General features: G+C 37.5%; 36 protein-coding genes across 36 annotated transcripts; 16 read left to right on the forward strand and 20 right to left on the reverse strand.

The window, feature by feature from the left end:
* Positions 1-313: 313 nt before the first annotated feature.
* On the forward strand, positions 314-673 carry EAE97_001424 (uncharacterized protein; the record flags this gene model as incomplete). The annotated part of the gene is made up of 1 exon (XM_038871935.1): positions 314-673. One exon carries the CDS (start codon positions 314-316, stop codon positions 671-673), a length of 360 nt encoding a protein of 119 aa, XP_038737836.1.
* A 2,248-nt stretch (positions 674-2,921) lies between these two features.
* EAE97_001425 (uncharacterized protein) lies at positions 2,922-5,097 on the reverse strand. Its single transcript, XM_038871936.1, has 3 exons — positions 4,964-5,097; positions 3,553-4,894; positions 2,922-3,502 (listed from the first exon to the last, which is right to left on the reverse strand). Exons 1-3 carry the CDS (start codon positions 5,000-5,002, stop codon positions 3,099-3,101), a joined length of 1,785 nt encoding a protein of 594 aa, XP_038737837.1. The 5' UTR covers positions 5,003-5,097; the 3' UTR covers positions 2,922-3,098.
* Positions 5,098-7,495: 2,398 nt separating this feature from the next.
* On the forward strand, positions 7,496-8,798 carry EAE97_001426 (uncharacterized protein; the record flags this gene model as incomplete). Its single annotated transcript, XM_038871937.1, has 2 exons — positions 7,496-7,548; positions 7,686-8,798. Exons 1-2 carry the CDS (start codon positions 7,528-7,530, stop codon positions 8,796-8,798), a joined length of 1,134 nt encoding a protein of 377 aa, XP_038737838.1. The 5' UTR covers positions 7,496-7,527.
* A 1,119-nt stretch (positions 8,799-9,917) lies between these two features.
* On the reverse strand, positions 9,918-13,463 carry EAE97_001427 (uncharacterized protein; the record flags this gene model as incomplete). Its single annotated transcript, XM_038871938.1, has 1 exon — positions 9,918-13,463. One exon carries the CDS (start codon positions 13,461-13,463, stop codon positions 9,918-9,920), a length of 3,546 nt encoding a protein of 1,181 aa, XP_038737839.1.
* A 3,685-nt stretch (positions 13,464-17,148) lies between these two features.
* Positions 17,149-19,346, forward strand: EAE97_001428 (uncharacterized protein). Its single transcript, XM_038871939.1, has 2 exons — positions 17,149-18,083; positions 18,160-19,346. Exons 1-2 carry the CDS (start codon positions 17,474-17,476, stop codon positions 19,077-19,079), a joined length of 1,530 nt encoding a protein of 509 aa, XP_038737840.1. The 5' UTR covers positions 17,149-17,473; the 3' UTR covers positions 19,080-19,346.
* Positions 19,347-19,816: 470 nt separating this feature from the next.
* Positions 19,817-20,480, forward strand: EAE97_001429 (uncharacterized protein; the record flags this gene model as incomplete). Its single annotated transcript, XM_038871940.1, has 3 exons — positions 19,817-19,971; positions 20,079-20,246; positions 20,327-20,480. 3 exons carry the CDS (start codon positions 19,817-19,819, stop codon positions 20,478-20,480), a joined length of 477 nt encoding a protein of 158 aa, XP_038737841.1.
* Positions 20,481-21,653: 1,173 nt separating this feature from the next.
* EAE97_001430 (uncharacterized protein) lies at positions 21,654-26,461 on the forward strand (the record flags this gene model as incomplete). The annotated part of the gene is made up of 2 exons (XM_038871941.1): positions 21,654-25,244; positions 25,298-26,461. The coding sequence occupies 2 exons, from the start codon at positions 21,654-21,656 to the stop codon at positions 26,459-26,461; spliced, it is 4,755 nt and encodes a 1,584-aa protein (XP_038737842.1).
* Positions 26,462-27,737: 1,276 nt separating this feature from the next.
* Positions 27,738-28,214, reverse strand: EAE97_001431 (uncharacterized protein; the record flags this gene model as incomplete). The annotated part of the gene is made up of 1 exon (XM_038871942.1): positions 27,738-28,214. One exon carries the CDS (start codon positions 28,212-28,214, stop codon positions 27,738-27,740), a length of 477 nt encoding a protein of 158 aa, XP_038737843.1.
* A 449-nt stretch (positions 28,215-28,663) lies between these two features.
* EAE97_001432 (uncharacterized protein) lies at positions 28,664-30,206 on the forward strand. Its single transcript, XM_038871943.1, has 2 exons — positions 28,664-28,990; positions 29,111-30,206. The coding sequence occupies exons 1-2, from the start codon at positions 28,843-28,845 to the stop codon at positions 30,103-30,105; spliced, it is 1,143 nt and encodes a 380-aa protein (XP_038737844.1). The 5' UTR covers positions 28,664-28,842; the 3' UTR covers positions 30,106-30,206.
* Positions 30,207-30,320: 114 nt separating this feature from the next.
* Positions 30,321-31,284, reverse strand: EAE97_001433 (uncharacterized protein; the record flags this gene model as incomplete). Its single annotated transcript, XM_038871944.1, has 2 exons — positions 30,321-30,668; positions 30,775-31,284. The coding sequence occupies 2 exons, from the start codon at positions 31,282-31,284 to the stop codon at positions 30,321-30,323; spliced, it is 858 nt and encodes a 285-aa protein (XP_038737845.1).
* Positions 31,285-32,627: 1,343 nt separating this feature from the next.
* EAE97_001434 (uncharacterized protein) lies at positions 32,628-32,920 on the reverse strand (the record flags this gene model as incomplete). Its single annotated transcript, XM_038871945.1, has 2 exons — positions 32,628-32,766; positions 32,811-32,920. 2 exons carry the CDS (start codon positions 32,918-32,920, stop codon positions 32,628-32,630), a joined length of 249 nt encoding a protein of 82 aa, XP_038737846.1.
* A 557-nt stretch (positions 32,921-33,477) lies between these two features.
* Positions 33,478-36,224, reverse strand: EAE97_001435 (uncharacterized protein; the record flags this gene model as incomplete). Its single annotated transcript, XM_038871946.1, has 8 exons — positions 33,478-34,002; positions 34,419-34,445; positions 34,501-35,391; positions 35,451-35,573; positions 35,698-35,740; positions 35,791-35,917; positions 36,001-36,051; positions 36,182-36,224. 8 exons carry the CDS (start codon positions 36,222-36,224, stop codon positions 33,478-33,480), a joined length of 1,830 nt encoding a protein of 609 aa, XP_038737847.1.
* A 3,342-nt stretch (positions 36,225-39,566) lies between these two features.
* On the reverse strand, positions 39,567-42,223 carry EAE97_001436 (uncharacterized protein; the record flags this gene model as incomplete). The annotated part of the gene is made up of 6 exons (XM_038871947.1): positions 39,567-39,988; positions 40,039-40,597; positions 40,646-40,907; positions 40,956-41,615; positions 41,813-41,904; positions 42,137-42,223. The coding sequence occupies 6 exons, from the start codon at positions 42,221-42,223 to the stop codon at positions 39,567-39,569; spliced, it is 2,082 nt and encodes a 693-aa protein (XP_038737848.1).
* Positions 42,224-43,418: 1,195 nt separating this feature from the next.
* On the forward strand, positions 43,419-43,952 carry EAE97_001437 (uncharacterized protein; the record flags this gene model as incomplete). Its single annotated transcript, XM_038871948.1, has 4 exons — positions 43,419-43,525; positions 43,598-43,742; positions 43,798-43,856; positions 43,913-43,952. 4 exons carry the CDS (start codon positions 43,419-43,421, stop codon positions 43,950-43,952), a joined length of 351 nt encoding a protein of 116 aa, XP_038737849.1.
* Positions 43,953-45,417: 1,465 nt separating this feature from the next.
* Positions 45,418-47,344, forward strand: EAE97_001438 (uncharacterized protein; the record flags this gene model as incomplete). Its single annotated transcript, XM_038871949.1, has 3 exons — positions 45,418-45,543; positions 45,596-47,175; positions 47,236-47,344. The coding sequence occupies 3 exons, from the start codon at positions 45,418-45,420 to the stop codon at positions 47,342-47,344; spliced, it is 1,815 nt and encodes a 604-aa protein (XP_038737850.1).
* A 514-nt stretch (positions 47,345-47,858) lies between these two features.
* EAE97_001439 (uncharacterized protein) lies at positions 47,859-51,162 on the reverse strand (the record flags this gene model as incomplete). The annotated part of the gene is made up of 2 exons (XM_038871950.1): positions 47,859-50,888; positions 50,941-51,162. The coding sequence occupies 2 exons, from the start codon at positions 51,160-51,162 to the stop codon at positions 47,859-47,861; spliced, it is 3,252 nt and encodes a 1,083-aa protein (XP_038737851.1).
* Positions 51,163-52,336: 1,174 nt separating this feature from the next.
* On the reverse strand, positions 52,337-52,591 carry EAE97_001440 (uncharacterized protein; the record flags this gene model as incomplete). The annotated part of the gene is made up of 1 exon (XM_038871951.1): positions 52,337-52,591. One exon carries the CDS (start codon positions 52,589-52,591, stop codon positions 52,337-52,339), a length of 255 nt encoding a protein of 84 aa, XP_038737852.1.
* Positions 52,592-54,150: 1,559 nt separating this feature from the next.
* On the forward strand, positions 54,151-54,730 carry EAE97_001441 (uncharacterized protein; the record flags this gene model as incomplete). Its single annotated transcript, XM_038871952.1, has 2 exons — positions 54,151-54,480; positions 54,526-54,730. Exons 1-2 carry the CDS (start codon positions 54,332-54,334, stop codon positions 54,728-54,730), a joined length of 354 nt encoding a protein of 117 aa, XP_038737853.1. The 5' UTR covers positions 54,151-54,331.
* Positions 54,731-55,785: 1,055 nt separating this feature from the next.
* Positions 55,786-56,548, forward strand: EAE97_001442 (uncharacterized protein; the record flags this gene model as incomplete). The annotated part of the gene is made up of 2 exons (XM_038871953.1): positions 55,786-56,327; positions 56,389-56,548. 2 exons carry the CDS (start codon positions 55,786-55,788, stop codon positions 56,546-56,548), a joined length of 702 nt encoding a protein of 233 aa, XP_038737854.1.
* Positions 56,549-57,137: 589 nt separating this feature from the next.
* On the reverse strand, positions 57,138-58,010 carry EAE97_001443 (uncharacterized protein; the record flags this gene model as incomplete). Its single annotated transcript, XM_038871954.1, has 3 exons — positions 57,138-57,415; positions 57,471-57,904; positions 57,955-58,010. The coding sequence occupies 3 exons, from the start codon at positions 58,008-58,010 to the stop codon at positions 57,138-57,140; spliced, it is 768 nt and encodes a 255-aa protein (XP_038737855.1).
* Positions 58,011-58,395: 385 nt separating this feature from the next.
* Positions 58,396-59,685, forward strand: EAE97_001444 (uncharacterized protein; the record flags this gene model as incomplete). Its single annotated transcript, XM_038871955.1, has 1 exon — positions 58,396-59,685. One exon carries the CDS (start codon positions 58,396-58,398, stop codon positions 59,683-59,685), a length of 1,290 nt encoding a protein of 429 aa, XP_038737856.1.
* Positions 59,686-62,096: 2,411 nt separating this feature from the next.
* EAE97_001445 (uncharacterized protein) lies at positions 62,097-62,435 on the forward strand (the record flags this gene model as incomplete). Its single annotated transcript, XM_038871956.1, has 1 exon — positions 62,097-62,435. One exon carries the CDS (start codon positions 62,097-62,099, stop codon positions 62,433-62,435), a length of 339 nt encoding a protein of 112 aa, XP_038737857.1.
* A 1,309-nt stretch (positions 62,436-63,744) lies between these two features.
* EAE97_001446 (uncharacterized protein) lies at positions 63,745-67,601 on the reverse strand. Its single transcript, XM_038871957.1, has 4 exons — positions 66,969-67,601; positions 65,518-66,899; positions 64,900-65,393; positions 63,745-64,824 (listed from the first exon to the last, which is right to left on the reverse strand). Exons 1-4 carry the CDS (start codon positions 67,115-67,117, stop codon positions 64,792-64,794), a joined length of 2,058 nt encoding a protein of 685 aa, XP_038737858.1. The 5' UTR covers positions 67,118-67,601; the 3' UTR covers positions 63,745-64,791.
* A 1,969-nt stretch (positions 67,602-69,570) lies between these two features.
* Positions 69,571-70,439, reverse strand: EAE97_001447 (uncharacterized protein; the record flags this gene model as incomplete). The annotated part of the gene is made up of 3 exons (XM_038871958.1): positions 69,571-70,022; positions 70,079-70,236; positions 70,411-70,439. 3 exons carry the CDS (start codon positions 70,437-70,439, stop codon positions 69,571-69,573), a joined length of 639 nt encoding a protein of 212 aa, XP_038737859.1.
* A 340-nt stretch (positions 70,440-70,779) lies between these two features.
* On the forward strand, positions 70,780-72,519 carry EAE97_001448 (uncharacterized protein; the record flags this gene model as incomplete). Its single annotated transcript, XM_038871959.1, has 1 exon — positions 70,780-72,519. One exon carries the CDS (start codon positions 70,780-70,782, stop codon positions 72,517-72,519), a length of 1,740 nt encoding a protein of 579 aa, XP_038737860.1.
* A 772-nt stretch (positions 72,520-73,291) lies between these two features.
* EAE97_001449 (uncharacterized protein) lies at positions 73,292-74,953 on the reverse strand (the record flags this gene model as incomplete). Its single annotated transcript, XM_038871960.1, has 1 exon — positions 73,292-74,953. One exon carries the CDS (start codon positions 74,951-74,953, stop codon positions 73,292-73,294), a length of 1,662 nt encoding a protein of 553 aa, XP_038737861.1.
* A 4,882-nt stretch (positions 74,954-79,835) lies between these two features.
* Positions 79,836-82,928, forward strand: EAE97_001450 (uncharacterized protein; the record flags this gene model as incomplete). Its single annotated transcript, XM_038871961.1, has 3 exons — positions 79,836-80,001; positions 80,054-80,158; positions 80,212-82,928. 3 exons carry the CDS (start codon positions 79,836-79,838, stop codon positions 82,926-82,928), a joined length of 2,988 nt encoding a protein of 995 aa, XP_038737862.1.
* A 3,237-nt stretch (positions 82,929-86,165) lies between these two features.
* EAE97_001451 (uncharacterized protein) lies at positions 86,166-88,352 on the forward strand. The gene is made up of 3 exons (XM_038871962.1): positions 86,166-86,433; positions 86,503-87,035; positions 87,087-88,352. The coding sequence occupies exons 2-3, from the start codon at positions 86,583-86,585 to the stop codon at positions 87,765-87,767; spliced, it is 1,134 nt and encodes a 377-aa protein (XP_038737863.1). The 5' UTR covers positions 86,166-86,433; positions 86,503-86,582; the 3' UTR covers positions 87,768-88,352.
* A 9,168-nt stretch (positions 88,353-97,520) lies between these two features.
* On the reverse strand, positions 97,521-98,570 carry EAE97_001452 (uncharacterized protein; the record flags this gene model as incomplete). Its single annotated transcript, XM_038871963.1, has 4 exons — positions 97,521-97,670; positions 97,722-97,883; positions 97,937-98,269; positions 98,355-98,570. The coding sequence occupies 4 exons, from the start codon at positions 98,568-98,570 to the stop codon at positions 97,521-97,523; spliced, it is 861 nt and encodes a 286-aa protein (XP_038737864.1).
* A 177-nt stretch (positions 98,571-98,747) lies between these two features.
* EAE97_001453 (uncharacterized protein) lies at positions 98,748-99,459 on the reverse strand (the record flags this gene model as incomplete). The annotated part of the gene is made up of 4 exons (XM_038871964.1): positions 98,748-99,008; positions 99,052-99,077; positions 99,231-99,393; positions 99,442-99,459. The coding sequence occupies 4 exons, from the start codon at positions 99,457-99,459 to the stop codon at positions 98,748-98,750; spliced, it is 468 nt and encodes a 155-aa protein (XP_038737865.1).
* A 448-nt stretch (positions 99,460-99,907) lies between these two features.
* On the reverse strand, positions 99,908-101,546 carry EAE97_001454 (uncharacterized protein; the record flags this gene model as incomplete). The annotated part of the gene is made up of 2 exons (XM_038871965.1): positions 99,908-100,629; positions 100,676-101,546. The coding sequence occupies 2 exons, from the start codon at positions 101,544-101,546 to the stop codon at positions 99,908-99,910; spliced, it is 1,593 nt and encodes a 530-aa protein (XP_038737866.1).
* Positions 101,547-103,507: 1,961 nt separating this feature from the next.
* EAE97_001455 (uncharacterized protein) lies at positions 103,508-104,374 on the reverse strand (the record flags this gene model as incomplete). The annotated part of the gene is made up of 1 exon (XM_038871966.1): positions 103,508-104,374. The coding sequence occupies one exon, from the start codon at positions 104,372-104,374 to the stop codon at positions 103,508-103,510; it is 867 nt and encodes a 288-aa protein (XP_038737867.1).
* Positions 104,375-107,915: 3,541 nt separating this feature from the next.
* On the reverse strand, positions 107,916-109,604 carry EAE97_001456 (uncharacterized protein; the record flags this gene model as incomplete). Its single annotated transcript, XM_038871967.1, has 1 exon — positions 107,916-109,604. The coding sequence occupies one exon, from the start codon at positions 109,602-109,604 to the stop codon at positions 107,916-107,918; it is 1,689 nt and encodes a 562-aa protein (XP_038737868.1).
* Positions 109,605-110,001: 397 nt separating this feature from the next.
* EAE97_001457 (uncharacterized protein) lies at positions 110,002-111,393 on the reverse strand (the record flags this gene model as incomplete). Its single annotated transcript, XM_038871968.1, has 1 exon — positions 110,002-111,393. One exon carries the CDS (start codon positions 111,391-111,393, stop codon positions 110,002-110,004), a length of 1,392 nt encoding a protein of 463 aa, XP_038737869.1.
* An 11,119-nt stretch (positions 111,394-122,512) lies between these two features.
* On the reverse strand, positions 122,513-124,128 carry EAE97_001458 (uncharacterized protein). The gene is made up of 6 exons (XM_038871969.1): positions 124,005-124,128; positions 123,633-123,950; positions 123,495-123,584; positions 123,085-123,442; positions 122,825-123,035; positions 122,513-122,775 (listed from the first exon to the last, which is right to left on the reverse strand). Exons 1-6 carry the CDS (start codon positions 124,021-124,023, stop codon positions 122,626-122,628), a joined length of 1,146 nt encoding a protein of 381 aa, XP_038737870.1. The 5' UTR covers positions 124,024-124,128; the 3' UTR covers positions 122,513-122,625.
* A 6,183-nt stretch (positions 124,129-130,311) lies between these two features.
* On the forward strand, positions 130,312-131,879 carry EAE97_001459 (uncharacterized protein; the record flags this gene model as incomplete). The annotated part of the gene is made up of 8 exons (XM_038871970.1): positions 130,312-130,454; positions 130,509-130,652; positions 130,714-130,927; positions 130,978-131,077; positions 131,120-131,232; positions 131,283-131,498; positions 131,566-131,676; positions 131,733-131,879. 8 exons carry the CDS (start codon positions 130,312-130,314, stop codon positions 131,877-131,879), a joined length of 1,188 nt encoding a protein of 395 aa, XP_038737871.1.
* Between the last annotated feature and the right edge of the window lie 9,321 nt (positions 131,880-141,200).

Raw genomic sequence — 141,200 nt, forward strand, 5'->3', positions numbered from 1 at the left:
TACGGCATCAGCCGTTTATATCATCTGAACTCTCCCCTAATTCAATTCTCGCTTAATCAATCACATCATCACCGTAATCTTAATACAACAATTTAAGATTGCTACTACTACCGCTACTGCCACATGTGAATGTGAATGTGATTCTTATCAGCTGTATAGTTTATTGAGATGTCTATATCTTGTCCCAGAGGCTGCTTCTCCTTCCTTCTATCATAAACTTAGCATCCATTTTCAAGGCATCATTTCCAAATACGCGATCAAGACACAATCATACACAAAATCTTCCACTTTCCAGCACCATCCAAAATTCATCATGCCTGCCGGAAATTCCGCCAAGACTCACCACTGCCCTGGTATGAAGACGATGGCGGGTAATTGTCGCATGGAGGGAAAAGCACCAAACAGAGGGCTCAAGTACTGCCTCACTCACCAATGCTATTGCCCCATTTGCGCTGCTAGTCCAAGCAATAAAGACTTCACAATGCTTCGCGCTTCCGACTCCTGTACAGGCGGATGTGGATATAAACATCCAGATCACAAGGATAATGTGAAAGCTCGTCAGGATGCTGAGAAGAAGGCAAAGGAAGCTGCTGCAAAGGCAAAGGTTGAGGATGGCAAGGCCAAGGTTGCTGCTCAGAAGGCAGCTGCGGCTGCCCGAAGAAATGGCAGATAGGGAGCATAGTCTGGTAGAGTGGACGCGATAATGTTGCCCCTGTTTGTAAAGACGATCATAGTTGGGAATCTGAGCATTTATTGTTGATTCATATTCGATATAAACGACTCGGCAAATCGGTATTTGGCAATCTAGACAAACAGTCAAAAGGCACCATTCAACTATATTCAAGACGATATTACTTTGTGGCAACCCACTCGAATCGGCCGCCAATAATTTATTGATTTCCTCTTTTTTCGTTGGTAGGGTTTGGATATGAATATGGCAGCCCATGTATTTATGAACTCATGACTTACGGTGTTATGATTTATGAACGGATTTCTGGGTATAAGCATTTTTTGGACATGATGGAGTCTTTTCGTTATAGGATTATGGGTTTGAGTAGGAGATATCGGGCATATTTCCGGGGATACTAGAAAGTCTATTCAACTAATTGATCTGCTGTTCTTACGTCTTATTGATGAAGCTATGTTTGATTGTGATATGTGCTGTGAGCTCTGATGTGATTTTTGCAGGTACTAGATGGATAGAAACCAAAAGTAAGCTATTTAGATCCTCAAGTAGCTCCACGTGTTTCCGGAAAATGGTTTGACTGTGAATGATTAAAAAGGTGTCTGCTGCGTTAAATCCAACAACTAACCAAGAAATGAGAGCCCTATCACTTGAATTTTTGGAAGGCCCCATCAACACTTAAATGACATGGAGGACTGCTGATTTGAGAAGGATACGAATGACGTAGAGGTTAAAATATAGGCTCTGGTTGTCAATGTGTATTCTATCTAATGAGCTAGCTAATTACAGGAAGAAGTAATCCTTAACCAGGCCTTACTGTAAGACTAGCTCTTTTGTTGCAGATATTCTCCTTCTTCCAAGCCCCTAATCGCGTTTTTCGCAACTTCATCTGTTGTTTGTATCGGATCCGTTTTCTCCAATAAATTTGAGGCTATGACCGACTTAAGGCCATTCATTCAACCCGTGTACATGCAAGGACTGAATCTTCTGAGAATTGACAGAGGGCGACAATCATTAACGGACGAGCTAGCGGGAGGAGCACCCAGTATCTAATTAGACGATATGAGTGCCTAACTCAAAATGTCCTCAAAGAATGGCACAGTAGTAAAATTAAGGTGAATTACTCTGATGCAACTAAAAGTGAATTGATTTACTCTCACGCCACCAAGATTTTGCAATAGCTAGGTAAATTACATATTTTTAGACTAGGTTGTAATATTCAAACCGGAATGTTTCACGTTAGAATTAGAATCTAAAATATGAAATTGGAACTTATGGTTGAAAGGCAAGCAATCGCAATAGATAAAAGTGCTAGAATGTATATTGGAAAGCTAGAAATGAGGTTTGAAAGGTAGAATCCAGGATTAGAAATATACAATCTATAGAATCTAGATTTGATAGACTAGAATCCAAGCCGCATGAGAGTATTCCTCGAGGCGTCTGGTGATGCGAGAGTCATTCACCGTAGAATGAAAAACACTCAGCAAGAAAGCAATAATTACAGACAAAAAGACGATGAGAGACTATCGAGGTCCTTCGTGGAGACCAGTATTTCTGCTAACTCACGACTAGTGTCTCTGCAAACGCTTCGAAACTATTCTTTCAAACATACCTCTAATGAATTTCAACCATCAAAAGTAGGAACACATTCAAATTGATAGTTGATCAAACAAAAACGACGTTGTCTACTCAGTGTAGGCAATAGTATCTCCCATATTCCGTATACAGGTTAGTTTAATAATATGTATCGAATTTTTTCGAAATATATACATATATAATACATAATTCAATACCACTAAAAGTATTCAATATTATTTAATTATTCAATACTATTAACAATATACTGAAATACTAAAATCCAATATAAAATATACATTCCTATTCAAATTAAATTAAAAATAAGGGATTTCTATTTAATTTGAAATAAGAAATAGAAACTTGTTATTTAATATATATAAAAATATATATTTTATATTGGATTCAAATATTTCAATATATTACTAATATTTTTTAATATATAAATATATACAAGACTAATATAACCTCCTTTTTATACATACTAACTACAATATCAATATGTTAATGCACGCCACAGTTTCACTGTAGTATACTATTGCCTATATTGTGTCTACTTGCAACTAATCAACATATAAGCGAGTTGAGAATTGAACTTCCAATAACGTTAAGCAACAACTGCTCATTACAAAAACCCACAGCAAAGTTTTTGGCGAAACTCCCGATTATAATTAATATGAACGCTGGCTGTCATTAAGCAATATTTACAGGCAAATTATATACAGCTACTCTATACACACTTAAATACCTTTCCGATGCTCGCGCCAAGCCTTCCAGTATACAAAAAGAACAAAGTATCTACCCCGCATCCAATATTAACATCTCCCGAGTCCTCAGTTCAAAGCTCCGTGATCGTGTGTCCCACTCCACAAATGGCTTCCAGCTGAGGCTTACTAAAATCAGATCTGGACCAATTTCTATCCATAAGAGCCATTCCCGCTGCAGAATTTCCACCACTTGCGCCCGCTTTTTCCAATATAATGAATCTTAAACCTACTTCTGTGACTGTCACTGCTATACTAATGATGATTAGGATGATGACAATCCATGTAATTGTGCTCATTTTTGTATCTGCGATACTGTCACTTAAAACTTCTGCTAAGTCCAAGAAAACGCGGCAGCGCTCATTGAGTGTCGTGATACGGGGACCGATTTCGAGATACTCTCGAATGGCTTCGTAAAGTGGATGTAAAGTGGGTTCTGAGTCCCAAAAGAAACTGGGTACGTCGAGGATATTTGATGCTTGAGAATGTTAGCAAGAACCTAAGCGAAAAGCAGAATGAATAACTTACAAAGATTGACATCTACCCTACTTTTGAAGAGACGTCCAAGGATCTTGAGAATCTCCGTACGAGACATACCAAGTTGGCCCGTTAAGGCCAAGTGCTTAGGAATATGTTCTGCGCTTAGCATAGTCTGCGACATTCGCTCTTCAAAGAAACTCAATTTTGTACTTTGAGCAATAGCATGACTCATTGCTAGCTTAATCATATGATCACCACTCCTTAAGGTTATCATATCATTAAAGATTCGTGGTCTGTCAACGAAGGAATTGTACTCAAAATGAAGCTCCTCTGTTTCGAGATCCTCTTCCTCTTGAGGTCGGACAACAAGCGATACATCTGTGTTGTGCGCAGCAAATGTCAAGTCTGCAAGAATATCCTTTTCCTGATGCTCGGTGAAATTCCAAAATACCACCACTCCATATGAGAAGACAAACATTTCTGCAAAAGTTTTCGCATCCGGCGCGACTCGATTCGGACTGTCGGCTCTTTTGCCTTGTTCAAAGATATGGGTTTCCTCTCTACCTCTTCGGGCTCCTTCTTCCCTTATGATTCTTTCTTCGTCGGTTTCATTTCGTGGACTATCTTCTCCGCCCCTTACACCGTATGTATCCGTATCCTCGAAGTACCCTTCATGATAATCTCGATTCTCACTCCTCTCTATCTCTTCATCTAGTACCGCTTTTCCCCCTGGACTTTTCAAAACCGGACTACTTCGTACTCTGAATCCTTCGGTACCTGGTAATAAAGGCAAATGGTAAACTGTATAGAGACAATCATCGTATAACTTTGTCTTGGCTCCGTGTCGTTCCTTGACGAATGCAGCCGTGGCCTTTGTTTTATATGCTTGTGCCGTGCAATACGCAGTAACTCTAGCCAATTCGTTTGCTCTCCTCGCTTTGGGCAACCGTTCCGCATAACTCTTTCCTCTGATACCGCCTCTCTTCTTTAATATATCCCTTTCAGCATCTGTCGGAGGTCCCCCACCACCATCAAGTCGCTGTTGGTTCCCAGCCTCCAGATTCTCTTCCGTTTCTGAATCATCCTTTTCATCCACTGTATCTGGAATCAAAACCAATTTCTCGCTGATTTTTGTACTCCGACCTGGAACATTCTGTTGTGCAATCCGAGCAGATATGGGACCACTTGCGCGACGTTGGTCTAGAGCCTGAGGTCTTCGTCCGGCTGGTGGTCCTCGGGCTTGGCCTGATGGGATTTGAGAGGCATATTGTAAAACATTATCCACTGATATGAATCTTGTTGGTCTAGGCGCATTCGAGCCATTGGCATTTGGTCGTTGAGAATTATTTCGTGCTGTGGAAGGGCGTTGTCGTTCCCGAGAATCAGTAACCTGAGACAAAATTAGCAAAAATGTAATTATCAACTATCAACTGGAATTTAGTGTTGGTTTGGCTCATACCAAGACTGATGGTCCGCGTTTTCCAGCCGGACTTGTCATTTTGCTCGGAATTGTAGATCGATTGAGGTTTCGACAGGAGTGAAGTTACATTCAAACTTATAATCATATCAATAAAAATCACATGTATGGATGTTTAAAAGTCATGTCCTGGAGTAGTAGATGGAGCTTGTCGCATTTTGGTTTGTGCTTAGATCGCCTGGGTGCATAAAATAGTGCAAGGATACAGGCTAAAAACGTCATAAGTCAAAACGGCGACGTACACCGCCTTTATTCTGCCATCAGCCAAAACTCCCACGAGATTTCCTCCAAGCAAGAAGTAAGGGATTTCGACCAACCCAGAGTCGTACAGCAGATTTCCCTATCATGGCTATTCAATTGTTGACATTCAACCAAACTTAAACACTGGGTTCGAATTGGATGTTTGATAATAATAGAAAAGTGTCTCTCAGTCATGGAACAATCCTACTTATTATACCGTTATGCATTCCCTCATTCATATCTCATAAGAAGGTAAACAAAATGGTAATCATAATCACCAGACTATCATTCCACGGCGTCCTCAATACATTTTACTTCCCTTGAATCGTGGATTGGACTCCTAATCTCGACGTCCAAACCAAGCAGCAATCTAGTCCCGAGATTTCAGGATAACTTATCTTATCGGTAAACATTAATCATCGATAAAGGGGGGGAGATATCGCTAAGCACATTTGCTTCCTTCTCTAAAGTATTATCTTTCCCCTCTTTCTCCAACAGTCTCACTACAGCATATATCTCTTTCTCGATAGCTATCAATAGTCTTTGAAGCACTTGAACTTAGAACAACTATCCCTTCAAAGAATAAGCTTCCACATGCTTGGTAGGTTCTTCATCACAAATGTACCTAACAGAATTGATTCAACCGGTAGCCAGCTCGAACCTTGACTGTTAGTCGCTTGCAAGTGCGTCGAATAGCCAATTTACAAATATCACACCAATTTCTACCCGACGAAGCTAATCATGCCTGCAGATTTGACTCTCTGCAACAGCTACCACAATCTGGTAGGCCATTGGGTATGAACCCCAACCTTAGTCAAATGGAGGTGACTACATTAGCCTAGGGACCTGAATACATATAGTCACCGGTATGCAGAGGTACATCGCAATTGATTGGGAGTCATCATTAAACGTATTTCTACTCATCATCCGCGAAAATGAGCAAGTAACAAGTATCTCTGGCAAATTGTCTCTCTATTCCCGATACAATACTCAAGAATCTCAGGACCAGATATCCATCCCCATCTACTCATATAGGCCAGATCGCAACGAATACCTCTCTAGTTTGTAGTCTTAGGTGGCTCATATACGCACCAGCTGGACTCGTTAGCCTCTGGGTCCTGGAGCTAAATATGCCACATACAGTCACAGCCATATCCAATATCTCCAAATTCCCCCCTTTGTACTCCATCAAATTCTAACCTTACCACTTCTAAGATATTTCCGTATTCGTATCAGTGGAACCCAACATTAGCGACGTAGCACAGCAGATGCAAAACGATACAAGATAGCTTGCAAATGCTTCAACCCTCGCACAAGAACGCCTCCCCACGAAAATCAATCTGCAGACCTAGTAATTAAAGCCTTACTCACTCAGCCAGGGCTTTTCACGCAGATCTTTGATTTTTCAGATGATCGCTCAACGTGAACGCCTCGATGCTTAATATTCAGTGGCGTGAGCGGGACATCGGAGAGAGTGTGTAAAGGAGGTGTCGGTACTCGGGATCTATTTCTCGCCTGACCCCTGGTTCTAGCTGTCAGAGAATGATTGAAATGAACAGCATGGAATCCTCTCGTGAAGAAAGCGGGACAAATCAATCAAGTCTATTAGTCCTGTGGTGAAGTATAAAAATATATACGAGAATCGGTCTTTCGTAAGAGCGAGCTTCCGATTTCTTTGTTGTATTCACTATTGGTTGGAAATGGCAACATGACCAACAGCTATATGGTGAGGATCGAGGCTGAACTCAAGTCGCAGACGGTATCCAGGTAGGGGAACTAGAGCGGAGGGGAATATGTAAATAGCAATTAGATTTGTAATTGCGGACTGATGTATCTTTGGTTTTGAATTTCGTTTCCTGGTTGGATAATCGACATGGTACGAAAGATGGCTACCAAATATCGAATGTTGTGTATCGAGGTGCAAGGCAACCAAAGACGACTACTAGATAAATTCAATATCCTAGGTATCCAGGAGCTGGCGTATCTTATAAAATGTGGTAGTTCCGCTTCATGACACTCTTTCTTCCTGGTACAACATTCCTTGTGCTACATTAGGTTAAAGAGTCTGCAAGTTTTCTTTCATCACCATCATCCTGTTTGTCAGTGAAGTGAAGGTGAAGTCTGATACAAGAGCTTGAACTCATGAAACGTATTTCACTTTCATTGCTTTCAGAGGGTATGTGATAATCGTGCCATTGGAACGATAGGATCTGTTAGAACTTTTTTGAGAAAAGGCGTCTGAAACAATAGATCCTTTGTGCAAACCGCATAAAGATTTCTTTCCTTTTTTTCAATAGGGAAGCCCAATGGCCTCAAATACCATGAATGTAAGTTCACTCTTCTTCCTGCCTTAAATGTCCTTCTCGTCAATCCTTTCTCTTGTCGTCATTTTCCTCCTCTCCTCCTGTCTCTTCTCCACAATCCCTCTTCTGACAACCAAATACACAACTAACACACCATCAAGATGTCACCACCCTACCCTCCAGAATCCGCCATTATAGGCCTCACACCCACCCACCCAATCGATACACCCCTCACCACAATCTTCATGCTCCTCTTCCTCCTCTCCTCCATCATCCACATGGCTCTCCTCCAAATAAACTTCCGCCGCGGCCAGAAATTCCTCATGTCCGGCATGGCATTCGGCTTTTCCTTTTCTCGCGTCATAACCTGCGCTCTTCGTATCATCTGGGCATCCTACCCCTCCAACATCCGTCTCGCGCTTGCGGCCCAAGTTTTCGTCGCCGCAGGCACAATATTGTTATATCTCATCAATATCATTTTCACAAGTCGTTTATTGAGGGTATATCATCCATGGGCATGGAAACATTCGGTCCGGACCTGTTTTCGCGTAGGCTATGTGAGTCTCTTTGCAGGATTGATCACAAATATATCGGTTCTTGTCGAGAATTTCTTTACACTGGATCCACATGTTTTGTGGATCGATCGGGTTATAATATTCGTTGTTAGTACATATTTTGCCATTTTCGCATTCGCTCCAATTCCACTCCTGGCCTTACGACTTCTTCTCCCTCGGAATCCGGTGGAAAAATTCGGGACCGGGAAACTAAGAACGAAAGTTCGATTGGTGCTTGTGACTTCGGTGTTACTTACTCTCGGAGCGGCTTTCAGAGCAGGAATGGCATATCTACCCAGAAGCCTCGATGATCCGGCGTGGTATCATAGTAAAGCATGTTTTTATATCTTCGACTTTGGGATTGAAATTGTGGTGCTCTTTTTGTTTGCAATTATGAGGGTGGATAGGAGGTTTATCGTTCCGAACCGAACAAAGGTTCAGGGAGATTTCAGGAAAGGGGGACCGGGAGGGATGCCAGTGAGAGGTAAAGAAGGCGCAAGAGAAGTTAGGTGGGAGTGGATGCGGGGCTTCAAGGGGGGATGGAGGGAGTGGAGTGTTGAAGGGGATGATGAGATATTTCCAGAGAGTAATGTCAAGGTTGAGGATGGGGAGGCTGATGCAGAGACAGCGGTGGGTAGTAATGCTAGTGGAGAAGTTACACCGGAGGCAGTGGGAAGTCGAGAGAATGTCGATATCGATGTCGAGAAAGCTAATAAATAAATAAACCGGTAACGTAGAATCAGGCATTAGTAGATGAGAGTCTCAAGATTGTGTATTGGTAGTATATAAGGCAGTTAGAGACAAGAGGTACATATCAGGGGAGAGGAAATACTCGGGTACAAATTGAAAGATCGACATAGCTTAGCTAGCAAATTCCGTAACTCAATCTTTCAAATTAAACTCCAATTACAAACTTTCGAGTTGGCAAATATGTAATATGAAATGACAGACAAAACCACCTAATTACCATAAGAATAAAGGGTATCATAGACAAAACCAAGGAAATGAAATCGAGCACCGTCAAAATTCCAAAAGGTGTAGCTGAATTCTTCTCGTGCGTACATGAGCAACACACATACATAAACAGTGAATACTTAGGTATCAACTCACCAATGACAAATATGTAGGTGAAGCCGCTATGAGCCCCATACCTCTTCCACCTCCAAACTATAATTTCTCACTACCAAACTTCCCGAATCCAGATAGCTAAATATACATTGTATGCGGTATCATATTTACATGCATAAGAGTAACATCCTGAAACTACGTGAGTAGCTTTGCAAAAAACTCCCAAGCACAGAAAAGATTGATCATCCATCAACGTAATCAAGGTGAGGGAACCCGGATGTCCGTAGTTTCTAGTTGCTGGGTGATACATTCTATTCGGGATGGAAACTCAGGTGCTGTTGCCTGCTTCTGAATGGTGGAATGGAAGTCAAGATTGCAAAACATCTTCATAACAAGCTTGTATGGGAAGGTTTTGCTTTTTCATTTGGAATCACGGTCACATTCCGATATTCATCAACGGTAGATGAAGTATGCGAGTGTACGAGAGAATGAGGAATCGGTCTTTATCATCACAGTCATATCATCATAGAGCTTCGGATCTTATCTTGTGCTGATTGAATTTCTCTTGTGATTTTTTACACGTCTAGGTTTAGACCAAGAAAAAAACTAGAATTGTACACCGACTAGTGAAACGCTTTAACCATTCTATAACTCATAACGAATACGTTTCGCTGGCAAACTCATAACAACGCCCCAAAACCAAAAAAGGATATCTCGCAATAACAAACTAAATCCAATACTCTTCCATTCAATTCAATATCCAACTCTAACCTATACAGGTTCCAGAGTATTTAAAGGAACATAACCCCCTTCATCACCTCTGCCCCTTCCAATAACAGCTCTATAAGCATCCGTAATCTTTCCACTCCAGCCTCCGAAACCCCAGCCTTGGCCCCTCTTTCTCAATTGTCCCTTTTCTTCCAACAAAGCATCTTCCATCCACCTAGGTCTTTTCCAAGTCTTCAATAACAAACTACTGCATACTACACTCACACTACTGAAAGCCATTGCTGCACCTGCTGCCATTGGGTGTAGATGTAGTCCGAAAGGAAGGAAGATGCCCATGGCGAACGGGAGACCAACAATATTGTAACCGCATGCCCAAGCTAAATTAAGCTTGATACGGTTGAAAATCGATCTGGCAAGTTGAATAGACGCAGGAATATCCATAAGATCATTTGGTCTCATGAGAACAACGTCTGCTGCTTCCATAGCGACATCGGTACCACCAGCCATAGCAATGCCAACATCTGCTGTGGCAAGAGCAGGAGAATCGTTGATTCCATCTCCTACCATTGCAACACATTCTCCACGAGATTGAAGCTTGCGAATGATATCCTGCTTTTGATCAGGGGTAACTCCAGCGTGAACATTTTTAGGTGGGATGCCAACGATACGTGCAACCGCAAGCGCAGTTGGACGTTGATCACCTGTGACAATTGCAGTTTTGATACCCATACGATGGAGAGCGGCAATGGCTGCGACAGCGCTATCTTTAACGGTGTCCGCAAGACACAAGTGGCCAGAATAAGACCCGTCGATAGCGATGAAGATGTTGGTTGTACCTGCTGATGAAGTTTTAGATGATCCAGCAGCTTTGACATTTGCTTCCTCAGAAGACTCGATGGCATCTTGGGGTACAGATACATTATTGTTTGTTAGGTAGCGAACATTTCCGACTAAGATTCTGTGGCGAGTACGTTCGTTGCTGACAGCAGGCTCAACTAAAGCGCTGATACCATTACCAACGGCAGCTTCGAAATCGCCAATGCTCCCGTCAATAGTGCCTTCAGGGCCGACTCCAAGTTCTTCCTTGGCAGCAGCAAGAATAGCTTTACCGATAGGATGTTCACTGCCCATTTCGGAAAGGCCAACGATTGTCCACCATAGTCTTTTACGTGATTCATTGTTCTTCCAGGCAGAAACCAAATTGATCTTTGCAACGCTCATCTTACCCTCTGTGATTGTGCCAGTTTTGTCAAGGACAACTTGTGTGATCTTAGTAGCCGTCTCAAGAGCAGCACCACCTTTGACCAAAATCCCATTTTCTGCACCCACACCTGTCCCTACCATCACAGCAGTGGGAGTTGCAAGACCTAAAGCGCATGGACAGGCAAAAACAATGACCGAGATACAAAGTTTAACACAAACCATGAATTTTCCACCACTTTTTTCATCCACAAAAATCTTTGGCGGATGCGAAAGGACATGGCTAAGGACCATCCAAATCGAGAATGTAAGAAATCCGAGACAAAGGATGAATGGAACAAAGTAGCCGGCAATGGTATCAGCCAGTCGTTGAATTGGGGCCCTTGTAGTTTGTGCGTCCTGAACCAACTTCACAATTTGACTCAATTGAGTGTCTCGACCAGCACGTGTAACACGGAAGTCGACTCTGCCAGCACCATTGACTGTACCACCAATGAGTAGACTTCCCTTCTTTTTCAATACTGGCATCGCCTCGCCGGTAATCATACTTTCATCAACGTAAGTCTCACCTCGAGTGACAGTTCCATCAGCAGGAATCTTATCACCGGGTCGTAAAATGACAATATCGCCAACTTGTATAAGTTCAGTGGGAATGACCTTTTCCTCTGTAGCATTTCCTTCCTGAGCGTGATCAGCTTTTGATTCTTTGGTATCCCAGTCCTCAGCTGCTTTCTCTGCAGCAATTGGATCGGCATAAATGGTTGCCATAGACGGAGCCAAAGACATGAGGCGAGAAAGTGCTTTCGAGGTTTGGCCCTTTGCTCGGTTTTCAAGAAATCGTCCCAGAGTGATAAAAGTAATAAGCATACTGCTTGTGTCAAAAATAGTGCTTGGTCGAGTGTGAGGGGGAAGAAGAACGGAGACGATCATAGCTGCAACACTGAAAAAGAAAGCGGCAGATGTTCCAAGAACAACTAATACGTCCATTGTAGGTGAACCATGTTTCATAGATTTGTATGCAGAAACATAGAAACGCTTTCCAATGCCGAATTGAACGGGTATCGTGAGAACTAAACAAACGATATCACCCAGGTACAATCCAGGGAAGAAGACCACATAACTTCCAAAATCCAAAAACGGGATGAGCATAGGGAATACCATGCTGATGAAAAAGACCGGAATAGCGAAGCTTAGAGAAGTCCTGAAGGCGGTACGCCATTCAGTTATCTCTCTAGTCTTCGCAAGAGATTCAAGTTGGGCGTTATTGTCGTCATTATCAGCGACCAAAGCGTTGTAACCTTGAGACTCGATGAGGTCGACGAGAGCTCGCAGCCCAGCGATATTTGGTTGATGAGAAATAGTTAACCGATTCTTGGCGAGACTTATCGTTACAGAATTGACACCCGGTAGCGATAGAAGTTTCGTTTCCAAAGCGGTCGCATCAGCAGCCGACGCTACTCCAAATAATTTGAACTGTGATGTGGTAGCTGCCGACTGTTGACTGGAGCCTAATTGTGTGGATATAATCTTTGCATCGAATCCTCTATCTTCGATAATCTCGACAATCTTCTCAGCAGATAGTTTGGAGGGGTCATGAATAACTACGGCCCGCTCTGCAAGTAAACTGACATTGAACTGCACAAGACCCTCGAGATCCTGGAATCCACCTTCGACCGCGGATGTGCAGGCACCGCAAGTCATCCCCTCAATAGCAATAGTGGTCGTGGCGACCTTTTCCCTCTTCGAAGTACTCTCGCGGCGCGACTTACGTGTTCGTGAAGGAGGGGTAGCTGTATTTGATTCGATAATGGAGGCTCCGAACCCTCTATCCTCAATGATTTCTGTAATTTGTTCTGCAGTCAATATTGTAGTGTCATGCTCGACCACTGCCCTTTCTGACAGTAGTGATATACTGAAACTCTTCACTCCCGGAACATCCGCAAATCCCCCCTCCACTGCTGAAGTGCAAGCCCCGCATGTCATTCCTTCTACGGCCAACGTTGTTGTAGTTATAGGCGCATCATTTGAATCGTCATCGTCAGAATTATCGTTGGTATCGTCGTTGTGTTCATCTCTATCGAACATGGGAGATGGTAAATCCGTAGCCAGTACTTCTGCGTCGAAACCGCGATCCTCAATAATCTCTTGTATTTTCTCGGCCGGTATCTTTTCTGGGTCGTGAATAATTACAGCTCTCTCCATTACTAAGCTCACTGATACGTTTCCAATGCCATCAACACCATTGAATCCTGATTCCACTGCAGATGTGCACGCCCCGCATGTCATGCCATCAATCTTCACAGTTGTTGTTGCCATGTGCGCGGTTGGTGTCGCAAGGCTCTTCGAGCCTGTGCTTCCCATAGAAACCTTCAAATATTTTGGAGCCATTGCTACAGTTTACAGCTGTAAAAGCTGAGAGCAGCAGGGAGGATAGGTAGACTTATGTACAAATATCGTATCGGAATAATCGGTGCAATCCGTATTACTATGCGTTCCGTTAGCTGCATGTATCAACCGTGGATGGTCACATCGGACAAGGGTCTCTATCGATTGAGCAAGTTGATTAATGGGGAACAAACTTAAAAATTAACAAGTATTTGAAGAAGGAAGGTATTAACAGAAGGCCTGCTTCCGCCTGGGATAAATCTTTATGAATTATTTGTTCAGTCTGGAGTGGTTTTCGTCATGTCAGAATGCCGAATGTTTGCTTAGAAATGTGCGGGAGGTGTTGACTTTGGTGACGCCCGAAAGCGGCTGATATTTGATTTGTGAAGGAGTGCTGATGCCCAGGAAAAGAAGGTATTTTTGGTAGTATATATTCGAAATCAATATTCACGAACGAATGAAGGTATCAGGACAAGATGTTAAAGGGAAATAAATGTAAAGAGGAAGAGCTACAAAGAGAAAAAGAAGAAGAGAAAGTGTTTGTAGGACCGAAGGACTTTTGGAGCGAAGATGTTACAAAGGCCCCGGCTTGTGTGACCCTCTCTCTAGTTTCTCTTTTTCATCTACGAGTAGTAATTATTAGTCATGATTTAATTATTTCGATGTTCAAGTTACAGAAAGTCAATGAAGTCGTGTTGTCTCTCAAGTCTGCTATTCTGCTAGTCTATCGGAGTCTTTCTACAAAGGACAGGGACCTCGTCTCGTCTCACAATGCTCAAGTCTACGGAGTATAACTTTCTCCATGTTCCAAAGTCAATGCGTTCAAATGTTTCTAGTTATACGAGTAGTTATGGTTTGAAAGATCATGCTTGCTTGTTTCCCTCGGTACCTACTGCTTCCTAGGTAGATGGTACGTACCTGGAAGGTATTCGTATAGTTCACCAAATACATGAGAGTTCCTATATAACTAAGGTTATCTACTCCCTTAAGATTTCTACATCTAAAATATGTTCGGTCCCGGTAATCCTTGCCGACATCTACGTACATGGTGTCGTTGTGTGTGTGCTACATCTGCATTGACATCCTGGATATCAAAAGGCTTGCGAATCAATAAAAATTAGCCGTCCATTTGTGATATCAAATTGGGCACATAATCCATCCATATTCAAGGTTACATTGACAAGTCCATTGATGTTTTCCCGTCCGTGAAGAAAAGGAAATTTTCTCAAAATTCGAGTCCATAATCTTATCAACCAAAAGAAAGTGTTGATTAGACTCTGTACACTATCGATTGATCACCAGGATCTTTTTTCCGTATCGTTTCAAATCCTCAGGAATTGGTTTTGTCTTCCCGCTTGCCACGGAAATGAATGGCGCTAAACACTAATGTATGTCTTATAAGTTCATAACATTCTTCCCTACATAATCTGGGACAATGCGTCTGTTTGATCACCTACCCCTCCATTGGATCAAACAAGAAAATTACAAAGGAGGTAGGGAATACCTACGCAGTAGTTGAATATACAGCATTTAACCTTACCAACGCCACATCGGAAAACATCGAGCTTTCATCGATTGGTATCGAATCTTTGAGGGCTTGTCCTGCCATATTCGTTGGTCGAGAAATAACAAGTTGTTGATACTCATCCTACAATCCTAGAACTGAAAGGGAGAACCAATCATCCGATATTTCGATTGCAACTTGTAGCTTGCTTCATATGGGCTTCTGAGGCTCAATGACAACTCTCCAAGACCCGACTATCGTCCACACAAGCCTAGGATTCGTTCATTTACTCCTATATTTCGCTTCACAGTCTTTTTCTCTTCTTGAGGCTATAGTTGGCCTGTTAACCTTGGCCAAATATTTATTTGGATTTGCATAATCATTTGTCACAGTCAGGCACGCTAGCTGAATTACTGCTTTCATGTCGGCTTTTAGGCCGGTTAGACATAAAAGTTCTCGATGCTTGAAAATCTATGACTGTATGTTGATCCATACTTTTGGTCTGAATCCACGGCAGTGAGGTTGAGAGACGAGGAAAACTGAGGACGCCTAGTTTTAACTTCGGTATATGGAAAGGGGCGATGGAAAGTGAAAGTCTATTCATTTCAACAACTTATCCTGCAATGCTGTGCTAGTTAGATCATGGCGTTGGTGACATATGTCGGCGTACAGGAACACGTAGAATCTTGCCTTGATCATCAGCGTCATAAACAATTCTCAGTAAAGCGACCACATGTTAATTACTATGCATAGTTTCTGTACATAATCTCAACTCTATGGCGAAGGGAAGTAGCTCCTATGAACACGTTTTCATTGCATATCCTGGGTAAAGCGAGTTCTCTAAAATCATAGTCTCAAACCGCTGCGAGCAAAACCGTCTCGTTCAATGTGGAAATAGGAGAGGTCTAGTAGCTAGAAAGATACACTCGGGTTTCATTGATTGTACACAATGATTTACCGTGAAATAAAGGCTGATAAATGTAAAAGAAAGTATGTGGATGAGATATTGCGGATACCTGGGTTGAATTATGAATGCACAGAGCTGAGTATAGAAGAGAATAGAACATTATGTTTATAAGAATGATGGTAGTGTATGCGAGGATGGCTGGAAATGTTGTGGTCAACATGCCCGTACAAATAACTGTGAGAGCGCCCTTTTCGTCTTGACCATGTCACAATTGAAACATCATATACGCAGATGATTGGATAAGTATGTAGCTCGGGCAGTCGAGCGCTATCCATCTTGCAATTGTGAAATGAATGACACTTCTCAGTATGCTTTCGTGGAGTGATCTCAACTGCTCTGGATGCGCGTTGCACATAATGGTGACCGCTACGGCTTTCGACGGTGTGATGTTCCCGTGCTTACTCAACTGTTCAATCTCATCAGATGGCTACCTGCGATTATTGATATGTATAGAAACCGCAGCAACGTTCTTGAGGAGAAAGATCGCAGATTAGGTCCTGATTACTCGAAAGCTCTTCTCGCCGGCATACTACATCTGAGAGTGGGAAACAGCATTGAGCTACAGCTACCAACATATATAACGACGAAAAAGGGAGTTCAGATCATACAAGCAAAGACTTGCTACAGAGCTCAAAAAGTTGAACCTGTTCTACATTTTGTACATTTTGAATTATAACCGTGACCACTACTGTAGATTCTTGGACTTATCTGGACAAGAACAATTACATTGTCCAAGTATGACTCTTATTAGTTTCTAAGATTTCCCATATCGAGTTCTTTGAAACCTTCATGTATGTATAAAAGTAGTCATAAATACTAGACCCCAATCAAGTACCATGACTTGAAGTCTTCCATCTCAACTGTCCTTTTCCAAGATATGTTTGACAGTAGTATTGCTAGCCCCCTTTCCCCCTTTTTAGTTTGTAATGACATGCGCTATCACGATATAGCACAATCCGTTTGTTAATTGTGCTGCTTGATTGATCCAGGGCGGATGTTAAAGATATCGATGAATATATAAATTAGCCTCCGATCTTCTTGCTTCCTACATATACAATAGCTCAGTACATACGGTGGTTCGATTTTAGCGTGTGGAAATGCTAGTGGTGTGTGCTACGTTGTACGTACTGTCCGTCCTGTCCTGTACGGATTATAAATAAATCTGTGTTACCCATAATGATGAAATGACGATCGATAATATAATAATTAATCTTCAAAAATTGAATTGAATTGAATTGAACAAAACAATTACATTTCTTTAATAAGTCTATATCTTCAAATACTTCTTCTTAATCTTTTGGTCAAGATACCAAACAAATAGAAAAAGAATATTTTCGCGATCAATTGAAAATTTATTTTCTGCCGTACAATAACATTGTACCTTCCCTGCGCGTGTGAAGAAGTCCCCAAAGTTGAACTGGTCGCTTGCTATTGCCCGTACCGTACCAGACATTACATCTCCAGACACTAATATTTAGTTGAAGTTACATTGAATTTTTAGTTTCAATCAAATAATATGATCTGCGAACATCATATTCTTCAATGTCTTTAAGCAGAAGAACTACAAGAAAATCTGAAGCTCTCACAAGTTTATCTGGAAACACAATCGCGATGACTCCAGGCGTCAACCACAACCTTGGATCGTATACACACACATACTCCCATTCCAATATTAATGGCAGGAAACGGGCACGAGAATCTGCTGACAGCGACGATCATCTATTATCCAAGGCGAAGAAATCAAAGCTCGCCATCGAGATACCAGCTCCAAAATTAAAATCGCTTCCACCAAGAAAACGATCAGGCGTCATCAAATCGAACGCGAATCCCGACTCTGCGAACTCCGTGCAACATCCACAAATAGCAACAACAGCAGATGTACGAACAGCACATCTGCCATCCCAGAATTCACAACAACAACAACAACCACCACCTCCTCCTCCTCCTCCTACAAAACATCAGAATAAAGTTGCCAATGGCATCAAACACGAGCTGGATAGATTACAAGACAAGCTTTTACAGGCGGACAAGGCCGACTTGAAGGATGAAAGGCGGAAGCTTCGATCGCAAGAAGGGACAAAATTCAAAAGTGAATTGTCTGCATATTTCCCAGAGTACGATGAAGTTATTGGAAATGTTCCCAAGGAACAACGTGAGTTTTATTATTATTATTATTATTATTATTATGAAAATTGGTGCTTCAAATGGTAACTGACTCCCCTTTTCAGATTTCCTAGACGTCGATACGCCCATCATCATCATCGATAGCTCCAAACCATCCTCCAAACCTCTGCGTACCACCAAGAAGAAGGAATCGAACACTGAGTATGCTGTCAAAGAATACCCATCTTCTCTCTTCACCAATCTCCATGGTACACACAAGGTGGACTTTTCCGAATTTACTCCCATGGACTGCGATGAGGACCCTCTGTCGGAGGAGCACTTCAAGACACTCCACAAACGACCAGAACGCCAAGAGAAGGCTGTGCGCAACGCAGACAAAAGCCGAGCTCAACATGAGAGAGATTCAGTCATTCGACTGATGGAAGGCCTACAAGGGCCGGACTGGCTGAAGACCCTCGGAGTTAGTGGCATTACTGAGGGTAGGAAGAAGGAGTTCGAATCGGCAAGACAATACTTCGTTAAAGGGTGCGAGTCGATCCTTGAAAAATTCCGGATCTGGAAAGATGACGAGAAGCAAAGAAAGTTGAAGAAAGAACGCGCCATAGCTGAAGCACAAGCAAGAGCTGAGGCAGAATCAGAAGCAGGTGAGGACTCGGGGGATGATCTCGAAAGTAATGGTGATCCTCCTGACCTTAGTGACATCGATGCTTCTGCAGCAAGACAACTGCACGATGAGGCAATCGCTAATTCTACTCCTCGACCAAAGGCTAGAACAAACTCTGTGCTTGCTGGTGCACCTGTTGTTGAGAGAGAATTCAAATCATTCTTCGCAAAACCATATTTGCGCGAAGCAGCACTTGGAAAGCACAGGCGTAGTGGTAGAACCGTTGCCGCCTGGGGACATCCTGTCCCTGAACTTCCAGAAGTAGCTGAATTTGACTTGCCGGCGGAATTCCTTGATGAGGAAACATTGAAGACCCATGCAAGAAAGAAGCGAAGAGACAGGAGAATTGCAAAAGATTGAATATGTAATTCTGGGCAATTTTAGGGCTTGGGAGTATAGGAGAAATGTCAATTCGAAAGTGCTTCAGTTGACTTGGGATGTACAATATGGTGGTTTGGGTGGCTTGGGTATGCATGACCAGGGAAAATTGGTCCTGGGGAGTTATATTTGTTGACCTTTGCTAACATTACTTGTATAATGTGTACATTACTATCGAACTATTGAAAGACAAAGTTATGTTAGATGAATACTAAGTTACTGTCTTCGAAATGTCTGATCATTATCAAACCATAAAAGTCGTGTCTGTGTGAGTGATTGATACCCGGATGTGTATAATACTCTGTCGCCAGACTCGCCGGCTTCTCGCATATGACATGCACATATCATCGTTTCTTAGCTCGCTGTTCCACCTCTCCTTTTCTCGCCCTATCATGTTAAATCAATCTACATGTTGACTGCATTCATTCCTGAAACAGGAGATTGCAATTGAGATAAATTCCTGTTGCTCAATAAGTGGAAGTTGGATAATAAATTCATTTTGGGCTAAATGGTATGATTGCTTTTTGAGGACATCTGGCAGTGATGATATAAGCGCGAATAATGAGACCCAGTGGCCTCAAGACCTTGCTACTCACTATATCAGATATGAAGCCGAGCAGGGACTGCTACATAGCAGTGTTTAGCATCACTTTCAAGTTAACACTTGATACCTTCTTTCAGTTACAGCCCATGGTTTGTAATCCTCGAACACGCTAAATATGGTTAGTGATGTAGAATATATCCATGATCTACTCGATAATTGGTCACGCACAGTTGCGCTTAATGATCCATGGCCACACGAAATCAGTGTTGGCGCTTCTCTTGGATTTACGACGGCGGAACATGAGAAAGAGGAGATTGCGAAGACTGGACCGTGATTTGGAAGTGAGTAGCAGCACAAGAGGGAGACCTTACTCGACCACTCACAATTGAATAAAACCTTGAATAATGGAATACTAATATGTGAATATATTCTTGCAGACCAAGAGCTCCATACACTCTTTTGATGCGCCATACAGAAATGGAAAACAGATCGTTGAAAGAGATTGGGCAGCCGCAGTACCACAAGATATCACACGAGCAGTTGGAAAAATGTTCCGGAACTATGCTTGAATTGTTCGCCTGGAAGAGCATCTCCCTTATTCACAAGTAAGTCTTTCGTTGTATGCTTACATGCTAAGATATCACAGTTTGTAATGATAAGTAGTCCTAGCATACTGATCATATAGAGGTGACATTAAAGACGAGATTGCATATCACCATCAAGCAACAGCAAAGCAGAAGGCTTTTATTCGGGACAACGTTGTCTATGTTCCTCAATTTTTGCAGAACTGCAAATTCGTCACCGAAAAGCCACGAGGACTATCTGAACAGCGGCAGTAGCGGGGACTTGGTTAATAGATCCCAGCTGCTAAGGAAAAGCATTTGTGTGTTACTTTACCTATGGACCCTGAGATAAGGGAAGAAATGAGGTACTGGGATAGGGTTTTGGATTCAACGGTGTATTTTGTTGAGTGTGAGAAATAAGCGTTGAAGGAGACATCTGAAGAATGTAGTTTGGTCTTGAGAACAAAATGAGCAGAATCAAGATACACTAACTAGCCTTTGACTTGAAGTAAACATCATGATCGTGGATTCAATGGATCATTGTTGATTTACCAATATAATATCGACAACATCTGGCGTCAAGATCACTATACAAGGTGAACAATGCAGCTTTTAACAAACTAAAATAAGTTGGCAAACTGCTACGTCTATACTATCTAAATTTGAGAGATGAATTGTTGTCTATCACCTGTGATGTTTAATGAGTAAGCGGAGCCGCCGCGCTTCTACAGATGCATATCGCTTAGCGCGTTAAAGCTACAGCAGCCTCAGCCTCGCGTTCCTCGACACCTTTATAAATAATATCAAGGCGATGCGCAACAACTGCGACAGCCGTTTTCACGTCCGTACGATTTCGATATCACTGTATTTTACTTCTAGGAATTGTTTGCGCACGTAGTCGCAACTTTTCTTCGCCAAAATTTCTTATGCGCGCACAAGCTAGAGTTTGATACCTTCGTCATTGGTGGGACACGATAGCTACACACTACCTAGAGTTTAATAATTATCATAACGATCACTTTCTTTCCAACACCCCTCTTACGGCTTGTAATTTTCTGCCTATTTTCTTACGGCCGCGATTTTGGCAGACCAACTTTTCCTCTTTTAGAAGTGCAAGTCCAACTATCTAATCGATAATCTCACGAGCCACGATTTGCGATTCTCTCGATCCCACGAACGACGACGCCCTCTATTCCTGCGTCGCATTATCGTGACTTGTCCACAACACAACAAGAGTATTAGCAATAAGGCATAGCGAGAATAACATACGCGGGAGGTAGTTTGGTTCGGCACGGTTCCAAGTCTTGCTGGCTCTCGCCTTCGGGAGACCAGCCAGCGCAAGATCTTAGTCGCATAAATCACATGTTAGTAGTGTGCTTCGTTCAAATCAAATCAGAACGATCGATCTCACCATAAGATACGTGGCAACACGATAAGATACTTTCGAAAATGCCTGCTTTACTACTGAATCACGACGGCCGTGAAGGTGCGCCAACCGCAAAGGAAGATCCTGCGGACTATGGCTTCATAGTAGTACATCAAAAGGTCGAGCTCGAAATTGATTTTTCAACAAAGAGTCTGCGGGGTAAAACCCACATTGAAATTCTTCCACAGACAAAAGAACTTCAGACCATACACATACATGCACGACAATGCTCCATACCACAAAGAGAGGTTTTGGTGAATGGCCGGGTTGCGTCTTTCTCGTACGAGGATCCTCACAAAAAATTGGAAGTCCCCGAGTACTATTCATGGGATGCAGAATCGCATAAGATGCAAAGCGAAAGAGTGAAGTTCATGACTTCGGACAACAAGCTAGAAGGTACGATAGAGATCGAGCTACCGGATAGTGTGAAAATTGAAGAAATTGATCCTTTCTCGGAGAAGGCAGCAACCCCGGTCACTCAACGTGCTGGTGGTGTCGCTGCAGCCCGTAATTCATCAGTTGCGCTTGAAGGAGGTTCAGCTCCTCTCCCTGTTTTTGCCGCGAAGACGGCTGCGGAACAGGCATCTAGATTCAAGCCTTTGACTGTCACTATTCCTTTCGTTACTACACAAATTCGAGATGGCCTACAGTTCGTAGGAGTTGAGGAGGGGGATGTGAGATTCCCTCATGTTTATACCAAACATTCTATAGAGCGAGGCGTGGCATGCTGTATCTTCCCCTGTGTTGATGATTCAGCGATGAGATGTTCGTGGGATATTTCCATCAAGTGTTCAAGAACACTTGGAGATGCACTCAAGCGACGACCCAACATCCACAACCACAAATCAGGACATACAAATGCACTTTCTCAGAAGACAAATGTTGATGAGGTCTTCCTCAACGACGAAGAGAAGCTTCTTGAGATGACAGTGATCTGTTCTGGTGAACAAGTCGATGAAGTGATTGATTTGGATGATAGTTCCAAAAAGATTGTATCATTTCAATGCACTTCTGATATAGCTGCAACACATGTAGGTTTCTCTATTGGTCCATTTGAACAAGTCGATTTGTCAGAATATAGGGAGGGCGAAGATGAAGAACGACTTGGGCAAGGTCAGTCAACTGCAATATATGGCTACTGCCTACCCAGGAGATCAGAGGAATTGAGGAATACTTGTGCACCATTGGCTCATGCCATTGATCACTTTGTACTTAGTTTGGGCAGTTTCCCATTTTCAGAGTCAAAATTTGTCTTTGTTGATGACCAGGTTAACGACACGGAACACACCGCGTCTCTATCTATTTGCAGTAATCGACTTCTATTTCCGGAAGATATTATCGATCCAGAGATGGACATTGTCAGAAAACTGGTTCACGCCATTGCTAGCCAATACGTTGGCGTTGGCATTGTGCCAGACCGTCGTTCTGATAGATGGCTCATAGCCGGCATTTCTCATTTCATGACAAACACTTTTATGAAAAATCTTTGTGGAAACAACGAATTCATGTTTCGTCAAAAACTGAATACAGAACGACTTGTCAAGTTGGATATTGACCGACCGTCCCTGCACGCCCTTGGTGAGATTGTGGATGTATGTGATGATTTCCGAGATTTCATGGAGTTAAAAGCTCCTCTTGTTCTCTTCATTCTTGACAAGCGTATCGCAAAAGCTCAAGGAGGCACTGGTATATCAAGAGTCATTTCTAAAATGATTGTTAACGCAAACGCTAATGGAGGCACCGATGCTACAATATCGACTGAAGGGTTCCGCAAAAGTTGTGAGAAAATTACCAAGTACAGAGATACCGATTCCTTTTTCACTCAATGGGTTCATAGCTCAGGATGTCCACACTTTACTATCACCCAAAAGTTCAACAAGAAGAGATTGTGTGTGGAAATGACAATTACACAAACTCAGGCACACCTGGAGACAGAACCTAAATTGCACAAGGATGGCTTCTACAGGGCTTTTAAGGAGTCGGATAGTGGAGTAAATCAACCAAAGTCACAAAGTACATTTACTGGACCGTTGACAATTCGAATTCATGAGGCTGATGGTACACCCTATGAACATATCGTTATGATCAGAGAGAAAACATCAAGAATTGAAATTCCGTATAATACAAAGTACAAGCGTCTCAAGCGCAATCGGCGTATGAAGGAACGTGCAAATGCAGGAACCGCTATGGATGGTCTCGAAAATCATGACGATGCTCTCATTTATTGTTTAGGGGATGTACTGCAGTCACCGCAAGATATGCAAGAGTGGGGTTTACGGGATTGGGATCCGATCACAGAAGCGAAGATGGAAGCTGAATCATATGAGTGGATTCGTGTTGACGCCGACTTTGAATGGATTTGCGACAAGAAATTCACCGGCATGGAAGCATACATGTATGTTTCCCAGCTTCAACAAGATCGCGATATCTCGGCTCAATATGAATCTATGGCATACCTTGACAATGCTCCTCCTCATCCACTCGTTGCTACGTTCCTGATTAGAACATTAATGGATAGGCGTTATTTCTATGGCATTCGAGCAATGGCTGCAAAATCGCTTGCTAAGCACGCAGTAGAAAAGGATGTAAAATGGATAGGCCTTAAGCATCTCGAAAAAGCTTACCATGAATTCTTTTATTTTCCAGGTGCAAAAACGCCCAAGGCAAATGACTTTTCTGATAAGCAAGCTTACTGGATTGAATGCGCTATTATTGACGCAGTGTCAAGAATCAGAAGCATGTACGATTCTACTTGCCCCCCAACAGCGCAAAAGTTCATCATTGAGGCTCTTCGCTTCAACGACAACGGAAATAACCCCTACTCAGACAGTTTCAAGATTGCGAATATTCTAAAGTCATTGGCAAACTCTTTGATTCCTGGTGCAAAGGGCGTCAATAATGACGTGCTTCAACTTGACGACGCTGAAGAAATTGGAGGAAAGGCAGGAAATACAGATTATCGAACGATAATTTTGGAAGAGCTGGAAAGATATAGTAGGATGGATGAATGGCTAGATTCTTACCAGAATATCTACACAATCACAGTCATAGAGTGTAAGCTGAAGTTGATGAACGCTGGTGTGATACCAGTGGATGCACTTGACTTTGCTCAATACTTGCACGATGGCAGTGCTCAACGTGTGCGAATCAAGGCTGCTTGGGCACTTGCCGACCTTGGATTCCTGAAGAGCACTGCTGTAGCGTGTCTACTTGTGACTGCTGCAAGCACAGATCCATCACCCTGGGTCCGAAGTGAGCTGACAAAGGTGTTCTATTATGGACTGGGAGTCCTTGGACTTGGCGAATACAAAAACAAACGAGTTGCCGCTCCTGTAGCGAAGGATGGCTTGATCATCGAAGAAGCTTCCACGACTGCACGTCAGGAACAAGCCGAGCGCAGTAACGTAATTGGCGCACTGGCTTCACTCAAGTTGGAAGTCGGAGGAAATACTGATTTGAAGAATGCCTTGTGGAAAGCTGTTCTCTCTCCTGTTATCACAGTGGCAGAGCAAATGGATTTTCTTCAACTCTGCACAATGTTCTGCTATCCCAAGGAGTCTTTGACGTTGAAGCTAAAGTTACCTCGTTATTGGAAGGTCGAGCATCGTGGCAAGGTATGTTATATGATATTCTTACTGGTAGCGTTCTTTGTACTAACCATATGCAGGGTCGATTGGTCTTCAAACACACCGATAAAGTTCGGACCAAAGTTCGCAAGATTAAACCCGCCGCTGTTCCTACACCTCATCCACCAGTAGAAACCCCCACTGTCGCTCCACCCGCTCAAACACCAACGCTAGAAAGACCATCGCTGCCACTCAAGTTAAAAATTGGCAGTTCATCAGCTCACAAGCTCAACAATCCATCTGCTATTAAACTTGGCACCCCATCTTCTGCCATTAAGCTTGGGTCACCATCTGCTATCAAGCTCAATAACTCATCTGCTCTTAAGTTTGGCAACTCATCCGGTGGGCTCAAGATAGGCACATCATCTTCTGGGGTCCCTAAGCATTCTAGCTCAGCAGCAGCAGCATCATCATCATCATCCGGAATTCCCAAGTCTTCAGCCTCTTCAGGATCATCATCCGCAATTCCTAAGTTTTCAGGCTCCTCAACATCGTCATCTGGACTTTCTAAGCCTTCTTCAAGCTCTTCAAGTGGATCGAAACATTCTAGCTCTACGCACCCTCCCTCAGTAGCACCGAAATCTTCAGGTTCAATTAAATTTTCTAGTTCATCCGGTGACATGAAGCCACCTAAACGGCCTCTTCCGGCTGATATTGCAGAGAGTTCCAATTCTCTACATAAGGACAAGAAACAATATGAGGGTTCTAGCTCATTGCATAAAGATAGAAAACATTATGAGATTTCAAACTCGCTACACAAAGAGAAGAGACAGAGAAAGATGGTTAAACTCAAGATTTCTCCATTCAAGTTGAAACAGATTCTTGCGTCTACCCCCAACCCTACAGCAAAAGCTTCATTATCATCTCAATCTCAATCTTCATCCCAATCCACTTCGAATCCAAAACGACCATCTCCGAGACCTTCCCCGAGACCTTCATCCGCACAACCGATTAGGGCTAGTCCTGCCCTTTCTACCTCATCTAGTTCGTCAACCCACACATCTTCCAACTTCAAGAGGTCAACAAGTTCAATTCCGGGCGCAGCAACTATTCGAAAACCTCTCCCCGAAGGCAGAAAACCTTTACCGGATTCGGCACAAGGTCTTTCGCAAACACCTCCCACTTCTGCTGATGCGCCGGTGGTACCCAAGAAGACAACCATTAAGCTCAACTTCAAACCCAAACCCAAACCTTCATTCTCTTGATAGAATTGAAGACCAAATTCCTTACTTTTCTCTTTATATTTTTTACTTCAGATTTTTTTCTTTGGCATTGATTGATCTGCATTTAGCGAAAAGGCGTCTCGGTTATGGATGATCTCGCAAATTTGTCCATAAGGGAGGGCTGGACTGGCTGGCTTCTTCTCAGGAGGTATACACCCGGAAGGAAGGAGAAAATGGAGGCGTTTTTGTGAGAGCATGTTTTTGGCACATGCTTGCAATCGATCAGGACGAGAATGGAGGCATTTTGGGCTTCCTTTATCCTTTGTATTATTCTCTAAAAGGGAGGATGGGAGGATTATAAGATGCTGACTGAGTGAACGTATACTCCATATTACTTAGTTAATAAATGCAGATGAATCAGCATCTTCATTTTGGTTTTGTGAGCTGTATATGATGTGCTTAGATATTTGTTGAGTGCTTCCGCGGCTTGATTTCTCGGGTTCCCTCGAGGTTTCAGGGGGTGGATGTTTGCAGAGTGTACAATATAACATAAGACGCCTTTCTCTTCTCTGCCCATGCTTCAGATCGAGAATCCCAAGCGAATAACTTGCTCTTTACATCCGATAAATATCTCGCCATGGCCTTTCCATCCTCCTTGCCATGGTCTAACGTTTTGATCTCTATCTATATCATGCGCGCTTTCGATGTATAAAACCAAGTAATGTTCGAGATGACTATTTCTGATGACTTATTTCAAGTTTCGGATGCAGATGCAGATAGTCTAGGGCCTTTGGATATCAAGACCCGGTTGGGATGAATATAGGTATTAGCTGTATGTGATTAGAAGGGCTGATCAGGATGCAGGAGTGAAGTCCGTCTGAAATGAAGATGGAAGATTGGACATGCACATATGGGGAGGGGTTTGGAGAGTTGAGATGATGGAAATTGCAAATAGCTGGGCAATGGAAATGCTCAAGTCAGGTAGAATGTTACACAATGGATGTAGCACTTTTCAGTGTTCATGCTGATTTTCATTAACCAGGTGGTTTGTTGAGCCAACATAAGATAGCTTAATGTTTCAGTTAAATTCCGATGAGCAAGCCGCCTTGTTCATATTTCAAAGTGTATACGTTTTGGGAGTATTATTTATTTCGTCCATCGAATGTGTGACTCCATTGCGCCTTTGCATCCAACCATATAATCCAAACAAACTCCAGTATCCATAGACTCAAATATATCCACAACCTATACTTTTTCCCAGACTAGAAGTATCCATGAAATTATTTAACAAGAAGCCGCCATATTTAATGACCACAGATCATCTTCCCGACGCACTACCGTTCCCACCGCCTAATCCCAACCTCTCCTCTCTACTCCTCTGCTCCCTCTCCTCCCTTGCTCTCTGTAAAACCCTAGTAGGTCTCTGTCCCTCCCTCTCCCTAAGCCTCTCCCTTATCGCACTCTCCTCTCTCTCCCTCAAAATCTGTCTACCCTCATCCTCACTTATTTCATTCTCATTTTCCGCATTCCCATCCCCTTCCATATCCAGTCCCCTCCCTGCAGCTCTTTCCCTCGCAGCATCGACTCTCCTCTGCGCAGCTATCGCCTGCAACTCCCTGTATTTGTCCCCCTTAACAGCTCCAAAATCTTGTCTTTGTCTTGCTTTTCTGTGGCGTGCTGCCGCTGCCATGGCTTCTCTCTCTGCTTGTTCATCACGTTCCGCTTGCCGGGAGTCTTCGTAGATAGCTATATCTTCCGTGGTGAGAGTAATGGTTGTTGGGGCGCGGCGGAGCATTGTAAGGGTGAGATGCTTGGAGAAGATAATAAGATGAATTCGTGCTTTGTATTGTTGATATTGAGTGTGGTCGGTGTTCGATAGCAAATATATAGTTCCTCGTCTACTTCTCTGCCAAAAAGAACTTTCTAGTTTCGTTATACTCGTAGCAAGTCGCGGGCCGTATGCGAAAACAATATTCTCAAATTCGATACCGATGTGGTAGTATGTTGTTGATATCCTAAACAATCCAAGGCTGAGAAAACGTGGGGGGTTCTGTCTTTCCAAAAGTTTTGTTGTACGTCTGTCTGCGCTAGCAAATATGGGGCATTTGCAGGAAATATAATTTTCTTCGCGATTCCAAAAACGTCAGAACTGCATGATTTCGAGAAAAAAAAATTGTCCCGGGGATTTTGATAGGAATCTTGTTGAACAATCGATCGGGGCGTATCAAAGGATTTGTGAGAGGCTACTATTTTGCCTTGTTTACATTGAACAACCGTGCAGATAGCCTCATGCTTTTAGCGTTTACACTCACAGATTGACATGCATTAATACCTCAGGCAAATATAATATTTTCTTAGAATCTCCAGATTGATAGAGGGGAGAGAGTGGACGATTTGATAAGTGACAAGAAGCGCTACACATCATGTTTACACGGCATGTGCAATCAGCGATTGGAGGTGCCAGACCTTTGGGACATGATTTGACCAGGGTGTCAGAGGGTATCAAGGCGAGTTTGAGGGCTTTTAGTAGTTCTGTTAGGAGGAGTGAGGAGGGGAAGGGTAATGATAATAGTAAGTTTCTAACTTTCTTCAGAGGCTTTGAAGCTTCACTCAGTGCTCAGCATGACCAGGAAGCAGTGAAACTGGAACCCTGGCTTATAGATGAGAATCATAATAATTAACAATAGCCAGGTCAACCACGTTCTACTCGCGCAGAACGCAGCTCCATTGCCACAGCCGATATTTCCTCACTCGCATCACAACCCTCCCGTGGAATTGATGCTCGCTCACTAGCAGCACGTCCTCCTCCTGGCCAAACTTTTACTATTTCCCGTCGTATCGATGATAGTGGTCCGCGAGTTCGAGCACCTGGTGCCCGTCATAGTCCCAATTATCGCGGACGAGGGGGTGCGCTTTCTGGAGGAGCTGGCACTGGAAGACTTGGAGCCGGAGCTGGAAGAGGAGGTGTGAGAAGCGGACCCGGTGGTGCAGGAGGAGCTTCTACACGAGGAGGGCGAGGGGGCCGTGGAGGACGCGGAGGAAAACCTCGTCTCCGTGCAGGACCTAAACCGGCAGATGTGGAATTAGATGAATATGATCCTCCATATACAGTTGAAGAACAACAGTATCTGGATAGCCAAGAGGGAGGAGAGTTCGTCTTTTATAATCCAGTCACCTCAATGTCTGATTTGGAGAGTTGGGGCCCGGCAATTGCGACAAGTTCGAGTACAAACGGATTGAAGGAATCGATAATTTATAAGATGCAAGTTGTTAGCGGAACATTGGCACAAAAGGATGTACCGACGCCGCCGGAAAGACATTTGGCGAATTTGGAAAGGGGTATGGGTACGGTATTTGAGAGCAAAGAGGAGAAGGAGACATTAGAGAAATGGAGGGATGGGGAGGAGGCATGGAGAAATGAGGTTAGGTGGAAGGTTCATAAAGATTATAAGGTCGAGGGATTGAAGGAGGAAGAGAAAGAGGCAATTTTGAAGGAAATGGTTGCAGGTGTGTACCCAAAACCAGGAGATGTTAAGAAAAACATTTTTGGCGAAATTGAAAGGCTCTCGAGGAAGAACGAGACTTTCTTGCAAGATGACTCGAGGTCATTTGCGGAAAAGCTACAAAGCATGTTACCTGCCGATGAGGTAGCCAATATAAAAAAGGCGAAGGGACCTACGATATAGGTTAATTCTATGTCCTATATAGTGTATTCATAAAAATATAAAAATGGTATTGTACAAAAGAACATACACCGACAACAATTCAACTTTTAAATCTCCATATTATCACAGTCCTCGCTTGTAAAATCTGTTAGAACATGCATCTCTCTCCTCCGAGACCATTTTAACTCTTCTAAAAACTTCAATCCCTTCGTCTAATAACCCTTCCCCCTAATTCTCTAAGCCTGCTCCATTCCCTTCCTTGCCGCATCAACGATCTTTTTCACTTCTCCATTCCCTTTCTCAACAACCTTCTCCATCTCCTTATGCGCCTTCTTTGAATCATCAGGTCTAACCGTCTTCTTTACCTCCATCGCTCTTAACTTTTTCTGCATAGCTCCTCTCGCATTGCGTACTCCATTACTGGCTATTTCTCCTGCTTTTGAAGCTGCTTGTAGTGCTGCGTCGCGGGATTCTTTGGTAGGTGGTGGTATGGGAATGTTTAGAGCGAGAGGATTGTGTGGATCGGGTGTGGGTTGGAGGGAGAGGGTGGAGGATTGGATGGTGGAGAGGATAGGTTTGATGTGCTGTTTTAAGGGTTAGTTTGTCTCTGTTGTTGAAAGAATAGGACGTGAATGGAGAGTATAAGAGGGAAAGTATGTAGAACACAAAAAGAAGAAATAATCAACATACATCCTTCTCTCCTACAAGCACAACGACGCTTCGTCCCCCTTTCGGCAACACCTGCGCCAAATCACCTAACCGAAAACTTTCTTTCGCATCTTTCCCTAACTTAACTCGTAGTCCCTCTAGTACCTCTGGATTGAATCTTCCCCCGGTTCTCAATTTCCCTAAATCAGTCTTGAGTTTCTCCAGGGATTTGTCAATTCCAGCTTGTAGTGTGGAAAAATCAAAAGGGTCATTATCTTCTGCTGCTGCGGAGGAAGAGGTGGAGGAGGAACTTTCTGATTCGGGTGAAGAGTTTTTACTGCCCTTGTCTTTTTTCTTGAGAAGTGTTGGGGTAGACTGGAATTGGAGAGAAGAGCTGCTGCTTAGGGAACGGTAGTGAGGGGTATTTTGATATCGAGTGGGTATGTTCAATTGGAGGGGTCGTATCTCTAAAATTGATGCATTTTGTGAATCGGAACTTAGAAGGTTACGTCTCAGTGCCTGAGCAGAACGGAGAGATAGACGAGGTGGCATTTTCGTGAGGAATGTGAGGAACAATCGAGAATTGAATTGTGATTGTGAGAATTTTAAACAAGGCGGGATTGAGGCCTCGTCTGTCTTGAAAATAATATTTCAGCCTTAATGGATCTGCATATTGCGGGGATTGGTACGTGCGTTTGAGCGAGCTTCACTTGTCAGCGAGACGGCCCTCGAATGGCATACATCTTGAAAGCACTTGATGTATCTGGGTACATATCGACATTTTATAATGACTACAATTTGTAGCTAGTACACATGATCTTCAGATGGTCACGAGAGGAAACTCTATGAACACAATTATTTGATTCTCAATTTTGAAGTATTAATTGTCTGATTTGATGTGTTCCTCCACATCAAATGTAGGAGGGTGCCATTTGGTGTTATTATTCTGTTCCGTTTATACATAGGCTAATGAACAGAATGCCGCTCCTAAAGCTCTAGAAGGGGAGGAGCTCATTGTATGATTTTCATGTACTTGCATGCATGTTGAAGACGCGGATTTATGTTAAGATAGTAAAACTCTATCAAGTTTTACAGCTATCTTCGTCTAGTTTTTTGAAGAGTGAGAGGTTTGGGCCGATTTGCTCGACAGCAAGGTGTACTATTATTGATACGTCATGGTCTTCTATACATCAGTAATTGAGGACACAGATACGCGTTTTCCTTATGTCCACGGCGAATACATCTATTTCAACTTTCTCAGCAATCCCCATCTCCAATCTCCAAAAGGGATTGGCAGCATTTGTACGATGACATCCATCCCATCATCCACCCACAGCCTCCCTCATGAAATCCTAGTCAATATCCTTCCCCCCTTGAACTTCCGCCCTTTGCATGAAAAGTCTTGGTACAAAGACTATAAGCATATTCGCCCTCCAACCTCCAACCCCCTGGGCCCCTTTCCCCCTCCCCGAAGATCACTTTCTCAAACCCACCATCTTTCTCTCCACACTACCTGCACTACGCAGAATGCAACCACCAACCACCTCCACTTTCTCTCCTATCAAGTAATCGATATATTGCCTTTGAAGTTCATCGCCTGTACTATGACTTGAGTTCCTTCTCCATCATCACGCACCCCGCATACCTCAAAACAAACCCTCGATCTTGATCTCGACCTGGACATTTGCGAATTCTCTCTCCATCTTTCTCACGTGTCCTATGTTTGATTCGCTCATAAAAGATCACCATATCGTAATGGTCCAAACTTGATATTCTATTCCAAACACTATCCGACTGTGTCCACAACGGAAACTCCGAATCCTCGAGGTATACGTAACAGAAGGTGCCTCCAACTGTTGTATTGAAGATCTTCGTTACCACCACCCAGTCAGTCATCATTCACCTGGAGCACCAGGTTTAGAAGCACGGCCTGCTTTAGAAGACTTTCTTGCAGATGCTACTTTGAAACAGGCGAGATAATGCGACGGATGTGAGCTGGTTGCCTGATCGGAAGTCAAACGGGTGAGAGGATGCCTGATTCATTGAGACGAATGAAAACCATACTGTTAAATACTTACAGAGGTATATTAATGGTACATTGATGCCGCATTTTCCATTCTTTTGAATTTGAGGTTTGGAATGTAGAAACAGTCTCATTCGTTTCAAACCCGGTATTCTCAGAATTCATATTTCTTGTACTGTAGATTATACCTTGGTATTAGTAACTCTCACAAGATTAATGTCACACAGGCATTCTAGTATTTTCGAATATGAATCGGTGTTACACCATCATCATGAAATTTGACCTTGTCTTTTTACCTTTCTGTAGTGAAGACCACATTCGAAGCGCTTGCATTGTCTCAATTCATGCCAGACATTCGAATATTGACTTGGAACACTTTCCTCGTCATGACCCTTCCCAGGTTTGCTTTAGCAACATCAACACAGTAGAGCATATAATTGGAACATATATAAAGTTTTTAACGTGATCAATTTGATATTTTTTTGCTTATTAACACCCCTTGGTCTACGGACAATCTTTTTATGCCTGTAGACAAACGTCAAAGAAATATCAGAACCGTAAAATAGCCAGACGACCATGCAAATAACGGATAAGTGACTTTTTATAAACCCAATATGAGCCTGTGACCAGAGGGTCCAGTCCATTGCATCCGTGTCATGAACTCATATGCATCAATAACTTCCTCCACATTCCTCTCCACCACCCAAAACTCAAATCACACTTTAACGAGTGGACATGGCCTTGGTGACAGCTCTCTTCAAAGCGAGCTCCTTCTTCTTCAAATCATCAGAAGTGGAGTCCTCAATCTCGAGTTGAGCCATAGCATCGCTCAAAGCAGACTCAATCTTCTCCTTGTTACCACGCTTGAACTTGATGGACATAGTTGGGTCGGAGATGATCTCCTCAACTCTTGAAATGTATGACTCGAGTTGTTGCTTGGACTCGAATCTCTTGCTGAAAGCATCATCACTGCTCTTGAACTCAGCAGCATCTGCAACCATCTTCTCGATCTCAGAAGATGAAAGCTTACCAACGGAGTTGGCAATTGTGATGTTGGCACTACGTCCGGAAGTCTTCTCAGTAGCGGTGACCTTCAAGATACCGTTGACATCAACTTCGAAGACAACTTCGAGAACTGCGTCACCTGCCTTCATTGGTGGGATAGGGGCGAGGGTGAATTCTCCGAGGGAGGTGTTGTCTTCGCAGTTGACTCTCTCTCCTTGGAAAACGGGGAATTGGACAGTTTGCTGATTGTCAGCAACCCGTAAGGGTGTTAGCAAGTGTCTAATAAGTCTTAAAACATACAAGAAGTACGAAGGGGGTTGATGTATGAAGTCAAATGTCCAAGACACGTGGGAAATTTGTATCACGTGAAATACTGAAATCACGTGGGACATTCTCACGGACTCGGGCATTCGAACCGAGTCAGATATTCAGCCCAGGTCAAATACTCGAACCAATTCGAATGTTCAAACCAAATCAGATATTTAAACAACCTCGAACATTCAACTGAAATCAGATATTCAAATAGATCCGAATATTCAGACAAGGTGAAATAACGAAAGAAGCTCAGATAATCAGAGAAGGTTGAACAATCAAACCGGGCTAAATACTGAACTGGAGCTGAAGAATCAGAAGATTGCATAGAGAAAGTAAAACTTACAGTGGTGAAGGTTCTCTTCTTGATAGTCTAGAATTAATGAGTCAGTAATGCTTTTGAATGAAATTGTGAAGACTTTACATACTGGGACAGTTTGACCTCTGGTAACGACAGGGGCGAAAATGTTACCCTCCATGGCAACACCGAGGGAAAGTGGGACGACATCCAAAAGGAGGAGGTCAGCAGTCTCAGCTGAGGTAGCCTTTCCGGAAAGGATACCAGCTTGGACAGCAGCACCGTAAGCAACAGCCTCATCAGGGTTGATGCTCTTCTCCAACTTCTTGTTGTCAAAGAACTCACTCAAGAGCTTTTGGATCTTTGGGATACGGGTAGAACCACCGACAAGAACGATCTCGTCAACCTTGCTCTTATCAATGTTGGCATCCTTAAGAACTTGTGCAACAGGGTCCAAAGTACCGGAGAAAGCCTTGGCGTTAAGGTCCTCGAATCTAGCACGGGTGATTTGAGCATTGAAGTCCTCACCATCGAACAAGGAGTCGATCTCAACGTTGGTGGAGGCACCGTTGGAGAGGGTTCTCTTAGCACGTTCGCAAGCAGTTCTGAGACGACGGAGAGCACGGGGGTCGTTGGACAAGTCCTTCTTGGTCTTTCTGGTGAACTCCTTCTTGAAGTGATCAAGGAGGTTGGTATCGAAATCTTGACCTCCCAAATGGGTGTCACCTGCAGTAGCCTTGACAGTGAAGACACCACCTTGGATGTTAAGGAGGGAAACATCGAAAGTTCCACCACCGAGATCGTAGATGAGAACGTTACGCTCCTTGTTGGACTTTCCAGCACCGAGACCGTAAGCGATGGCAGCAGCGGTAGGCTCGTTGATGATACGGAGAACGTTGAGACCAGCGATGGCACCAGCATCCTTGGTAGCTTGACGTTGGTTGTCGTTGAAGTAAGCTGGAACAGTGATGACGGCCTTCTCGACCTTCTTGCCCAACTTAACTTCGGCGATTTCCTTCATCTGTAAATCAAGTATTGTTAGCAAACTCGCTACCGAGGAGTGGGGTGTGCAAAACTTGCCTTGGTCAAAACCATAGATGAAATCTCTTGTGGGGAGAAGGTCTTCTCCTCTCCGAGATACTCAACTTGGACGAATGGGGATCCATCCTTGTCAACAACGGTGAAAGGCCATGATTGAATATCCTAGAAGATGTGTTAGTGACTGCTTTCTGATACAAGACATCCGGGAGAAATAAAGAATTTTTGTTCTAAAATCCAACATATGGCGAGTTTTGAGAATCTTGATGAAATAAAATCGAGTAAATACCTTTGTGGTGTGGGGGTCATCGAATCTTCTTCCGATCAAACGCCTGTATATCCATTAATACCTTGTTGTCGTCGCGAAAGTCGAGATACTGACTTGATATCAAAGATGGTGTTCTTTGGGTTCATGGCGGCATTGTTCTTAGCAGACTCACCGATCAAACGCTCCTTGTCGGTGAAGGAAACGAAAGATGGGGTGGTAAAGCTACCTTGCTCGTTGGCAACTGGTGATATCGATCAGTATAAAATCTCGGTTGTCGAAGCCCGATTTGCGAAATCGATTTTCTGGGAAATGAGGAATACGTACTGATCTCAACATTGGTTCCCTCGTAAACGGCAACACAAGAGTATGTGGTTCCTGCGCGTCGTAGATGATCAGTATTCGTTATTGATATTGAAGAATAATTGCGAGATTTTTGAAGATTTTGACAAAGAAAATTATGCCCCTCATCCACAATCTTCAAAATTCGGAAAAAATCTTATCTTACCAAGATCGATACCAATGGCACCCTCGTAAACTTCGTCGGCCATCTTGAAGAATGTATTGGGGTAGAAGAAGAATTTATGGTAATAAAAAACTTCAAAGAAGACGGTATGGAAGGAGGGAAAAAAAGAAGAAGATTGAAATTTGATCGCGGGGAGGGAGAAGATAAATTTACCAAAATCCAGTGGGATTTTTCATTGAGCTAATTTCTTCGTCCGTGCCCTTTCGCCTCGCTCCCACTCTACACGTGATTTTCTCAATAGAAATTTTCACGACAAGCAAAAAATTGCTAGCTCTTCATTATTACCTAGGCATTTACTTTTTACTAAGCTATTATAGGAATCACTCAGGTCCCTTGACTCCATTATCATATTTACCGTGTCCAATGCGTGTCGTTCACTTGTACAATGTGGAACCATCAATCCCATGGTTGACCTGCCTATAAAAATTCACTCTTTGCCGATAGCGATAGCGGGGTGATAACGGAGGAGCAAAGAGAAGAATCTTGCAAACAATCGCAGGTAGATACTAAGTGGTATATAACATCTGATTGCTTGAACATCTTACATATCGTTTTCGTATTTGAGTGGCTTTTCTTTGGCATTCAAACGAGAAACATCTCCTTGGATGATCTCTATAATCATTTCGCCCCCCTAGTAATACTTTAGGGCTAGGGTTTTGGAACCATGTATATGAACCTGCAGCCTGAGAAGATAGCAATCTGCATTTGTAAGTTCATTTAGATTAGTAGCTATAATTAGACGTTTATATAGTATGAAATTCATCGAATTTTACAAGACCTTGATATTACGAATCTGTGGAAATGCAATAAAGAAGACTTCTAATCATTGACAGGCAGCTCCGGTGAGTATCGATTGCACAATTCATGAGGGTAACATAATATCTCGATCGACCGAAGCAAACCGTGTGTCCACCTCGCTTCCTCATTCCTTTCAGATCAACGGAACCATGAGATCTAAAAACGTGCAATCAAGATTTAATACCCAAAAACGGGAAGTTTCTGAAATTGAAAGGGTGATAAAGTTCCTACGATCGATCACTATAGCAACTGCAAATGGGTCTACAATCTGATACATGTTTCCCGGTCTTCCTCCCCCCTCTCGCTTGACTATCGCTTCGCCAATTAGGGGTCCTGCTATGTACATTGCCGTAGTAATAATTTGATAATTGATAAATCACTATGGCTTGAGATTAATGCTCGAACTTGAAGGAGGATAGTTAACAATGACAGAAGAGTGCTCGGTGCACGGGAGGTAAGCAAGGGAAGAATGGCTTATGCTGGGGATGAAACGGTCAAAGATAAGAGGAAAGTGGTCAAAAGAAGGGAAAGAAATAGAGATAGGCGAGAAGAGCACATGATTGAGAGAGGAATATTCTGCAGTGGGAGAGATGCCTTAGATAAACTGTTGGCGGTTGAGGGAGTGTACTTCATAACTAGCGAGAAAATCGTTTTCTGCATCTTCTGTGGATATATCATTTCAGGAAATCAAGTTTTTTGCCTCTTCATACAAATTCAACCTTTTGACAGTACTAGGAGACAACCATCGTGCAAAGGTAGCCCTGGGGAATTGTTTGCTGAGATACAATATGATTTCATTGCCCTGTGTAGATGATCGTGTAATCACATCATCTGAATCGAATGAGGGGGGGACCTCTGCATATTTCCAAGTTCGTGAGTCTAAAAATGTCACTTTATCAAGCTAGATATTGATATCTTGATGCTTTCTGTTGTAAGGGTTTAATGCAGGAAAAGGTGGAAGGTAAGCTTCCTGCTGCTTTCACCCTAGTCGGCAAACTTGGATTTGGATTTCCAGATCATGTGTAATCCGCGGTTGAATGGTGATGTACAAGATGCTCTTCTACTTCAAGAAAGGGTCAGCCTACAGACCGTTTCCGTATCCCTGGTAACATAGTTGGAAGATTTCATCTTCTGGCAGGCTCGATAAGCGTGTCTCGGTTCTTCTAGCTGCTTCTCTTAGAACGCGACATTTACAATTTATCCTCTTCTTTCAAGAAAGCAGTTTTGCTGATTGGGTCCCCGGCTGTAAAGGACAGACCAAGTTCTCAACCTCCTCCCAAATTGCGCTGTGTGGTATACCATTTACGTTGGTCTTGGGCTTTATCGTTTGCAAGAACGGAAATCATTTGACCAGCTTCAATAGCGATACAGTAAAGACGCAAAGTTGCACAAATTGCCAGCGTTCTTGATATTGATAAAAGAGTGGTGATATACCGTTGCAACAGACCCCCTTTCTCCCCCCTCTCCCCTTCTCCTAGCCGAGCTCTCCTTGTTATCGCATATCCATTCTCATCAACAGAAACTCACGCAAAACAAATAGTCATGTCTAGCAGCGGGAATGAATTTGGAACCCTCGAAGAAACCTCCAATATTTTAACGTACTTCAGACATTGCAACCGCGCAAATCAACCCACCGTTCACCTCTTCAATCTCCTGCTCCTCGGTTTTTTACCCCCCCCCCCCCCCATCTCTCGCTCTGCAACCCGTTCCCATACAGTTCCAAATAAAACCGATTTCTGAGCTCACACTTGTTGAAGCGTTGAAATACTCAGTTTCAATCACTACGTGCACTCGAGAAGAATGACAAATTTATGATTTGTTTACCTCAGTGTGGATTAAAGCAGAGATGTTGCCTGTAGACATGTGGCCAGGATATCCGATCCCCCGGCTTGCAGTTTGATAATGCCAAACTTTGAAAGATTCTGATCCTTTAAGACGTTGGAAAATGAGATTCAACTGCAGTCTGGATATCAGAAACACTAAGCACGACCGATGGAAAGAAAGCTCTAGGAATTGATCTGGGGTAGAAATGTCAACGGGATTGAATTTGATGAAAGTTGCATACGGCCAGTTGAATGATAGAAAAATAACCAAATTCATGGTTGGTCCTCCAGCGAACAAACTGGAGCCAGTTGAACTGTTAGCCGAGTCATCGAAGGCCGACTACCATAAATCTGATAGCTTGAAAAGATTCACGTGAGATATTGGGAACCAAGGCTTAATAATGGGAAAGTGGGCTTCTTCACTGTTCATATTACTACTGAATATTGGAAGTACTTATATGGCGCGCGCCAAGGACATGTGCCTCTTCTCCTTTCTCAAACCCCAGAACTGGATATCTAACACAGCTCTATTATCATATCATAGACCATCCCCATTCCCTTGTGATACATAAATTACTTGTACGATGCCGAACCTCACCATATGCCAAACCACAAAATTGGGATAGGCCTCTGAGACGCCCCCTAACATTTAGTCTTAGACTCAGGAAATCAAAATGCCAAAATAACGCCTACCATTGCTACCGTAAGTTAGTCTCATAGACTTGGATTACAAAACAATACTCTAATCAATTCCTCATCAAATTAGCAAACACTGTGACCTTTTCTATCTCAACTTCAGGCCCACCAGCAGACTTTACTGTGCCCTTAGGGAGGGCCGCAATCAATTCAACTTCAATCTTGTTAACACCAGGAACAAGCCGAGCTTCAAAAAGAGGTTGTCGAGGATCGACTCCATGATTTGGTATGAGTGGTATAGCATGCAATCTAGTTACTCCAGATGTAACAAAGATCTTATATTGACGCTCGAGTAAAGCTTGAGCGATTGTTGGTTTGATTTGAAGATAATAATGCGTTGAAGGGAGGTTGATCGTGATAGATTGTTGCGCCAATGTTGCGGATGGGGGTAAATCCATATGGAAATGACGAGAAACATTAAGGCGCGGATGAGTTGCGATACTTAGATTTGTGATCATAGCATGAGAAGCATCTGAATTTTGTTAGCACTATAGCTGAGTAAAAAATAAAAATTATACTCACTTTTCCCTGGTGCCCGGAATTTAGAATCAAAACCAAGATTTGCGGGCTGGTGATTAAATGATTGTGCATATCCACCTTGATTATATGAATTTTGATTAGATGCATTGGGTGTATTTGGTGGAAGCATATTACTTGGAGCCGGTGTTGGTGTCGAGCCGCTTTGATTGATGGGTCTTGGAGTGGACTGAATTGGCGCAGGCGAATTGCGTAAAGCTTCCTCGCCTTTGACAAGTACACTTTTAGAAAGGGTTGGAGATGCTGCAGAGTTTGACATACTCCTAGCTCTTTCTAATTGATCTAGTTTTGGAGCAGGAGTCGCAACTGAGTGGGAACCACCAAATGGGTTTCTACGGGTTTCGCTGTTGGAAGAGGCTGTGGAAGCCACAGTTCCGTTGGAACCACTGGTTAATGGAGCCGGTGAGTCCGCTGTTCTAGCAACTCCGACTCTCAAAGTGATCTTTGGAGTAGGTTCGGGAGCTTTAACATTAATTTTTATCTTTGGAATCACGGGCTCGGGCACAACTTTCTTGGCTTCTTCCAAAGTTTTCTTGAAAAAGATCTGACGAATGTTAATAAAGAAGTTGTAAATGAGAAGGCGGTTACGTACCTCAAGATCCCTTGCTAGATTGAAGATTTCACTTCCGTCTTCATTGTAGTGATATGCATTCTTCCATATCAAACTTGCATCTTCTTCAAGTGCAGCCCATGACTTAAAATCGCTAACACCCGTGGCATGCTTCCCCCCAAAAGTTCCTTTAACACGCTTTTGTAAATCCTTCAAGCAGTGTGGGTTTGGAATCACTTGATAATAGTCCTTTAAACTACGTGGTGGTAATGTAACAAACGGTTCAAACTCAAAGAACTCATCACTGGTTTGGGTATTAGCGTAGGTCAATAATGTAATTCATTTTACTTACGATGGGTCTTCTTTATGCGAGAGAACATCTGCTAAAATCTTCTCTTGCGCTTGTTGGAAACTAAGTCCCGCAAAGCTGATACCAGCATATTGTGAGTCGGACACCGCGGGAGTAGTACTCTTGCGTGGTGCCAAGGGATTCTTTGGGGGTCGACCTCTTCGTTTTATGACTGGTTGCGGCTCAATCTTTATTTCTTCCGCCTCAAAATCTTCCGGCTCTCCTTCCGCATCTATATCACTATCATCTTGCACAATCGATACAGGCGTGGGCTCAACATGCTTAGGATGTGCTGGTATAGATCCAGCACCTTTAGAGCCCGGATTATATTCGATTGGCTCGAGAACTTCAATAGGTGTAGGCTCTAACTTCATTCCCGGATTTGTCTTATATTCTGGATTATTATCCGTCATAAATTTGACCACTGCCTTTCGTATCCGTTCGGCATCGCGATGGATTATAGATTCTCGTTCATTGTAATCCTTTGCGTTTTTTACCAAACGCTTGAAGAAACTCTCAAGTTCAGATAAAGTAGCAAAGGCAAAATTATCCAATTTCTCTTGAATAGTGTCAAAGGCGATTGGCATCTTCGTAACGGCATAGTAGGCGGCGAATTCTTTTCTATCGGGGAGGGTGAGGAAATTGGTCGCGAAAGGTCGTCCCCTATAAAAAGATAAAGCTGTTAGTGGGTTGTACTGAGGATTGAAAGAGTTATATTAATTGTGAATTTAGAGCAATAAAGGTGACAATCGTGGTGGTAATCAAATGTGCGTACACGACGACCCCTCCATCGCATACCAAAGATTGGTGAGATAGCAGATCTATCGCGAAAAGAAATCATTAGAGAGAGCTTCACGTACTGTTTATCCAGACCCGTCCTCAGTTGATTCAAAAGTATCAATCCATAATAAGTTGTTGTTTCTGGCGTCTGACCTTGGCTTAGGTCACCATTCTATTCATTATTAGTCTCGTCCTCTCGTCATTTTCGCATTCATGGTATTTATGAAGAATGATTGACAGAAAGTATAAGAAGAAGTGGTTGTGCGCCGGCTCACTTCCCTGGCCGCCAATGGAGAAAGAGCTGATAGTTATTTAAACCCCACGAGCAATGCACCCAAACTTTCGAATCTTCTTTCTGACAATGAATTGCAACAATTCCAACAACAAAATGGGCGCAAACTTACAAGGGGAAGCTTTCTTCTCTTCGCAGCGCGATCCGCATCATCTTGATCCGCAGTACTATCACCATTAACCTTTCTCTTTGGATCCATCTTATTATCGTATTGTGCCGTGTCGAATTGTATTGTATCGTACGGTACGGTTTCGTATGGCTCCTCGTGTACTTTTTCGCAAATGTACTTGAATCAAATCTGCGAATTGATGCGAAATTCCAATGAAGAATGCAGACGCGTCAAAGCCGAATATGCGCGTTCTGAAGCTTTACAAACTTCGAAGTACTGATGGGGAGATATGCAGGGGTAATGATCTTTTGATTTGGTTGCTCCGATTTACAACGCAACAAGGATGAAGATGGGATAATGATCAATGAGATTTGTTATATTTGAGTAGGTATTGGATGAGTATCATGAAAAACTGGTATTTCAGAGAATTTTCTTTGGATTTCAATGTTGGAGAGGATTGCTTTAAGGAAAGTTGCAATTTGTATTCTCAACTCAACTCAATCAATCAACAGTTTCCAACATCCACTGAAGCGATAAAACATTCAGAGTACTGGCAATGGATTGGAATTGGAGGGTTGTATCACATGATGATTCAAGAGAAGGCAAAGATGCCTAAGGCCTCAACGAAAAATCTGGATATGCCATGCTACCTGCAGCGGTGGTTTGATTGGACACATGTAATGAATGCAACAAGGCTGTACTTCAACCTTTCAACAAGGCTGGACTCCACTTTACACAAACAACTAAAAAGTCACTGAACTTTTTACTAAGACCTTTTCTATTTGTTTACACCACCATCCCCCTCCCGAGTCCACTTCTGATATCCCAATAACAAAATAAACCCTTTCGCAACTTAAATCAATCAACTCAATTTCACAACACGTCACATACAATACACAAATACACAAGTTATTTGCAGTCACTACAATTTGCTTGAGGAATCCTTTTGTCTTCAATCAATTACAGTTCTTCAATCAGTTTTTCCATTACTTCCAGTTGCTTTTCGCATATAGTTTTCTTCACCGCAAAAGAAGCGCAATCTAAAGCCAATCAACCCCTCGACGCCTTCCTACATCGAATACCATATACATTTGCGCCGGCGCCAATCATATAATCGTCATCGGTCTCAATAAGACAAGACCTCATATACCACAGAACAATCATCCAATCTCCGAGTCTGTCGATTCAAGCTTCAAAATACTCTCTGTCGCGTTGTTGCCCCACCTATACGTTTGTCAATATTCATCAATCGCGATTACAAGAATAGAATAGAACTCAGAGCACAATGGCCGAAATAGACTATACCAGAAGAAACAAGTACGCGAGACCACTTTCCGAGGCCGAGAAGGAGCGTTTAGATGAATTTATTGATGCAATTCATTATTCCGCAAGGTCAGTACAAGCTATGGCGCAAACCTTGGGTCCCAGTCCTTCCATCGCGCATACACTTATCCTTCCTTACAGATACTCCGACGATCAATACGAGTACCGACATGTTCAACTACCAAAAGCTATGCTGAAAGTTATCCCAAAGGAATACCATGATCCCCAAACTGGTACCTTGAAGCTATTGTGGGAGGAAGAATGGAGAGCATTGGGAATAACACAGGTATGTAGAGAAAAGTTGAACATCAAAGAAAATGGAACTGATCAGGTGAAAATAGAGTCTTGGTTGGGAACATTATGAGGTACATGAGCCGGAACCACATATTCTGCTCTTCAAGTGCGTTACCAACATACCCCCCTAAACCTTTATCAAACGCTAATGAATTTGTATAGGAGATCAATTAATTATCAACCACCCACTCAACAACAGTAAATATGCTGCATTTTATCAAACTCGATCTCAACGAGTCTCTTGATTCAGCATAACACCTTACACAGGAGGGCATATGCTTTGACGATGTTACGTCTGATGTCTCTCCTAACTTACACGACTTACACTTTATGGGTTTCAATTATTCGTTTGATGTATTAGATCAGGATTAATTAACATCATCTCCACTGCTATATACTAGTCCTAGTTCATCTTGGGAAGTTACAGATAGCAAGGCTTTTTAGGGCTGGTTGCAATGGATTTAGGGAGTGTAGAAAAGCAGAAAAGAAACCAATACTGAGGATCCGATGATGTATGGTGGCAGGTTCAGCATAAGTACATGCAAAGCGGGAGGATGATTGCGGGGGCACAATGGGGGCGACTGTTCTCAGGTTATTGCACTCTCATTAGAAGGCAAGGGTTTACCAAAAAAAACAATAAATCATATTTACATATGTGTTGTCAATATAATGTGATTGTGTGACAGTTATTCCGTGCTTGGTGAGATGGGATGAGGAAAGTGTCGTATGATTCGAAGGACTAGGTAAGTTGGCAATCACGCTCGTTGAACTTCGTATGTTATCGATATGAGGCGATGATGATATTTGATCACGTTTGATTCTCACGCATGTCCACTGATGTGGTGCTTGATACATACCAGGTAGGTACCTAGTGACCTTTGAACGTGAATGACTAAAATGGGAAGAAGAAGAAATAGCAAGATGAACAGCGACACCTTCGAATGTAGATCTAGTACAAGACATTGTAGAAGCCAATTCTATTAATGGTAAACTTAGCTGGCGGCACTAGGTAGCGGAAGGCGTCTATTTATGCCATCAACGCCATGATCCGGGCCGTTGAATCTTCGGTTGGATATTCCATCAGATGTTCGTTCCATTAACCTTAATAACCTTACATACATATTCCATGGCTTTTTATAAGTGGCCCTGTTTGATCTTCGGTTGAAGATCCGATAGATGGATGAATTGAATGAATGATAACGAACCACTCTCGAGCCACTCCGGCTCCTTTAAAATGGACAGATTGTAAAAATGCTCGAAACACCATCATATGCTTTCAAATCAACATATATAATTTATATGACTAGTGAGGGATTATGTGTATTTAATTGAATATCAAAATTACAATAAAAAAGAACAAAAGTTTCACTTCTCTACATTACATTTATTTATTGAAAGGTGTCTTCAATTTACTATCTAGAAGAATCTCCCCGGAAAGGTTGTCATTGTTCTTCCATCTCATATAAACTATTTTCATCTTGACCTTCCTTTCATAGTTACAAGAAATCGACAAAATAGGTTCTCAATACATCAACCTCCTCATATTTCTACCCTATCATATTTCTGGATAATTCAACGTCCTACTTCGGAAACTCCGAAGCTTTTTACTTGTGCCTGAATGAAATTCATCTAATATATCAAACAAAAGGCCAAGTGTCAGTCTCATCATGAAGACCGCCGCTCGAGCATTCTACTTGGGGTTATTTACTCTCTTGAGTACTTGTGCTCCTCATGTAGAAGCTTCTGATTCTTCATCCAAATCAAGAACTATTCAAAGTCCAGATGTTTGCGCGGTATGCTTTACTTTTCTTTTACCAGGCAATTGTGTCTAATGCCATTACTCAGATCTCCCCAAAAGCCATTGTTTCGGATGCATGCACGACATATGCTACCCTCGATGACCTGAACCGAGAAATATCACCTTCCTTAGACGACCTCACGCGAACCACCGATTTCTTTGCCTATTACCGTCTGAACTTATTCGGTAAGGAATGTCCATTTTGGAACGATGAGAATGGCATGTGTGGCAACATTGCCTGCGCCGTAAATACATTGGACAATGAAGAAGATATACCACTAGTATGGAGGGCAGAGGAATTGGGAAAACTCGAGGGACCAAAAGCCGGCCATCCAGGCAAGAAAGTACAACAAGAGCGTCCAAAGAAACCCCTACAAGGAAAGCTCGGCGAGGATGTGGGAGAGAGTTGTGTGGTAGAATACGATGACGAATGTGACGAGAGAGATTATTGTGTACCGGATGATGAAGGCGCAGGATCAAAAGGAGATTATGTGAGCTTGGTAGACAACCCGGAGAGATTTACCGGATATGCTGGCGAGGGTGCAAAACAAGTTTGGGATGCCATTTATCGAGAGAATTGCTTCTCGAAAGCATCTTTCCCACATTCGGAATCCCTTGGTCACTCTCCATTGTCTCTGAAAGAACCCGCGGCAAATGAATTGAAGTCTATTCTTAAACAACATGGTCGACAACACATATTGGAAGAACAACGAGAGCATTCCCCAAATCTCCCATTCGTAGCAGAGACTGGCCTTGAATCGGAAGATGAGTGTTTGGAGAAGCGTGTCTTCTATAGAGTCATTTCTGGCATGCACACTTCCATCAGCACACATCTCTGTTACGAGTATCTGAATCAAACTACTGGTGAATGGGGCATGAACGTTGAATGTTACAAAGATCGCCTACATGGCTTTCCGGAACGTGTTTCGAATCTTTACTTCAATTACGCTCTTGTTCTACGAGCAGTCACAAAACTTGGCCCTTCGCTTAAGGATTACACCTTCTGCTCTGGAGACCCTGCTCAAGATCAAGTTACTCAATCCAAGGTGCAAACTCTAATGTCAAAAGCTTCAAAGGAGACTCGAATTTTCGATGAAAGCTTGATGTTTGTCAATGGAGAAGGTCCAAGTTTGAAAGAAGATTTCCGCAATCGATTCAGAAATATCAGTCGAATCATGGATTGTGTAGGTTGTGATAAATGTCGACTCTGGGGTAAAGTCCAAACCGCAGGTTACGGAGCAGCGCTCAAAGTTTTATTCGAAACCGATAATAATTCTTTGGACGTCCCGATATTGAAACGAACTGAACTTGTCGCTTTGTTCAATACTTTGAGTCGTATTTCCCATTCTCTTCGCGCAATCAATGAGTTCCGAACTTTGGTGGAAGCAGAGGAGAATGAGTCTGAAGAGGCCGTTAAGCTAACAGATCGTGTGACGAAACCACATCATGTTATTCCTGACGAAGTCCATGAAGATCCAATAGCAAATGATTTTGCGGAATATGATGAGGAGGTGAAGTTGCAGGAAAGAGATCCTACCGTCTCGGAACTGTTCCGGAAAGAATTAAGATTGACGTGGAACATTACCAAATATGTTTTTTGGGGATGGTTTAGATCTCCTGTCACTTTGTATGTTTCCCGCTATTATTCCTCACATCCTTTAATTCAAATGCTTACATATATTTATAGATGGGAGATTTTCGTCCTCGAGATCTCAAGATTTTGGGAGTATTATATTGGACTTCCAGTCACTCCTAGAAAATGGACGATTGTGAGACCAAATTTCGATGAACTTTAAAGCGTTGGGAGATAGATAAAATGTTTGGAGTTTAAAGGTTGTGAGAAATAGCATAGCGTACGGAGTTTTTACTTTGGGGATCTCTCATATTTCCTCTTGGGAGTGACCTTTGCATAGATGGGTTTTGGTCTCAAAAGGATGCCCATTTTGATAGCGTAGCGAAGATGTTCTAATAGACGAATTCGAAATTAGATGATCTTTTGTTATAGATGAGTACTTTGTATCTCTACAAGTTTCGAATCTTTTGATTGTCTGACTACAATCTGAACTATTGGAAAGTTGTTACTGGTGCAAAGCACGAAATGTATATGTAATTGCGTTTATATGCAAAATCAAGCATCGACGATATCTACAACATACCAAGTTATGAAACAAAGGTACCCCAATCGTTACAAGAAGTGGTATTCTTCATTTTTCAGCGCACCAACCCAACCTGATGAGATATCCTAGCGCCAGATTTCCACGATGCTCTCGATCATATATTTCATATGTTTACTGTTACTCCTATGTGATATCAAACCACAAAAATATTGCTAACCGTTAGTCCTTGACTTTCCACATGGTATCTTCGACGGATGCCGACACTTTTAGCCCGTTTTAAAGCCTGAATAGCTTCATCACCTCCTCCGACCATTACCATACTAATTTGATGATGTCTCAAAAGGCCACCTGGGGTTAGTTGTGGTTTGTCTAACAATGGTCTGATGAGGTTTTGCTCTCCTCCCCGCGAGGTCCCTTCATCCCCCATACCCTCCTCGTTTGAATCTACATCGTCCTTGTCGTCTGAAACCATAATGACCAATTTAAGACCTTTAGATGTGGGCGTATAGCTGGGAATGTTGGCCAGCTTCTCGGAGAAAGTACAGCCGCCACGTTTCATGACTATAACATGATGCTGTTTGACTGCTTCATCGGGGAGTTTTCCATTACAAGCTTCACCCGCGAAGAAAATACTTCCGAAGGAAAGAGTGGCAGATGAAGTCTTGGCGGTCATAGGATCGGGAGCCTCCGGTGCATTAATCAAGAGATGTGCACCTTTACCAGTTGGTAAAACAGCTGGGAGAGTTGCGTAGGTATACGTCGGAGCAATCTGGGGTTGTGGAAGTAGAGTAGCAGCCGGATCGCGAAGGGCAGATGTCACTTGCTGAAGGAGAGAACTTAGCAAAGTTCTATATTCTGCTAATCCTGCGCTACTAATCGATTCTTCCAATGCTAAAGCCGGGGTATCTTCGTATATTGGTTCCTCTTCAAACAATTCCTCGACACTTTCCGACATATTTTGATTTTGATCATGAACGTGTTCAAGTTGTATGACTATGTCAAGCATAACTGGATTTTTTATACGCGAGAATGAAGGATCTGTAAGATCTCCAATCACATCTCGGGGTATCAATATTTGCTCATCTCGTCCCAACGGTATATTGGCAATGCTACCCACTCTCCATGATCCGGAGAGTTGTTGATTGATTCCAGACGAATGTGATTGACTTTCATGTATCATGCCCATCTTTAAACCAGACAAGCTTTTGACCAATATACTACCATCACTTGTACGGTCGAGACTTGTTGGGATATTAAAGATAATGTTGAAACCATTTTTGGCGTTTTGAGTGCTTAAAGGATTATTGTTTGGAAACTCAATTGTGAAAGTTGTGGTTATCGGAAGACGATCGCAAGTACCATTACTTGGAATCATTGAGATTGGTAAAGTCCACGGGAAGTATGTATGATTGTTGACCTTGATATTTTCACCGTCCATCGTAGCACGATGATTTGGTATCATGTGTAAACCTATCAAACTAGAAGCATGAAATACGTCCGTTCTGGCAGCTGTACTGGAGACAGTAAAAGGTACTGGTGGAGGGGGCACAGGACAAGTATCCCGAAGAGATGCCCTATACGCTGGCTGAACTGCCTTAGTTGTTACCGGCGTACGAGGTGTAACGGGAGGCTTCGACTTTTCTCGAGGAAGCACGAGAGGGTGTCCCTCAGTCGTAAAGACATAAGCGGCATCGAGATCATTCATTGGATGATCTGGATCAAAAAGTAGATAGAGATATTTGGCTGTTTCTCCAAGAAAGAAACTTTCCATACGATCGCTCTTTTCTCCAGTGCGCACATCTTGTAGACCTGACCAACCACATGTTGCCCAACATCTGCGTTTAATATCTTCCAGAACCATTTCTCCGACATGAAGATACCAAGGATCTTTTGTCGCTCTGTAAAGATGGTAATTCGATTCAATGAACTCGGGGCGACCAGGCCACCAACCAAGTCCTCCTTCTACATGCCCATCGCGTACTGACCATCTTTCAGGAAGAGCTGCATATCTCGTCCATAAAGCGGTGTACAATAGACTAGTTTCAATAGCTTCCTCAACCTCTCCCGCCAGAGTCAATAAACCGGGATAATAAGCTCCAAGACTATCGATCCAGAAAGCCTGCGGAGAGCCGGTCACAAGATGAACATTGACGTAATGCGGATGGTGTGTAGGACTATATAGATGCCTCCTGATTGCTGCATGAGCTTCGTGCCATACTGCAAGAAAAGCTTCTGGAGAATTCTCCTCAACACTCAATTCGTTGTATATTGTATTGGGATCTAACCATGATTCATGCTGTTGTTGCCTATGCGTCGTTATGTTGGGAGTGCTCTGTCCGGAAAGTAAAATGTGGGTTTTAAATGCGTATTCGAAAAAGCTGTCTGTTCCCGCACCTATGCCGGCGTATGAGCCAATCCACTGGCCATTCTCTGCATCAATTCCTGCTCCAATGAGTCCAATATTACTCCGCCTATTCCAAACCGCCCAGAAAGCTCGCTTCGCCAATTGCTCAAATCTTGGATCTCCGGTAAGACGACTCAAAGTAGTAAACTCCAAAACCAAGCTGCCCGCTCCTGCGCTACATGTTTCGGTAATTTCAGGAGTGTCTTGCACATAGTCGCCAAGCCCAGATCCCTCATGTAGAGGGGAATTCACATAAAATGGGATACCGTGCCGTAAATTGACCCTTGGATACGGCATACCGGTCGCGGTATAGAAAGCGGGTAGTAGACGTTCAGCCAAATCTAGAGCTAGGCGCAGAAGTTGTCCGTCATATTTAAACCCATTCGGCCACAAAATCGCAGGTTGATATGTTTTCGAAGTCTTTCCCGAGATCTTGCCAGATTGTGGTTTGTATCCATTAATTGGTAGAATTCCAGCGGCAAATTCATGAGCGCTGAGTAGCCCACCGACACCTCTGATTACTGTCTCAAAAATCTGGACTTTACTGTCCAAGTCAAAACCTCGAGCACGTAGCCCTTTTCCGGATGCTCCGCTTGTGCCATCACCATATTGTAATACTAGAGAAGCGACACCATTTTGGAATTCTTGAAGAGCTGTTGCGCCGGTTTCTTCTTCATCTGGAGGGGCAGATGCCAAAATTGCAAGAGTCGATAGACTGTCAATTAAAGTGAGAGAATAATTTCCGAGTACATCGTTTAATTCGAGATGTCGAGGGTTTTGGGCGTCTCGAGTGAGTGGTGTACAGGAGACAGGTCTTAGCTAAGAAGAAAGATTAGCTATAGATACTTTGAACCTTTAACAGTGATCGAACCTCATCTTCCGGGAATGCGAGTTCCATGTAATTGTCAAATCCATGGTAAAACATTTCGACCGTCTCTTTTCGTAACTCTGCAATGCGCGCAGGTGTCATTGCATTGCTTAGAGGAAGCCATATTGCCAGAAGAAGTAATAGGAACCATCTTGATCTGAAGATAAGGGTTGACTGATTACTGGGAGGGAAGCCCAGCCAACCTCGTGGCCATCGCAGTGGCATCACCGATGCTTAGTTATGGAAGAAGGCATGTGAGCTCGACAGGAATATCAAAATCACAATAAGGCGAGACAATACGAATAACAGAAACAAAGGCAATTGAGTTTTGTCTTGGAGGGAGAGAAAGAGAAGCAGAAGAAGAGGAAGAAAGGTCAGAGAATCAAAGGATCATAGAATGACAGAATGATATGATAAGATATATGATCTGGCTAAAACCAAAATCCCGGGCTCAAGAACGAATGAACCAAGCCCCAATTTGCGGCTCTACGTCAATGTGGTCAAAACATTTTTGTATGGGGTATGTCAGCAGTGATTCAACTTGGAAGGTTAACCATAGTTATATTTAATTGTATTTCTAATCAATTGAAAATAGAAATAGAATATTACCGATAGATGAGATGGGACTTGATCTCATCAATTCTCCACCATTCAACTCAAACAGGTTGCAGATATTTATCATCATGAATGTATCTTGAGTATTTGTGACAACTGTTATAAAATTGATTTTGAAATGTTGAATGGTCCCTCACAACCTTACCCCGTCCAATACTGACAGGAATACCGACTGCGCATTTACACCCGGTTATTTCATCTTAATTGCGAGATCAGATCCCAAGGTAAGTAACACTCTTAGGTATTTTCAATGTCGGATTCTTTTGGGGTGATTGAAAGTATTGCGTTTTTACGTCTTTATAGGTAGAGGATTAGATGATGGGCCTCTCGATACGGGGCGGGGGGAACCATAAGGGATTTCCTCTTGGTGCCTGCGCTCCCACTCCCGCTCCGCTCCCAGGCATAAGGAATCTAAAACAACGTGTGCAACGCGTACTCTCAATATCGCTATGGATTTCACATTCATAAAGTCACGTAAAAAGTATAGTGTATGTGCATTCCTCAAGGGTCTATGGCCTAAGGATAAAACAAAGACAATCTGATCAAACCAGTCTCTCTGAGCTTTGTGCTCTTTCCCCTCCTCGAGCCCTCTTCCCTATACGCCTAGTCTACTTCGCCGTCCTACGATCTACCCGTTCCCAATTCAACCCCTATCACAATTCATTGTACCTTTCCATTCCCAGAAACATCGAGCTTCTAGTGTCTTGGCCTTTCCCACCATTTCTCCCCTTTTCCACCCATCTGAACCCCTTCCCCATCCGGGCCACCCCTCCCTTTCCGATTTCTACTTGTCTTCTGATCTCATTCCCAAGAAGGAAAATGGAAACGCAGATCCCGCTCGTCGATCGTCGCACATGTGAAACTCTTTATCCGTCTTCTGCACATATTCTGGATTTTGAACATTGGGCTTGAACCTTTGGCAATTTCGATGTGAGATGCCGTTCTCAGCTGCTGATTTCACCTTGTAAACAGAACAGGTATCGATTATCGTAATGGTTGAAGAGCAAGAAAGACAGATGACTTCGGTTTCTTTGCACATTTCGAGGGTAGTGCGAGTTCGTGATGCGTATGAAAGAATGATGCATTGTGTGTCGGATTTTATTTAGGGACAAACAGATGTCAGACTTCCAGATAGTTGCAGAGTATTTGAGCAGTGGTATGGAAAGCTGTCTTTAAATAGCCATCCCATTCTCTGCGACGAAAGAAAAAAAGTATCGAATCACTGTAGAGACATACTACAATCACTTTAAGTACTCGTGAATGAACTTAGGCGCGGAAGGAGATGAAGAAGAGTAAGAGTCATACAAAACTCCAGTTTAGAAAGTCGCGCATTATCCTGCATCGTTAACATCAAGACCAACTACTCTTACCTTTCAAAGTCTATGAATATCCCCCCCGCGCCGAAGCTTTAGCATTCAATCTTCCCCAATCTATAAATACCGGCCTACGCCGTTGCCTGGCTCGCACTCCTGGCACGACCATTCACAAATTCGAGAATATTTTTTATATTCGGCTACATGGCTCCCGCTTCCTACGTGCCTCCTCGCGTATATATCTGTCCTGTGATTTGTTCCATTCACATATGTCCTTCACTCGCTTTCATCAGAAAGGGTGGAGCAGAAGAGAGAAGAAGGGTGTAAAAATACGGACGCGTATCACAATGGAGCTCAAGTATATCGATCCAAGTATTGCACGGTTTGCTCTGACTTCAATCAATAGTTGACAAGATGGTCGCATTGACAAATAGTTCTCAATAGTCCAGATTGATTGATTGAAAACTTTAAAACTAGAATCTCATAAACAGCAATCCGAACTATGGAAAACACTTGCACCGAATCTTTCAGACGCGCTGCAGTACTGGCAATAATGGTGTGATCTTCCAGTAACACAATTTGCAATCGATGGAATGTTTGTGAGAGCACACGAACCACAGATAAGTTCGCGGATTCTACTTTGTTAGACAAGAGTAGAATCATGGACGTATGCATGCGCGAAAGATACCAATCCGAGGAGAATTTCAATTGCCGGGTCACTCACTCATTCCCAATGCATAACCATCATCAGAGCAAGAAACATCTTGTCAAATATGCATCAATCATTGACAGCTTCCATCCAATCTATCAACCCGCCCCGAACTTTTGAATAATTTGGTCCGGTTAAACTATTCTGAATACATAGTAGTCTCGCTGCATGGGTTCGCCCACCATTGGGAAGAAGCAATCATCTGCCTCATCTTTCTCGTGGACCAGTACATTGTATAGATGTGAGTTAAGAGGCGAGGGAAGGATGAAGCCTATTCGATATCATTTCTTGTGGTTACATGAGTAGTAAGTAGTGATCAGACATGTGGTGAATAATTTGTATGATGATTTAGCCGATAAAAATAAGGGTGGGGTGCGAACCGCCATTGAGATGTCTTGTTTTCTTTCGTGCGTTGTTGCGCTCGAGTAGAAACGGACCACTTGGTTCATGAGAGATACGTGTATAAATTTTATGTGTTTTTACCAGATAAAATGGGACGTTTGTCAGGTAGCTCTAGAGTTAAATACAAGTAGTCTGTCTCTCCGATTTCAAACTTTCGAAATCTGGACAATTCCTGCTGTGCGGATCATGAATTCCTGACGGGTATTCCGCAAATGTAGCAATTGCTCCCGAACAATTAAACGAAGTCATTCGATCAAATTCCCAATATTATTGAAGCCTTTTTGAAATCGCCTTTTTGAAATCCCTCGCCATATCAAGATGTGCGTAGAGCAAGAAGTTCGTTGCACAGGATGCAATGAATCAAGTACCAGCGTTTACATCTGTTCGAGGTTCAAGAGATGGCAAAGAAACCACAAAAGGATTGTCAGTCATAGACGATGTGGAGAATTCAGTATATCTCGGCCAAGAAAACAAACAAGTTTGGCTCACGTGGATTGTCCCATTGTAAGTTACATATAAGCTGTCTAATGACATGCGAATGGGTGATAGTAGCAATACTGTTGCTTCCAATCATCAAGTTCGACAAAATGCTTACTTTGAAACCTGCCAGCAACCCGAACAAGAACACGAACAAATCGAGTATGAACATAATGAAGCGTTCACGTATGATTACGCTTCACAATGTCCAAGTCCAATTCAAACATATCCGGCTTATGCAATGCCATACCCACACTATCCTTCATGGTGTGTATGATTAGAGGACGAATTTGCGAGAAACATCTTCATGGATCGCTATCACACGAGAGTTGGAATACCAGAGTTTTGAAGAGGTCTGAATGAAGGAGATAATTCGTAGTGGCGAGTGGGACGATTTCAATGAAGACTGCAGAATGGATGATTTTGGAAGAGCTGGCCCTTCTTCCCGTTGCAGGTGGACAGAGTAGACTTTCAGGATCATCAAGCAGGACTCAGCCCCAACACGTGCCAAAATGAGCCACATGAGCCACACGAGCCTAGAGGACATTTTTCTCTCGATTCTCCAGTTTCAGTTGTTGAGCCAAGGTTGATCCATTTCCATCTCCATCTCCATCCTCCTTTTTTTAATTTCCAATAGAGTGATTTGATTAGCTCAACTTTAAATAGTGGAGACATTTTACATTTTCCATGTAATTTCGAGGTAAATCCATGGATATCCTCATAATCCTGCACTATCCTTGGTATAGTTATAATATATCCATTTTTGACATAATTCATTGCATTAGCGTGAGCTTTATTCAGGCCTGTGCCACTTGAACCGTTCAGCTGCGGCAACATGTAACTAACTCCTTCTGTTGATCTAAAGTCTAGGTAACAACTTACCACAGAACGAGTAGGTAGCTAGGGAGCTGGGAGACATGTAGTACTAACGTCTTTTCATTCATTCTTTTCATCCTTCCCTTCACTCACTCTACAATCTACATTCCAAACTATCTTCCTTTGAGATCCCATTGATGTGAAGACCTGGTAGCATCCAGCAATACAACCGGAACCACGCCCGGAAATTTCATTAAACATTTCATCTACGTGCAATCAAACTTCACGAAGCTTCAATTTCCAATCCTCAGTCATTCTCAAACAAGATTCCAAAAATCTCGGCGAAAATTTGGAATCCCTAGTCTTTGCACATTCCATAAGATCAAGTTATCTGTTAGGTCTTATGAGCTGAAAAGAAGAGAAGAGAAAAGAAACGACATCATACATCACACATTCCACGCCTCCACGCGCCTCCACAGCCCTTTGTCAAATCCATTCACGAAATAACGTCTGACAATGGCCGAATATAATAATGCCCCTCCACCTACCTATCATGAAGGAGTTTCTCCTCTTACATCTCCTCAAATCACAGGTTCAACCAGTCATAACCTCACCTCCGTTTCTCCACAATTAACTGGTATCACCAACACATCTACTTCAAATAATCAACAACAACAACAACAACAACAACCACATCCTGATTTACCTCCACAAACACATCAAGCTCAACAAAACAACCATCCAGACGCTTATCAAGGTATTGAAGTCGTCGGCCCTAATCATAACACAATGGCATCACAACAAATCCCACCTCAGCAAGAGGGCTTCACAAATGAGAAGAGTCAATATCAAGCTCCACCTCCTCAAGGTCAATACCCTCCTCAAGATCATTATCCAGCGCAACCTCCACCTCAAGCAAATATCAACCAAGGAAAGAATAATTATGCCACTGCTATGCCTATCCGTGCACTCCAATCCGGCCCTACTCCTGTAGACTGTCCTGTTTGCGGTGTAAGAGAGGTAACAGCCGTTGAAAATCACAGTGGAATGACTACACAGTAAGTTAATCTCTTTCGCCTCTTCGAAGGCAATACGTAACATATACTAACTCTCTATTAGTCTCATCGCGCTTCTTTGCTGCGCAGTCACCTGTCTAGGATGTATACCTTACCTTGTCTCTGGTCTCAAGGATGTTGAACATAAATGCGGACATTGTGGTGCATTATTGGCAGTTTGGCACAGGAGTGGTAGAACGGATGTCAAAGTACCTGGTGTCTAGCACCTTTGCGTTTATATTCGCCATCTGTCTTTGTTTTTGGAATGGAGCATCACTTGTATTGTATAATTATGCATTGCATGGGGGAAAATATGTTTAGGAAATTGATGGGGATGGGATTTCTTTCAATAATAGGGGATGGGATATTGAGGTGGTACTTTTGATGGCCTTTTTAGTTGTGGGATGTGGGATGTGAGATGATACCCTCTTTTCGTCTTGCCTTTTTGCTTTGCTACATCAAATATTCAAGAATATAATGAGCTAAAATATTAATGGACTTGGATGCTTTATGATACTCCCAAAATCTAGATTGAAAGTGGACAATCGGATACAAGAAGTTCCTCGAAGGCTCAAGACTTAGGACTCAAGTGATTCGCATTTTATACAATGTTTTCATAAATACTGAAACGTGAATTTCCAATGTTCGCTTCGACATTTTAAGGGGTTCATTCTCCTCGCTATCATTTTGTGATGGGCCCAGCAAGCTCAATCTAGGTACCTGACAGTACCATTATTAATGCAGCCCTACCCGTATATGTGCCTTCTTATGATAAGATTGCAACGAGCTCCTGAACATAATGCCAAAGGTTGTCTACTTATGATTTAACCCTCCTGCAAGCAACAAGCTCTGACCAGTAACGTATCCAGTCTTTGCAAACATCATAACTGCATTCGAGCATTCTTCTGGAGTGCCCAATCGATGTAGTGGAATTGCATCAAGTAAACCAGGAGCAACATCGGCATTTGGAATCATACCTGTGTTGCCAATCATTGCCGGTGCCACATCATTGACTGTAATTTTGTACTCGGCAAGGTGAAGTGATAAGTTCTTCATCATAGACGTAAGACCACCTTTCGAAGCAGCGTAGTCTAAGTGCACATCAGTCAAGAACTCAAGGAAAGAAATGGAAAGTATATATCATACGGCAACCATTGAGTCCAGCTCCATAAGCAGCTATACTCGATATAAAGATAATTCTCCCCCACTTTTGTGCCTTCATCCCTTCCACTACGCCCTTAACTAATATGAACGAGGCTCTCAAATTGATGTTGAGGGTATAGTCAAATTCCTCCAATGGGATGTCTGATATATCTACAATTCTCTTTCCATAACCAGCATTTGATATTAAGATATCTACTGTGCGACCCCCATGATCACGTTTGATCTCATCAAAGAGACCCGAGATTTGTTCTGGGGAACCCATATCCACTTGATGAATAGAGATTCGAAGATCTTCCCCTGATGATGTTTGACGTAATTCATCTAGGAGTTTATCAATGGCATCTTTGGAAGTAGAATATGTGAGCGCAAGATTAACACCTTCAGCTGCAAATGCACGAGCACACGCTGATCCTATTCTATCTTCTTGTTATTCATAATTATTGAGGTGAAGAATGGTGCTTCTTACCCTCCAGATGCACCCGTGATAAGGGCTAGTCGATCGACCAAGTTATTATCGGCCATTTTGTGTCGTGAGTATGTCTAGAGTTTAAGAAGAGAATTTGATTGCCTGGAGCTTCATTTGTTATCTGGAAATGTTGTTCTGAACTCGATAAAGCCGCTTGCCCCGCATATAGCGGGGGAACGTTGGACGAAGATGGGGAAATGTGGGCAAGCTTAGGGGTCTCTTTAATCCAGTCTATCACGTGCCATCACTGTATCTATGGAGACCCCGCTCGTATCTTTACACTGGAGCTTATCAATCGGTTCTCTTCATTCGAGTTGTCAATATATCAAGACTGTCCATTGGTGATAAGACCTCAGTTCTCCATATCGATACAGGCTTTGGGTTAATTGTTTTCATCAATTATCGTTAACTGTTGCTGATAGCTTGAGAAAAACAGCAAGCATGAGTATCCCATCGCTACTCCAGGAGTATATTCCTGACTTGAGCTACTACGAATCAGTCTACAAAAATCTTCATCAAAATCCCGGGCTGTCACTCCAGGAGCATCTGGCTTCAGAGACTGCTGCAAAGGAACTTCGAAAGCTCCCCGGTTTCGAAGTTCGCACAAGTATCGGAGGTACCGGCCTCATTGGAATTTTGAAGAACTCTTCTGGACCTACTGTTCTCCTTCGTGCAGATATTGATGCATTGCCCGTCAAGGAATTGACTGGTCTACCATATGCTAGCACGAAAAGAGAAGTTGATGGTGCAGATGGCATTGAAAAGGATGTAATGCACGCCTGTGGACATGATATGCATATAGCATGTATGTTAGCCGCTGCAGAAACATTATCAAAAGCAAAGCCCATTTGGAAAGGTACATTGGTGATATTGTTCCAACCAAATGAAGAGCGAGGTGCAGGAGCGAAAGCTATGATAGAAGACGGATTGTATGATCCCGAAAGACACGCGTGTCCTATTCCGGATGTGGTATTAGGACAGCATGTAATGCCACTTGCAGCCGGACAAGTGGGAACGCGAACAGGGATCTCTGGATCTGCTGCGTATAGTTTCCGAGTGACAGTTTATGGGAAGGGTGGACATGCATCGCAGCCACATATGACGATCGATCCGGTGTTTATGGCTGCTAATATCGTGGTACGATTGCAAGGAATCATAAGCAGGGAAGTTAACCCTCAAGATTCGGCTGTAATAACAGTAGGAAGCGTTGTTGCGGGCATGACGGAGAATATCATTGCAGATGAAGCTGTTTTAAAGATTAACGTGAGGAATTTTAATCCCGAGACAAGAGAAAAGGTTTTGAAATCGATCAGAAGAATCGTGAAAGCAGAATCTGATGCTTCAAATGCCACGAAGGAACCTCTATTCGAACCGACGAGCAGCTTCCCCTTCTTGGTCAATGATGATGACACCACACAAAAACTATCAGATACCTTCGATGATGTGTTTGGGGAAAATCACAATCAGAATTGCGCACCTTTAGGTGGGTCGGAAGATTTTGGCACCTTGGCAACAGAGGCACCGAACAAAGAGGGTGGAAAAGGTGTACCTTCCTGTTATTGGCTCTTTGGTGGTACAGATCCTGAAGTCATCAGGAAAGCTAAGGAAGCAGGAAGGATGGAAGATGTACCAATCAATCATAGTCCATTATTCGCGCCGATGATACAGCCAACACTAAAGACCGGTGTGCAAGCTTTGGTTGCAGGCGCGTTGACCTTTTTTAAGAGTTGAGAAGGGCATCTTTAGAAACGTTAGAGATATACGTTATGATCAAATAGAATACCATGATAAGTCAAGTACACCAGATTTGCATTGTGAATGAAGATTGACTTTCGAAATTTATCGACTCGCTAATCAGCCAGCCTCACCTCTTCACCAATAAAGCGACGGTGACATTAAAGAAGAAAACCGTCCTTTATAGATTTAGGATAGGCACATTCCTTTGAGAGTATGAAGTGAGTTGGCGCAGTGGTAGAAACTCAGGTTGGGACCCATATTTACTCCCCAGGTTTTGCCTGGTAGGTCGTGAGTTGCGGTTCCTGACGAATTCGGTATTCCTGAATGTTGAAGAAGAATTCTTCGAAAGGTTGGAGAAGGTTACACATGGGAAAGTCCAATGAAGTCTAGGGACATCAATGCGGAAATTTAGGCCGATATTACCTACCTACCCATGATCTAATGAGGAATAGAACATCAAACGAATAGTTCTTGCCGTTGCCATTTGTATATTTGAACGTAATCTAGCATTGCCATCTGCGGTTCATCGTTATCTACACAAACACGGCTTATTGTTCTCTAGGTAGTGATTGAGACAGGAACTAAAGTAACATCAATAAATTGTGTCAACAGCTATTACTAGTGAAAGTTCAATCGATGTCTGCAAAGATTCTGGTCTTGAACGGAAAAGAGTCTTAGGCGTGTGATCTGTGGTGAAACTTCAGGTTGCATTACACTACAAGCTTTCAATGACTTGAGATACCACCTCCATTGTGGATAAGGTGCTGCCTTTAGACATTGAGAGCCTTTAATTGTTTGACTTAAGCCCGGACTATCGGGAACTCTGATTTGCATTGCTGTCTGTCTAATCTTCTGTCAGAAATCACTTCATTCGTCGAGTCCCAATAAGATAAGGCGCTGCATACAAGGAACACTTGTTATCGCACCCAATGTCTGTTTTGCTTTCAACGGCGTTTGCGGTCTCGTTGCATATCCTCTCTCTATCTGTTGTTGGGCAACATGTCTACGGTTCTTCTACTCGCTTAATGAAGCGAGGGGACAAAGCATTTTCATTGCCTGGTCTTGCGGGAAAAGGCTCCTACAGTCTCTTCTACATCATCAGCCTGGTTCATATTTCTATTCCTCGATAGAGATCATCCGAACCGTCATTGATACGCTAACAAAGATGAATTGTTGAGGATTGAACAGAAAGTGGATAGAAACACTTAGTACTGGTGAATGCAACTCTATAAATAAAAAGCACCACGCTTATTGCATGCAAACACAAAATTGGCACTGTATTTTACTAAAATCAAACCCCAAGTGTCATCAACTTTATTAGCTTGATGAAACTTTCTTGACTCCTAATGGGCAACCTAGATACACAAAATCCGAAATCAGACTACAGATATAATCATCTATTGAAGTATCAATGTCCCGCACCCTCAAAAATGACGCGCGTTAATCTAAATTGCCGTATGGTGGAGATTTTTTATCCTGACAAGCCTCGAACTATGCTTGTTAATCTAGATGAATCGATAGCAAGTTTTCATGGAGGTCCGTTGGGGGCTTTCGAGCTGTGGTACTAGCCAGTCGTGTAACATGTGAAGTTCCTCGGCAAAAATTGCTAAGACCACTACTACTATAAACTACACACTCAGTAGGTCCAAACATCTCCACAATCTGGCGCAATCTGAAGATCTGTCAGGGACGAAACTTAACAAGCATGTACTTATCAAATCATGGGTATTCATTGGAGTCTAGGGTTCTGGGTAAAGTAATATTCTTATCGGTGCGATTTTGCCGTTCTTTTATTGTTTCATTTAAATATGTCGTCCGAGAATTATTTCGGACCACATACCTCAGGTCACTGCGTCTAGCGATTTTACTGGTCATAATTCCCCCTTGGACCTTCAAGGCTATCCCGCATACAAACCATACATGTTCTTGAATTACGATTGGTGAAAAATATCGTGGGGGTGATTGAAACGAGTGCTAAAGCCTGGATGGAAGTAAGCCGCAGGGGTTAGCGACACGGCAAAAACCACCTTGGTAGGTAAGGATTTTCCGGAGGAAGCTTCAATTCGGTAGGTAGCAGAATATATTTATTTGAGATGATAAGGCACTACATATTGAGCTTCTTTCGAAGATCCGACACTCAGCATTATAAAGTTATCTCATTCTCTCGTTCTCTACAAGTTATTTACTTGGCGTTTGGCGGCAAGAACCCCACGATTCATTCCTTTACATTCCACAGACCTTGATTTCTGTTATAGTTATCATATTACATTTGCAGTGTAAGAAGATTTCACTCCTTACTTACTTTCATGGATGTTTACTGATATTTCCCAGGCAATTATCTTACTATTTTCGAAAGTTCTTCATATCTATATTCAGAACCTACCACGAGATCACCAAAATACACAATGCAATTCTCGATCCTTACCCTCATCCCTCTCCTCACCCTCGCGATGGCCGCTCCAACCACCACTAGAAGTAGAGCAAGCCTCGTCCAAACCTGTGCAAAGGCCGACCTGGGTAAACCATGCAATGTTGGTTTCATTAGTGGCGTCGCAGCAACTGGCCTTTGTACTTCTATTATCATTAACGTAGAAAGTGGCGTTTTTGCCTGCTCTGTTGAGACAACAAGCACAGCGACCTCTCCTAGAGCATCCACCTCAGTCTATGGTGATGCAGCGACGGACAAAGGAAAGCATTTGAAGGATTTGAGAAGGATTGTTGAAAAAGGGATCCCGTTATTTTGAAGTCAGATGGAGCGAAAGCGGTTGAATCGTGAAGGAAGATAAAAGGGAAGGAAATGATACATGCTGGACGAATCTTGGATTGGATCTTTTATTTCTTACGCTCTTTAAGTAAGGTTATCTTCTTCAATTGACGGGATATCAAAGTGGCATACAGCGGGATGTGAATGAGTATAAAGCTCTATGAACAAGTAACAAGTCATCACTTGACTCTGAACCAAAGATTAGACTATACCTACCATTGACTTGTTTTATTTTTCGTTGTTAAGCACTTCTTTAGTTACAAGATGGATGTTACGGTATTTTAGCCAGATACACGCAGGCGTCTTTCCGTATGGATCAATGCAACCATTTGGACCATTCAAGTTATTTGGAACATTGAAACCATTGGAGGAATCGAACCAACTTGAAGTATTGGTACCTTTACAGAAATCAAATCCATTGGAAACATTGAAATCTTGTGATGCGTTGAAACCCTCGAAGAAATTGGGATAGTTAGAGATATTGAAATCACATAAGGTATTGGAGGTATCTGCGACTTTGAAATCATATAGAATATTGAGATCATTTAAAACACGGAGATCACTTGAAGTATTAAAAGCATCTGGGACTTTGGAATCATATAGAATATTAAGATCATTTAAGGAATTGAAATCATTTAAAACTTTGAAGCATTTCTATCATTTGAGGTACAAAAACTATTTAGAATATTGAAATTATTTGAAATATTGAAATCATTTAGAACTTTGAAGTTTCGTTATTATTTGAGGGACGGAAACTATTTGGAATATTGAAATTATTTGAAATATTGAAATCATTTGAAGCATTGAAAGTGTTTGGGAATTTGAGATCATGTAGAATATTGAAATCATTTAAAGCACGGAAACCATTTGAAACACTTAAACCAATCGAGTTATTAAAATTAACTGAGTTTTTGAACTCATTTGAGGGTTTGAAATCGCGTGATGCATTCAGTGAAGGCAGGGCGAGATAATGTCCTTTGTAGGGAGGAAAAAAGGCAGTATAGAGTAGGAAGACAAGGGGATATAAAGACAAGTCAGGGAGATGACGTCCGTAGAGATAATGATAGGGGAACCACAAACAATCAGGACGTACAAAGGCCGGGTAGGGAAATAAGGACATCCATGGTAAGGATAAAAATATTAAGACAGAGAGATATAGGCAGAGCAAGAAGACAGGCGGGGATCAAGGACAAAAAGACGAGGTGGAGAGAGACAAGAGCGAGAGGCTAAGAGGCAATTGTAGACGTGTCAAATTACACCGGTAGTATCACGTTAGACAGAGCATTGGTTGTGGAAAGACTTTTCATATTCATTCAAAGTAATTAATCATCCATCCCATTCCATATTTCTTTTTTCCTCCATTCATCATATGAAGCAGACTTCTTTCTGCCGTACCTGCCAACTTTTTGAGTCTCAGTCTCAGCCTGAATGGACAGGAGCACTTCCGAATGCCATCAGCGTTATAGAGAACAAGCACCAACTCTTCCCTTAAATCTTTTCTAAGAAGAGAAATGCCTATTCTATGTTGTGCCACTGTCGTAAATCGATTTGATCGTAAAAGACGCCCACTCGTAGATGATGTGAAAAATGAAAAAGTAAGAGGAAAGCCTTCAATTCAAGCTCTCAAATGGTATCCTCCCTTGCCATGTGCCTTGTGAATAAAAGACAACGAAGAAGAAAATATCGAGAATATGAATCCCACTTTTTTTCTATCTAGAAATGCGAAATGCAGCAAAATGCAATGTAAAGAAAAGAACGAGAATATTTGCAAATCTTCCAGAGTGGAGGACTCATGATCCATGGAAATGCTGAAAGCAGGACCAGTAAGGTTTTGGAGAACATGTCTATCGTAATGCGTTTCTTGGAAAACCTAGATGAAAGCTTATAAAGCCCCCTAATCCAGGTAATAAAAAGCATCATGACCGGTAAGCAGTAAAAGGATGACATCTCGTGTCAGCCGTCTAACTGCCTTTCTATAATGGGTATCGATGCGAGGCGACAGTCATAAACAAAAGGCAGGTTCTATCGTATGTCGATCAATGGTCGAGCGAGACCACGTGTAAAAGTCCGACTCTATCGCTGAATGCAAGAGTAGACTTTAATCGTGGGTATTGCTACCAGAAAACAGAAAGGGCGCAGAATAATTCGTCGAGGAGCAAATGTAAAGCTGAGGTGTAAGGAAAAGTCGACAGAGAAAAGCAAGTTTTTTTTTTGAGGATATTAATGAGAGGTACAATGACCACCAATTTCCACTAAACGCCTCCGTTCAAGATCTAGAGTGCCGAAATCGAAATACGAAATCGACCAAGGAACTAAAAGCGTTTCGTGTAGATTTTTTACCACCAACTTTGGCCACCACCACCAGCCGACTGAGGAACCAAAAGTCAGTAATTGTTTTAATGCGCGTTGGGCATCGGAAAGGATAATTGCGGAATAGAACTTACTGGATTGCCATAACCTCCACCATTGCCGCCACCGTAACCACCACTACCGCCATATTGTCCTGGAGGAGGGCCGTAGCTAGCTGGAGCAGGTGGACCACCGAAGCCACCACCACCACCACCATATCCACCAGAGGCTGGAGGTCCACCGAATCCACCACCTCCGTTGAATCCACCACCGCCACCTCCGCCGAATTTACGGAAATCACGGTTGGCTCCACCACCACGTCCACGACCACCAGATCGACCTCCTCGTCCACCACCAAAGCCACCACCTTCACGAGCAATGTTCTCGAGGAAGGATGGAATCTCTTGGTTAGCTTCCTTCAAGAGCTCAATAAGATCGCGACAGACACCACGGTTTCCACGGTTGAAGAATGCAGTCGAGATACCGGTATTACCAGCACGACCTGTACGACCAATACGATGAACATAGTCATCAATGTCGGTAGGAAGGTCGTAGTTGACTACATGCTTAACATTGGGAATATCCAACCCTTTAAAGATCAAGTTAGCATTGAACATTCAAAAATAAAATCTCTTGAAAGAAGATTGTGTAGGGGGGAAAGCGTGGAGAGGGAAACAAGATCGGAGGCAAAGACCGCAAAATTTACAACATACCTCTGGCTGCGACAGCAGTAGCAACAAGAATTGGGCAACGACCGTTTCTGAACATCTCAAGAGCACGTTCACGCTCACGTTGAGTACGATCACCGTGAATAGAGGTGGCGGGGAAGTTTTGGTTAATCAAGAAGTCTGACAAGGAATCGGCCATACGCTTAGTCTCAACGAAGATGAGAGTAAGACCAGCACCGTGGGTGTGGAGAATGTCCAAAAGAACGGAACGCTTATCAATGTCCTCGACGTATTCAACCTTTTGAGTGATGTTCTCAGAAGTGGAACCAACACGACCAACAGACAAGAAAACGTAATCCTTCAAGAAATCACGGGCAAGCATTTGGATATCGCGAGGGAAGGTGGCTGAAAACATGAGGGTTTGACGGTTTTGAACACCTGGCATGTCCTCACCCTCAACAATTCGTCGAATTTGTGGTTCGAAACCCATGTCCAGCATACGATCAGCCTCATCAAGAACCAAGTACTTGATGTTTTGAAGAGAAATGCGGCCTCGTTCAATCAAATCGACAAGACGACCTGGAGTAGCAACGAGGAGATCACAACCACGTTCCATTTGGCGAAGTTGAGAACCAATATCGGCACCACCATAAACGACACAAGGGCGAACCCAGGATCTGTAGGCGAATTTGCGGGATTCATCGTAAATTTGGGAAACAAGCTCACGAGTTGGAGCGAGGATCAAGGAAGTTGGGTAAGCCTTACGAGTGCGACCGAAGCTTCCTGCAGCATTAGCTGGAACGGGAGATGGACCAGTCTGGAATGCTTGAGACAAAATGGGGAACAAGAAACCACCAGTCTTTCCGGAACCAGTTTGAGCACAAGCCATCAAATCACGTCCACCCATAACAATTGGGATGGAGTATTTTTGAACTGGGGTTGGGACTTTGTAATGTGCCAACTCAATGTTCTTGATGAGATGATCGTCGAGAGGAGGGTTGGTGAACTTGAGGACTGGTTCTGGGACATCTTGACCAGATGCTTCAACTGGGATATCATCGTACTTTTCGAAGTTGATACCGGTTTGTTGCTTGGTTGGATCATCGGCAACACCGAAGAGCTCACGTTCTAAACGAGCGTTGGCAGGCCCAGCAATGTGTTTTCCATCTCGCCATTGTCCATCTCCACCACCACGAGCTTGACCACCACCACCACCACCACCACCAGCGCCACCAGAACCTCCTGCACCTCCAGGACCGCCGGCACCAGCTGCAGGATTTCCATAGGCGTTCTTGTTGAAGGATGGAGGACCAGATGGGTTCCAGTTGTTTCCACCTCGTGGTGCACCGTTTCCACGTGGGGTGAAATCAGGAGCATTAGCCCAAGATTCACCTCCAGCTGGGCGTGGACCATTAGCGTATCCGTTGCTAAAAGGAGAAAACAAGTCAGCACATCTATCATTACAAATGCATCTGATGAAGATCGAGATAACTCACCCTTGAGGGGCCCAAGCACTACCATTCAAGTTTGCTGGTGGGCCGCTTGGAGCAGGGCCACCCATCTTGCCTCGCATGTGGGGAGGGATATATGATCGAGGTTCACCACCGTTAAGGTTGAGACCATTCATGTTGAGTTGATCCGCCATGTTGAATAAAGTTCAGGAAGATCGAAGTTGTGTAAAAGTCGTGAGGTTATCGGGTATCGATTGATAAGGGTTCTTCGTAATTCGGCCGTAGTATTATCGAACAAATTAGGGTTGACTTTGAAAAGTCTTTTGTGGTAACTTTTGAACGTCTCGTGTAAAAAGACCGTTGAGATGATAATCAGAAATCTAAGAAACCGAAACGCAGAGGAAACGATTAAAAAGAAGGAAATTTGGATGAGGTTGTTGCTTCCGTTCGTCTTTTATAAATAAGAAGAGTAAGGAAACGTGAATGTTGAGACGATCGTCAAACTCTTTTTAACTTGTTTTCTTAATAGCCCTCGAAAGAAACTTCAAAGACCGAAAGGAAGAAAAAAAGAAAGAAATTGATCGTAAAAAAGAAGAAGTTGTATGATGTTATCGGGGTTGAAGAAGGAAGAGATTTTATTTTTATTTTGTGTGGTTGAAGAGGAAGAGGTTCGAAGGAAAAGAGAAAGAATTTTAGTACTGGTAGAAGCAGCTTAGTACTCCTCTCCTAATAGAATTTTCGATTTTTGACTAAGTGCGTATTCCAATCGTGGTAACTGGGTAAGAGAGGCAAAAAAAGAAAAAGAGGCTAGTCTCGATTGAGTTAAGTGGAGAGGGAAGACCCTTAGCTAAACCCTTCTTGATAATTTTAGCAACGATGAACCAATGAGAAATCAAGAATTTTAAAGTTCTCAACCCTTAACTGCTGGGTCGGGTATCTACATTGTACATCGTAGGTACCTAGTACTCGTAGTAGTAGTAGGTATGAGAGAAACCCAATGTTCGATATCATCCCGCCGCCCGCACTGTATTCCGTCCTATGCCTAGGAGCCTAGTAAAAGGAATCCCTGGTATACAGGTACCCTACCTACTTAGAAAGGTAATACCGTAGGTAACTGGCCGTCTAGAATCTTTGTACGAAATATATACCTACCTGGGTAACACTTAACTAAAATGAACAATATCCATACGTTTGCCGTGTATCGTACTGTACTTGGGTATTTCCAGCTACCCACTCGACATCTACCAGATACTTACTCACGAGCTACTCATTCATTCAGTCTTGTTATATATACAGAGTGTACTCATTACTGACTCTAGTAGTACTCAAGCTTTTGGTCACAGCAAATTATTTCCACTTATTCATTTGGTTTGGATGACGCTCCGCTGGGCCACTGCCGTGGAGGCTTCTTCGCTTCGCTCCATTATTCTGTTCCTAACCTATTGTTTGTATCAGTCTTGGTATATTTATTATATTTATCTGGTTGCTGCCTCCTAGGTAGATAGATACCTATATGATACATTATTTCTAGATATTACCTTTGTCTCCTACCTTTCTTCATTTCAATTGTCGGACTACTAGTACCCGCCCCTCCCTGTCTGATGTTGACGCGAGTAGGTTCGTATCAAATGACGTCGCACATTCATCATTTATGTTTCAGTCCAACATTGGGGCGAGTATTGCAACCACTATGTAATCTTACCACACTGTCACGAGAAAACTATGTCAGTACGTTCAATAATAGAAGAAGGATCAAGATATAATTTTAGATAGTTTATAGGTATAAACTCTGATCAGATAGTCAGTACTGTATTTATATATATAATAGCAAGTGTCACCCGTAAGATCATGGTATAAGAGTCCTCCTGTCAGACTCAAATCTGCTTTCCCCTTCCAGACATCCACTGCATCTATACCCTCACATTTGATTCACCATTCTACAATACCCATCTTAGCATGGGTCACTATGCATGTCTACACAGTACCTATCTTTTTTGATGAAGTGAAAAGAAGCATTCGCCATGTTAAAGTTGCAGGCATGTTCTAGACCGTCGATCGATCTCCAACTTCCAGAATAATGAGAGACATCTATGAATGTGACCTTCATCTAAGTTTCGGCTATAAAAAAGAGAACCCGCCTGAGACTGTACTTCATGAAAAAAGTCTTTGGAAATTTACATCTTCTTACTGGGGCATGTGAGGTCGGTGTCAATGTGTAAGTTGAACTTTACGCTCTTATCGTGGTTGATCTTTGTCCAATGCATATACTGGTTGCACGCAGCAAGATACGGACGATGGATAAAGAGGGTAGGCATCGATAAACCTTAGGTTTCAAATAATTCCTGCATATACCCGGCAACAAGACTGGTAGGTTTGAACCACACAACGTTTGCAAATGTCGCAGATAAACAAAGGTAGCCACCACGGCAATGATCCCCCGGAAGGGCGAGCGGAGCGTCATTTCAAATGTACCAACAACTTCTAGACGGACCAAATCACGATGCATTTCCAGTAACGAGTCATCAAAATAGGTATCGCCAGTTTATGCCATTTGATGCCACGCTAATATACACCCATACCTTAATTCATAGTTTATCTCCTGTGTCATAAAAGGCCCCTCATAAGAAACCATCCTCGAATCAACCCTCTAAGGGCAGTCAATTCTCGCACTGTCATCATAATCAAGCTCCTTGATTCCCTCCTTCGTAATAACTTTAACAGTCATTCCCTTGAAATCAATCGGCAGCCTTCTCTTCAACTCATCTGTACACATCCTCAAAACCTTCATTCCCTGTTCGAAATCAATATCTGGGTGATGATGTTTATCAAGAATAGACAAGCAGTAGTATTGTGCATAGCCGTGAGCTGCATATGGAAGGGGTGCAAGTGACGCTAGGTAATCGAGCCAGTATAAGCTGGGCTTGTCGGTAATAGGATCAACACCACCGAGGAGAAGGTTGACATTGTATGGTTTGCGGGAGCGAAGAGATTGTGCTAATTCACCACGGACAAAGTGAGCGACCGCGGATGGGGAGAGATCGATGTTATTGCGCATGGAGTAAAGTTGAGCGTTGGCTTGAATGTATTCTGCGAATTGAACTGTGAAGCGCTAATATTAGCATATTATCTTGTTGCAGAAGACCGTGGACAATTACTTGTATCTCCAGCCTCTCCGGAAAATGCCATCAAGGTATGTTGGTTTAATGCTCTTGTCTTGTCATCTGAAGCTTTGAGAATGGTTGCACCTCTCATGGCAGCTTTTGAAGCCGCAATGATGGTAAAGTCCTTGCCAGTTATTCCAAGTAAGACCTCCCTAAGAAAATGATCGTGTCAGCGCAGTCTTCTACAGACATTTTGTTCATTCAAACTTACATGTTGATAGTGATTTAAGTTGTAGGATGAAGTTTCAGATTGTATTAACTATTGAGACTTGGGAGCTCCAACGCGTGTAGCTCTCGCTGCCTCATTGAATTTGGCGCTAACATACTTATGTCTTAGCGCCAAAAGCTTGAACATTTTATCACCCCTCTGATTGTGAGAATGAATAAAATCCCGATAAATCAAGTTTCAATTTGACCATAAATTTCTGCCAGAAATAGATCCAGATGGTCTATGAATCTACATCTACCTAGTATGTGACATCTCTACGAACGCAATCTGTAATTCTTTCTATATATCAATCCATGACCTTTAATCTCGAGAGACATCACGTGACTATATACTCCATTTTGGATCCACTCAATCCCTGTCTCGAAATTCTGCGGCAGAATAATCCTACCCAAAAAATTATTTTGATAGGACGAACATTTTTCTGTATTTTCTATCGTGACCTTTCCTTTTCACAACCACCACAATTATGTCTTCTTTCTTCACTATACCCAACTCCCAAAAGAAGAGGAAACGAAATGATGCCCCAGAAGTACCCAAGAAAAGATTAGCTGCCTCATCGAAAGCTCCCGCGAAACAGCCAAAACCTGCGAAAAAAACCGAAAGAGATGAATCGATTTCTGGAAGCGACTCGGAGAGCGAGGGAGGTCAATTGGACGACGACGTTGCAGATCTCACCTCGGATGATGAATTGGAGGGAGAGGGAGAGGAAGAAACTGCGGCGGAGCGCAGGCTGAGATTAGCAGAAAGATATTTGCAAAATATCCGGGAGGAGGTAGCAGATGATGAAATTGGGTTTAACGCCGAGGAAATTGATCGAGATTTGATCGCTGAACGTTTAGAAGAAGATGTTGCGGAATCGAAAGGAAAAATATACAAAACATTGGCAGACGAATTAAAATTCGGGGAAGCATCGAGTTGTCATTTTAAGAAGGATTCGCATTCATTTACGGGTGTAGCTACATGTGCGCCATATGTCTATACTGTGACCAAGGATATGTGGCTAGTCAAATGGAAAATACAGGACTTACCAAGGGACCAATATCCGCAAAAGAAGGGCAAGAAGAAGAGCAAGAAACCTTCACCACCGCCGAAGAAAAAGCCTACCCTAGTAGCTTCAGTACGAGGGGATCAACGAAAGTCGAAAGTGACATCCTTCATGGGACATACCGACGCAATCATTTGTGTGGCCGCCTCACAAGATGGTAAATTCGTTGTAACAGGTGGAGTGGATCGAAAGATTATTGTTTGGAATGCAGAGACTCTTCGACCTATTCGAGTTTTTTCGCAACATCGAGACTCAATTACAGGTTTAGCTTTCAGAAGAGGAACAAATCAATTATATTCCAGTTCAAAGGATCGAACGATCAAGATATGGAGTTTGGATGAAGGTGCATATGTGGAAACTTTGTTCGGTCATCAGGATGAAGTTGTGGATATTGCTTCTCTTGCCCAAGAACGCTGCATATCAGTAGGCGCTCGTGATCGTACAGCCCGTTTATGGAAAGTGGTGGAGGAAACACAACTAGTTTTCCGGGGCGGTGGAGGTGAGAAGAAGTCTCGTCACAAGAATAATCCTAATGACCTCCGTACGCTTGAGGGTAGTATCGACCGCATAGCTATGGTTGATGAGGATATGTTCATTACTGGAGGCGACAACGGATCACTGTCTCTTTGGACCATTCACAAGAAAAAGCCAATCTACACATTGTCTCAAGCTCACGGAGCAGACGAGCCAATCAAACCCGAAGAAGCATCCGCAGAAACCGACCCCTCCAAAAGAATCGTACCTCGTCCCTCACCCCGCTGGATTACAGCTTTAACCACAATTCCCTACTCCGACGTCGTACTCAGTGGTAGCTGGGATGGTGTAGTTCGAGCCTGGAGAGTCAGTGCCGACAGAAAAAGCCTTGAATCTATGGGCCCCGTTGGTCGAATCGCTGATACCCCTATGAATGGTGCAAATACCAAGAAAAATGGATCCCAAGCACCAGCCCGTGGCATCATAAATGACATATCAGTTTTCGAACGCGGTGATAGGGGAAAGGATGGTGTATGCATTATTGCAGCAGTAGGAAAGGCCCACCGTCTAGGTAATTGGCAAAAGGCACCAGCGGGAAGAAACGGAGCAGTCATATTTGAAGTCTCGAGGAAACAGATAACTAATGGTGTTAATGGGCATGCGGATGAAAACGGGAAGGAGGCATAATATGCTTTACAAATGTATAGTTGGGGATCAATTGGCCCGGGGGAGTCTTGTCATATAAAGGGCTGGATGCATGATATCTTCATTTGTGATTACGTTTACTTGTATGTATGAAATCGAGGTAGATACATAGCTCAATAATGAGGTAGCTTCTGGCTCTTGATAATCTTGCTGAGAATCGTATGCACGTGGTTGTATTGTGTGTTAGTTTTGGTATTCATGGTCGTGTTCCATGCATGTGGACATACCTAGGTACTTGTAGGTAGCATACCCCCACCTCTTTCCCCACCCGTTTCCCCCTTTTCCCAACCGAGCAATGTCAACCCATAAGCTACGTGTCTCTGGACCCCTCATGTAACAAGCAGATACGACTAATTCGGAGAAAGATTGTAAATGAAAATACTCTCAAGAGCGGACACACCCCAAGAAAACCATACGAACTAAGACACTTTGCGAGAAAGATGTGAAGATCATCTATAATAAATTTGGGGTCTTCACGACCTTTATGATTGTTAAATTTCCTGGTATCATTTCTTGACTATATCATACAACACCTTCATCTTGCATCTAGTATCTCCTCTCGACCCACCTATTCATCACCCGATATGTGTACACTTTGTCCGTGTCATAGCTCAAGAATATCTGGGCGATCAAATTTTTGCAAATGATTTCGAGGGAGTGCAGTGATTACCAATGAAGAAAGCCGAAGTTGAATCACCAACTAAGTCTTGAAGGAACACCCTAATGGTATAAATTACGGCATTTTGAATCCCCATCAATCAGCCTTGCCCTTCCCTTTCCCAACAACCTCTTTTCGCTTCTCCCAAACCTGCAAGTAACTCTCTCCTAAATGCAAAAATTCTCTTTGCCCTCCTTCCACAAATAGGTCCTGCACCACTTTCCACTCTCCCGTCGCCTTGTCTCTCAGTTGCACTTTCCAGCTCCTCTTTTCCGATTCTCCTTCTACACTATCTTCTCGCCCTCTGACTGCTTCATGTACTATATTCGCAACTAAATCGTACCATATTGGTTCTCCAGGTCTAGCATGTTTCATGTCGGGTTCAATATATGGTGACATATCGAGATTGCGCGCGTCGAACGTGACAATTGTAGGATTACGTTCATCGACGAACTTGTTATGCGAGAATCGTTTTATGTGGAAGAGGAGAAAGGGTGGTAGTGGATGAAGTAATCGGTAACGTTTGCGCATGTTGAGATGCTCTTGCGCTTTTAGACCATCGTATTTTGCGAGGATACTGGTCAGGGGAATTTGAGGAATGATGTTTCTTTCTAATTCGTCTTGAAACAATGGCGCTGGAGGTAAATCTAATGTGAGTAGCATGAACCTACTAACATCAGTTTTGACATCTGCATCTTCAAATCGTAATCGATCACCAGCATCGGCTTTGGCGGTAATAGCTTGGGATTCGACTTTCAGCTTTCCTTGGAATATCTTCTGTATTATTGAAGAGCCAGGTTTAGTTTTGGAACCCCCGAGTGCGAGATGTAGGTTATTGAGGAACCAGGAAAGGAAATCGACAGGGTCGGATTGGGTGGTTAGATTGAACTTCTTGTTTGATTTGAGGGATATCTCTTGGAGAAGTTCGTGTGGAGAGACGTGAGATTTAAAGGCTCTTGGATTCCATATCTTTCGGAATAAAATAGAAACTCGTTTTATGAGTTCCGCCTTGTTGTGAAAGTCCTCCAATAAAAAGAAATTTCGAAGAGGCGGCACATGAGAAAGTGCTTGTATTACTACATTGAAATAGTCGTTGTCCTTGATGTTGTTCATACCGACAAAACCTGGTATATATTCTTTGCCAGATAGAGTCCAAGAAGATTTGGCCTCACGATCCATAGCCATAACCTGCTCTTTTGTGTATGTAGGATCAGATACAAACTTTATGTCGTCCAGACTCTTATTTTTTACCTCGTATCCTTCTGGTAGAACGTAGACTTTTTGTGTTTGCATATTGATGAATACGTGATGCCCTACCTCAAGAGCATGGAAATAGGCATGAGACTTTGTCCCTCGACCCTGATAGTATTTCCCACATATTAAACAAGCGTATACATTGATATTTGAAAGGGAAATCGAACAGAGCTTTTCGAAATCGAAGTCTAAGACATTGCGATTGATGGTATCGAGGTAGAGATCGTCGTAACCTTCCATTGGTGCCTTCTCTCGAGGGACCATAAGTTGCGAATCTCCATCCTCAACTTCAAGATCTTCCATTCCATTTTTCAAATCCTCCTCATCCTCAATCTGCACCGGTCTAGGTTCTACCGTCCTCTGTCGTTTCGGGGTGGGTTCTGTTTCTAAATGCGCTCCATTGATCGAATTGTCGTCATCACTTTTTGTGCCAGCATTCGTAGAGTCGCTATCGCGTTCTTTACGCTTCCTAGTCGGGACATCCATATTGGTAGAACTTGGCATGTTGATATTGGAGATAACTGTAGAAGATACTCTAAGGCGAGGCAAATGGAGATTGAAAGTTGACCTCGCTTGTTATTTATTTGTAGCCTTGCGCTAAATTTAATTTTGGGTGTTGAAGTAGCTGTCTAGGTAGGACAGGTAGCTCCAGGGGCAATGACCACGTTAAAGCCACACTCAAGCCACACTATTTCTAGTCACCTCCAGCTGGGCACTCAACATCATATATGAAAAAACTTACTTCCAACCTGCGCCTTTTTTCTAATTCAAATCCACAGCTACCAAAGCGAGGGTATTCTCGGAAGAGGCTGATTCTGTGATATAGTTCCTTCTTGACAATTAAAACTGAATGTAAAGGTTATTTGAACTCATTTACATTGGAGCGAAGCTTGCCATGTGGGTCTGTGGGCTTGCTCTCATGATGATAGTTGATTGCTTTGGATAGGTCGTAGTATATTCAATCAATCAATCAATCAAGGTAACAGTTGAAATTAGTTATCAGAAAACGATGCTCCACTGATATTCGTATGACCATTACCCTGTCGTGGAGGTGAAACCCACACCCGGAAGAAAGTACGAACTCATGCACCGAGCAATAATCGGACATCAAAATAGCACCATAACATCTAACCAAGAATGCCGACTGCTATCCGTTCTTCTCAAGTTAAAAAGTAGAAACAGAATCATAAAAGACCAATGTTGTGCCGCCGGAAGTATCATTTGGTACGACATTACAGCCCTATCTTAATCACGATCATCATTGTCCACCCTAGGGTTCAACGAATTTGACTGCTTTTTCCAGCGCATCTTCCGCTTCCTTATTGAAACCTAGAATTGCCGCCGCATCTAAAATATCATGTGGTGCACTTAAGATCTTCGAAATCCTGTCATCGCTTTGGCAAACTCCACATGTTGATCGTATATCACTGTCGAGGTGACAGTTGAAATGAAACGAGTATCTGGAATTGTGAACTTGTATCCTGCTGAGAATGCATATAGATGGTTTCCGTTTTATACTGGAGGTAAAAGTTGACTGGCACTAAATTCTAGAATCAATCCTAACCTGTCTTGTCTTTTTGATGGCCTTCCAATATCACTCCATTAAGCACCAAATCTATTCATGAGCTCCAGAAAACTCCGGCTTTTGGTAAAGGCAAACTTCACTTCCCCTTACTGCTAGCGAGAGTGCGTGCTATTCCCAACAAAGCTTGAGTACTTGTAAATTTGCCACCGTCTAAATAATAGCTAGTCGCTATGGTATGCCTTGCGTGGGAATGGAATTAAGGGTGTGGGATACTAGGCTGCACTGATTGCAGCGTGACTGAAAGTATATGAATTAGTGATAACACTATATGTCGAGGCATTATGAGACTGTACTGTACAGTGATAAAAGAGTCTTACCGGAGTCACGGATCTGGTGGTGTGGTAAAGACTCGCATTATAGGGCCATTAAATGAGAGAACCATGCAAATCAACAACTGAATCGTGCCTCCAATCATGAATTTGAGAAGGTGATCTTGGATTCTAATAGGAAGAGAACCATACTAATCAAATTGGCAACGCAATATCCAATAGTCAAAACGTGATGTAGAAGTTAGTATGCCTATGGATGAAGTAAGCTTAGATTGGATGCGGCGAAAATGATTATCAATCTTCAAGCTCTCAGCAACTGTCAATTCGTGCTATTAGTCTATATAGATAGATGTTCGAAATATATCCTCTCCATGTGGAGAAAAAAACCTAACAACATGTATACAAGATTCTATGGTGACCTAACCATCGTGCCAAAATCTCGATTCCAAGGTTCAAGTAGGTGTCCTCAAGCTTAATCGTTTTTTCTTCAGAATCATAGGCGGCTTGAATCCTTTTAGTTTCATAGTCTTTGGCTCAATATTTTGACCCAATGTCTAGTAGCAATCTGGGTATCCGAAAGTACCATTAATATAATAGGCCCTTACTCAAGATATTTCCTCAGGAAATGCTCTCATGATGAGATTGATATTTAGCTCAATGTTCATAGATTGAGATAGATGTATCAATGCCAACAGTTCCTTTTCAAACCTATCTCGTCGGTTTCTTTACTCGCTTGAGATACAGTGCCGGATGCCCATTCGCAGTTCTCAGTGTGGGATTTAGAGTGTGTTCGAATCGATTTTTTTTCGATATTAAATCTAATATATTAGAAATATTAGCTTAATACCATATTTATCAAATATGATATTGAATTGAATATATATTAAATTTAATATATAACTAAAACTATTCAAATATTTTGGAACTAAACATAATATTAAACCTAATAAAATATTAGTTCTGATAATCTTAAAATAACAAATATATCAACTTTTCTCAACTTTTCTCATACAATAATTAACAACAACCTCCAAAATATTATAAAACAAATATATTTGAGAAAAAGCAATATCACCTTCGTTTTCAACCCAATCTCACACATCCTAATATTACTCCAAAAATATTAGCTTCACTGAAATATACCCAAATATATATTAGCTTCAATATTTCAATACCCTTATCATTTTATCATTATTAGACATTTGATCAAATAAATAAAAAATCGATCCGAACGCGCCCTTATTCTCGGGGCTGAGTATTTGCGCAAACACTTCAAGGTATGGAAGCTGATTGGCACTCTAGACGACGGGGATTCATTCTAACAACGGAGCCAGCGTATTTATAATTTTTATACGGCTATCTAATCAAGGCTTATTATGCACCTACTTTCAGATTGCAATAGATGACAGGCAGGTGGTGACAAGATCTCGGGTCCCAGAATTGAAAGTATGCTTATCAACAAGTCAAAATCATTGATGATACCCGGCTCGAGAAAGCTAGTGTTAGTACTCGTGCTAATGCTAATAATCATAATCAAACTATTCGCACGGGTCATTACAATACCAAGGATTGAATTAAGTTAATGAATGTAATCACAACATCAGTCATCAAAATTGGAACCCGGATCTGATTTATGGAAGAGCGGGGTACAAAGCATACTAGTCAACAATGAAATTGGTTGTAATATCATGAATGGTCCTTGAAATATCGTTTTGAAAGCGCTAAACCTCTTTCAAGTATGTCTTGAAAAACCTGGAATGGTGAAGAGTGCTGGTATCTTCCCCGAAGAGAATCTCTTTGACGAAGGTGAAACCATCGTTATGAATAAGAGGCACCACCATATTTAGAACAATTGGAAACTGAATGAGAATCTTTAGACTACGGATCACCACTCTAAGACCAACAAACTATACATCACGAGATGAGAAAAAGTAATTCTTGCTCGGCTTTTGCAGTCATTTATGGGTATTCACTAGATACCGAGGTACTCAGTCACATATGATTCTTTTGAAGATTAAAGTCTCTTAATTAGTCACCTGAATATGGATTGTTATAATCTTTCCGAAAAGCAATTATGACCTTAGACCTCGGGAACGGCTGAATGCCGAGGTGTGCTCGCGCATTCAGAGAAATTCACCCTCAAATATTGATAAAAATAAGTACCGCCTTCTGTTTGGCATCGGAATCACTGCAGCTGTACAGTGATGAAGTACCATAAATTTGTTTGAGTCTATAGAAATTTGGGGCTGTAGTGCCATCAATATAAGGAGTTTCTACTGACATAAAACATGAAGACAGAATACACCAACGCAGACCAGCTTTGATCGAAACGAAAAGACATTAGTTTTGGGTTCACCCTAGCTCTTTTAACTTCTAATCCAAATATGACGGATAAGTCGACGTTACTCAGGGTATCTGATAGTCTGGACTGTAGCCCAATGATAAAGATTATTACGTCCCCAAGCCAATTAGAATATTCATGTCATCTGATATGCTGAATTCAATTAGAACTTAGAACTATTTTCTAATTTCTAATTGCGTTTAGACTTTCAAATCCTTATATTATTGGACTGCAATCCCGACTATTGACTACGCTTACATCACTACATGTCATATGTACCTATACACCTCCTAGAAATTGTTCGCCTGCGATTAATCTGCTGGTCGTTAATTCAAATAGATTGTACCTATTCGAATTTGATGCTGTTTCTAGTAGCATAGCATTGTGGGTCAAAAGATCTAGTAGACTTGGAACATTAAGCGAGCGTCCCATTCCCACTAGATATTCGTCTAATCTCGCAATATCATATAATGAATATGATCATAGAACTATGATTGTACTATCATCCGAAGTTTGCAATCTAGGTCCTTTAGTTTAATTTTTCAGAAATGAATAAAGGTTGCCGTAATTGCAGGTGTTGTCATGGAAATGAAGCTGTCTGAGCCCCACATTGAAAAACATTCACTATGCGACGATGTCAATCAAATGAGCAAGTTTCTCCATTCACAGCCTTTCTAATTATGCCGTGATAAATCGCCAGTGAGCCGTAAGTATTCACCTACAATCTCACTAGCGCGCACAATCAAGATTTGAAAATATACACTTAAGGATCTTGAAATTTCCACCACTTCAACAAACCCATCACTCTTCCAACTGTACGAAAACACAACCAAAACCTTGATATTCATCAAAACTCTTTACACAAAAACCACAATAATACTTTTGAAAGTTATTGAAACTATCAAGTCTTCAGAAACTTCATCAACTGAACAACAGAACGCCGTTGCACGTAAGTTTCTCAATCTATCAACGGCCACAAATCATTTGTCATGCGCCTTGTTAATCAATTCCATCAACAGAGGAAATTTACCAAGCATAAAGACTTTCAAACTTTCAACCTTTACGGCTTTCATCTTCCTTACAGATACAAAAATATTCCAAGTCGAAGATCGAATTGTAATTCTTCCAATCCCTCTTCGGCGCCCAAATGTTCTGCACAGTTTGCTAACTGATTCTACACACAGTTTCAAAATGTCCAAGAACAGCCTCGATAACCTAGCTCCAAGCGTCAAGCCTCTTCTTTTCGATCCACGTAAGAAGAAAGCTCCACAACAGCTACTTACCCAAAAATCAAATTTTAATGAGCGAGCAGCTCAACCATCCATTGATACAGAGATGGGAGACACCCTCGATCCGGGTATGATATTCTTTTTCAAACTTTCTACATGAATTACACTAATAAATTGCAGAGCCTGGTGTACTCGACCCTCAGAAGGGTAGTCAAGGAGTTGCACCAACTCAGCCAGCGGAGAAGAAAGAAGCGGTAATATTCGGCTCCGGCATGTATGGAACAGGTATGATATCTGGTACTTAAATCCTTTATGTGAGCTGTACTAATGGATTCCAGTCTCTGCAGGTGGTAACAATAAATTCCAATCATCGAAGATATTTGGAATGTCGTTCAATGGCGGCAAAAAAGTCGACGAAGACACGCTTAAGCTTCAGCTCGGAGCTGTCAATGATGAACTAAGAACCTATAAAAAGGATAGCAAGGAAAGATTCGACACACTTGAGGGGGAAATCGTCAGCCTCAAAGCCGAGAACCGTCAATTAGAGGATAAGAATTTGGACAAAAGCAAGCAGCTCCAAGACCTTCTTGGTATAGCATCAGGAGCAGATTGGAAGGATACAGCGTCTGAGAATGCAGCTGCGAGCAACTCCATTATCGAACGTTTGCGAAACGAGAAGGGTACATTGACCAAGTACAATGGTCGAATTATTCGAGAAAAAAAGGACCTAGAGAAGAAAGTTGATGAACTTGAGGAGAAAATCAATGGTCTAGAGGGCGAAGATCAATCCATGACTCGCAGATTACAAGCTGCACAAGATGTATGGGAAGCTGCGAAGATTTGTCACCAGACCGAGATGGACCAATTACGAACACAACACAACGAACTCAGGAACGCTTTTGATGGACGTGAAGATGATTACAGGAAGCTAAACGTTCAGGTCAACGGACTACAGGCCGAGCGGGACCATCTTAGGCAGTATATTGCTGATATCCAAGCACTAGACCTCTCTGAGGTTGTAATTGAGACACTCACCACGGAGAGAAACAATTTCAGAGATGAACTTGAGAAAGCTCGAGCACAAGGCATTTCTGAGGAAAGAATTCAGTCACTCACCAATGAGCGGGACCAAGCTATGCAACAGCTGAACCATACCACACAACAGCTCAATCATTCCGTGCAAGAAGAAAGCGATGCGCAGGTAAAAATTGCCTCCATAATGGCGGAGATCGAGCAAATGAAGCCAGAATTTCACCGTGTTTCCGAAAGAGCTGACACCGTTGATGGTCTGAATCAAATCATTCACTCACTCCAGACAGAGCTTAACACAGCCAGGAATGACCTCAACAATGCCAATGCTGAACGCTCGCAAGCCATCGAAGCTAAAGAACAGGCCATATTGTCCGCTAACCAAGCTTTCTTCGATTTCAGTGCCACCAATTCTGCCAATGTGATCCAACAGCTTCGCACGTCAATCGAAAATCTTGAAACCGAGAAGACCATGCATCAAATGAAGATCAACACGCTTGAGGCCGACATCACCAAGATCCACGGAGACTACGAACACAAGTTGCTCGCTGTTCAACAAAACCACCAATGCATTGCCGATGAAAAGGATGCGGCGATTGAAGGCCACCAGAATAAGCTGTCTTTGGTGATTAGTCAACATCAGAAAATGGTCAACGACAAGGATGAGATGATTGAACGACTCAGAGCTGAAAGTTCTGCTGGTAAAGCTTCTGTCCAAGAACTTGTCTTGGAAGCGAAAAAATCCGCTGGTGCTTCTGAGTTGGAAAAGAACTATATCAAAGGTGAACTTGATGCTGCCAAGAATTCAGTACTGGAGATCCAATCTTCCAACAAACTAATTCGGGGGGACCTCACCAAGCTTCAAACAGAGATTGAATCGGCGAAGAATCACATCGTGAAGACCGATACGAAGGCAAAGTTGGCAGAGAAACGCTTGGCGGAGACAGTAGAGCTATTTGTCAAAGAGCAAAATGCTCACAAAGAGTGGAAGAAAAATCACTCTAATGCTGTCAATGGTCTTGTAGGCATGGGTAAAACTTCGATGCTCAAGGAATATTTTGCTAAAAAAGTATCCTCAAATACAACTGATCAAGACGACCTTTTTGAGGTAGAAGAGAAATCGGTAACTCCAGTCCGTACACGTACTGTCGTACGTGACGCACCACCCAGAGTCTCTTCATTTGTAGCAGACGCGTCTGACATTGAGCTCATGAGAGCGACCACTCGAGCTGGACTCGAAAACGCTAGAGCTAATGCCAAAGCCGAATTCACTGAAGATGTGAAGACCGAGCTCCGAAAAGAATTAGCTGAGAGCATCAAGGTCGAACTCAGAGAAGAATTGGCTGAAAGCGTCAAGGCCGAAATCGAGGAAGCACTTTTAACATCTTCCACAATTCTCGGTCAAGATGTTCAAACTAGCCAGGATTTTGCCATGGCTATTGAAGGACAAGACAACAGCCTCAATCTTGCGGGTATTGTCACATCCGATCCTGCAACTTCAACATTTGTACACGAGACCGCTAATCGTGATGGATCAGCCATGAATGGCTCATTACCTGATGGACAAACTCCAATTCCAGTGATTTTCAGTAAGAGAAAATCACTTTCTAGGCCTAAGGTTTACTCTTGGTCAATGTTTCTCTTCATCCTTTTGTTAACCTGTTCTTTGGTTGGCTACCTTAGAGGCCCTGACATCTCCTCTACCCCAGGGGTTGTCGGCTTAATTGACGCCCCAAGACCGGCAATTATCCCAGTTGCCACAATAAACGCATCTCATTTTGCGACGCGCACGGTCTCTCGATTAGCGGTAATACCAGCAACGGCTTCAGCTTCTGTGGAAATCCCTCAGGTCACAACAGTTGCTGTTTTATCTGGAAATTCCGACTACTTAACCCCAATTTTATACCGAAGCGGACTCATCCACCTGCACCGATTCGTCGTCAAGGTCAAGTCAGTCGTCGCTACCTGGGAAGCTTTCAAGACTTCTTTTGAATACGTTGCTAGTTTTTTTCCTGACAAGCATTAAATCTCAAGGGTTTTTGACAAGTTCTTACTGCACCATACTTGCTTTAAGCTTATGGGCCGTCAAAGAAGCACAACTTTCTGTATTTACATGTTGTTCTGGTTTTCTATTGTTCGGGCTTGATTGTATTCTTTGCGAGGGCGGCGACCCTTTCAAATGGTCCTAACAACACTTCGAGTGACCCCAATCTGACGTTCTCAAAACAACTGAGAATCATCATCTTATCATGAATACTCCGCATCGAATTTGCATGAAACTTTCTGAGAAGGCGGACGCGTCTTCAATAATGAAGTATTTCTGTGGATTCTTTGTAGGTTATCTTTTCTCGATGATGCTAATGATGAACTCTCCTACTTTCTATATTCCGACGATAAATTGACGAGGAATCATTCTCACAACTTCTGTACACTGACAATTCTTTTCGACTTCCAGTTGTTTCCTTCCAACACCTCAATACCAGCATTTACACGACGACGCACCATGATTGGGATGAACGGAATCAGGTTTTACTCATCCCCTTAGGCAAGGGATAGGTTAACAGACTTTGTTCTCCTTTCTTGAAGGTCTATGATAGGAGGAAATGTGAAAGATGGATGCTTCCTTTGGCGAGGCTGCACTCATGCTGACATACCACTTTCTATCAAAAACTTTATCATGCGGAGGCAACACAGCATGAAATGCTCCCTTAGTCAAGGAACTAATCTCATGTCTGTCGCAATCTTCCAATCAACAGAAGACTATAGGAGAAGAAACCTCGAAGGTAGATATTTCCTTTGGCGAGGACTTATTTTCATACACGGGTTTATTCTCCTATCAGCATCAATGAAAGCGGCGGCGAAATTGCAACGAGACGTTCCCTTAGGCAAGGAGCTACTCTTATGCAATGATCTAACCTGGAATGCTTATGACTTTATGGTGAAATGGAGGAATGAAGGAAAGAATCACTGGAGGAGTTGAAATTCTGCAGAAATGATTGCTCTCGAGCTGGAGTTCTCCAATGGTTACTGAAATTGGTTGACGACACTGTGGTGGAGTTATGGCGATAAGATTACTCGGAAAATGGCAAGGGCTTTGCGATTTGAGAAGGGATTTGAGATGGGGTGGCTGAGAGAATAAATGGACGGATTCGATGTCAATGGGTCAAAAATGGTGTAAATCCTGGCAGGAAGCAATGGCTCTGCAGGTACTGGAGGATTTATTCGGAATTCGCATATTTTTGTGGTCTGGTTTTTTCTGGTCTGGCTGTTCGCAGATATTGAAGTTTCCGTATCTTATTTGCTGTCTGTTCTCTTTGGTATGGTGTCAAAGTACTTGGTGTTTTCGGCAGTCTTGATAGATGATGTAGGATCACGATCTTGATAACGCCTTGGAGTTGAAGCTGCTGTTGCAGGACTCTAATGAAAATACCCTCAAATACTTCAAAATCAACGTGTTGCTCGTGATATGGTTCTGTTTTGGTGAAATTGTAATGAATGAGGTAATGCAGTGATGCTTGTAGTGATCCATGCTCGTCGATAAAAACGATGGTGCGTCCATCTTCGTTGTTGACTCATCAAGGTCTGTCTGTGAAGGTACTGATCAATGAGTGCCCTGTTGTTAAATATCAAACAAGTATATCGATTTGAGTATCGTTTTATTCAACAAGATGAAGAGTAAGTTACATTCTTGTCATAAGAGGATCCTCATTCTATATCTACTTCGTAGGTAGGCTCGAGGTAGGCCCTCGAATAAGTCGATCACCCTACTTTTGGGCCACCCCTGTTTTAGGCTATCCTTTTACACCAAAAACCACTTTTTTGGCTTATCAATATCTCCATTAATATTAAATATAATTTAATAAAAATTTATATTTATATAATTCAAGCTATTTTGGATTTATATTAGAATTTTTAGGATTTTTCTAAATTAAAATCTAAAGTTTAAAAATATCGATTTTCGAATTTATATAGAAATTATATATAATCTTTAATAACTTTTCAATAATAATAATTAAAAGAAAATTATATATATTTTCGAATATTCCAAATCTAAATCTATATAAAAATTCAAAAAAAAATTCAAAAAAATAAATATATATAGAGATATAATATATAATAAGTTTAAATTAATATAAATAATCCCTATAATTCTAAGGGTATTATTTTAAATATTTATTTATAAGAAATTTTCCATTTTTTCAGAATTTTTTAAAATAAATATATTACAAATATATTATAAAATTTTATAATTTCTTTTTAACTATATTTTCTTAAAAGTTATTATAGATTTTATAAAGTTTCAAATTTGTACATAATTTTATACAAATTGAAAGTTGATATTTTGAAACTTTAGAAATCAATTCACAATAATTCTAAAAATCTGAGATTTCTAGAATAAGATTGAAATAGCTTGAATTATATATATATAGATTTTTATTAAATTATGTTTAATATTAATAAAGATATTAATAAATTAAAAAGTGATTTTTGATGTAAAAGGGCGGCCCAAAACAGGGGTGACCCAAAAGTGGGGTATCCGACTGATGATATGGTACTGTTGGATACATACCGGGAATTTGGGCCGAAGTGTCGCCTTGATGGTCTCTCCTCTCGGATTCCTCTCCATCTTGACCTTGATCTTGATAAGAGTTACTTCTCAGGATCTCAAAGTCATGGGATTACTAGGTATATGACTTTGCTGACGAAGAGTATGGTATGGCATCTTCAGATGGGTAGAATTGACTCTCACTCTCTCACCTTTACCCCACAATTTCCCCAAAACCAAATCCTAGAGGTAAATTGATAGTCATGAAATGAACGAACGGCCTTATACCACCAGCACTACTCGTGGGTAGCGGATACATCATTTGAAAGAGGTGGTTACACACATAAAGACCACATTGCCGCGAATCAATGAAACAGAATCCCTCAGTCTGTTCACCGAAATTATCGGATTGCCATCAATACCTAGGCATATGTCACAGCATTCGCTACTTTCTCATAAGGTGGACTACATTCAGTGATTACCTCATGCATCTGAATTCTGGCCACGGGAAGTTTGCCAGGACAATCAGGTGACGCGAGAATGTTTGATAGAGATCCATGGATTATCATGATCGTGATCAGGCTCCAGCTTCACCTGTCAGTTGAGACCAACTCAGCCTCTAATGCTCCACCCACCAGTCACATGATTCATGACCCTCCCCTCTCCTCCGCTGGCTTACTAGGTATTTAAGTGTCAAATCAAGCTCATGTCCCTCAGCATTGTTCCATTCAACATTCATATCTTTTGACAATTAGAGGTAGTGCTACTTACAAGATTTCTTCATCTACTGTTACAACTGGCTCCGATACTAAGAAGCTACCGCACACTTTGTGGTATTATGTTGGGGTAGGCTGGATCATTGAGCATTGAGCATTGAGCATATGCAGGTTATATATCCTGTACGGCATTCAAAAATCTTTGTTTCTATCCTACATCATTCCTTTTGGATTCATTTTTCATTTGTGCCGTATGGCAGTCCGTGAGCGTAATTCTTACTCTTGTATAGTGTGTTTAAATATTTGATTATAAAGGATCTAAAATCCCTTCATCATAGTTACTCAAAAACATTCAACATCCACCGAACAGTTCAAAGACTCAAGAACATATTTTCATTGAAGTCTACCTACAAACAGAATGCCCGAATCTAATTTATCATCCAGCTGGGAAGATATCTTCCTATGTTATCCTATCTTCGACAACATTTGTACCCATTTGGATCCTAATGAAATTCTATTGCTCCGAGCGACTACTAAACAGCTTTTTCCATTATTTGAATCGCTTTTCAAAACTCAATGGAATATTAATCGCCAGCTCAAACGATTTATTGAGGACCCTATCAGATTCCGATCTAAGCTAGCTACATACAATGCTCTTATATCTGGAAGCTTTGCCTTGCAATTTTTTGAAAAGAGATTGTGGAAAGAATCCGACCTAGATATCTACGTGAATGGCTCGGATGATTCAGGAAGCCACGATCAACTTGACAAGTATTTAGTCAACAGCGAAGGCTACAAACTACAGGCTGCAAAAGAGGATGAAGGTAATGACTTGCAATCTTATGTAGGCCGCTTGTCAGATATCTTAGAGGTATTTAGTATCTCAGCCACAAACTTTCAACATATGCTTACATGAAAATAGGTCAAAACCTACCTCAAGATAAACCTTACTGAGGAGAAGCCACTTCAAATCCAATTGATCTTTACAACCGATACTCCTTGGGAAGCAATCATAAATGGCTTCAACCATACGGTTGTTATGAACGTTATCTCGTGGAACTTGGCTTACTCGTTCTTTCCTCGTTCAAACTTCATCGACAGAACTACCTACGAGCTCAAGGGGACCGGTAATACATATTCCATACCCAATGGAAACCTCGAAGATAATGTTGAAAAATATAAACGCAGAGGGTGGGGATGGGAGAGAGCAATGACTTACGGTGAACGGCGAAGACTACGTTCATTAGAATCTTCTTCCAGCCTGAACGAGATTGAAGATCAGTCAGAGATATGGACCATCGCACTGGACACGCATGGTATCAATAATGAAGGACCTTTGATAGGATGTGAACAGTCTGTTAGCAAGGAAGCAGACAGGGTTTTAGAAGATGAATTGCGAAGAGCTGAGATAGAGCAGGCCGAAGTGGATCAGCATATCATTGATGAATTAGAGGTATTCATTGCTGAGATTGAAAGTTCTGAGAGGGGACACGCGAACCTAGACCAATACCTTGAAGAAGCGGACATGTTGGGCAGGGTCAAGAATGGTTGGATCGAGTTCGGTTTGTGCCTCGAAGACGAGGCAAAGTCATTAGTCAAATAGCATGTGGAATACGAGTGAGAAAAAGCCAATTCAGGGAGGCTACTTGAATAGCAGAGAAATCAAGAAGAAAAGACGATACATCTTACAACAAAAGAAAAGACGGGCTTAAGTCCAGTACCGTTCGAATTTTCATGGCACAAATCGCAATAAATTCTTTTAATTATAGGCCAAGTCACTTTATTACTGGGGTGCCTTGATAGACTGGACATAGCTTTTCTTGAGAAAATTAAATGACGATGCAAGTCCAATATCGGCGCTTTGAGTGAAAGGTGGGCGTCGTGAATGAATTGAGGGACAAATCCACATGTACAAACCCGTCAACACCGCACTCGCTTCTGAGCTCCCGAAGTTATTTGGAAAAACTTGTCTACAAAATTATGTGTCTACTGTAGCAAGAGTATCCCAACAGGCAGTTGCACCCCGAAGCATTTAATGAATATCCCCTTCCAAAGTCTAACTTTCATTTTTTAACCTGAATACAAACGGTCATCGAAAAGAACGACTCCCTTTGCACTGTAAGCGAGTTTTCATACAGGAGAAGAAGAGTGAGGCCAGAGAATAGTCGACATACATTGCACTTCAGAATTGCCGAACGGGGAGATTGGCCGCTCAAAGGAGCTTGGTGGCAAGGAAAAAAAACGTAGTCGCAAAGCCTGTCATCGTGCTAATACACCTTGACTACTCTCACGACTGATTGGCAGTGGAAAATACGTCATTCACACCCTCATCTTGTTCTAGTCCACAAACTCGACCCGTCACTAAATACGCAATAATCAGTTTCAGTTATTTGTGAGGTAATCTCAACTCAGATCGCCTTGGTTCGAGTGATTTGGCCTCATGTAGAAAGGAGCCGTCTCGGAATGACCTGTTCAAGATTTTCAATGAGGTAATCATTGCTAACGTCTACTTCGGTCTCCAAAAGCTCTGGATGAAGCTTATGTATCATTCAGAGCTCTGAGAAAGACTAGCCAATAGAACAAAGTGAACTGATCCGAACATACTCAAATAGTTCATTCGGTAATATGCATCAGCAAAACCTCCTGCCGGTTCGAAGGGATTGCTACACCCTTCATAGTCTGCTATTTGGTTGACAAGGATACATCCACCCCATAAGATACAAGGAAGAAAAACGATATGGGGCAGCAAATGCGCAGATCTGACAAAGAAATATAGAGGGAACACCTTTTCATAGTTGTGGATTGGAACTTTAAGGGCGTCTACTGACTCCACGAGTTCCACATTTTGGATCTATTGCACCGGGAATGCCAGACTCAGACGTGTTACAAATTCTATCTAGCTGAGTTACGTTTCATTGTTCTTGGAATCAATCGAATAAATTCCTCTTCTCGTATGGCTGCGTCTCATTATCGATGAAGTGCGATAACCGTGGTAAAATCTTCATTGAGCTGCGTAAGATTCTGAGTACCTCCGGGCATCCTGAAAACTAGCTGCTCTGCAGGTAACGTGGCGCGGCCTAATCACCATCGACGAATATCAAGTGTGAAACGACCATATTAACATAGTTTCGACACTGATTAACTGGTAGAGACTGATTGATGGCCGAGGTCTCAATTCTTGTGAGTTTAACCCGCCCCGATTCCCCAACTAGAAACACCCAGAGAAAAGGAAAAACAGTGCCCATTTTCTCACTGCTATTATATGAAATATCAGCTTCAAGGCATTCAAAAGCAACCAGACAGTAATAGCAAGTCTAAGGAAAGGAAAGGAACTGAGGAGGTTAGCGCTAATTCATTTTCAAGAGCTCATTTCTAAATATAGGTTACTCGCAGAAATCATATTGGATCGACGTTACTTCGAAAATTTGGCTAGCAATGACGAGGAGGAAATTTCTCTGAGGCACAATGATTGCATAAGTTCTAAGCAGAGTCTGAAGTTCGCGCTTGAAGGAAACGGGAATAAGTTACCATCTCCAGGTATAATGTCCCCCCCCATATATCCTTACAAGAATAAATCTCCCATATTTATGTACTCGCCATCATGTTTTGCGTTTTTACAACGCAAAATAAAAGATGCATGCCATCCCAATACAGCTATGATGTAATCACCGGCCTTCAATCCCTGTCGCCCAACCCCACACTTCCTATCAAGAACAACAACGAAGCTCTTGTTCCTACACCATGGTGATAGATTCGAAACATCTGCGTCCGCATTCCCTTTCTCTCTCTAAGTGACCGACTTTTCCAAATCTCCCGAAATATGGAACAAATTCTGATCCCAGACTTTTATATGGAGCGATCTTTATATCCGCCAGTGTCAACTCTTGGAATCCCTTGATCTTCTATGGCGCTGGATACGGAATTAATCCATGGAAACTGCTATGGTTGATAATATCTACAAATGATTGACTTGCCATAATATCTCGACGGCATGTAGAATAGAAGAACAGCGGTTGTTCGCATGAGCTGTTGGGAGCAGGAATGGAATTGAATTTATGTGGAGACGATTTCAGTAAATTCATGGCCGGCTTTGATGACAGGCCCAAGGCGGATACCCTTGGCATCAAAACATGATTTAGGAGCACGCGGGTATCGATGACGCTGCCGGTTGTTGAAATACTGAAGGTATTGTGGGGTAATCAACCCAGTCCATTCGGATCTTATCTGCTATACCTTCGTTTACCCATTCGGAAACAATGAAAGATTTTGTGGTATAAGAAGCTTTATTCAAGGCAAGGAGGCTGAGATTCTTTTCTTCGATAACGATGAATGTGGAGAAATTTCGGAAGAAAGCGCAAGGTTCGAGGGAGTAGTGGGGGGTGACTCGGGTCTTTGTATCAGAGGAGTCCATTACGAGCAGGTTTTAAACAATATCTCGTGGGTCTGTGGCTTTCTCGAGTTGACGGCAAATGAGTGTTTAGTGTAGAGTTGTAAGATTTTCCTCGTTGATATAGTTCTTCTGTACTGTTGGAATAGGTCTAATTTTAAGAAATCACCATCAGAGGTGCCCAATTACGATTCAATAGGATAAATTTGCTATGAGGAGGTCTTCTTGATTCAGTTCCTCAAGAATGCTATCCATATTTCTCCACAACATAGAGTCGCTTCCATGGTGCAAGACCACTCGCTTGGCTGGTAAAACTTCTTCTAACATCCAAGACGTCTGGTAGCAATGCTCCCTGGCAGTTTTGCGGAATGCATCGCTATCCTATAAAATACAATTCGAGAAAAGGTTCGCAAGGATCTGTTGGCTAGATCCACTCTAATGTGCACAGTATTTTGCGCATCTTGGGGTTCATTGTGCTCTTCTCCAAGTCATGTGAGCACAATCACAGCCCTATGGTGTGTCATTCTCACCCGCGCAACCTGTTCATTTCACTCCGGAATATACTGTTGCTTAATATAAAGATCATCAACCTGAAATGTCCTCTTCTCTTATCTTCGCCACTGAAGAATTGATTCAAGGATGACTCGAAGTTATTCATCTGTGAGTTTACATATCTGTCAAAAATGCTAGTCTTTTTCTAGGTCAGTACATTAGTTCCATTGCATCGAATGTAGGAGAGAGAATCGTATTAGAGCTTCTGGCCAAGCGATCTATGGCTCAGAGTATAGCTCCTCTGGCCATTGACCTTAGGGTTCAGACTTGCGAAGAATTTATATCTTGTTCCGACTATGGTCTACAAGTCTGCATGAATAGTCATTAAATGACAAAAGCAGAGAGCGAAGCACAAGATTGACAAAATAGACGTTTCCGGTGATGGTCCGTTAGTAAGTTTTCACCGTTCTTCACTTCCCAGTTCCAGATCTCTTTTTGAATTAATGCTCCATTGTTCACGAAGATCCAATGTCCTACAATTCAAAAGAGTTAGTGGCTTGCGACAAAAGATTTAAAAGAAAAGATGAAAGTGAGATAGAGGGCTTATAGGTTTTCTCAGAAGACTAAGTTGCAAGAAGGCCTCGAAAATCAGCGATTTTAAGCCACCGCATTCGCACAAAGCTATGTTGTACACTCTGTGACGCGTGCTAACAATAGCGATATTGCGGATAGAATAAGAACTTCCCAACTTTTCAATTATAATATCAAGGATGCAATGTTCAATTCCAGCTCTGACATCGCTCAAAGTGAGTTGCGAAGCGGGAGAAGTAGTTTGTGCTTATACTCACACGATTCCCATTTTGATATCGAGGTATGAGCAAAAAATCCGAGATTCATTCACAGTGATTCTATTATTGTGAAAATCCATAATAAGTTTACTAAATTACTTATTAATATCTTACTAATTAAGAGATATCTTGATGACTAATATATATATAATCTGATTTTATATTATAAAATTATATTAACGTGGTTTATTATTGAATAGGCCATATTATCAAATAGATTACTTTTCCCTTAATTTATATCTTTAACTTCTATATACAATTTATTAATCAATTATTATAAAATTAATTAATTAAAAAACCCAAATCTTTTTTATTATCAAAACTATTTATAAAATAAAAAACTAAGTATTCGAAAAGCTTTTAAACTTTATAATATTCTTTATATAATTTCTCAGTATAAAATAAATAATTTATTATTTTATACAAAAATTTGAGTGAATTATTATAATATTATAAAATTAGAAAAAGAAATAATTATTTAATATATTCTTGATATAGATTTGAAAGATTTTTTATTTAAATTAAAAAATATAGAAGATATGGTAAATTATATTCTTGAATTAAGGGATACAAAATGTATTGAGAAGTTCTAAGTATATTAATTTATAAAGTGTTGAATCAAATTAAAAATATATTTTAGTTATATTTATAATTTTTAAAGAGTTTTTTATAAAAATTCTAAATTTATTGAAGAATAGTTTTAATTGATTATGAATATATAAGTGAAATATAGTATTTTGGATAATGATTTTTATAATTTCAATAAAACAAACTTTATAATAAATATATAATACTTTAAAATAATTCTAATTAATATTAAACGAAATAGTAGAAGTAAGGTAATATAATCAGATAATAAAAAATAAATTATAGTAATTATATATAATAATAAGAAAAATGAAATTATATCCCCATTTCTAATAATTCAAGAATAAATTCATTTTTCTAATTAATATATCAAAACCGATTTCCCTATAGATTAGATTATTAAATCTATATTTAATGAATGAACAAATAATAAGATAGATTTAGAATAATTGAAATATTTTAATAAGTATATTAAAAACCAAAGAAAGAGTAGATATTAAATATTAATATTAAATGAATATAAAAATTATAAATCAAAAGTTTTTTAAATATATTATAAAAAGAATAATATTATATATTTAAATCTATTATTATATTTAAATTATTTAATTTAATTATTTGATATAGACTGTTTTAATAATTTGAAATGTTTATATAATAATCAAATTAATGGATTTATTAAGATATATATTAATTATATTTCGAAAATTAAATTTTTTATAGTTTTTAAAATTATATATAAAAAATCAATTATTTCTTAAAATATAAAATTAAGATTTTGAGGAATAGGTTTAATTTTATTTAATTCTAAAACTATATTTTTGAAATTAGATATTCGAATTTATATATCTATTCCTCCCTTTTTTAATCTAAATTAATAAATCTTTTAAATCTTTTATAATTTAATTGAAACTCTTTTTTAATCAATATTAATTAAATCTTGAATAACTTATTATTAATTAAACTTTTCTATACCTATATTAGAGATTATATTAATTTTAACTAGAAATACAAAAAGATTGGCTTATAAAAATATATTTTTAAATGTAAAGATTTATATACTTTGAATAACAAATAAAATATTAAATAAATATTAATATATAAAAAAAACTTAATTATATCAAGAGAAAATACTTATTGAATAAAAAGCTTTTGATATATTATTTCAATAAAAAATTAATATTCAGATTTAATGTGATAAATATCAAAAAAGAAGGAATTCTAATAAGAAAGTATCTCCTAATTAATATTATAATAAATATAGAAAAATTGAATATAATATAAGAATTTATCAAAATAATATAATAAATTCTAGATTATTAGAATTTTCATAATTTTAATTAATTGATTTAATAATTATTAAATAATATAGATGTAAAAATATAAATTAAGGGAAAAATAGCTCACTCAATAATATAGCCCACTCGATGATAAATCACGTTATTATATAGTTATATAATAATATCTTTTATTAAATCAGTTTATAATAAAATAAAATTAAATAGAAATATATAGAAGATTATTATTAAATTAATTAGATTCGATCGATTGTACTTTCTTTATTATATAAAATGATTCTATAGGATTTGATTTAAATCAATCTTATTTATAAGTATAGAATATATTAGAATTTCATTATAAATTATATAAATCATAGGATATTCTTTAAAGAAAATCTAGAAAAATTAAGTAATTTTATTTCAAATAAGTTTATCTCTTATAAATTGACTTCAATTCAACTCTAATATATATATTCGATTTGTTTCTAAGCTTAAAGTGACTAAGTCTTCCACTATTAATAGAATATTAATACTATTATTATATTCTAAAATTAACCTCCAAGAATTATGACGATGCGAATCTGATGAACCGGGACTTCAACCATGCAAGCTTGAAGTAAGTTGCAAGCTAATTAATTCGATCTTGATCAATCACTTTTTCCTCTACAAAATCTGTCAGCTGCCCTTGATGCTAAAGAAAAACGGCTGAGAGAATCTTATAGCTTACTTGGCTATGTTTATACAAGAAAGGAGTATACAAATGACAAATTTACACAAGGAAATGAAGAATTTGAGAAAGATGACACGGTTAATATCATCACATCTTGATATGTCACCGCCAGAGTTCACGTAGTTGTGTTCTACGGAAGGCATAGAAAACAAGAATAGTGGTTATCATAGGTTGCTTCATCACAATATAATTCATTCGCATCAAGAGACACCACTTCTAGAGTCCATGTTTCATTTTGGGTCCAAAGATTTTCAGAGCTCTGGATTGTTCATTTTTTGAACACGGTTAAGGAGGCAAGGCATTTGTACATTGTAGAATCATTCCATTCTTTCGAAAACTGGTGTTGATTCAGGTATGAGTAGGTCTTATGAACGACTTCGCCTTGGAACTACTTGAGGGTGAAGTGCGGGCGCAGAAAACAAAAGTTTGTTTTTTCATGAGTGACCAGTTTGAGTTGTTCCATTCAAACAACACGTAAGTAGGTCTTGTGGCAGGAGATATTATCACCATCATCCTTCTTGCGTCCCCTTTTTACCTCCACGACAATTTCACAATATCAATCATTTCTTTATGTTTTGCAATTTTAAAGTGGCGATGACAGGAAAGATATACATCAGTGGCAGCTGGAAAAAGATTCCACAAAATGAAACCTGTTATTAACTCTTACCTTCGAAGCCGAGTGCGAATTCTATGTAACCATAGTTTCCATTCCAACTCATCGTGATACTCGTGTTCTTGGATTTTACTTATCCCAATGATACCTTCGAACTAGGCTCCTCGTAAATTTCGGGTTTAGGCCCCGAAAGCTAGTCAGTTATGGCCAGCCTTAATGAAAATCACTAGAAATTCCAGTTCCTACCAGCTCGTTTGAGGAAGTCCAATCTACGGGTCGACCTACCGAGAGCCTGTCTTCAAGGTCTTTGTTTTCAAGTACAATGCCTCTGGCAGTTTTGACACACCCTTGCTAGAGATCCTTTCCCTTGGAGATCAAAATCAGAGCCCACCATTTTCGATTTAATTATAGCCTCTATTCTGATCGACCATCGACCTCATAAGCGACGGAATGAAAGTAACAGATTTTGGACATGGAAAACACACTTGAGAGATCAAAAAGATAACAAAAACAATATGACATGGAAAGTTAAATTAAGCTGAATATAGCTGAGCATAGATCAAGGAAGAAATAATTTCAATTAAAAGAGTAGGGTGTGCTTCCGGTCATCTAAGAAAAGTGAATCATTCGTTGTTCATGTTATCATTGACAACTGTGTACAAATTTGGGTCTTATATCCGGTGAACTACATAATTTTTATTAGCTGACAAGTAATAGTTTTCACTGACGACTCTAAGAGTTGGGTTAACTGGTATTCAGATCTCCGTTCCGTTTGTGTCAATTTCTAGGGATATGTATACATTTTGATTCTGGCAACTTGATGCTGGCTTCTTTCAGCCCCAGTTCCATAAGAGTTACTCGGCAGATCTGAGGCATGAATACTTCAAATAAGGTTAGAAATTCCCAACATCTAGCTCACTCCCCTCAAAACATATATCTCCGTAGCAGCAGTCCCAGGACTAAGCATAATCCAAATCAATCCATTCATTCATGTTTGGTATTTCTAAGATATGCATTGCTTTCTTATCAGAAAAAAGCTGGTGTGTTGAACAGGGAGCTTCTGACTGTATCAATTCAAAAGAAAATCTTCTCCCAGACGGGACAGAGAACTTGCAGCTTATGGAGAGAGTTTAAAGAAGAACGCGGACCAAACTTGGGCGTTCAAATAAAATTCCAGAAACCAGCAGAAGTTGTCAATTAGTTGATGGATGCAAAACAGTCGGCGGTTTTGGAATGAGCGGAGTTGATTGCATAAAGATAAAAACTGTCAAAAATCTTCCAAGCCAAAGATTGTCACAATCAAAGGTCCTAAGATTCATCTTCAAGTTTTCAAAGCTCATCAGAACTTATTGGCTTGAGGCAGAATATTCATATTGAATGACGGATCTCGATCGTTGATGAGTACCTTCGAACACCCACTTTCCAAGAAGATTGAAGACAACGGAGGGATTCTATCTTGTCATACAACCAGAAGCAGCTGCAAGTTAATGAGCCATTACTTCTTAACCTGAAATATTTCTTCAGCCATATCCCAAGGGTATGTCGTCAACTATTGACATCTATTTGGGTGGTGATCCTGGGCCGTGGCGGCAGATGCAGCTCTATATAAAATCAAATAACGAAAGAATCCTGATTTTGAGCTTTGTGAAATACATTGGATTATATTATCCACTGCACTCCAAAAAGGTTCTCACCCCTTTTCCAATATTTAAATTTCGGAGAAAGTTCATGATCCAATATTTTAGGAGAGTAGGGTTTCGGAGATTATCGGAGATTATGACTTGAGATCACGTCGGGAAAATGGCTTTCAATCACCAAGGAGATAATAAAACTCAAGTAGTGCTACTTCATCAATGATATGTATTATTAGGACACAAACATTGGAGCTGATCTCTAATTCCGTGGAAATGAAGTGTATAAGATGGTTCGAATACCAAACTGCAGCCTCTCCAACCAACTTTTATCGCATTGTGTCCTTTGAAAGAAAACGCATTGGAATATAAAACTCATAAATATAGGCTCAAATTGCTTGTCTTCTTCGGCCTCCAAGTCCTAACCCCAACAAACTGGGTTCCTCGTGATCTCAGCTCAAGATAATGAAAGAATTATTATGTTTGAAACCCTGAAAAAAATAAAAATTGTACGAGACATGTACTGATGAAATTCAAGAAATTTCGGTCTAGAGAGCCTCATAGTTAGTGAATTAATGTTGAGGTGCCATGTTTCCCTCTTCTGCCTTCGAGGACGGGGAACTGTCTTTGAACAAATTCGTTCCTGATTCGTGGGATGCCTTTTTGAATATTCTTTTGACCACTGTATATGTACCCTTGACTTTTTCTTTGACATTTCCTAGTCCAAAGGCGGCGTAGATCATGAGTGGAAGAATGACACCAGCAGAAACAGAAACTTAAAACATAATTACCTTACAATTATCAAGAAACGAATGGGGAGGAAGCTAAAAATGATGGGGAAGATCCAGCTTGGTTCATATTCAATATCTCCATCGCTATTGTGTTGAAACACCGTTATGTTCAATGAGAATAGCGATGTGAGGAAAGACAAGGGCGTCTGGCACATGGATCAATACAAGAATCAAATTACTCAAGCAATAGAACTTACGAAAACCACAGTTACAATGGTAAAAACAATCAAAACCTTGCCTTCGCGAGAAGCCTTCTCATTAAGCGTTGTAAGGAGAGCAGATTCTTCCGCCAGCTTTCGAGAAAGTACAGCTTCCATGATGTTGATACTATTTTGCTCGAGATTTAATACATCATGAACCTTTTCTCAAATTAGTTGATGCTATCAGGCAGCTACAGGATTTCTTCACTTGCCAATTTTCGATTCCTTTCGGCCATTTCGATCATTTCTGTAAGCTTGTTTAGTATGTGAGTAGGGCCCCAAGAACTGTCTTTTCCAGACTCTAGCCCTACGAGCTCTAGCCAAACATGTTGTTGCTGCGTGAGAAGAGGTTTTAAGATCATTAGTTCGTGAAGTATATCTTTAATCTCGCCCAAAAGAATGGTTGCCTCGCTGATTGAACTCCAATTTTCACCTTCTTGGATATCCTTATCTATTTTCGAATCTGGTTCTTTGATGTCGCTCTCTTTCTTCTTTTTCTCCATTTTCTTTTTGAAAAGCTGAAATAATTTTCTTTCTTGAGCCGCCTATATCAAAGGTGAATTGAGATCATGATAAATTTTTTGAAGAATAATGTCTACGATGGGGTGGCACAAATGCCGGTGAACTTACCACATTATCAATTGCTTCCATGTACAACAATTGTATAGACTTTGAAGCAGCCTCTTCCTCCCAAAATCGTATCGATGGCGGAGCATCTTCGTCCCATCTTAGACTATTGATGAAATCTACGCAGAATGTTACGAGGAAACGGCTCAACTCTTCGACAGAAGATGTTGGGGATTCCCCATTTTTTATCTGCTTTGCTTCTTGCAATAGGCGAAACATTTTCCCGATCACTGGGTTGTCAAACCCGTCCGGTCTGTGAGTAGATGAAGTGATGATGGTCTCTATACGCCCCAGAGAGTTAAAATGTTTCCCAACCCCGATGTAAGACAGGATGGACAGTCAGAACTTGCCTTCATCGATGATCCAAAGCCAGAGCTGATCTACAACGAGATACGGTCACGTTCCTTTTGATTCATCCACAGCGTCCCCATTTTTTATCTCAAGGAACGATCTGGTAACAACCTGACTTTGGTCGCGCAAAGACACGTCCGCTAGGGAATGGTAGTAAAACTGATCCAAAGATCTTGTTCCATGGATAACCTTGTCTTTGTAAACTTCCATGAGATTGTTATAGCTTTTTCGGAATTTGGGAGGGTCGATGTAAATTTTGGGTTTAGTGTCTCTTTGATGGCAAGAACCAATTGTAATGTATGGCATCTGTGAAGTTAGCAAAAATCTTTTTGAACCTAGAGAAACTCACATAGAGGGCTACTCTTTCAAATGTATCTATGTAAGAGCGTCAGCACTGATTAATGCCCCTTGACAACCTGTTCTGCGGTGCCTGCAAGGCAGCGGAAACTGCCACCACCACTAGGGGTGTTTTTTGTACATTGTGATGTTGCCATCCAATATATCTCGACTGCAACGTGAAGAGCTTACCATATTTGGGAATTTCCTTGCTTTCTAGCTTCTCTTCAGCCTCTTGCTGTACAAATGGCTTATCGTCTTCTTGATCTCCCTTTATATTCGTATTCCCTTCAACTTCTGATGTAATAAGATCTCCTTTCTCATGATTCTTGTATCTCCGCTTTGTTGAACCTTTCTTCAACTTCATGTCAGACATATCCTTATTGTGCCGTTGTAAACTTACCAAATAAACAGGTTTCATGAGCCTTGTTCAACCTTACTTGTCGGGAGTTCTTGCCAGCTCTTTTGAAGGAGGTTGCTCAAAGATGACGACTCCGAAATTTCCATTTTTTTATCTTTGCATATTCGCTTGGTAAGGTCCTAGGCCAGATGATCAATATCAGAATCCTTACTAAAACTCCTGAGATTCTTACCTTCATCCATTCTATCTAAATTACAATTTTAGCGCCATTTGAACTTGTTTGGGTGGGACATAAATACATTATTTGCCGGCAAGTGTATCCACCGCATTCCAAAGTCTTCTGCCCTGTAAGTCTTCTCTCTCGCAGTCTTGAGGGCTATATTCAAGGTTTCTCTGGCACTCTCCATAATATCTTCGGGGCCATGTCCTTTTTTCGTTGAGTAAATCACATTGTAAACGTCGCGTCTGCGCTGCAGTAGGTCGAAACTTCCGTCTCGTTGATAAAAGTCTACAATGCTAGCCTTGTGAAGTTTAAGTTCTTCTTGCAAATCGCTCCGCAGATTTTTCTTGGTGGATCTTCGTCATTTGGATTTGCAAGTACGGCAAAAAACGGAGGTGGGTCATCGAGCAAATCTATTGTGATTTGATATGATTCCAAAGAGGTTCGGAGTTCATTTCCTGCTCCTTGGGATTTGGATTTCATCTGAATTTCATTTCCAATTACTCCAAATAACCCTTTCTTTTGTTGCGCAACTTTTCTTCCAGTTTCCTTTATGTCTTTCTTCATCGAGTCTTGAACGTCATGTGACACACTCATCTGATCAAGATGTGCTGCTTTCTTAATCCTCTCGTCTTTGTCTTCCTTTGGCTTGAGCTTTTCTTGTTCCCAGTTTCTTTCCTTTATGGCTATATCTCTTGCTTTCTCAATGTTATGTTCCGTTTCTTTATTAGGCAAAGAGCTTTGCAAAAGCCACCACACAATCTCATGATACCCACCAAATGCAGCCCATTGCAAGGGGCTTTGGGGCGAGCATTGGCCACTCCGTTTCTGATCTACAATTTCTTGCTTCAAAAGACCAATAATTCCGCTTTTCTGAAGCTTATGTGGTGGTATAATCGTGTCCCACAAGCCGATCGTCCCCATGAGGTATTTGAAGTCGTCTTCGGTTACTGCCCATTTTACTGTGTTTATCAGTTCCTCTCTACTAGCAAAGCTCCGCTTCTTCAAGACTATGAGTATTAGATTCTGTGATTTCCGAGTTTGCGTCATTCCTACGCTTTATAAGGGACCGAACGAGTAAAGACCATGCGCCCGGACGCTTTCCCCCTGGCAGATTTTTCATTTTTGTTTCTCTCTTCAGGAGTTTTTGTATGACGCCAACTTTGCCGTTCAAGCAGGCAAGGTGCAATGGAGTCTGCTTGTTACTGTCCTTTGCTTCAACATTTACTCCATTCTTTCCAAGCAGTTTATCCACTATCTTCAAATGCCCCATCTCACAAGCTATATGAAGAGGTGTCTTGTCATTTTTACCAGAAGCATTAACTTCAACTCCAGTCTGAGCGAGTAAGATATTAACCACATTCAAATAACCTCCTTCAGTAGCGATATAAAGAGGTGCCCGCTCTTCAGAGTCCTTGGCATTTATATCCACTTCAGGTGCTTCGACAAGCAACGGTAATATCGCATCTCTTCTATGATTCAACATGACCTCGTGAAATGCTGTCCTCTGACCATTCCGAGACTTTGAGATGTCCGGCTGATAATCTAGAATATTTGACACCATGTTTGCGTCTCCATAGCGGGCCGTAAGTATGAGAGGAGTATCTCCATCATCGTCTTGAGCATTCACATCGGCCCTTGCTTCCAACAGCTTGGAGACAACTTCCGCCTTGGAATAGTAGGAAGCTATTGTCAAAGCTGTTGATTTGTCACTGCTAGAAATGTTTACAGCAGAGTTTCTGGAGAGCAACACATCAATGATGTCCGAGTCTCCGCGTTCAGAGGTGCGCATTAGTGCAGTCCATCCATTCTTGTCTTGAGTATTTACATCAGCCCGTGCCTCCAACAGTGCAGAGACAATTTCCGCCGTGGAATATCCGCAGGCAATGATCAAAGCTGTTGATCCCGCATAGTCCGAGATCTCCATTTTTGGTTTCACAGATAGTAAAAAATTGACATTGGCCAGATTATCGTTCATACAAGCATGCATTAGGGCTAGTTTGGATGTAAGAGTTGAGGCCCCGGCTTATCGCACACCACCCATTTTTCGGTCTAATTTTTTAAAATTTAATAATAAATCAATCACACAATGTAATCTTATAAAACTTGAGTATTATATTAATAAATAATAATTAATCCTTATACTTCAATTATATCTTCAATCTTGCAAATCAATCTCTCAGTATATAGCCTGAAATCTAAAGAATCCACTCTATCCTAAAAAGTTTGCAATTTATATTTCAATTCCTTTATAGAAATAAGTATAAATAATAGCTTTTTTAGTTCCTTTTTTATTCATTATTATACTTTCTTAATTAGATTAAGATCTGAAGAGGAAGGTAATTAATCAAAGCTTTATATATTATACTTCAATTGAGCTCTATAAATATATTTGAAATATATCTTAGAATTATTTTTTATAAATATATATTTAGATTCTAATTTATTGAATAACAAGAATATAATAGACTCAAGGATTTATTGTATATATATTTTGAAGATAATATTTTTATTATTTTCAAGTTTTTTCAAAAAGATTAATAAAGATTTATAATTCCAGCTGATTATATCCCATATTATTATTAATACTCTTTCTGATTAATATATTAATTTAATATAATTAATATATCTCTTTTTATTAATTTATTTAGTAATCTATATTCTATTTGTTTTTTCTAGTTTAAAAGTACTTTTATTTGATTATATAACTAATCTTCAATCTCCTTCTTTTAATTTAGTAATAGTAGTATTACTAATTTCCTATTAATAATATTTATATACAAAATCTAGTTTTTTTTTTACTTGTATTCTTGAAATAAAAAGTTTAGAATATATTATATACTTTTTATATTTATATTAATACAATTCCTTTTAAATTGTATATATCGAAACCTCAATGCCAAGCACATTTTTAATCTATTTGAAAATCATTCTTTTTTTGCTCTAATCTTTAATAATTGTTTTTATAATTCAATGAATTTCTTTAATAATCATTATAGGCTTTTAATAAGCTTTCCCTTTTCGAATTCTTTTAATTGAATTGGATTTAATTATATTTCTTATAGTAGATTGTAATATATCTAAATTTGAGGCAATTTATTCCCAGGATTTTCTATCAATTCTAGTTTGAATGATTTTAGAATATCGAGAAGTATATCAATTTTAATGAAATTTTACAACTATTATTTTTGTGATTATATTTAATATCCATTTTGAATTTGAATCGAAAATAATGAATTTTAGAATAATAATTGAATTTTTAAAATAAGGTATGCGAAATTAGGTGGCTACTCTAATCTCGCTTAAATGTGCGATAAGCCGGGGCCTCAACTCTTACAAATCCGCGCTGAATCCACTGAATATTCCGTGCTTTTTGAAAGCGGATTTTGAATTTATATTTGAATATTAAATCGCGGATTTTATCGAATAATTCGTATTTCAATAAATTTAGTATATTTTGAAATAGGGAAGAGGTAGGTTATTCTAAAATGATACTAAATAATCCGTGTTTTTTAATAAATTTGTATGGGAAAATGAAAATGTGGATTGAAAACGAGGACTAGAAAAAGCTAGCCTCATTAAATCCGCTGAAATAATCCGTTCTTTTTATAGATCTCTATAAGCTTTAAAGCCTAAAGTTTTAATATATAAAGCCTGAAGTTATAATAGATAAAGCCTAAAGCTATAGGTTTATTTTGAATTAGAGTTTATAATTATATATAAATTTAAATAAAATTATTCCCATATTCACTTATTTAGCTATTCAAATAGCAATAGTATATTAAAAATTCGAATTACTTTATTTAGTTTATATATATATTATATACATACTCCATTTTCTTTTATTTTAATAAATTATTTAATGAATTTGATATATAAACTATAAAACTATAAATTAATAATCCATTCTTTTTGAAGCGGATTGCTATTACCGCGGAATCTGTAATGGTACAAAAAACGGATTATTTCAGCGGATTCAGTACGGATTTTGCAATCAAACAAGCTCTTAGTGCAGTTCGCCCCGTGTCGCTCCTGGAATTTATATCTGGATGGTTTTTCTTGATTAAATAAGTGTTCAAGAATATCTATAGATGCTTCTTCAGACATGGCTGAGATCAAGGGTGTCCACCTATCATTGTCTCGGGCTTCAATATTCGCTCCTTCAGCCAGAAGGAGAGGAGCTATATTCTTATGGTCGAATCGGCAGGCTAAATGAAGCGCTGTTTCGCCATACTGGTTTCTTGTTTCAATTTCGGCACCTTCACCAAGTGCCCTTTCAACTTCTTCTTTATCCCCGTATCGAGCTGCCACGAGTAGTCTTTCGTTGGTTTCTGGTGAAGGCTTCCAAAGCGATTCAGTTCCATCATTATGTTCATGCCCATCTTCCTTTTCAGGAACCTCAATTTCCATTGTAGCAGTGGGTGACTTTTCATTTAAGGGGGCTGAATTTCCGACAAGACTTTTTGCTGTATCACTGGTTTCTCCGTCTTGCTTGACACCGGTACTAGACGTGGGCCTTGTATCACCTGTTAAATAATTTGGTTGCCGTTCATTCGAATCCTCAAAGGTATCGCCAGTGTTTGATGATGACTCTTGAGGAATTTCAAGGCTTTTCAAGGATTCATCTTTCCACTGTTCAACTGAAATCGGGGCGCTAACTTGGGTGCCATGAAGTGGTTCTGATGCTTCCTGCTCATGCGGTGAAATCGTCTCTTCACTCTTATGACCTGAATCGTTCGAGGTCAGATCGGCCATACTGATATGATTGATTTGTTTTCGATTCAACTTTTCATAAAGGTTTGGTATGGAGGTAATCGACTTTCAAAACTTAATGATCTGAAGAAAAAAACATGTTCCCACCCAGCCAGCTTATGCCCCAGTGAAGTGTTATCTCAAAAACATCTCGCAAGGTATGCCTCAATTGAGAATACGACCCTGCATTTGGAACTGTGCAGATTCAATATCCCGTGTTTACATTTTTGACCATGAGCTGAATACGTTGAAGACCAATAGTATTTCATGAACCCCGGCAATCTTTTGCCGACCGGCCGATCTCGCCTTCTATATGCATCCCAGGGCCATATATGACTGTAACCTACAATAGGGACCCCGTGTTTGTAATATCGCTACTCTCACTCTGGACGCAAAAAACGACTCACCAAAGAAACAGTATCATTTCCAAAATTATCTTTTTAAATCCAAAATCAATATTTTGAATTTGAATTAAAGAATATTATTCATAAGCTTATAAATTACAATATATCTTCAATTTATCGACTTTAATTTATTTTATCAAATTTTTATTCAATTTTGAAATAATAGTGTTTTAAAGAAAACCTCAATTTTGGTGGGTTTGGCGTGCCGTTTTTTTCGTCCAGAGTGAGCCACTGTATTGGCGAGCTGGAAATTCTTAATCTGTAGCAGACTGGTTGATTTGTTAAACTGATGATCATTGTTGTTGTATGCCCAACGCATATAAGATTCGAGGCTGATCGTGATAGATGGATGAATTGAAGTGATTACAGGCTAATATAAACCCACACCCCATACCAGAGCTCATATCTCCACTAAAAGATATCTACCGAGCCAAAACTTATCGCAGATCAGCACAAACCCCACGATTGGTGTATTGAATCCGAAGAAATGTCATACCCGGTTGAAATAATACTAGCACTTTGGAACAATTGGGAACTTGTCAGTGTAATTATTTGATACAAGCCCCAAAGTCTGATTTCAGCCTCTAGTAATTTCCCCATTACACATGGATTGCTACGCATCTACGACGCGTAAAAACTGATCGATGTCCCGCTATTCGTTCTAGCCATTGAAAACAAGCTTTCAACATGGCTTGGACATCTACAGTCAATCTTTTATTTCAAGGAAGTTCTTGACGTGGATACTTTGAAGTCGGGTGTCGCGGTAATTACAAAGAGTTGACGAATCCCTCTGATTGAGTTCTTGAGATATTATAAATATGTTTTTTTACAAGAAATTCCCATCTAACTAAAATCAAACCCTCTAGCACTCAGATCCCTGGAGCCTGGGATTTCCAAACCAATCCCGAGATATATCAGCCTATGGTTGAGAGCGAAGGTCAAATGACAGGCACTGGATCGATAGTATTCGCATCGAAACTAAAATCCCCTTGCTGATAGAATCATGAGTCAAAACCTCAGGAATGTGTTTACTTGTTTAGGCTCCGTGTCTTGTCCGGCGGCTTATGTGAGTCGTGAACAGCCGTTGGACAATGTTGATCCAGAGCCCTTTGATACTGAGTCATCAAGAGAAAGCTTCAATAAAATTGTTATTTTTCGAGCTACCCACAAACAGCTAGGTAGTGACCCGTTCTTCTATGTCTTTATTCATCTGACAAGGAGGTCTCGAAGAGAATTGTAAAGGCCATGGACTCGGCGAGCAAGCTAGAATTTTGGCCAATGTCTGGTCTCGGATGTGATGAACGACATCTGAATGCTTGGAGCTCGTTGCATTCAATTATGAAATCGAGCTCCATGTTTGTTCAAGCGGAAAACGTAGAATAATCAAGGCAGCAAGCAGTTGATGCGATGCCGAAAGTTGTTGAAAATGACTCTGTTGAAGACTTGTCTTTTCCGTAGGTCTTCCTTTGACGAGTTCTCCAAAGACCAAAGCTGGCATAGGTAAAATTGAACCTGCATCTTGATCTTTTTGACACGAATAAGGTCTCTCTCAGGAAAGGAAAGATATCTTCTCGATAGGATGCTCTCTGACACTTCCCATGCATATGTCTCGTAATTTGATATCTTTTGCATTGGTACAGGATTTGCGAGAGATCTCATGGTCTATTGTACGAGAGAATACAAATCACCTTTGTTTAAATGGTCTGCGGTTGTGAGTGAACTTTGAATTTAATGTGGATTTGAGACAGCATAATGAGCAGAATCGGCACCTTTTGCTGTGTATGTACTATCAGCCGAGCAGGAATCCTGGTATATGACATCATGTAGGCCTTTGCTTGGAGTTTACGTTTTGCTCTATATCCAGGTCATCTATTGGATTGTAGCATTGTTCCATTTTAATTGCGAACGACGTTACATCACGGAAGATTCCTGGTAATTTAACACAGCTCAAGGGATACATTTCTTAAAGTTCTACATGTAAGTTGACACTGTTCCTAAAATGATCATCTACGCCCTAGACGTCACCCAGAACTAAATAATTGTGGAAGTAGTCATTTCATCAATTTTTTCGTAGTCAATATTGATCAAAGGAATCTAAAACATAGTACAAGTCAACAAATCCTGACTGGTTCTAGTAATTTGGGGAGCAATTTTGGATGCTGCTAATACCAGGATTCGTGAGGTAGATATCTCACACTCCGTTCTATCATTGAATGGCTTGATCGAGGTCTTTTTATTGCCTTTTTCCATGTTCCGATGACTTACTACTTTTCCTAAACCCCGCCCTCCTTCTAAATACTATCTTCCGCTTTAATGTTCGATTTGGTAACTATTTTTACCCCGCGTATTTTGCTCTCATACCGCCTTCATTGATAAACTTAACGAATAATGACAAATTGCAACAATAGTATCCCGTCCTTCGGTTGTGTAAATAGCAACTTCTTTAGTATCTTTCTTGGATTCTTCAATACTTTCAAGCATTTTGAGGTTACTCGGAAGTTACATCGCTGGATGAAAGCAGGTCTTATACTTTACAATGCCTCATCGGTCCTCATCAGAAGATCTCACTGTTTTCTTAGCCGATAGGTGCAAACATAATTTCATATCAATGTCAAAAAAGTGCTCTCAATATCTGTAGTAAGATAAAGCTTCTCAGAATTTCTATAAATTTGAATTTGACTATCTTTCCCGCGACAGCCACTAAGAGTTGTGATCGACGGTGCTGCCAGTGGCCTAGATGTCAGTAGGTGACATTAGATGTAATATGATTGTTCGATCCGATAGATAGTTTCGAAAATTTGACTTCGAAGTGTAGGTGATGTAACAACCCCCATTTTCGTGAGCACTCGCCGTTATTCTAACACTAATAACTTTTCTGTATTTTCATTCGTAGTCATAAACAATCGCGGATGGTTATCTAGCTTATTAGAACTCTTTTACAAGGGAATTTTTCTATCGAAATCTTTTTCCTAATATTTTCTTCGAGAAAAAATCTTGTATATTATTCTTAATATAGATAAAAAGATTTGATAGCAAAAGGATAAATTCAAATTTCTATTACAGTAGGTGCATTTTATTATAATATAGATCTGTAGTTTCACAAATGAATGATCACTGCAGTACCATTTTCTCAATATTTTTTAATCTTCATCGGCCAACGACTTATCCGCTGATGGTGATTCTGATACATAAGCTGCCACAATCGCTGCTATGGTCGCGATGGCTGACATCCCCCACCATGCTGTCCCAACAATACCAGAGTTCAATCCGGCGCCGTACAACCAGCCCGTCATAACCAAATGCCCAAGGCCACGAGCCCCCGCACCAACACTGGCTCCGATGCCGTTGATCGTGCCTAATACAGAAAGATCCGGGCATGCGGCATTGAGTAGCATCGCACCGGCCGGCAGTGCCATAGAGCGCGCCGTTGCCTGGATCGCCAGGATGGACAGCAGCATAGCCCAGAGAGGAATTCCCGCTGCAGGTAGTGGGGCTGGTGTTGAGGATCTGATAATCGCCAGGTACGGTGTGAGAAAGTAAGTGACGGGAAAAATGAGTAATGAGTATCGATACAGTGGCAGCCTGCCAAAAACTTTACAGAGACGTGGGAACAACATCAGCTGTAACAAACAGCTTACAAAACCACGAATCGCAAGTACTGTGGCAAGATCACGTGAATTAAAAGAGAGACCGCCAGTAAAAACGAAGGGTAGGTGTGTATGATAGCCTTGTGGGACTTGGACAAATGATGAAGAATTCCCAGCGCCGGGATGAGCCCTCTCAAACGCTGCCGCATTGCTATTCTCATCCTCTGGCTTATAGCGAGGTGTGGAGACAAATATCGACAAGAGAGATGGATAAGAAAAGATGTGTATCGTCACCAGCACTCGTGTCGCCAGGGTCAGGAGCAAGCGCAGCGTCCATATGCTAACAGTTTGCTGCGTCTCCCTGCTTTTGGATACCAATCGCTGGCCCTCGCTGTCATCCATCTCATACTCTTGACCGGGCAGCCGCTCGTATTGAGGTTGCCGTTGTAGGTACTTTCTAAAGAGCTGCTTTAACCACTTTGGCACGAGAGATATACGCGCATCTTTCTTATTTTTTCTATTGTCAGCAGGGCGCGACCCGTCGAGCCAAAGAGCGATCATAGCCGCAGCACACAGCTTCATCAAGGCATTCATGGCATATGGCAACATAAATGGCCAATATCCGCCCATGGACACCTCGGAAAGAAATCCACCAAGCAGCGGCCCGAGGATGGATCCTGCGTTGAAAGCTGCCGGCAGGAGCAGCACGCCTCGTGACTCAAATTTCGCGCCGCTTATCCCTCGAATTTTGCTCCGCAAGACGGCCTTCTTACCCGTGGACAGGCCGCCGAACAGCTGCCATACCATTGCGCCAGCAAAGCTTCGCGTAAATGCCATCCCAATGCTGCTGATACCGGATATCAAAAGGCACAGGATAATGACTTTCTTGTGTCCGACACGTGGGTGGTCGGCCAAGACTCCCCACACCGTTGAGACGAAGAACTCAGGGATAGCGCTGACTGAGCGCAACAGCGAGAGCTGCAGGGCTATGGTGGCTGTACTCGGCGTCAAGCCATCGGCTTGCATAAATAATCGCAGCTGGAAGATGATGAAGCTTTGTCGACTCCCGCCAGCGAGAGCCTCAACGAGCCGTGCTAGAGTTAAGAGTGCCAATTGTATCTTCTGCGGCATTGTAGCCCAGGAGGCAGCTGCTAGCTGCTCATCTTGTTGTGCTGGGAGTAAGAAGCTGGCTTGCTCCTCGCTGGTACGCTGTGTGGTGAGGGGGGGTACGGCATTTTCCATGTTTATCGGGATACCATTATCACTTTCGCGGTGTAGGTGTAATGGTAGCATGGTCAAGCTTGCGGTAGTCGTGCAGTAAACTCAGGAAACTCGAAATCGTAGTTGCAATCTTTCTGCAGTTCACCTGGACTTCCCGTGTCACTTAAAAAATACTAATTTATGGGCTACAATCCACGCGGACCCATGTAGTCAGTAATTGCTGCGCCTTGATCGTCCTTTGTTGCATCTTTGGTACCAGGATGCTTTAGACAAGTCCAACAGTGGTATGCGTGTCTCACAAATTTCAGAGCGACTGTGAACCCCTGTCAAGCCTGAGAGAGACTAGTCTGCACACTAATACTATTTCATTTAAAGATTATTAAGGTATGTAATGTAAGTAATCTGTACTACGTAGCTTCTAGCACTCTATGACTCCATCCATATCTAGAACAGCATAACTCAGAACTTGCATCAGTTGTTGCTTGATCTCTGAGCTGTTGGTGCCTCCGATAATGAAGACTCCATAGCTCAGCGCAATTGACGCGTCATATGTCCAGGCTGTAATAATAATTCGCCCCTCTTGAAGTTCAGCCGCGAAGTGCTGCTCGAATTCAGCCCTCGAACAGGAAAAATACATCGCATTCAACATGGCCTTGCCCAGACCCCGCTGTGCAAAGTGGCCGGTGACCAAACCGAGGTTGAACGTTCCCGTAATGCGAGCGTTGAGGTCGATAATGTATTGCTTTCCAGATGTGCTAGTAAGAATGTCAATGCCGCAAGGTCCACAGTATCCCTTCTTGTGTAAAAACTTTGCTGTCTGGTTCATGCAGTCAGCATAGCGTTCGCGGAACTCATTTTGGCGCCTGTAGGAGATGGAGCCACCAATCCAATGCCCATCACCATTAAACTTTTGTTTGCAGCAGCCGACAAAGATTGGACGACCCGAACGAGTGATAAATAGCGAAAGAGCCACGACTTTCCCTGGAATATAGTCCTGGAGGACCAAAGAACAGGGGTGCATGTCGTAGTTGGCGTCTGTCAACTGCTCAAGCATGTGCTCCAGCTGGAGCTGGAGTATTTCTTTGAGCTGAGAACGTTGAGCTTCCGTCCAGAGAATGAAAGTACCTTTCCCGGCTGACTGGGGCAGTTTAACCACGAATGGCATTTTGTATGAGTCGAGAGTACTTGCCATCCGAGTAGCTTCTCTAGAAGTTGTTGCTGAATCTTGCAATCTGTGAGGTGGGAGAATTGTATCAATCACAGTTGAAGGTGGCGAAGGCAAATCGGAATACGCCAACCCACGCTTTGATAGGATCTCATAGTGCACTGCCGGGTCAATGAGATGCGGTAAATGCTCTAGGCAATCGGTAGGGCGACTCAGGACAACTTTTGAGTTGGCGCTGAGAATTGATCCATCCGGGTTTGCACGGAATGTGATTATGGGCCTCTGGTCTGGTGGCAATACGGCAACGCTCTTTTGGAAGTCTTCCGCAGGCAAGAAGGGCACGGTATTCGTGGCTAGCTCACACTCTCGCTGACCCGATATAACAATGACGGCTGGCATGCTTCCTGCAGCAAACAAATGTCGTTGAGGGCTAGTCCAGAGACGAAGCTTGACAACTGCTTCATTGTCGACGACGGGTGCAGCAACTCGTAGGCCAGAGTGGTATATGAACTTGGTGGTAGGTGAGCAGTGATGGACTTGAAACGGAGCATGGATAAGAGTCGGCTGGTATCCGTTCTCGTTGTCAAGGCGGTAGAGGTCGTTGAGTGTCGTATCCAGCACAACTGTGGGAACCATAGCAGTCATAGTTGATGGCGATGAAGAGAATTCGTTTCGCAGAAGTCTATTTGAAAATACAGGAAATTTGTCTCTCAGACAAAATGCGTTTGACAAGCAAGGTGTCAATATCGCAGGTTGGAGAGGAGAACTGACTGCCTCGAAGTTCGCCTAGAGTGGAAAAATATCTTAAAAACTATGTGTTACATCAAATTGTTGAGGTATTCATTTCTTAGTCAGAAGAAATCTTTGACACCGTAAGGTCTTGTCTTGGAGCATTGTAGCCCACATACTACGTAGGTTTCACATCTTTAGACTATTCAAATTGCGCAATACCTACCCCCTTTTGGTTCGCGCAGGGTATTTGAACATCTGGACTTTATTCAACAAGATCATCGCGAGGCTGCGATGGCTCTCCAGGGCTTGGAGTGGCGCATCATACATCGCTAGCTCAGCCAGAAAATGCCTCGGATAGACCTTTTCCGCGTTTTGATAGATCTAGTACCTCTTTGTATCATATGCAACCTGTAAATTTTGTACAACCTTTGCCTTTCTTTCCTAGTGGTTCAGCGGCCTCGTAGGAAGCAAGTCGAAGACTTCTGCAGCTGTTGTAATAAATGGTGCCTCTCTCGAGCCTCTCAAGCAATCCCTAGATTCATGTTGACCTGATGGAATAAGCTTAGCTTTTGAATCATTTTTACGGCCCTGAAAGTTAACCCAAGCTTTTGTTAAGAAGCTGTAAAGCGTGTTGTACCAGCAGATCTTGCCATTTTCTTTGGCCAATAGGCGGCCTATTTATGTTAACCTCTACATCCTTCGGCACTACGCGATGTAACTTAGCTGTTAGACCCCTACTCATTTTCTAGCCGCCTGCGTTTTTGCCGTGGTGATGCTCTTCTTCTCCTCCTCAAAACTCGGCTTCGTTCGTAGGCGGCACACTCTGGACGAAAAAAACGGCACACCAAACTCATCAAAATGGAGATTTTTTCAAACTATCATTATTTCAAATTTGAATAACAATTCGAAAAAAGAAAATAAAATCTATCAATCAAAAGTGGATTATAAATAATAAGCCCTTAAATCATATAATTCAAATGAAAGTTTAAAATGATTATTGAATTAAAGAATGATTTTGGAAACAATACTGTTTTTTCGGTGTGCCGTTTTTTTCGTCCAGAGTGTGGGCGGCTCTTTCGCATCGCTGTCACGTGTTGATCTCGGTCTCTTAGGCGGATCGCCTACCGAACGCACAGCCGTCTGGGTCGGCGTACGCCCCGAAGATTAGGCTCAAGGTTGTATTACCTTGTACTATTGCATGCCTAATCCTAGTCTCAAAAATTAGCTAAGTCTGTAATCAGAATTAAATGATCTTTTGTGAGGAAGTTGTAACTATAGGTTTCGTAGATTTATAGTTTTGGAGAGAAAAGCTATTCAAGCTTTGGTAATATTATTATCTGGAGTAAGCTAACCTTGCCCCAACTACTTCGGTACAGCTCGGCTTCTCAGAGAGGAATTGAGCAGATGTACGACGAGATCGATCAGCGAACACTCGAAGAGCTTATGCAAGGAGCACTAGAATGATTGTCTGGAGCTTTTACTTGAGGTTCATTTCTTAAGTAGTTTACAAAATCTCAGTATACTATTTTCAGCGAGTCAGGCTGTAGGTATCACATATCAGCAAACAAAGCATCGCGGAGCTTGAAGACTGACAGCAAGCTTGATATTTTTCTCGCCTTTATTAATGCTATTCTGTTGAGCGGTGAGTACGGCTGATCAATTATGATTGTCATTGAGGAATACAAATGAAATCCTGAGGATAGCTCTATAAAAGAATTGGTACAGTTGGAACGGTATGCGTGTGAGGTGTTCGGAAATCAACGATCTGTGGAAGTCTGGTGTGATTCCGTGTGTTTGACAGACCTAGCTTGTACAACTCAGCTCAAAAGTGGGTCCGACCATGTCAAAAGTTCAAACTAATGTCGAGGATCAAAACAAAATCAAGCAGTTTTGACTCATGTCGAAATTCATGTCGATTTCGGCTCCAAACACGTTGAATATTTGCCTAGTACATGTACACGAGTCGGCCAATTCTAGATGTTAAAGCGAGGTGTTCCTATGTGAGAATTACAATAAACAAAGCCATTCTAAGCAATGCTATAGATATCTTTACTACAATCACATAGGAACCCCGTGACAAGGGAATAAAATGTACAGCTACTATGGAACGCGCAACTCGAAAGATTGCTCTACCAAGAACAATAGGTTCACCGCAAGTAAATACGCTGTTTGCACAAGGAACGTGTGAAGTATACAGGTGGACGGAGTAGAAAAGTCGGTGCTCAGTTACCTAGGTAATAAGTGATCTGGATGATCTGAGCACTTGTACCAATTTATCGGTTTTCAATTATACTGGACTCGAACGATATTTATTTGAATTACTTTGAGGGTTTGTATGTTGTAAGTCTGAGTATATGTGAATATACCAATACTTTTCAAGGGCTCGTTCGGATCGTTCTTTGAGCATCTTGTGTCGTAAAGCCAGTGATTTACACTTTATCGATTTTAGAAAATTCTATCAATAAAAAAATAATCCACAACTAAATAGATAATTTACTATTATAATAATCTACTATGAAATAGTAAAAGGTGGTAGGATTATAGACTAGTCCTTTGTATACGTATGGACGTAGGCGAATCACTTCAATTCAATAGCCATCGTATTGAGCTTTAGGCGAATGCGAAAGAGACTAGCTCTTTTAGTAGTATCTACATAAAGCCTACTACTTTCTATACGTGATTAGCTGTTTAGAGAGGATATCATATAGACATTTAGAACCTACAAAAATACGTGGGTACTATGTCTTCTATATTCTTCTCAAACAAACAATATATATTATAGAAAAGTTATTCTAAATATATTATCTTTTATAAAAAAGAATCTCAAGTGTATAAATAAGGATATTCATTTCAAAGGAATGATTTTAATATAATAGTTATTATATCAAAGAGATCAAATGAATACAAAAGAAATTAGCTTTTTCAATAGTATCTATATAAGATCTACTACTTTCCTATATAGCTAGCTCTTTAGATAGAATACAATTAGATATATAGTGTCACGTGCATGGTTACACACACATAGAAGTTGTAAGCTTTACCACTACGCCACGCACGCAATCTGTCCAAAAGGCACAATATCAGGGATCGATATCCTGACAGCTTACTACTATATATATATCTGTAACATATAGGATCTATAATACGTGGGTGCTACGTCTTTCGTATTCTTCTCGAACCAATAAATATAACTATAAAATTATATTATAAAATCTAACTGTTTTTTATTGTCAAATTATTTTTTAATATATTAATTATCTTTAATTTATTATAACTTTATATTATAATTTGTATATAAACTAATTGAATAAAATTCTTTTCTTTATATTATTCTATTATACTATATATTATTACCCTCGAAATATATCACATAATATTTAAGTATTAATGATTTATTTATTATAGTTAATTAAGGAATTCTTTTAAAAAACTCATTAATTATTATTTATTAATAATTAATTTAGAAAGAATAAAAGATATAAATTTGTTATTAATAAAAGCAAATTAAATATTAAAATAATATTTATATTAAATATAAATTATTATTATATAAAAATTTGTAATAAAGATTCTTATATATAAACTCAAATAATAGATAATTTCTCAAATATATACGATTTCAATAAAAGAAATTAGTTGATATAAACAATAAATCAATTTAAAATATAAATATTTATTATTACTTTTAATATTACTATTAAAAATATAATAATTTTTATTAAATCTAAATATAAAAGATATTCATTGATTATAAATCTCAAGTTTTTTTTATAATTTTATTATATTTATATAATAAAGGTTATTTAAAACAAATTTAATTAGATAATATTAGTTCGAGTAGGATACGGAAGACGTAGTACTCATGTGTTCGTAGGTTCTATATATCTAATTATATTCTATCTAAAGAGCTAGCTATATAGGAAAGTAGTAAGCCTTATATAAATACTACTAAAAGAGCTAGTCTCTTTTATATTCACTTAATTCCTTTAATATAATAATTATTATATTGAAATCATTTCTTTGAAGTTATTTCTTTAAAATAAATATTCTTATTTATATACTCAGAACTCTCTTTTAGAATCTTTAATATATATAATTGAAAAAGAAATTTATAAAATTATAAAAATCCTTTATTTATTAATTAAAATCCCCAATTTTTTATTAATAAAATTATCCCCTTTTTTAATTCCTTTTTATTTATTTTATTATTTTGATATTAATCTTATTTATATTAATTAGATTAATAAAAACTTGACATAGCTTTCTCTTTATCATTACATCAATTGAATTAATCGAATCGTCAATTTATATAACTTCGATAATCTCTTTTTTCTCATAGGATTGATGTAATATAATAATATTAATTTATCATGGAGGGATAGCTATGTCGATTGGTCACTCTGATTATATAATAGGTATGTATAGTGATAATAAACTAGATTGACTTGAGGTATGATCATAAGGATCATACCTACCTTATATACTCTGATCGAGCGACGAGGTAGCCTAATTAGGTATTAGGGTTTATATATGAAATGAATAGAAGACTATATTATGTAGTAATTATAGGAATAAGCACTTCGAAGGAGTGCCATGCTCAATCACATATTGTTGCACAAGACGGTGAATTCCGTAACATAATTATTAGTCTCTTTTTGCTGGTTATATTTAGCTTAATGAGTAAATTATATAATAATTTTAAATTAATATATAAGATTAATAGAATCTTCTTATTAAAAATAGTATTAATTATAAAAATAATTATTATTCTAATATTAAATCCTTAAATTAATTTATATAATTCTAAAATTAAAATATTATATATAACTCTTTTATATTTAATAAACAATTAATGAATAATATTAGTATTATTATATTTATTTATTATAACAATTACATAATCTATTTACAATGAATAATCTTTATTATTTATAAAAAGATATTAATAAAAATAACAATCTTGAATAAATTCAAATCCAATAATATATAATTAAGTTCTTTAATAAAACTTTCTTTTTGTTATTTGATATATTTATTTAATATTATAATATTATTTTTATTAGGTTGTATTATTTATACCACTATAAATAAATCAAAAAATACTTCAGATTATTATAGAGTTATAATATATACTTTACAAGCTTATTATATAATATATTAATTATATATAAAAGTATATTCTCAGACTTTGTTATATATTTTATAAATATTTATAGATTTTATAAAAACAAATTATAGATTTTTATATTACTTCTATTGATTAAAATAAATATTATCTCTTCTAAATATAAAAATAATATTATTAAACTTTAATAAATAATTAGGAATTAGTTTCTTTTAATTCTTCATCATAAAACTAATCTACTTGAATTACTTATTCTTAGTTTATATAAATATACTATCTCTAATAATAAGTATATTATTTATGCGAAATTCTATAATATCAAATCAATTCCCTTATTATTAATATATAAAAGATAAGGATTATATATAAACTATTCTATTTTAAGCTTTTTATAATAATAAATATAATATATTCTAAACTAATGATTTCCTATTTTTGAAATATTATATAATAATTTAATAACAAATAAAACCATATTAATTAATAAATCTTTTTTTTCCAAAATATAAATATAAAAAGTGTAATATAAATTTAATATAAATTGAATATATATCTAAATAATATCTCGAATATATATACCTATATTATCCTTTCGCATACTTATAATTAATGAGATTAAAATATATTAATATAATTATTTTATTGATATTATTATATACTTAAATAACTAATTTTTATTTATAGAACTCAGTATTTATATCTTTATTTTTAATTTTATTAACAAATTATAACTTAAAAATATATATTTCTAAAAAATTTTGAATATACCCTTAATTATTAATTTATTAATCTCTTTTTTTTAGATTCTTTATATAAAATTGAATCTTTGAAATTAATAATAAAATAATTATAATATTAATTTTATATATAAACTCGAATCTAAAATATAATTATTTGTAAAAAAAGATATTAATGTAAATATCTAACTATTTTTAAATAAATCTAAAAAAGATTTCTTAGAATTTATAATATATATAACAAATATATTAAAAACAGATTGTCTAAATTTATTAGATTTTAATAAAATTATCTTATATTCATTAAAATAATTTGGAATATAGTTAATTTAATTGATTTAATAATAAGGCTTTATTAATATAAATCTAAATCTTATAGATTTATAAAATAAATTAAATATATATATTTTATTATTTATATTAAATAATAAGAATAATTCTTTTTATTTATTAAAATAATATTATTTGGTAATAAATTTTAAAGTGTAGTTATAAAGAAGCTGTTATATATATTTAGAACTTTTTATATATATATAGAGTTATAAAGTTTGTGGACTTTTATTATAATCTCAGAGATTATAGTAGTTTATTATTAAATAATAGATATTAGAAGATTATTTTCAATAATATAGGGGAATATGCTAAAAACAAATAATGTAGATATTAAACTATTAGATTTAGTGATATTGTTAATAGTTTTTATAATTATTTAAAATATAATTATTCTATTAATATTTAAATTATAAATTTTATTATAAATAATTCTATAAGATCTTTTTAATAATATTAATAGAATAATATGTTTCTATAGAAATTATTTTTATTTGAATGAATATTAATATAGTATATTATTAGAATTCTTTTATAATAAAACTAATGTTAATATTATAAATAATATATTCTAATAATTCGATATATATATTAATTTAGTATTTATAGAGCTTATTCTATATATATTTTATAGATATATACTACTTAATTATTAAGTAATTTGAAAATATATTATTTTATTAATAATATATAGAATAGGATTATTTTTAATATAAAATATATTAATAAATATCATATAATTAAAATTCAAAATTCTTATTAAATAAGAAGAATTTAAATTTGTTAAATAACTTATTATAAATTTAATAATAATGATAAAACTTAGTAAATTATTTAATTACCTTAAGATCTTTATTATATTTAAAGTACTTAAATATTTCATAGAATTTATAAATAAATAAATAATCGAATCGATAGTAAATTTATTATAATTTGATTTTGATAAAATAATATTCTTTATTATTAATAAAATAATTAATTAAATCTTAAATATTAATATTTTATGATAAAAATATATAGTTAAGTTATTAATATATAAAATAAATACTTTTAAATATAATAATAATATTATTAAGATTGTTATATTTGAACTTGAATTTATTTATATTTATTAAATAGAATAAAAATGAAATACTGGTTTTTATTATATTCTATTTTATATTTTCGAATAAAAGTTTTAACATAGTTTATCATCGAGTGAGCTATCTCATCGAGTAGACCACTTTTCCCTTAATTCACATCTTCAAATCTATATTATTCAATAATTATTAAATCAATTAATTAAAACTATTAAAATTCTAATAATTTAGAATTTATTATATCATTTTAACAAGTTCTTATATTATATCCAGTTTTTCTATATTTACTATAATATTAATTAGAAAATATTTTTCTATTAAAATTCCTTCTTTTTTGATATTTATCACATTAAATCTAAATATTAATTTTTTATTGAAATAATATATCAAAAGCTTTTTATTCAATAAGTATTTTCTCTTGATATAATATAATTAAGAGTTATATATAATTATAAGAATAATATATTGAAGGAAATATAAATCTATAATTATTATATTAAATATTTCCTGAAGATTTATATTTAGGTTTTTTTCGATATAAACTTTAAAAATAATATTATTCTATTTAAAGAATATATTTTATTAATATTTAGATTTTTTGAAATTATTAACTAGTATTTTGTATGAGTTTTAATATAAATCAAAGAGATTACTCAAACTCGCTTAATAATATTCTTTAATTATACCTAAAAATATAATTAGAAAAGCTATTATAATCATTTTAAATAATGTAAATATTTTTTAATAATATTCCCTAAATATAGAAGTTTTCAAATTAAAAGAATTATTAATATTTTTATATTTATTATTATTTTTAAAGATTTTTGAAAGATTAATAAAATAGTAACTTTGATTATATTAATTATTATTTTAATCATTTTTGTAATTAAAATAATTAAAATAATTAAAATAATTATAATTTCTATTATTTTTAATATTATTATTATTTTTATTATCATGATTATCTTTATTATTATCTTGATTATTTTTATCATTAGAATTATTTGGATTATTATTTTTATTATTAAATAATCTTATAAAAGTATTTATTAATAGATCTTTATTAAATCTGAATAAAATTATATATGAATCTTATTTATTTCTAGAATTATAAAATAAGAATAGTTTTTTATATATATTAAAAGGAATAATCAGATTATTTATAATTTTATTAGATTTCAATAAAGTTAGATAATCAATTATATTATTATTTAGAAATTCAATAGAAAAATTAATAAAGAATTCAATTTGAGTTTTCATATTGAATTTAATAGAAAAATTAGCTCATTTTACAAATATAAAAAAATTATATCTTGTTAATCTGATATTCTAAAAGTTATATTTTGATTCGATTATAATATCTTTTGTATAAAAATATCTCAATAAGAGTATTCTTAATATTCAAATTAAAATCAATATATATTTTATAATTTTATAGAAATCTCTAGAAATTATATAATATTAATTTATTAATATTCTTAATCCAAGATTATTGAATAATCTCAAAATTATATATAATTATTTTCTAAAGGAATATATTAATAATTTTTATTTTTAAATATATAATAATTCTAAATTGAAAATAATTATTAATATAATATTTAATTATAAATCGAAATATAAACTCTTTTTAGAATTATTTAATTATAGAAAAATCCTTCAAAAAAAAAATTCTGAGATTCCCCTTTGAACTTTATATTTCTTAAATTATCTTTTTCCTTATTCCAAAGAACTTTAATTTCTAAAAGTACAATTTTGTTATAATAAAAATAAGAAAAAATATTATTATAAACTCCTATAACTATAAATATAAATAAATCAGATTATTTATTTAATAAATTTACTTAAAATATTATAATATTGATAATAGAAATAAAAGAATAAAAATAAAAAGATATTTTGAATAATTAATTTTTAAAGTAATTTGTAATATTATTAATTAATATTAATTCGAATAGGATATAAAAAATATAGTATTTATATATTTATAGGTTTTGTATATCTAATTATATTTTATCTAAAAATTTAGTTATATAGAAAAGTAATAGGGTTTATATAAATATTATTAAAAGAGCTAGTCTCTTTTGCATTTACTTAATCCCTTTGATATAATAGTTATTATATTAAAGTCATTCCTTTGAAGTCATTCCTTTGAAGTGAATACCCTTGTTCACACAGATAATAAAATATTGAATTATAGTTATAATCTTATTGAATTTCTATTTGAAGTCTAGCCTAAATTATTTCGAGAGATCTCTAGACACTTCCATGTGACTCTAGAGGCAGCTCTCGTAACATATAGAAATAATCTATCTTTGTGATTCTTTTCAAATAATCTATTTATAATGAAAATCTTATAAGTAATTTATTATGATAATTTCTTTAAAATAATTTTTTAAAAATCAAAACTTAGTAAATAATTCATTTTTATGATTATCTCGAAATAATTGATTTATAATAGAAATCTTATAAATTGTATATTTCTATATCTATTTGAAATTTTCTCATTTATTTTTAAAAATCCTATTAATAATTTAATTTTTATAATACTTTCAAAACCATTAAATCTTATAAAAATATTTTTAATTATTCATTTCTATAATTCTGTTACACAAGTATATAAATATAGTAGTAAGCTATCAGGAATCGATTCCTAATACTATGCCTTTTGAATAAATTGTATATCTAGTATAGTAGTAAATCTTATAACTTCTATTATATTCAATCACGTAACAATTGAATGATTAAATACTAAATATTGAAAGATTAAAATTTGAAAAATCGAAAAATCGAAGATTGAATATTGAAAAATTAAAGATTGAATATTGATAATTTGATTCTGATAAGCTTATATTTAATAACTATAGACTATGTAAATCTAAATCTATAAATTAGATTTTATATATCTATAATAAAAATCATTAGAAATTTATATTAATAATACTAGTTTCGTATACAAAATAATTTGTTTGAATCATTTTATTAATATTAATCAATTTTATATAGAATTTTGATTAATAAGAATCTTAAAAGTCTATGAAAAGAGTAAGCCGAGAGATATTTAATATAAGTAATTTTAATATTAATACTTTTAAGTTTTAAAAAGTTATTTTTGATTAATCTTTTTCAATCTAAACTCTAAATATTATTATTTAATATTATATTATAGAGTCTTTACAGTCTATAAATCTTATTTTTAATATCTAGAATTCTTTTATATGTAGATGAGTATATATAAAACTAGGATAGGTGGAATAGAGTACTATGATTTATTAATTAGAATATAGACATCTTATATAAAGGACTATTATAAAAAGATTCAATTCTATCTTAGAATCTAAAACTAGAGAAGGAAGAAAAGAACAAGAAGAGAACTATAAGAGCTCTGGACTATATATATCAATGGGTCACGTGATGGGTCAAGGTCCTAGAAGCTAGGTGACTAAGAAGGGAACCTGAAAGGAATCGAATCATTACAATTCATAATCTTGAAGCTATACTAATTTTTACATATAACAGAGATTGTATATAAAATATTGTAATAAATTTCCTATACAAAAAATACCTGAGCTTCGTATTTTACTGGGTAAAACGCACTGTGTATAAGAGGTAGGGATATTTACCTTAACTGAATATTGTTTTTAGGAAAAGCATGATATCGAAAATTGAGCGCCGTGTAAAAGAAATAAATGTTATTCCTTTCAGAACAATTAGCTAGATCATAACTCCTAAAGCAATCAAATCGTATTATTAACATTTTATTACACAAGTAAACTTCTTTACTCTATAGATTCATTCTAGTCTTATTATATCCTATATAAGTTTCCTTTACATTATCACATATTATAATGGATTATAGTTCTTTACTATAGTCTTACTGCTTCTCTGATTGATCTGCTGGATGTTTCCGAAGCCATTGTTTGATTTCTTCAAGACCTTTGTCTTCATCGGTCCAAGAATTCATTGTGGTATCAATACTCTTGAGCTGATCAAGGATTGTCTGATCTTCGATAATGGTAAAAGACTATAATAACTGAGTTAACAAATCTCAAAGACAAGGACAGGGTTCAAACCTCTTTGTAGCTGGAGACCATAACTTGAACTAACGCTTTCATTTTTTCTTCTTTTTTCTCTTCGGTAATAGTTCCGTCAGCCACCAGGTCATTATAAGCATCCTCCTTTACAATGAGCTTTGTCATGTCTAGAAAGTTAGTAAAAGCTTGGTCAAGTCTCATAGCGCCCTGTTTGATTGAAAATCTCTTTGCAAGATACTCAAGTGTTTTCCTAACATTTTTCTTTAGCAGCAATTCTCTCCCTTTTCGATAATTCATACTTCTCTAGCTCAGCTTTCTGTTTGGCGCCTTCAACTGCGTCGAAAATTAGAACACCAACAGTCACTAAAGCGGCGGCTACGCTCAATGTATTGCCCGCGATCTTGAAGTAGCGCATTCCTCGTCCTACAACCTGTGCACCTTCGGCCGCTGCTTCGGATCCTTCAGCGGCGACCTCGGCGGCGCCACCAACACCCTTCTCAATTGCTATGCCTGATTCTGCAGCCTCAGTGAACAATTTTGCTTCCTGAGCTACGTCCCCAACCAGACCAGCATCACGTGCAGCCGACACTTCAGCAGCACTACTTTTGAAGCATTCAGTAATTAATTTGATGGCATTCGCAGCAAGAGGTCCAAGTTCTGTTTACAATAAGCAATGAGGGCTTCGATCTCAAGCTGATCATTCACATACCTGTGGCACCCCGAGCGACCACGTTCGCTAGGACTCGGAGACCAGAGTATCTGACCAGGGATCCGAGCAGAGCAAGTCCTCGCTCGGTAGCTGGATGGATTAGCCAAGGCGTGTGGGTCATTTTCGAAGATGACTTACTTCCTAATCGCCCCAAAACGGCCAGAGCGAAGACACCACCGGCAACATCAAAAGCAATCTTCATATCCTCACTGAGCTTAACTGCCTCATCTCTCTTTCTATACCATTCTGACTTTTCCTTCTCGGGTAGCCTATCCATAGCCGCGGTTATGTAGTCCTGGGGCGTAGGATAACCAGCTGCTTTAGAAACTTTTTCGAGGTAGTGGTATGCGCGTATGTCGTTCTCCTTCCATTTTGCATCCACTCTTTTCATTTCATCTTGAATCATCACAGATTGGTTAACAAGATCTGTAACGCGCTGTTGTCGAAACTTATTGTCTGTACCATAATTAGCACTCAGTCCGTCCTATCATGGCAAGTCTTAGAGCTTGCCTGTAAAGAACATAGCCATGATTACTGCTGTATGTTATGGAGATTGGACAATCTGAAGTGTCTAGAGCAAGCCTTGGTTGTTGTAGCAAGAAAGTAGCTGTCTATAAATCGAATTTACGGAAAATCGTCAATTTCTATCATTTCTATCTTTTAAGTATCTGCGCTCTCCCTTTGCTGAGTTGTTTAATTCCCCTCGATAGTCTCACTTTGATGACGCATAAGTGGATCCATGACTAGCACTAGGATATGACAGAATCTTCTACTATGATGTGAGGCTGATAAGGGTCTGAAGTAGTGTAGGAAACCCTAACCTAATTCGAGTGCATTTGCTGTGGGTCTATGGCCAAAAAATGTACATACATGAAAGCATACTGATCCACATCTACTGTATGATGGAATCTGTATCACAGACGCGTATCTATATCTGATCGTTAGTACTTACATTTTGCTTTAGTGTAGACTTGGTTTAGGGTCAGCATTCGTCGACTGGGAAAGAAACAAGTTTTGGAAATATTCGATACTCCAAGTTTGTGCAGGAAGGATCTTTTTCATGTGCCATTTCCTGTATGCAAAGCCATCAGCAGCCAATGACAACGCCAGTCATTCAGAAATTGAATTAACTACGCCAATAGTGAAAGGAGATATGTCATCGAACAGCTCAGCTGTCATCTTTCTGTCACAGCGGGAGGATGCAATGCGGGCACCGATTCGAAGTTCACATTTGACTTTTCAAGATTTGGAGCTAGGAGCACAAACTTCAAGCACGAGATTACAAGTTCAATGATTTGAGCAAGTCTCGCCGGCGCCAGTCCGCAAAGAATGTATATTATATTCCTTATTTAAGACAATACGGAGTATAGAGGTGGTAGAAGGTAGAATATATGCATTACTATCTGGTAAGCTACAAGTCGTCAGATTCTTTGCAGCTGCGAAATGTGTTATGTCAAATTGTGAGCACAGTGTAGCATACTATCCACTTTAATCCTAGGTTCCAAGACGTCGAAGTCTAAAGCTGAACCTTGAGGGACTATTCGAGTGGTCCACTTGCCGAAAACTAGTCTCTCCACTTGTCTTTTCATGCAAACACAACCCGCTATAGAGAACTATCAATATAAGCATATTCTTGAAGGCATTTTAATCGGTTCTTGACGCCCAATACAGTAGAACTTGGTTATACCAGAATCAAATATTTAACCAATCAAATCCGGTATAAAAAATAATGGTCTAAGTACTATCACTAATATTTATATCCGAATTTGATTTCAAAACCCGATATTTTCGAAAAAATATTATGTGATAGCACCCAATCAAGTTTATTCAGCTAAATCCATTACCAAAACTGATACCGGATTTGTGAAAAATTAGTTCGGTATTCCGGTTTTGCCTAAAAATCCGGTATTGCTATATAAAAAGTGTCCAAATCAGGAAATTATTCCAGTATATTGAAGATTCCGGTATATCCCAGTCCGGTATAATCAAGTTCTACTGTAAGCCTTTCCTCATAGTGTGAGCGGAACCTTGTGCTGGTCACGTGGCATATTCTTGTAGCTAGTATTTATAGTCCTTCTTCTAGTAGTTTAGAAACGGTAGTCAGTTCCCACTCAACTTCTAGTATATCTTGTGAAGTGCTATGTAGAGTCTCCCCCTCCTCTCCTCTATCTGAGGTGTTAAGTTATAGTGACTTTTTTGTGGTATATGTGAAGGACTACTCTACGACCGCCTAGATAAGCATAATTCCCCTTGTAAGTGTACCCTTTTCTGCAAGGTGGGGTAGGTTTATCTTGACAATTCCTTTTCGTATGTGGGGTCTCAGGAATTTTTTAAGGTAATGATGCGCATCGGAAGTTAAGTAGACTCATGCCGGGGTGACGAAGTCCTCCATGTGGCAACACATGATAAGCGATGATGGGTGGATGTTATTGCCTTTTACCCAGTAACACGTCCCTCACGCATGTTACGCAATCACGAGGCAATGTTATGACCTTTAGAGGCATGAGAATAGTAGCGCCACGTATGAGATTTAGCTGTCACCAGTTTAATTCAACTAGCAGAAAATGATTGTCCACAAGTTGAAGATTGACTTGGATTGACTACTCAAAACGGGCGCCGCGTGCGATTACGAAAAGTCATGAATGGCGCAATATTTGCTCAAGTCAAGTGCTGTCGATCAAATAGGATATACTAATGCGGCAGATGTGCGACTTGGTCTTGCTGTTCGTTCGTTGACATCAGTTGACCAAAATGATGTCATAGACTTTCATAGCCTATTGTGACGTAGTGAAATACAGAAATAATTTATCTCAATATTCAGAATCTCTTCGTCGATAATAAATCATTCTATATTTTGAGGTTATTATTCATATTAATCTTTTTAGTATTATTGTGTTTATTAATAATTATTCGAATTAATCAGAAATTGAGAAGCTGTTTATTTCTTTAAGAGTGTAAGAGTTTTGATTATATTTTTGATAAGGAATTAAATCTATTAGATAAAATTTTTTAATAATATATATTACTCTTTTAATTACTATTTATTGAAAAATTAATTAAGATACTTAAAGAAGCTCAATTAATATTATTATATAAATCAACTTTAAATTAATTGAATATATTATTACTATAATATTCAATTGAAAAGAATCTTTTTCAAATTAGTTAAATTATTTTTATTTATTTTTAGTTATCTTTACTAATATTAAAGATAATATTAATTGAATTGTCTTAATAAACTAAATATCTTAAGTTTAAAGCATTTAGATTTAAAATAAAAATACAATTTTAGAGTTAAGAGTATCTAACCTTTTCGAAATCAATAATAATCTTTACTATTTAGAATTCTATTTATATAAAAAGAATAAAATGAATAATAAGATCTCTAGAATATATATATATTTAATTAGAATAATAATAATAATAAATTCCAAAAAGAATAAATGTTTAATTTAATAAAAATATTGGAATTCAAAAATTTTACTTTTAACTTTTAATATTATATTTATATATAATGTAATTTATCAGCATGTGGGCTATATCAGCATATGAGCCACTTCGAAAATATACTAAAATCGAGGTTTTTTTAATATTTATATTTTAATAATTAATCATTATTTTTAAAAGAAAAAATCATAAAAAATCATAATAAAAATGGAATATTTATAATATTTAGGGTTTTTTTTAACAATTTATTTTAGCTCAAAATTGTTACACTTTGCGTTACAAAATCTCTTTTTCTTTGATAACTTTAATACAAATTAGAATTTTGAAAAAGAAATTAGAATTTTGAAATATTTGAAAAATCAGGTTTTATATAATAGATTTTGGAAGAATTCTATTGGCTAATAAAGAAAGTGCACGATTACGTATAGACGAATTTTGTATATAATATCACGGGATCACTTCTGGAAGTATTCAAAAACTTTACCACTGAGTTAAAAGCTCAAAAGACTAACGTGGTTTAACACCGAGTACATCATATCACCGAATATACTACTTTTACCTCAATTTATACTTTCTAATTTATATTATTCAATAACAATTAAATTAATTAATTAAAATTATTAAGAATCTAATAATTTAGGATTTATTATATTATTTTAATAAATTCTTGAATTATAATCTGATTTTCTATATTTATTATAATATTGATTAAAAAATACTTTCTTATTAGAATTTCCCTTATTTTAATATTTATTATATTAAATCTGAATATTAATCTTTTATTAAAATAATATATTAAGAGTCTCTTATTTAATGAATATTCCTTTTTAATATAATTAAGTTTTTTATATATTAATATTTATTTAATATTTTATTTATTTTTTAAAATATATAAATTTTTATATTCAAAAGTGTATTTTTATAAGTTAATTTCTTTATATTTTTAATTAAAATTAATATAATTTCGAATATAGATATAAAAGAGTTTAATTAATAATAGATTATTTAAAATTTAATTAATATTAATTAAAAAAGGGTTTTTATAGAATTCTAAAGTATTTAAGAGATTTAGAGATTTAAATCAAAAAAAGAAAAAATGAATATATAAATTTGAATATTGAATTTAGAAAATGTAGCTTTAGAATTAAATAGAATTAATTCTATTCTTTGAAATTCAGTTTTTATATTCTGATTTATAATTAATTATTAATATACAATTTTAAAAGCTATAAAGAATTCGATTTTTGAGATATATTAAATATATGCTTTTATAAACCTTTCAATTTGAATATTATATTCTTATTTTAAAATATTAAAATATTTAATATTAAAAAATTAAATTAAATAATTTGAATATAATAATAAATATATATATTTAATATTATTCTTTTTATAATAGTTTTGAAATAATATTAATTCATAACTCTTATATTCATTTAATACTAATATTCTATATTTGCTTTTAATTCGATTTCTTATACATTTATTGAAGTATTTTAATTATTTTAGTTTTGTTTTATTATTTGTTTATTTATTAAATATAGGTTTAATAATTTAATTTATAGAAAAATCGATTTTAGTATATCAATTAGAAAGATATATTTATTTTTAAATTATTAGAAATAAAGGTATAATATTCTTTTCATTTTTATTATATATAATTATTATTATTTACTCTTAATTACTCAATTATATTACTTTTCTTTTATTATTTCATTTAATATTAATTATAATCATTTTAGGGTATATTATATTTATTATAAAGTCAATTTTATTAAAATTATAGAAATCGTAATTGAGAATATTATATTTTACTCATATATTTGAAATTATATAAAATCAATTTTTAATAAACTTAAAATCTTTTTAAAAAGTTTTTTAGAAATTATAAATATAATTAAAATATATTTTTAATTTTATATAATACTTTACAAATCAATAAGCCCAAAGCTTTTCAACCTTTTTTACTCCTTATAATTAAAAAATATAATTTGTTATATTTTCTATATTATTTAATTTAAATAACAATCCTTTAATATTTATATTAATTATATATTAAATAAATATTTTCTTTTTTAAATCAATTATTTTATAATTATTTACTTGAATTTTTGTATAAAAAAACAAATTATTTATTCTATAAAGAAATATTATATACATTATATCATATAGCTTAATAATTTTTCGAATATTAAGTTTTTTATTTTTTAAATAACTTTGATAGCTAAAAGTATTTAAGCTTCTTTTCTATTTGATTATATAATAAATAATTAATAAATCACATATTGAAGTTAAAGAGTACAAATTGAGATAAAAGTAGTATATTTGATGATATAGTATACTCAGTATTAAACCACGTTAGAAGATAGAATTGAAAGTTCTATCTTACTCTCACATATATAGCAGAACAGGACGGGAAGGGCTAGTATTACCCCGTGACATATAAAATGAAGTGACTCATATATTGATATAACCCACATGCTAATAAACTACGTTAATAGAATAGAATTATAATAATAAAAAATATATTAAAATAATAAGAAAAATTAGTTTCATAAATTGGAATTATATTAAAGTAATATAATAATTAATTGATTTTAAAATATTTAAGTGAAAAATCGAAAATTCACGAATTATTGAGATTCTTATCAAAGCCGGAATCAAATTGTTTCGAACCCTATGGTGATAAACCTTTGAGAGGCTCCTGCCTCGAAATCAAGGCCAAAAATAATATAATCACCGTGTGGTCTAAGAATGAGAGGGATGGTCATTCTCAGCTAGTCACGTGCCGAATAAGCAAGCTAGGGCCTGCGGTTTCGCTTCTTTCTCCTCTTCCTATTGCTTATAGTGGAGTTGCACACTAATTAGTGACGAGGCTTGCGTAGAGCGAGCTGGTACGTGGACGTGAATCAGTTTAAGTGAAATGCACTGTACACGCAGAATTGATACCTGCTGAATCGGAACCTAAAGTCACAGAGGCTCGTTGTGGCTTCAATGTCAAGGAGCTGGTAAGACTTCTTCTCAATGCACTTCTGTATGGTGTAGATCTTTAGCTGCATGAGCTGAATCGTGAGCTCCTTCACCAACGGAAATGGTTTTAATTTTGTGTTTGACATGTGAGACTTCTGCAGCTTGAGCAATTAGCACGATTTTCTCCAGCAAGGGTTCGAATTTGATGACACGTTACGAAGTGCGCACTCATAAAAAGTAGAATAAGCTCAGTCGCAATGCATTTGGTGCTTATTTGTTCTGAATGGTTCCAAAAGTAAGGGCAAGATTTCAGCTTCTCAACTTGACTGAGTAGGTCTAAAACTTGTTCATTTATGTTACCTCACACTGTCATTTGGGCGACAATCTGAAAGCTGCAAAAATGGGAGGCGGTTCAAGCATGCCAGAAGTCGGCATTGGTGATATCTTCTATCCTGATAATCCCAAGAGAAGAGCTCGTGCTGAACAGCTCTCGAACGAAACAAAATGGTGGTGTGCAACGTTTAACGAACACAAAAAAACACTGTAAGAGATAACATGCTATCCTAAGCGTTTCAACAGCTCATCGAATATGCATAGTGATAGCCTTGAGCCAGTTGTGCGCGGTCGAATTGACGCGTATCTCAAGAAATTCGGATACACCACGCTTGACGATCTTGTGAGCAAGGTCAACAGCACATTGAGTGGGGATGCCCTCAAGGAGTGGACAACTCTGAAGACAAGGTGGGAAAAGGCCGTTTTTCCGGCTAAAACTTTTGTCCAAGAATCGTGCTTATTCTCCTAGTCTTTCACAGGAACACTGGCTAGACAACTTCTTGCTGACTATCAGCGGTATAGTGGCTGCCGGCAGTGGAATAGTCCTTGGAGGCCTCGTGTTGTTTTCCGTTATCTCTGGTCCAGTGGGGTGGTCCGTTTTCGCTGGTGTCAGCGCCGCAATGGGGGTGGTAGCTCTAGTCGCAGGTTTAATAGATGTCATAAATGGAGGACAAGAGAGAGAGGTAAAGATGCCCACCAAAGACGGCCTGAAGAATCAACTTACGTGAAATAGAAACTCCGAAAAGCGATCGACGACCTGTATAGTGCGCGACTCCAGGCAGCTCAAGCTTACCGAAAGCTCGAGGTCTACAACAACTGGGTTATTTTATTCAGTATGTTTCAACTGCAAATCTATAACATATGCTGACCTTCAGGCGATTTCTTCAAGGACGAGTGGATCGAGCTGAGCCCAGAAATCTTCGAGAAGAAGTTTGGACAAGGCTTCCGCAATGATTTTTACAAGTTCAACAGAAGCACTGTTGCGAATGTGAGTTGATTATCTGTGTATGTGTTTGTGCTAGCAGCTGACTTCAGTAGGAACTCGAACAACATGATCGAGAAGTGAATGCTTGGACCAATGAAGATCCGGCTATCGCCAATATCAGTAGTATGATGCTCACCGCCGCAGCGATGCCGATGGTTACTGCAACGATGGCACAGGGTGAGACTGCTCTGCCTGAATCTAGCTATGAAGGCACTGTCGATGTGTCGGAGACTAGCAAACCAGAAGTGTTGAGCAATCCAATAGTCGAGGTAATTAAAACTGCACCAACTTTTGTTCGATGCCAAAGTAAGATGCCGTGGTACTGACAAGCTTTAGGGAATCTTGGATGTACACGTTACAGCCGATGGCGGAGTCCAGAACAATCTGAGAGTACAGCTGCAAGAAGTTCTGTCAACGACTGCTTTCACCGTGTTAGACTTGGATACAGTAAGTCAAATATACTTATCATTTGAACATGCCATGTCTGATACTGACCTTCGCAGTCCGAATTGCTTGGAGTTCGTGCAGAAGTTGCTGATTCAATCAAACCAATGAAGACGTTAGAGGATATAAAATTCTCTGTTACAAATTTCTCTACAATGGAGACATTACACAATTGCATATTCTCGAAGCAGATATTCGCTACATAATGCTCATGTTACTTAAGGATGAAATAGTTAACTAGTTATCAGATTTGAAAGAAAAAGATTGTTGCTTTCTATTAGGATTTTGTATTGGGAAATATATCAGGCAAATACTAACTATTATTCCATGGACTTTTTTAGTGATTATTATTAGTGATGATTTATTTCGATAGGTGGGTAGTAATTTTATTAAAATCTCTCCAATTAATTATTGTCCTTTTTAGTTTTAATCTAAGGCTCTTGAAAAACAAAAATATCAATATATGTTACGGGCATCGATATAGAACCGGCATCGGACCGATATTATTCCGATGCTGAAGAATTTTCATACATATAACGTAGTTTAATACCGAGTAGTCTATATCACTAAATAGCTCACTTTCACCTCAATTTATACTTTCAAACTTATATTATTCAACAATAATTGAATCAATTGATTGAAATTATTAAAAATCTAATAATCTAGGATCTATTATATTATTTTGATAGATTCTTATATTATATTTTGTTTTTCTATATTTATTATAATATTAATTAGAAAATACTTCTTTATTAGAATTCCTTTCTTTTTAATGCTTATTATATTAAATCTGAATATCAATCTTTTATTAAAATAATATATTAAAAGTCTTTTATTTAATAAATATTCTTTCTTGATATAATTAGGTTTTTTTAATATATTAATATCTAGTTAATATTTCATTTATTATTTGAGGTATATAATTCTTTATACTTAAAAGCGTATTTTTATAAACTAATCTTTTTATATCTTTAGCTAAAGTTAATATAATTTCGAATATAGATATAGGAGAGCTTAATTGATAATAAGTTATTTGAGATTTAATTAATATTAATTAAAAAAAAAGTTTAATTGGATTATAAAAGATTTATAAGATTTATTAATTTAAATTAATAAAAAAAGAAACAAATATACGAATTCGAATATCTAATTTTAAAATCACAATTTCAGAATTAAATAGAATTAAATCTATTTCATAAAACTCTGTTTTTATATTCTAAGAAATAATTAATTCTTTATATATAATTTAAAAACTATAAAGAATTCAATTTTCAAAATATAATTGATATATATTCTAATAAATTTATTAATTTAATTACTATATAAATATTTCAGATTACTAAAATAATTTATATCAAATAATTAAATTAGATAATTTGAATATAATAATAAATATAAATATATAATATTATTCTTTTCATAATATACTTAAAAAACTTTTTGTCACGGCGCCAACTACGTATTCTATAATTACCTTCGTGTTTCAAGCATAGATCACTAGTGTACCCTACCTTTTATAAATAGAACCTTACTTTTCCATAGTTCTTTTACTTTTATAATACAATATAAATCTTTACCTATATTTTAACAATTTGTACTATCTTTATAGAAACTATTATAACTTTATTTTAATTAAATTCCTATTAAAATCATAATTCGATTATATCGATTATATTTATTATTAATCTATTACATATCCTAATTATTATTATTCAGAAATTCTACAAAATTGTTTTATAATTATAAAAGTGTTTCAAAAATAGTTAATCAAATATCTGCATTTAGTTTATTCTTATAGTTTTTTTTTTTGAATTATATTTTCAATTTTGTTAAAACTAATATTTTTTTATTTATAGATTTGTTTAATGATTTAAATACTATACACTTTATAATTGCCTAAGTTATATTTGAATTAATCGAATTGATTATAAGTTTATTATAAATTTAAATTGCTATAATATAAATCCAAATTATTAATATTTATTTAAAAATTATTGAATTAAAGAATATAATTGAAATATTGAAAATTTTTATTTATAATAATCTATAAGTTTTGTTTTATTAAAAGTATTTTATTATCTTTAAAAAGTTTAATAATAATAAGCAAAATATTATAAAATATTAGAATTAATATATAATATTCTATAATATAATTAATTATTATTTAACTATAGATTACAAAAATGAATTGGAATTTTAAAAGATTATATTTCTTATTAACTTATTTTTTAGCTCTGTTTATACAAATAATTAGATATACTTTAATACAATTACTAATAATCTATATAATTTTAATCTTTGGTTTTTCAAATAATATATTGTAATAAGTATTTAATATAAATTGAATAAGTAATATTAAACTCTTAATTTTTTATATAAAACTTTTATAGATTATAATAAATATAAGATAAAGAAAATTCCGTTTAATAACTTTATTATTAAATTCAAATAGTTTGTTATTAAATATAGGAAAATTATTGAATAATAAGTTACTAATCTTAAGCTTAAGATTTTATAAGAATTAATCAATACTTTAATTAATTATTCTAATAAATCCTTTATTATCAATATTGATTTATAAATAATTTAATAATAAAATATTTATAATAATTTGAAAGAAAAGATTTATTTTAATAATTAACAAAAAAATTAAAATATCAACTTTAATTATAAACAATCAAAATCTTATAATAAAAAGCAAACCACTATTATATCTCCTTTTATATCTAATCTTTTTAATAACCCTATATAATTAAATATTGCTTAATAAAATCAATATTCTCCATCTTATTATATTCAAAGATAATATATTAATTTTGGTTTTTACTTTTATTATAAAAAGTCTAATTATATTAAAAACAATTACAAAAAAAAAGAGCTAATAATATAAAATATAATATTAATATTAATATTAATATTAATATAAAATATATCTTTCACATTAATTGTTTTCTAATAACTAATTAATATTAAAGCCCTGAATTCTATTATAATACTACTATTCTTTTATATTAAAATTTGTTTCTATTTATTAATTATTTTTTAATTATATTATTATACTATACCTCTCTAATTCTCTTTAGCTTTATTTAAGAAATTAATTTAGAAGAATATATTAAGAAATCTATTTATTTAAAAAAAAGCAAAAACTTAATTTTCTAATTAAATATATTAAAAGATTAATTTTAATTTATAATTACAAATCGAGATTCTTTATAAGAAATTTATTTTTGTAAATTAAAAAATTGATTATATTTAGGGATTCTTTATATCTTAAATTAATAAATAATAAATCTTTTAAAATCTCAATAGAAATCTTTTTTGTATCTAATATAATTATTTCACTTATTAGTTTTATAGATAATAAAACTATAAACTATAACTTTATTAATAGAAAAATTATCTTTAAGCTTTATATATTTATATATTTTTTCTTTTATACTTGTTATTTACTTTTAATTAATAAAAAATTCTCCAATATTTTTTATAATATATATTTTTAAATATATAAATTAATAATTATAAAGAGATTAATTTGTTTTATATTATTACTTTATTAATTATAAATCTTATAATTCTTAATCTTTTATAGCTTTAATATTATAATTCTATTATTAATTAATTAATAATAATATTCAAATTTATATTTATATATTACTTAAGATATCATTGTTTTATTAATTTTATAGTAATTATTATTCTTGATATAATCAATAATCAAAAAATAATTTTATTAAAAAATAATAAAATTATATTAATTAATTCTAAATCATTTTTATAAAAATTTATTTTAAAATTAGTTTTTATAAAAAAAATCATTAATAAAAGCTTTAAAAATATCTTATTATTATTTCAAGATTAATTTGTACTTTTTAAATTTATTGAAATTCCAAATATTTAAAAAAATTCTGATATTATTAATCTCAAAGTATTATTTAAATTAAATCTATATTATATTTATTATATTAATAATAAAATAAATATTCAAACTAAAATAATCCCGAATTAATCAATTTTGAAATTAATTTTAATTTAAATAATTACTAATTTCAGAATATATAAAAGATTATTATAAAACCAAAATATTTTATTTTTATTATATATATTAATATTATTAAACTTTTTAGATAAATTGTTTAATATTTTATGAAATATTTAATTTGAAATATAGAATATAAAATTCTTTATAACTAATAATTTTATATAATTTTATAAGAATTAAAATACTTATATTATAAAAATATCCTAAAACAAATTGAATAAAGCTTACAAACTATATTATATAATTATAGAAAATATTATTTAATTATATTATAATTTAATAAATAGTAATATTAATAAGTTTATAAAAAAAACAAATCGATTTATTTTTTTTATAATAAAAATCCAAGATAAATTATTTTTCTAGCTTTATAATCTATATTTAGAATTTCTATCTTTTTTTATTAATAAATTTTTATTATAATATTTCTAAAATTACAAAATCGAGATTATATTAAATAAAGAATTACTATATAATAAAAACTATTCAATATTCCCAATCGAATTTCAAATTGTTTATAAATAACTTAATAATAATTTGAATAAAGGATTTATTTAGAAGTTTCACTTTCAATTGATTATTTTATTTCTTTTAACTATTAAATCTAAAGAAGGTATTTGAATTTATTAAGATTATTAAAAATTAAATAATATTATTATTAAGAATTAATATCTTTTATTATTAATTAAAAAAACCCTTAATACTTTTTACTATATTAAAATCTATATTAAGCTTGATATTATTATTATTTTTAATAAATTATAAATTGTAAAAGGTTATAAATAGAAAATTACTTTTATTATTTATTTTGATTTATTTGAATTATTAATAATATTTTTTAGATTTTATAATATATTTATTTTATTTTAGAATTATATTAACTATATCCTTTTTGATTTTCTAAATAGGATTTATATAATATATTTGAATAATATTTTTATTTATTTTAAGAATATTATAAATTATAGAAAATATATTTGTAAAATAATTTAATAATTAATTAATATTATATTATAAATTGATATTAATAAATATAAATTTAAAATAAAAAGAATTAAGTATTTTGATTTGATTATTATTTTAGAAAATATAAAAATAGATTTAGAAAAAGTTAATATTATATTTAACTAGAAATTATTAATTAAGTTCAAAGATTTTTAATATTTTTTTAGTTTTACTAATTTTTATTAATATTTTATTTATAACTTTTTTAAAATTACAAAACTTTTTAATTATCTTCTAAAAAAAGAAAAGATATAGAATTAAATCTTTAATTAAAAAAATGTTTTCAAAATATTAAAAACTGTTTTCTTTTTTATTCTAATTCTTATTATATTTGATTATTATTATTATATAATTATAGAAACTAATATTTTCAATTAAATTATAAAGAATATTTTTTTATAATATAATAATAAAAAATATTTATATCTAATAATATATTTTTTATTAAAATATAATATTATTGAATATAATTATAAGATTTATAATAAAGAATTTCTAATTATTATAAAATTATTAAAGAAATGAAAATCAGAATTATATAGAGCTTAAAAGTTATTCAAGATTATTATTAATTATAAAAATCTCGAATACTTTATATTAATAAAAATATTAAATTAATAATAAATTAAATAAACTGAATTCTTATTTAGATTTAATTTCTATATTATATATCAATTTGGTTATAAAGTTATTCACCCTAATATTTTGAATTATAAAGCAAAAGATTATTTAATATATATTGATTTTAATAATAATTGAATCAAAAACCGCTTATAAATAATCTTTTAGAAAAAATATTTGATATTATTATATTTAAAGATATTATTTAATAAATAAATAATAATTTAAATCTGATTATAGTTTTAATAAATATAATCATCCTTGATATTAATAAGCTGATTAATGATTTTATTAATAAAATATATGAATTATCTAAATTAATTACTATTATATATATAATACTTAAAAATCTTTTTATTTATTATTAATTACTAAAAATCCAAAAAGATTTTTGAATAGTTTTATAAGATTATAGATTAATAAATAACAAAATCTTTTATTACAATTATCTTTTTATTTTTTTTTTCATTAAACTTTATATATAAATTATATATTAAATATATTCAATTGAATTAATTAAATATTTTAGCTATATCAAAATTATTGACCTTGTTTTTTGTATATATTAATGACTTAATATATTAAGGAAGATTGAAATATTTATATAAGCTTATCAATTTTATTTTCGAATAAAAGCTTTTCGCTTTATTATATTTGGATTCTTTGAATTATTGTTAATATTATTTTATTTTTAATCTAATATTTTTATTGATTATATTATATTACTATTAATTAATAAATGCTATAAAAAAAATATCAATATATTATTATAATTATCTACCATTTAATTAAAATATAATATTTTATATTAATTGTAAAATTATTTATAGAAAAACTTATAAACTGATTTATTAAAAAAATCTATTATTTGTATAATATATCTAATAATATTATATTCAATAAAGATTCACAATTTATTTCTAAATTTTGGAAATATTTATTCGAATATTTATTAATCATTTTAAAATAATCTTCTTTATTTTATTCCAAATCCAATAATCAAATAAAAAAAAATCAATATTATAATCAAATAATATCTTTATATTTTTATAAACTTTTATTAGAATAATTAATTTGATTAGCTTTTATTTGTAGAATTTGTATTGAATAATATTATATCGGAAATTATTGATATATTTTCATTTTTTATTAATTATGATTTTTATTTATATTTCAATATCAAGCTATTTATATCTATTTTATTAAATCTATTATATTAAAGAAAACAAGAGTTTCTTAAAATCAATAAAATTATAAATCGATTTGATCTTATCTTAATTAAATTAAAAGTATTTGTAGTTTAATTAATTCAGAAATATAAAGATTATATTAACAAAACCTATATCAATATTTTTTTATATAAAGAAAATAATAAAATATAAGTAAATATAAAAAATATAAAAATTAATTATTTAATAAAAAAAGCAATAATAAATAGAATAGCCTTTATAAGATTCTCAAGATTTATAAATATATCTACCTATTCTAATTCCTAATTAATTTTAAAATCTTTTTAGTATTTTATAATTTATTATTTTAATTATTTTATCATTTATTAGAATTATTAGGTTAGGATATTATTAATATTATTAAATTATATAGAAATTAAGATTAAATTTTCGAAAAGAATAATAAAATATATAAAGAAATTAAATAATAGAAATTCAAAAAAATCCTTAATTATTATAATAAAAATAAATTTCATTATCAAATCAAATAAAAATATTATTTAGTATTTTAATAATTTATTAAAAATCTTTATAATTAGGAAAATGTAATTATTGTTTTTTATTTAATAAATTCAAATAAATTAGATTTATTAATTTGAATAGGTTTTAAAAGATCTATTATTTTTAATTCTATTAATCCTTTATTAATACTTATATTAAATATATCAAATATATTTTCAAAATAAGATTAAAATAAACCTAAAAAACTTTATTAATTAATTATTGTTTCTAAAAAGATTTATTTTAATTTAATAATAGAAATTAAAGTATTTTGATTATAATTGTGAATTGATTATTTTAAGTAAAGAATATTGTTATAGTGTTAATTATATATTTTGTAATTGTTTTTATGTTTTAGATATAGATTATTAGTATGTCTTATTTCTTATAAATAGAGCCTCACTTTTCCATAGCTCTTCTACCCTTATGGTATAATATAAGTCTTTACCCGTACCTTGACACTTTTAATTTATAACTTTTATACTCATTTAATATTAATATTCGATATTCACTTTTTCTGTAATTTTTAATATATTTATTAAAATATTTTAATTATTCTAAATTTATCTTATTATTTATTCATTTATTAGAAATAGATTTAATAATTCAATTTATAGGAAAATCAATTTCAATATATTAATTAAAAAGATAAATCTATTCTTAAACTATTAAAAATAAGAACATAATTTCATTTTCTTTATTATTATATATAATCATTATAATCTATTCTCTATTATCTAATTATATTATTTCTATTATTTTATTTAATATTAGTTGTTATTATTCTAGAGTATATTATATCTATTATAAAACCTATTTTATTAAAATTATAGTATAATCAAAAATATTATATTTCACTTATATATTCGAAACTAATTAAAACCATTTCTCAATAAACTTAGAATCCTTATAAAAAGCTTTTTGAAAATTATAATATATATAATATATGTAATAGAAGAGATAAGAAATATATATTATTATTAAAGTATTTTAATATAAATATTATAGTTTTATAGCTTTTATATTCATTCAAAATAAAAAGTCTTGAATTTTCCAATTAAATAAAAGTAATTTGAAGAATATAAATCTTTTTCAATTATTCTAAAGCTATAGTATCTATAATCTATTTATTTTCTATAATAATAAAATTCCAATCCTTAAATAAAATAAAATTAATTAGAAATTATTATTATTAAATTGATTTTCTCTTATATATTACAAAAGGAATAATACTTTTTTTATTAATTAAAATACATTTTATAAAAAGATTCAAATTCAAGATCTAGATTGCTTTTTTTAAATAAATGTTTGATTAATACTTCCTATTACTAATTTATTAAAATCCTAATTTTTTATTATATCTGCTTTATTTATATTCCATTTATTAATCAACTTAATAGCTTTGATTTCAGGAATTATAAGATTTCGAAATTATTTCTTAATAATATTAAATATAATATTTAAAACTTATATAAAATCAAGTTGATATTATTTGTTAATTCCAATATTAGAATATCTTTAAAAAAACTATATATTTATTTCTTTTCAAATAAGGAATTCTTCTTTTATATAATAAGAAAATACTCTATTATCTTTCTAATTTAATAATATATAGAATTAATACTCAGAACTTTCTATATTAATATCTATTCTATTAATTGATTCTTTTAAATTGAAAATAACTTTTGAAGTATTTGAATATCTTTTTAATATAAAGCTCTATTATATATTCGATTATAAAATACAATATATAAAATACTATAATTTAAATTAGTTTTTTATATATTTACTTATTTGTAATTACTTTAAGAATCTTTATAATATCTTTTTCAATATATTTATTCTTTATATTATAATTATAATAATATCAAAATTTCAAATTAATTAATTAAAGTATTATTGAGTTATTTAAAATATAAATTTTATAATTACTCAAAGCAGTGTGGTTTTTGAGGCGGTCGAAAAGAGGGGGTGGTTGGAAAGTGGGGTAGTTGACTTATTACAAAGCTTCTTCTAATTAATAGGGTTTTAATTAATTTTTTGAATTTGAAAAGTCATTAAGTTTTAGTTTAATACAATTACTTTGAAGAAAAATAATGTATTTATATTTGAATTAGATTGTATTCCTA

Source organism: Botrytis byssoidea, assembly GCF_014898295.1.
Source record: "Botrytis byssoidea strain MUCL 94 chromosome Unknown BBYS_002, whole genome shotgun sequence".
Classification (NCBI taxonomy): domain Eukaryota; kingdom Fungi; phylum Ascomycota; class Leotiomycetes; order Helotiales; family Sclerotiniaceae; genus Botrytis; species Botrytis byssoidea.

Bases quoted from the DNA above. Each gene is read 5' to 3' on its own strand.
- EAE97_001425 (XM_038871936.1), bottom strand. From the start codon at position 5,002: ATGACAAGTCCGGCTGGAAAACGCGGACCATCAGTCTTG. The intron at 4,895-4,963 runs GTATGAGCCAAA...ATTTTGTCTCAG, and splicing joins AACGCGGACCATCAGTCTTG to GTTACTGATTCTCGGGAACG. The intron at 3,503-3,552 runs GTAAGTTATTCA...AACATTCTCAAG, and splicing joins TAGGGTAGATGTCAATCTTT to CATCAAATATCCTCGACGTA.
- EAE97_001428 (XM_038871939.1), top strand. From the start codon at position 17,474: ATGTCTTTAAGCAGAAGAACTACAAGAAAATCTGAAGCTCTCACAAGT. The intron at 18,084-18,159 runs GTGAGTTTTATT...TCCCCTTTTCAG, and splicing joins AAATGTTCCCAAGGAACAAC to ATTTCCTAGACGTCGATACG.
- EAE97_001432 (XM_038871943.1), top strand. From the start codon at position 28,843: ATGTTTACACGGCATGTGCAATCAGCGATTGGAGGTGCCAGACCTTTG. The intron at 28,991-29,110 runs GTAAGTTTCTAA...AACAATAGCCAG, and splicing joins GGGGAAGGGTAATGATAATA to GTCAACCACGTTCTACTCGC.
- EAE97_001446 (XM_038871957.1), bottom strand. From the start codon at position 67,117: ATGGCGGATCAACTCAACATGAATGGTCTCAACCTTAACGGTGGTGAA. The intron at 65,394-65,517 runs GTATGTTGTAAA...TGATCTTTAAAG, and splicing joins TACTGCTGTCGCAGCCAGAG to GGTTGGATATTCCCAATGTT. The intron at 64,825-64,899 runs GTAAGTTCTATT...TTGGTTCCTCAG, and splicing joins GTGGAGGTTATGGCAATCCA to TCGGCTGGTGGTGGTGGCCA.
- EAE97_001451 (XM_038871962.1), top strand. From the start codon at position 86,583: ATGCCCGAATCTAATTTATCATCCAGCTGGGAAGATATCTTCCTATGT. The intron at 87,036-87,086 runs GTATTTAGTATC...ACATGAAAATAG, and splicing joins GCTTGTCAGATATCTTAGAG to GTCAAAACCTACCTCAAGAT.
- EAE97_001458 (XM_038871969.1), bottom strand. The intron at 123,443-123,494 runs GTATGTGAATGA...TATTGTAAACAG, and splicing joins GGTCGCTCGGGGTGCCACAG to AACTTGGACCTCTTGCTGCG. The intron at 122,776-122,824 runs GTTTGAACCCTG...CAGTTATTATAG, and splicing joins TGGTCTCCAGCTACAAAGAG to TCTTTTACCATTATCGAAGA.